Source organism: Prionailurus bengalensis, chromosome C2 (genome assembly GCF_016509475.1).
Source record: "Prionailurus bengalensis isolate Pbe53 chromosome C2, Fcat_Pben_1.1_paternal_pri, whole genome shotgun sequence".
In the NCBI taxonomy this organism is placed as follows: domain Eukaryota; kingdom Metazoa; phylum Chordata; class Mammalia; order Carnivora; family Felidae; genus Prionailurus; species Prionailurus bengalensis.
Window position 1 is genome coordinate 74,485,756 of NC_057350.1, and position 144,179 is coordinate 74,629,934.

General features: G+C 40.3%; 2 protein-coding genes across 4 annotated transcripts; both read left to right on the forward strand.

Moving 5' to 3' along the window:
- The first annotated feature begins 22,986 nt into the window (after window positions 1-22,986).
- Window positions 22,987-111,785, forward strand: ATP13A3 (ATPase 13A3). Of its 3 annotated transcripts, XM_043594558.1 has the most exons (34): window positions 22,987-23,107; window positions 23,873-23,916; window positions 48,394-48,492; window positions 49,932-50,105; window positions 51,057-51,239; window positions 51,528-51,598; window positions 53,251-53,331; window positions 54,507-54,576; window positions 56,786-56,920; window positions 57,368-57,440; window positions 60,169-60,300; window positions 61,583-61,762; window positions 61,896-62,053; window positions 62,985-63,173; window positions 64,873-64,934; window positions 68,470-68,620; window positions 71,766-71,882; window positions 72,750-72,767; window positions 72,860-73,013; window positions 73,108-73,228; window positions 82,276-82,400; window positions 83,956-84,131; window positions 85,124-85,246; window positions 85,330-85,409; window positions 86,249-86,291; window positions 86,379-86,488; window positions 86,786-86,882; window positions 87,802-87,874; window positions 89,688-89,865; window positions 91,461-91,648; window positions 96,538-96,626; window positions 100,003-100,083; window positions 101,580-101,669; window positions 108,295-111,785. In XM_043594558.1, exons 3-34 carry the CDS (start codon window positions 48,442-48,444, stop codon window positions 108,490-108,492), a joined length of 3,771 nt encoding a protein of 1,256 aa, XP_043450493.1. In that variant the 5' UTR covers window positions 22,987-23,107; window positions 23,873-23,916; window positions 48,394-48,441; the 3' UTR covers window positions 108,493-111,785. The 3 variants fall into 3 exon arrangements, with proteins under 3 accessions (XP_043450493.1, XP_043450492.1, XP_043450494.1); XM_043594557.1 differs by lacking the exons at window positions 22,987-23,107; window positions 23,873-23,916 and adding an exon at window positions 40,952-41,061; XM_043594559.1 differs by lacking the exons at window positions 22,987-23,107; window positions 23,873-23,916; window positions 101,580-101,669 and adding an exon at window positions 40,952-41,061.
- A 4,443-nt stretch (window positions 111,786-116,228) lies between these two features.
- GP5 (glycoprotein V platelet) lies at window positions 116,229-120,580 on the forward strand. Its single transcript, XM_043594560.1, has 2 exons — window positions 116,229-116,344; window positions 116,672-120,580. Exon 2 carries the CDS (start codon window positions 116,697-116,699, stop codon window positions 118,416-118,418), a length of 1,722 nt encoding a protein of 573 aa, XP_043450495.1. The 5' UTR covers window positions 116,229-116,344; window positions 116,672-116,696; the 3' UTR covers window positions 118,419-120,580.
- Window positions 120,581-144,179: the final 23,599 nt, after the last annotated feature.

The following is a 144,179-nucleotide window of genomic DNA, read 5'->3' on the forward strand; positions in this document are numbered from 1 at the left end:
GTGACGAGTACATCTGCCCAGCCTGAAGCCGAGCATGCGCTCTGCTGGGCCTTGCCACCGGCTGCCCGGGATCGCCACCACGGGCGTGCGGAGAGGACGGGGCTGTGAGCTTCCTGAACATGGGGTTCCGATCTGCATCTGCACGCTGCTGCCCACAGTCCCTGGGACTGACACTCGAACAAAAGCCGCTCGGAAGTGGGAACTGGCGTCAGTCCGAGGCTTTCAGTAGAGATTCACAGGACAGAGTTGGGACTAGAAGCCCTTTGTAAAGGCTAATGTCAAGTGAAATTATTGTTATTATTAGATAGGTACTCGATAAATGTTTAACCGGTGATTAAATAAATGATGTGGAGAAAAAGGGGATGGTAGGAGTAAGTGTTCCAGAAACTCCGATTAGCATGGGGGGAGGGGCTGCTGAAGAAGGGTGACGAGGATGGGCTTATGGGAATGGGGAAAATTTCTAGCCGGGGAAACGCTGCGCCAGCACTCAGCTCAGCAACAAGCACAATTTATCTGCAGCAACATCCTGGTCAGCGGGGCCTATAAGGAAGTTGTGAGAAATAGGGTCCAAAGGTAACTCAGTGATAGCTAACATTGATCAAGAGTCACTTTGTGCTAGGCACTGAGGTAAGAGCTGTACCTTGGTAACCTTGCTCAATCCTCAGGGACAGCCCAGTGATGCAGTTACTATTATGATCATCCTCAACCTATAGAACAGGTAATTGAGACCCAGAGAAGTTAATTAATTTACCTGAAGGCTAGTGAGAGCCAAACCATTTAGTGCTTTCAATGCTATATTAGGACTCTGACTTTCCACAGTGGCACAGGGGAGCCCCTGAAGGTTCTTGAGCAGAAGAGTAACATGGTAATATAAGTGCTTCTGAAAAAAGCAATAAGGCACAGCAGTTAGGAATTTGGACTTTGACACCAATCTGGTGTTTTAAAAATCCCAGTTCTGCCAGTTGCTAGCTGTGTAATCTTAAAACACTTAAAAAAGTTTTTTGTGTGTGGGGGGCAGGGACAGAGAGAGGGAGAAAAAGTGAATCCCAAGCACAGCCCACACTGTCAGGGCAGAGCCCCAGGCGGGGCTCGAACTCACAAACTGGGAGATCATGATGTGAGCTGAAATCAAGAGTCACTTAACCAACTGAGTCACCCAGGTGCCCCCTAGCCTAATCTTAGGCATATTATTTGACTGCACTGTACTTCAATCTCCTCATCTATAAAATGGGGGTAATAAAAGCATCCAGCTGTTAGGATTTTATGAGGAATAAATGAGATAGGGAAATGCGGAGCCCTTAGAACAATGATGGCACATATGTGTATGACAAGTGTCAGCTATTATCAATGTGTTATCTGTCCACTGGATGGACTAGAGAGGTCAGAGGCAAGGGAGGCAAGCAGAAGGTTGATGGCAACTGGAATAGAGAGCAAGGTATTTTAGGGGTGCCTGGCTGGCTCAGTCAGTAAAGCATGTGACTCTCAATCTCAGGGTTGTGAGTTCAAGACCCACATTGGCATGGAGCTTACCAAAAAAAAAAAAAAAAAAAAAAGAGAGAGAGAGAGAAAGAGAGAGAGCAAGATATTTTAAAGTAAGATCCAGGGGCACCTGGGTGGCTGTTGGTTAAGCACCTGACTTCGGCTCAGGTCATGATCTCACGGTTCATGGGTTCGAGCCCCACGTTGGGCTCTGTGCTGACACCTCAGAGCCTGGAGCCTGCTTCGGATTCTGTGTCTACCTCTCTCTCTCTCTGCCTCTCCCTCACTCACACTCTGTCTCTGTCTCTCAAAAATGAATAAATGTAAAAAAAAAAGTAAAGTAAGATCCAGTGGAAGTCATTCACTGGGCATGTGGGATAAAGAAGAATAGTTAATAAGGACTTTCAGGTTTCCACTCTCACTAACTGGGAGAAAAAGGATTTCTGATAGCAACAGAAAAACTAGGAAAGGGACTAGTGCTTCGAGGGCAAGACAATTTGGGAACCATGGGAGTGATGTCAGGAGGACCTTGGGTTCTACAGTGGCCTATCACCTTGGCAAAGGCCTCCTTCCTCCTCCAGGCCTCAGTTTTCCCATCAGCAAAATGAAACTTTTACCCTTGAGATCTCAAAAATCTCTCCCAACTCAGATATTTTCCAGTCTCACCTGGGAGTGCTCTAACGGGAGAATAAATGCTGATGGCCTGGCTCTTAGGCTTTATGAGGTTCAGGCCTAGGTGACAGGAGGAAGGCAGTAATATAAGAAGAGGACCACCCCCCCCCCTTATTTTTTCACACCCCCTTAGGTGTTATACCTCGTGCCCTGTGATAGCGCCCTCCTCCAGGCTCTCCAAAACAGCCCGTCCCGTAGATCCTTGCACCCCTCAAGAGATTTTAGGTACTGGTGTCAGAGAAAGTGAAGTTCAATGTTTATTTGATTTAGCCACACTCTCTTTCACTTGATTGGTTCCTGACTTGGGCTTTGTTTTTCTCCCAGATTAGAGAAGAAAGAGGAGGTTGTTTTTAAAAGTTCACTGTCCTTAGCACTGGCGTCAGACTCACAGCAACAGTGAAACTGAACCCTTGTAGTGGCAGCAGACCAGGAGAGCTTGTATTTACAAGAGGGCGCACCTGAGGGGTCAGAGCACTGTATGCCCAAGTGTGCGCCTGCAGATGGCCTCCGGCAGGTGCCTCCGAGTGACTTCCGTTCAGGATGGCTACAGGAGAATGGGCAGGAACTCTTCTGAGAAAAGCTGCATTTTGAAATAGGAGTTTCACATAAAATAAAATAGAAGGACAAAAACAGGGCTGGGTAATGAACATGTTGAATGTATGCCGATCAACTTGGGTAGAAACAAACACCTGGGGAGATATTCTTCCCCCAGTAAAGTACCGCTTAACTCAACATAGACGCCCCTTCCTCCTTTTTCTTTTTTTTTTTAAACTAGCAACTGTGCCTAGAACTTTTTCCTCAGGTTGTGGCAATATTTAGGAATTAAACTCAGGAGGTACAATTAATTCTAACACATAGTGATTGATAGTCATTCAAGAAACCTTAGGGTGCCTGGGTGACTCAGTTGGTTGAGCGTCTGACTCTTGATTTCGGTTCAAGTCACAATCTCAGGGTCGTGAGATCAAGCCTCACATTGGGCTCTGCACTGAGCCTGGAGCCTACTTGGAATTCTATCTGTCTTTCTGTCTGCACATGTCCTAGCTCATGCTCTCTTTCTCTCTCAAAATAAATAAATAAACATAGAAAAAAAAAAAAAAAGAAAGAAACCTAACTCAAAAAGAAGTGACTCAAACTTAACGACTAGAGAGAACTTTAACAATAAGTAGGGTTTTTTCACATCATGCAGAATCATCACTGCTATTTGTGTTAGTAAATATTTACTGGGTATTTCTGTATTTAAAGCATCCTGTTTGTCAAAAGTATTTTATACACTTTATTTTTTTAATTTTTTTTTTTTAATTTTTTTTTCAACGTTTATTTATTTTTTTTTGGTACAGAGAGAGACAGAGCACGAACGGGGGAGGGGCAGAGAGAGAGGGGGACACAGAATCAGAAACAGGCTCCAGGCTCTGAGCCATCAGCCCAGAGCCTGACGCGGGGCTCGAACTCACGGACCGCGAGATCGTGACCTGGCTGAAGTCGGACGCTTAACCGACTGCGCCACCCAGGCGCCCCTATTTTTTTAATTTTTAAAAGTTTATTTATTTTGAGAGAGAGGGTGAGAGGGTGCATGCGCGCATGAGTGGGGGAGGGCTGAGAGTGGGGGAGAGAGAACTCCAAGCAGGCTCTGCACTGTCAGCCCATAGCCCAACGTGGGACTCAAACTCATGAACTGTGAGATCATGACCTGAGATGAGTTCAAGAGTTGGAGGCTTAACTGACTGTACCACCCAGGTGCCCCTTTTATACACTTGAAAGCACTGTGCAAAGATGTTAGCGTGTTTGTTCGATTCACAGACTCTAAAAAATGGTCCCTGTCTTACAGAGAGGGAAACAGAGGCCTAGGAAGCAAAAAGAATTACCAATCATCTTTCTCTATTTTAAGTGATAGCACCAGGCTCTCCTGAGTCAAGGAGACGAGACACGCAAATAATTGATAATCCAGCTCAAGAGAGAAGACATGGAGAAATTCAACCCCTAGTGTTTAATTCCTCGTTTGTACTTCATTTGAATTGTGCAGCCTTGTTCCTCTGAAGGTGAATGGGCAAACTGGGAACCCAAGTCTTCTGAGCAAGGCTGGGGAGACAGGAGAGCAACCTGAAAGGGAAGCAGGCAGAGAAGTGACTAGATATGGAAGCAAATCCCTGGGTCCCTGGAGAGAGAGTGCTGCTGAAGAGTGATAGTGACTGAGACCTGACACAAGTATCAGATCTCTAGGAAGAGGCCTGGGAGTCCACTTTTAACCAGCACCTGCAGGGACTTCCGTGATTGGCTAAGCGTCAACACGGAGCACATAGGGAAAGAGCGAGGGGAGTGTGGGGAGAACCCTGCTTTGGCCCAGTCGTTCCACTGAGGCTGATCTCAGTGACATAATCAGAAGTATGGACAAAGGTTTACACTTGAGAATGACTTATAATGCCTCTGTTCTCCCCTTGTCTCTCTCCCCCTTGCCTTCATCACGCTGAAATACTTGTGGTTCCCCTAAAAGCGCTGCATCCTCTCTCTTGTCTCTAGGCCTTTATACGTATGTGCATTTCATTTTCCATTCTTCACTATCCTTCTAGAATCAGCTAAGTGTCACCTCCTTTAAGAAGCATTTTTCTCTCACTAAATGTTTCGGGCTGAATTGAATCTACGTGTTGAGGCCCTGACCCCAACGCCTTGGAATGTCACTGTGTTTGGAGATCGGGCCTTTAAAGTAGTGATTTAAGAGGAGTTAAGATGAGACAGTTATGGTGGGCCCTAATCCAGTCTGGGATGGTGTCCTTGTAAGAAGAAATTTGTACGCACAGACACCGGGGATGCAAGCCCAGAGAGGAAGGACCGTCAGAGGTTACAGACCACCTGTGAGTCAGGGAGAGAGACCTCAGAAGAAACCAGACCTGCATCTTCCAGACCCTGGAAGAATGAGAAAATACATCTTTGTTCATTGAGCCACTCAGTCTGTGCTGCTTTGTAAGTTCTTTCCTCTTTAGGGTACTGAAACCCCTTGTGCGTCCTTGTCTCATCTTATATATTGATTGTTGATGTCTGTTTCCAAGTCACTTTGCTTCTGCCTTTGGAGTTCCTGGAGGCCCAGACTTGCTCATTTTTGTATCATCAAACCCAGCGCATTGCCCCATTCTTGCAAGGCAAGAGTTCAACAGACGCAGAATGAATGAATTAATATGAATGGAAACAACATGCAACGTAAATGATAAGCCATGTGGGACTGGATAAGGAGACTATGGCATATTGATACGACTAAAATAACGCTTACGACCAATTTTTAATAAATCGGGGAAATGTTTATATTCTTATTTTAAGTGGAAGAAGGTCAGGTGACAGATTCTACCTTTAGGATAAATGGCACCATATTAAAATGACTCAAAAGTGCCGGAAAGGACATGTGTATGGCTCTCACGGTGCCTCGCCTGGGCAGTGCCATCATGGATGTTTGTCTTTGTTCTCGCTTCCTATTTCACAGATTTGTGCTATGCTGCTTCTTACTGAAAGTCTTCCTTAGTACCCAGGAAGTTTCCACAACCATCTGTACTCACCTTCTTTGCTGCGTCTCTCTTTCTGTGTCTCAACTTCTGGTTTCTTTTATTTCTCGGTTTTACTACCTTAAACTGTAAATACCTAGGAACGGGAGCGGTGTTCTGTGCTACTGTTTCTTCAGTGCTTGGCACATTCTAAAACGCATAGTAGTCATTCATGAAATAATATTTTATTTTATTTTATTTTATTTTATTTTATTTTATTTTATTTTATTTTAGAGAGAGTGAGAGTGCAAGTGGGGAAGGCGCAGAGGGAGAGAGAGAGAGAGAGAGAGAGAGAGAGAGGGAATCCCAAGTGGGCTCCACACTCAGCGTGGAGCCTGACTCAGGGCTTGATCCCATGACCCCAGGATCATGATCTGATCCAAAATCAGACATTGGTTGCTTAACCCACTGAGCCACCCAGGCGCACCACAAAATACTTCTTCAATGAATGGTGACCACAACAACCACAGAAAAGAACGTATTATTTTTAAGTTTATTTATTTTGAGAGAGAGCGAGTGAATGAGCAGGGGAGACGCACAGAGAGAGGGAGAGACAGAATCCCAAGCAGGCTCTGTGAGATCAGCACCAAGACCAATGCGGGGCTCAAGCTCACGAACTGAGAGATCATGACCTGAAGTTAAGAGTCAGGTGCTTAACCCACTGAGCCACGCAGGTGCCCTGGTATTTTTTTTTTTTTTTTTTAAGAAAATTCTCACTAAACCTCTTTTCCCTATGTCTCACAAGCCAGGAATAAGTGAGCAGAGGCAATGGTTTGTCACTATGAAAAGAGGCCAATAACTATTCGGGTAAGCTTGCATCAGGAAAAGGGACGAGGTGGATCCTCAGGGAAGAGAAGAATTTTGTAATTCAGGAAAACTGTCTGACAGACCCTGGTGTACAATATGCTGAGGATGGGGAAACAGTTTCGTCCACATTTTGTCAGAGCTCTCCAATATCCCTTACCAATCAGTCCACTTGCTCCCTTATGACTTGAGGTCATGGTGAGATAGACATGCATATTTGCAATGAAAAGTTACTAGCAAGGGGCACCTGGGTGGCTCAGTTGCTTGAGCATCCGACTTCAGCTCAGGTCATGATTTCACGGCTCGTGAGTTTGAGCTCCACGTCGGGCTCTGTGCTGACAGCTCAGAGCCTGGAGCCTGCTTTGAATTCTGTGTCTCCCTCTCTCTCTGCCCCTCCCCCGTCCATGCTCTGTCTCTGTCTCTCTCTCAAAAATAAATAAACATTCAAAAATTTTTGAAAAAAAAGTTACTAGCGAAACATATGGAACATTTACGTGCTACAAGCAAATACTTTTTCCTCTGAAGTTGAGCCTCAGTTTCATTTAGCAATGAACACCCACATCCATCTGTACTTGAAGATGAGAGGGAACCTGTCTACATAAATACCAGATCAAGGGCTCCTTCCAAGGCTTAAAAACTGCTGGGACTGTTTGTGGGGCCCTCCACCGGGATCCTTATGGGAGTAACACTCTGGATTCATCTGGGTTTCACCCACAGACTCAGAAGGAAGTGAAGCCCATTGGGCCCGAAGCAAAGATGGGGATCTTAGAAACACAGCTGCAAGTTTGAGCTTGTGTGTAAATGTTCCTCTGCATCATGCACGTGCTGTTTTCTGATTTGCTTGGCTCTGAAGGCTAAGCTTTCGGGCTTTAAATTTAATCCCAACAGACCTGAATTGAAGCCTCTTAATTATGCCTATGATGTAGTAAATCAACACCCTATTAGGAAGTCATTCAAGTATTAAATATTTAGGAACTTATTACAAGAGAATTGCAACATGTAAGCCCTCCGGCGGAAGAGACGCTGCGAATCTCTTTTGCGTACAGAGCTGTGCTGGCTGACGTTGTGCAAGACAGTGCTGGGCTACTGTTCATATGCCCCAAAGCCTACATCCCATCTTTTAAATAATGAAAACATTCAGTATAATGCCTCTCCTCCATCTTTCCTACCTTTTTTCTTCTTGCCTTTTTGTGGCCCCTTTTAAGTTGAAATTAAATCCTGAGTTGCAGTGAAAGAACATTCATTCATTCAACCAACATTTCCAGTATTGAATAGCTTCTGTGTACCAGGCACTGCTGTAAGCACTTGGGATTTATCAGTAGATAAAACAAAGATCTCTGCTCTTGTGGAGCTTATTTTCTAATGGGGAAAACTGACCATAAACAAAAAAGCATAATAAATAAGAAAATTGAATAGGTGTTAGGACACAGGTGCTATGGAAAAAAGATAAGCAGTAGGGCCAAGTGATGTTGGGGTGGTGGGGTGGGGGCTGGACTATTAAACATGCCACATGGAGAGACCTGAGCATACGTGGAGAATGTGAGGCAGTTAGGCAATTAAACATTTGGAGGAAGAGCTGCAAGAAAGAGCAACCAGAGTAAAGGTCCTGAGGCCACAAGTGCTGCCTGTGTCAGCAGAACCCCAAGGAGACCATGTGGCAGGTAAGGAGTGAGCCAGGGTAGGATAGTAGGAGGGGATATCAGATAAGGAGGTGGGGGGAAGCGGTCAGGAAGGCCTACGTAAGTATGTTTGATGGCTTTTCTAGTCTACGCAGAAACTGGAAGAGGTCAGGTGATTGAACAAAGGCTGGTTCTTTGAACAAGCAGAGTGGAAACCTGGGAATCAGACCTGGACTTTGCTTTTCTTTCTACCACGAAGTTAATTCCTGACCTTGGGCAAGGCCTATTTCAGAGCTTCGATCATTTCTAAGGCTCTTTTCGGTTCTAAGGTCCTGTGACTTTAGGCAGCCATTTACATGTGATTTAAGTGGCCAGAAAATGTCTCTTGTTAATTTCCCTTCAACTTCCTTTTTAAAAAAATTTTTTTTAATGGTTTTGTTTATTTTTCAGTGTGAGAGAGAGAACATATGCAAGTGGGGGGGGGGGGCGGGTGCAGAGAGAGAGGCAGATACAGAATCTGAAGCAGGCTCCAGGCTCTGAGCTGTCAGCACAGAGCCCGACGCGGGGCTCGAACTCACGGACCGCAAGATCATGACCTGAGCTGAAGTCGGATGCTCAACCGACTGAGCCACCCAGGCACCCCACAACTTCCTTTTTTTAAACTTTCTATTATGAAAATATTTCATATGTTCAGAGAAATGGAAAGAATAGTACAACAAATTCCTTCCCCTCTTCCATGTAAATGTTTTAAATGTTAATATTTTACCATATCTACTTTATCTAGCATCTATCTTGTTTTGCTATTGTCAACCCATTTGAAAATTGCAGATATCATGGTACTTTATCCCAAAATACTTTCCACAAGTATCTCTTAAGAATAAGAACAGGGGCACCTGGGTGGCTCAGTTGGTTAAGCATCAGACTTTGGCTCAGGTCTGATCTCTCAGTTTGTGGGTTTGAGCCCCGTGACAGGTTCTGTGCTGACAGCTCAGAGCCTGGAGCCTGTTTCGGATTCTGTGTCTCCCTCTCTCTCTGCCCCTTCCTCGCTCACACTCTGTCTCTCCCTCACTCAAAAACTAAATAAACATTTAAAAAATTAAAAAAAAAAAAGAATAAGAACAAAATCAGGCCGCTCTTTCTGCCTACCAGTCCTGTCCCATGTTTTAATAAAACCACCCTTAAAAAAAAAAACACAACAGTACCATTATCACATCTAAGAACACCAAGATTGATTCCACAATCTTATATCCAGTCCAAACTCAAAATTCCCTTCATTCTAAGTATTCCTTTTATATATTACCAGGATTCCAATCAAGGTTCACACATTGCATTTGATTGTTATGTTTTGTTGGTCTGTTTTATTCTAAAACATTCCCTGCATGGTTTTGTTTTTTGATTGTTTATTTTCAAGAATTGACTTTGAAAGAGTTCAGACTAGTTGTCCTATAGAATGTTCCCACTTCTGGATTTGGTTATTTTCTACCAGTGTCTAACTCATTCTTCTATCCCCTGCATTCTCTGTAAACAGGAAGTTAGATCTAATGGAAATTTGTGAGTTTTAATTAAAGTATAATGTAATCTGGGAAGTGGTAATCTGTTTTCTCGGTATTGACTGGATTAATCGCTATTTTAGATTGTTGACACTTTGTAAGACCATCGTTAGCCTTATGGCACTCCATCCCTCATGTCTACCCATGAGGGTGGGATAGTGGAGATACATGCACAGAGGGGAGTAGCACTGAATTTAGAGTTTAGCTCTGAAGTTGATCATTTTCACTCTTCAATTTCCTCATCTAAAAATTGGAGTAATAATGATTTCCTTTTTAATGGACTGTTGAGCTCACATGAAATAATAGATAAGGAAATTCTTTCCTTGGGGGTGCCTGAGTGGCTCAGTGGGTTAAGCAGTGTCTGACTCTTGGTTTCAGGCCAGGTCATGATCTCACGATTTGTGAGTTTGAGCCCTGCATCAAGGTCCATGCTGACAGTGCAGATCCTGCTTGGGATTTTGTCTTTCTCTCTCTCTGACCCTCCTGCACACTCTCTCACTCTCTCTCTCTCTCAAAATAAATGAATAAACTTAAAAAAATTCTTTCCTTGTAAAATGAGAAGATCTATATGGAAACAGATCTGCTTTAGGGAGTGACACCAAGTGGAGAGGTGTCCTGGATTCATCTCAAGTAAGTGAGCAAAGTATGAATCTATGTATCTATCCGTCTGTCTGTCCATCTATCATCTACCATCTACAGTGATGAATTTCTAGTACTTCTTAGAGTTATTGGGAAGAGTTGGGCGGGGGTTGGGCATGGTCAGTTTTTTCCCATGATGATTTAATGGCAGTGGTTTTCAGTTGAGAGCAATTTTGCCCTCCAAGAGGACATTTGGCAATGTCTCAATACATTTTGATTGTCCAACTGGAGAGCTGCTGCTGATATTTAGTGGGTGAGGGCCAAAGATGCTGCTAAATATCCTACAATGCACAGAGCAACCCCCCACCAGACCCCCACTTCCAAATGATCTAGCTCAAAGTGCCAATATAGAAAAACCTGATTTAATGTGAGGCACAATTAAGTACTGAACCTTAGTCCACAATCCTGGACCAATTCTTCAAATAAATACTGGGATTTGAGGTGACTTGCACCAAAATTCCATGCACTAAGGTAGCAGGTTATGAATAGGAGAAGAAAAACAGAAAGAAAAAAAAAACTGAAACAAAAATTTTAATTACTTCGATCAACATAATTGCTATGGTTCAACTGAGCTTCCTCCCAGGCTAAAATAGAAATTAAAATCAGTTGTATAGTTTTGATTATCAGAAAGGATAATTCCTAAGGGACATCGCATTTCCTAAAATAAAGCTAAACATGAAATTTTCATGAAGTATTCTGTAATAATACAAAGAACCAGAGTGATGTAGTAATGGGATGGGCAATGTTCTTATTATTTGTGCAAAAAAGTGCAGAAGTAAGCTCCACGCAGCTATTTATTATGACAATTTGGGTTTTAAAACACTATAGGGAGGGGTGCCTGGGTGGCTCAGTCGGTTGAGCGTCTGACTTCAGCTCAGATCATGATCTCATAGTTCGTGAGTTTGAGCCCCACATTGGGGTCTGTGCTGACAGCTCAGAGCCTGGAGTCTGCTTCGGATTCTGTGTCTCCCTCTCTCTCTGCTCCTCCCCTGCTCATGCTCTGTCTCTTTCTCTCTCTCTCAAAAATAAGTAAACATTTAAAAAAAGTTAAAAAAAACTATAGGGAAAACGTTCAGGTGATGCTGTTAGGGTGATTGTGAGGCACTAAATACAATTCCATTTGGAGCCTTCTGATGGTCTAATTCAATGACAGAATTGAATTATGGTACTTGGAGGAATATAAGGTTTAAATAAAGCACTACTGAGCCGTGGCCCTCATTATGTTATTTAAAACCCTTTGTAAATATACTTTTTTTTAGACATAACATCTTTATTGGGATATTACTCGCATACCATAAAAATTACCCTTTAAAGTGCACAAGTCGGTGGTTTATAGCATATTCACAGTTATAAAACCATCACCAGTATCTGACTTCAGAATATTTTCATAATCTCAAAAGGAAATCCCATACAGGTTAGCACTCATTCTTTATTCCCTCCTTACCCCAGTCCTAGCAAACATTGGTCTACTTTTTATCTGTATGGACTGGCCTGTTCTGGAAAATTCATAGAAAAGGAATCATGTAATATGTAGCCTTTCGTGATGGACTTCTTTTGTTTTGCATAATGTTTTCAAGGTTCATCCATGTTGCAACATGTATCCACATTTCATTTTTTATTGCCAAATAATATTCCATTGTGTGGATATATTGTATTTTGTTTTTTCATGTATCAGTTGATGAACATTTGGATTATTTTCATTTTCTGGTTAATATAAATAATGCTGCTATGAACTTTGGCATGAATGTTTTTATCATGATAGGGTATTGCATTTTGTCAAATATTTTCTCTGCATCTGTTGTGATGATCATATGATTTTTGTCCTTTATCCTCTTAACATGGTATATTACATTTACTGATTTTTCTGTGTCTTTTTTGTGTGTCAAGTTGTCTAAGCGATTTCTCCAGTTATTCAATTAAAGACTAATCTAGATGTTGCTATGGAGGTATTTTGTAGATGTTATTGACCATATCCTAAAGAATATGGGTGAGGGGCGTCTGAGTGGTTCAGTCAGTTAAGCTTCTGCTCAGCTCAGGTCATGATCTCAGCTTCGTGGGTTCCAGCCCAGCGTTGGGCTCTGTGCAGACAGTTCAGATCCTGCTTCTGATTCTGTATCTCCCTCTCTCTCTCTCTCTCAAAAATAAATAAACATTAAAAAAAAAAGAATATGGTTGAGCCGAATTCAGTCATTTGAAAGGCTTTACAAGTAGAGCTGAAGCTTGCCTAAGGAAGAAATTCCATCTAAGAGTGCTGGTCAGCCCTTCCTGAGGACCAGCCCTGCAAATTTCAGCCTTGCCTAGCCGGCCCCCATAATCATATCAACCAAATACTTGCAATAAATCTTTTAGTATATATCAATGTATATCTTCTACTGATTCCACTTCTCTGATTGATTCCTGACTCTTACAAGAAGGACCAAAGTTATTGAAAAATGTGTAAGAATTCTAAACCTCCTTCTCCTGCATTTAAGGATATAGGCTAATTTATTCAATACTTTTTGAGTAGTACCACCTGTTGGTTGTTGTTCTAGTCGCTGGGCCTATAGGAATGAGCAAAACAGAGAAAGTTCCTATCTTCATGGAGGTTATATGTCAACAATAACAATTACTGACCATCTACTACTGTGGCCACATGTTGTGGGCAATAAAAAGGTGTATACATGACCCTACCTTGTCTCTTGGAGCTTGCAAATTAGTCTGTGAATATCTGGATTGCTATGGAGGAGGATGGACTGGGCATGATTTTTATTTTTAGGAACACATAACTTCTTTTCTTTTCTTTCTTCTTTTAATTTTTATTTTAAGTAGGCTCCACGCCCAACTTGAGGCTTGAACTCATGACCCTGAGATCAAGAGTCACATGCTCTACTGACCGAGCCAGCCAGGCATCCCTCAGCAATGCATAATTTCTTATGGAGAGATAAAATCAAGTATTTTAGGAACCTAAAGGAGCTTTAGGTACTTCTTAAATAGTTGAGATCATTAGGTTCCTGTGACTTCTTTAAAAGTATGTGTATTTTAAAACTGAGATTAAGTTCGTAAATTTACTTGAAGATACCTTAGAGTAATCACGGAAACTTAAAAAAATTGTGAAGGGGCTTTTTAGGAAAGCCCCAAGAGGTTTCACTTGGGTTGTCTTTGCTGGTAATAAGGGCTACTTAAATGCATTCAAGGAGTGTAGTGACAAAGAACAGTGTGGAAATGTGGACACATTTCTGGTGTTCTTCACCTTAAAGTCTTGCGCTCTTGCATTTTGCACAGCTGTGTGGAATTTGCAGCACCTCGAGCTGTTTGGACTGTGATTCCTAGGCTGGATTAGATTACAGGTAACCTCACAGGGGAGGTGTGTTTTGGATCAACTCACTTTTGAAATGTTTATGAAAGACATTCTTTGGCAGTGGGACTTGCACACAGGAGCTCAGCCGGTGTCGCCTTACCTTACCGATTCTGGGGAGGCATCTCCGCCTTGAGGAAAAACACTCAACAAGGAGAGCACACGGGTTCTTTTTCTCCATGACTCTAAGGGAGCAACTGTCTTCAGCAAATGGAAGATAACAAACAGCCTTCCAGTGATCCTGAGGTATTGACCCATGGTTTAGAGTGCAATGAAAATCTGCGGACCTGAGCGGGGCAACCAGGTGCCCATCTGACCTACAATCCTTTCACTGGGCCAGTCTTTTTTGGTGCCAGGAGTGCAAAAGAAACAGTTGACCACGTGTAGCTCAGTCTTGGTCTTCATTTCCTCTGGTAGCCAGAAGTTTCAGCTCAAAATAGGTCACAAGTGACTAGTCCCTGAGAGACTCACAGAAGTAGCTGCAAAGGTCGGGGGAAGTTTTTAATGACTACACAGAAGACCAGTGTGATAGGCTTTGAGGAGCTGCTCTGCTTGGCATTTGAAACAGCCGTGTGGTGGAACTCCTCAGAGACAGAACGACAGGTGTGGAGATGTGAGCCTGGGGCCTGAGTCCCATAAAAGAGACTCTGCTGTGCAAAAAACCCATGTCTGTGTAGAGGAATCAGCTTGCAGGACTCCAGGGATGATCATGAGGGATTTCCAGCATTAAGTTCAGAAACCTGAAACTGCATTCCCCAAGTGAAGAGTTGGGGTTGGGATGAACAATCTGTAAAATAATTCCAACCTGGAGATGTTGGCATCCCATGAAGGGAGATACATGTTTCTATTAACATACATTTTCATGGACCATTTGTTTCTGAAGCCTACATTTTAATGCTACTTCACTGATACAATTGTTATAGTACAAATGATGGGGTACAGTTACAATCTTTTTAAAAAAATTTTTTTAACATTTATTTACTATTGAGAAACAGAGAGAGACAGAGCATGAGCATGGGAAGGGCAGAGAGAAGGGGAGACACAGAATCCAAAACAGGCTCCAGGCTCTGAGCTGTCAGCATAGAGCCCGATGTGGGGCTCGAACCCACGAACTGTGAGATCATGACCTGAGCTGAAGTCGGATGCTTAACTGACTGAGCCCCCCAGGCACCCCCATACAGTTACAATCTTGACATTATTTCTGTATGATCTTATTGGCTCAGAATACAATTTCAGAACCAGCTCAAGATTGGGGACTATAGTCTCACCTCATACAAAGAGGCAGGATATCATACAGCAGGGGACAGGCAACTTTTTTTTTTTTTATAAAGGGCCAGAAAGTAAATATTTTGGGCTTTGTAGGTCATATAGGGTCTGTCACGACTATTCAACTCTCCTGTTGAATCACAAAAGCAGCCACAGATAATATGTAAGCGAGTGAGCATGGCTGTGTTCCAATAAAACTCTGTTTATAAAAACAACTTGGGGTTCTAGAGGCTAAAAGCACGGACTCTGGAGCCAGGTTCAAATCCTGCCTCTACTATTTGCTAGCTGTGTGACCTTAGAGAACTTAGTTAAATTCTCTGTTCTTTGGGCCTTTTATCTCTAATTTGATCATAGTATTTACCCTACATTGTTATTTTAAAGATTAAATTAGTGTATTTGTAAAGTACTAAACAGTGTCCAGCCGATAGTAAATGCCATATAAGTGTTTGTTAGATAATTATCCTGTGGAGTGGGTAACATTATTTACATTAAAATTGAAATTCAAAGAAATAAATATGTTACTTCTAAGAAGGCTAAGTCTTGAACCCAGTTTTCCTCTCTTCAATACAATTGCTCTTTACTCAGCAGAGGTGAAATCATTATATCTAAATACAGGGAAATTCTCTGTAACAGCCTATGAGGTAGGTCTTGTCCCTAAAACCATCGTTTAAAGGGCTGTTTGTATTTTTCCTCTCTCCTCATCCACATGAGGAGTTACTGTAAGCAGCGGTGTGTTGGAGCTGGTTTGTGTTGGCTCATTAGAGCAGATTGCTAAATTTTCAGGAATTTTGTGAGCAGCTGAAACTGTCAGTAGCCTGAAATTGGCCGTAGTGGGAGTATTTACACCAGGAAATTGGCAGGTGCTAGAAATCTGGGCTGTTTTCCTCTTGGAGGACTGGTTTATTAACACGTGACTGGCTCTATGCCATCAGTGAGCACTCCTCCAGCAGGGACCCTACGTCTTAAACAGTGAGTTGGTGAATAATATTCAGTGTCATGTGACCCACTAGATTCCAGGGCACCATGGCCTGAGAAGAATTTGGGGCCCCTGGCTTTTCTTTCATGTCAGAGGCAAAAAAGATTACATACTTTGCTCAGCAACAGAAACAGGTCCGTGGTAGTTCCTGGACTCTGATTTCTAGACATCTGACTCACAGCTCTGCTCCCTGTTCCTGTTCTAACACACACACACACACACACACACACCCCTGCATGGTTCAAGCTAAATGGGGACAGAATAGCTTAGGAGGAGCTAAAGGAAGGAAAGCTTGTTAGGCAAACGTCATAATCAAAGAACTTTTAATGGCTGCTCTTTCTATGGAAGGCAGTGAGTGCTGTGGTGTTTTCCCCCCAGTCTTTCTTTAGGTAAAGTCTTTCTAATCTAAACACATGTCCTCTAACCTTTTAAGGAAGCAGCAGAGGAAATACAAAAGGGAGTGAGAGTCAGTCAAAAGGACAATTAGACAAGTCGCTTCCTCTTGTGAAGTTGTGAAACTCATTTTTCATTTCTACAAAACGGGAATCACGGGACTCCTGGGTGGCTCAGTCCGTTAAGCATCTGACTTCAGCTCAGGTCAGGATCTCATGGAGGGTCTGAGCTCTCCATTTAACTCAGTGCTGTTAAATGCTTCAGATACTCCACCTCCCTCTCTCTGCCCCTCCCCCTCTCTCTGCCCCTCCCCTGTTCCCTGTTCTCTGTCTCAAAAATAAAAAAAATAAAATAAAAAGGAAATCATAACCATTCCATTGATAGTCCGACATAGTGGTTGTGAAAATCAATGATAATCATTTATCCTCAGAGCTAAGCGCTGAGGACCCAGAGACGGGTTAGTTAGGTCCTTGCTCATGAGGAAGTCAGAATCTGGTGCTTAAACAGATATTCCAAGGAATTTGGATCCTAGAGGACAAATGACTATTGCTTCATTTGGTCATATTGGGGAACAGTTGGCTCTGGAGCCAAGTTCCTGGGTTGAATCCCGGCTGTGCTGTTGTTTACTAGCTCTGGGAACCTGAATGAGTTATTTCACATCTTTTCCTATTCTGTAAGATGAGGTTTTAAGCTTTCCTCAATATCATTTGTAACCATAGAGATGATAATAATACCTAATTCCTAGGATTATTCTCAAGATTAAATGAGATAATACATGTAAACTTTCCCCAGGTCCTTCGCCTATAAAAAATAGAGAAAACAGTAACTGGTACTTTCAGTATTGGCAACGCTGTGATGATCAAATAACACATGAAAATATTTAGAAATATAGAAACAAAAATATGAGTACAACATAAACAAATAGAAGATAGAGACACTAAACAGATACTTCGTTAACGTTGTAAGTGTAATGAATGAGATGCACAGAAGAGAGATTCTTAGCCTGGGATTCAGGAAAGGCATTTGAAAGAGATGATTTTTGAGATTGTATTCATCCACTCATTCATTCGTTCATTCATTCATCCAACTACAAAATGTGAGTGTCTACCATATGCCAGGCTTCATCTAGCGCTGGGTATGTAGTAATAAACCAAATCGACTCAGTCTGTGCCAGTAGCAGCACTAAGAGATAGCGTGAGGGGATGTTTTATGTGTCTCTTCCCATAATTCCAAAAGTCCTTCCCCATTTACAAAAACTGACAACTGACTTTTTCACTTTTAATAAAGTGCCATGCAAACACAGCCTCAGGACAAACCTTCATTTCCTCTTCCAAAAAGATTGCCACTTTTTTTTAATGCAGTTTGTTTGTTTGTTTGTTTGTTTGTTTGTTTGTTTGTTTATAGACAAAGAGAGGTAGAGAGAGAGGGAGAGAGAGAGAATCCCAAGCAGGCTCTGTGCTGTCAGTGCAAAGACCAACACGGGGTCCAATTCCACAAACTGTGAGATCATGCTATGAGGTGATATATCAAGGGTCAGATGCTTAACTGACTGAGCCACCCAGGCACCCCAAAGATTGCCACTTTTAAGCTCCTTCTAGAAAAATTCTGGAGCTGCAGCTGGTCCTCATCTGGTCTGGTGGGAGAGACAGGTGTTACATACATACATAAACTTGCAGGTAATTGTGATAATGGTTATAAAGAAAACAAATGGAGGTCATCAGAAAATAAAGGAAAGAATGAGTGGCCAGGAAAGGCCTTTCTAGGGAACTGATGCATACGCATTTAAACCAAGAGCTGAATTTGTAAGAGTTAGCCAGGCAAGGAAAAAAAGGGAAGAGGCAGAAAGAACAGGTTTTGCAAAGGCTCAGAGGCAGGAAAGAGTTTGGTGTGTTTGCGGAACTGAAAGAAGGTGCAACTATGGTTGGAATGAGGTGAGGTGGGGAAGGAGAGCTGGGGTATAAGGAGAGTGATGGTGGAGGAGTGCCAGCGAGGCAGGCCACTTCCAACACTGGACCTTGTACGTCAAAGATACTCACATTTTATTCTCCGTGAACTGGGAGCCTCCATCAAGAGCTGTGCTCCAAGTCCCACGCAGTAATACACCCTGGCTGCTATGTGAGAATGGATTGGAAAGGAGTTAAGGGTGAAAGTAGGGGAATTAGTTGGAGGCTAAGGCAGCATCCCAGGTGAGCGATGGAGGTGGCTTGGGTTTTTCTAATAGCAGTTGAAATGGAGAGATGTGGAAGGATGTGAAATGGGTTTGGTATTGGATTGGAAAAGATGACTGCCAGGTTTCTGGAGTGAGCAGTGGGTGCCTTTTGCTGAAGTCAAGAAACCTGGGAAAAGAGCTGGTTTGGGGAAGAAGGGCAAGAGTTGAGTTTTGGATAAGTGAGTTTACGAGGTAGGAGTGAGACATCATGCGAAGATGATCGGGACATGTGGTCCAGGGACTCTGAAGAGAGACAGGGGTTACAGGTATGCAGATGTTAGCTACAGCCATGGTGGAGAGGTCACCCGGGGGGACTGCATGTGGGTCAGTGCTCTTATCCTTTCTGGGTGTCCCAAACACCTTTGAGAAGCTGATGAAAACTACACTTCTCCCTTTTATAATAAAAGTTTTTGCTTTGAAGTTTAAGGAATTTGTAGACCCGTGAAGCCCACCCACAATTCTTGTGAAGTTGATAGATGACAAATTAAACAAACAAAAATTTGTGTAGAGAGACACATGCACTCTTGAGCCTGAACGTGAGCCTGGGCCCCAGCACCACTGAAAGGTAGGATAGAGGAGACACCACCATAAGTTGAGAGGGAGTAAACAAAAGGGAGTTCCAGAAGCGAGCTATGGAAACTGGGAGAAACTTGTCTCCAGAGTAGGAGAAAAATGCTGAAGAACCAGCTTGAAAGATAAGGTCTGAGAAGTATCAGCTGGAGTAGGCAATAGTGTGACCTTTGGGAGGCTCAGGACGGGACCTACAAAGGGTGGGCTCTCTCAGGAGCAGGCCCTGCCCCTCTCCAAAAGCTGGAATGAGGGAGAGACACCCGGTGCAGTGAATGTGTGGATGTTCCCTCTTGGTGATCTTGGTGGGGAGGTGATGGTGAATGCCAGAGGCAAGCAGGAAAGGGGTTTTGAGGGTGGAGGAGAAGCCAGACAGTCCTTATGGAAGGTAAAGTTAGAGCTTACTGGGAGGATTGTTGTCTATTTGGTGCTGTGATCATGGGTTGGGGCTTAAAGAAGGAGCAGGATCGAGGAGGGAGGGGCTGGGCCCTTCGTGAGCAGTTGCTGGGCCCAGAATCATCATGGGTGGAAAATCAGGAAGCCTCCCAGAACTTCTCAGGACTTGCTCCACTCTTTTTCGACTCTTCTTGGGCTTCTCTTCCTTTTCTGGCTCCGTCTTTCCCCTCAGCGTATAAACACACTCAAGCTTTTCCTAGTGACTCAGCATCTCCTCCAGTCAGTATCCAAATTCTCTCCTTGCATACCCAGAAGGTCTGTAGCAGGGAATTTCTTGATATATTCAATTACTTTTTTTCTTCCTACAGTTTTCCCTTGTCCTGCTGTGTGTGGCCTTGCTCTGGGGATTTTGGCTGCTTCTTGAAGTCTGGGGGGGGGGGTCTTTGGGGGGTCTTTCAAAAGCCTTAATGCGTTGACAGGTTCATGCTGGATGCCTTGGAGGTACACTTGCAGCCAGAAGCCTGGGGAACCTCTGCAGCATTTTCAGTGAAAGCGCATTTCAGATAGTTCACTCTGGAGGCTGAGTGGAGGACAGGTTTGTCTGAAGGAGGCTGCTACAAAGGATGTCTGGAGCCTGTAGGAGGTAGGGGTTCGTGCTTATTAAGGAGGTGAAATAGATAAGGTTACTGGATAACTGGGTTACTGGATAAGGCAAAGGGCTGAATCAAGAATGACTCATGCCCAACTTTCTAATTCTGATGGCAGTAGGTGGTGGTGTGGACAGCTGAGGGAGGGGCTGAGATGGAGCCTTGGAGGTACACTTGCAGCCAGAAGCCTGGGGAACCTCTGCAGCATTTTCAGTGAAAGCGCATTTCAGATAGTTCACTCTGGAGGCTGAGTGGAGGACAGGTTTGTCTGAAGGAGGCTGCTACAAAGGATGTCTGGAGCCTGTAGGAGGTAGGGGTTCGTGCTTATTAAGGAGGTGAAATAGATAAGGTTACTGGATAACTGGGTTACTGGATAAGGCAAAGGGCTGAATCAAGAATGACTCATGCCCAACTTTCTAATTCTGATGGCAGTAGGTGGTGGTGTGGACAGCTGAGGGAGGGGCTGAGATGGAGCTAGTGGGATGGGCTCACTCCCTGCTGTGCTGACTTTGGGGTGCCTGTGTGATGGGCTGCCAGGCAGGCAGCTGGATATTTGGGTCTAGTTTTTGTGAAAGAGGTCTGGGCTGGAGATGGCTGATTGGGTAGTTGAACTGTGAGGATGGAGGTAGTCCCCAGAAGAGTGGAGTGACAGGAGCTTATGGGGAGGCTCTCATTTAAGGTGCAGAGTCACAATTGGTGTCACTGAAGGATGTCATCAGAGGAGGCAGGGGCCTCATTTACTGCGAATGTGAGAATTAGGAGAGCGCACGCCCTTTGAACCCGAGGGAGCATTGAGATTCCAGAAGGTGAGACTCATCTTGAGGTGTCAAACGTAGCAGAAAGATCCAGAGAGTTAGGCCTGAGGAGTACCTGCCCGCTTTGGGAAAAGGAAGATCAGAGGTTACTCTTGCCTGGGTTAGGGAAGGGAGTGTGTGTGGGGAGAAAAAGTAGACTGCCACGTGTTGAGAAATGAGGAAGTGGAGAGGGGCAGGGGGAGGGACCGCGACGACATTGATTAAGAGGCCAGCAGGAGAGGCAGAGAAGCACTTAGAAGCTACCTGCTGGAGAGGGCACTTTGGAGCGGAGTGCTGGCACCACGGTTTTGTTTTTAGACTTGAGAGACCTGAACTTTTTAAAGGCGGAGGGGAAACAGCCTGGAGCCAAGGAGCCTTGAGAGGTGAGGGAGGAGGCTTTAAGGGCTCAATCCCACCTAGCGAGCTTCTTACAGTTTGCCAACTTCCACACCTTTTATCTCCTGTAATCATTTGAATAGTGTGAGGTTTGAAACACACACACACACACACACACACACACACACACACACACACACACCGGTGAGACTGCGCCCAGGGGTTGTGAAGAGAGATGTGGACTCACTAGGTCCAGGACGCTCTACACCACGTGAGGAAATTCGTGGAACCTGTCCAGCCCCACACAATTTAGGGGGCCAGGAGTAGCGTGTTCCTGGCTCCCAGGGAGGTGACATCTGCGCCGTAAACTCGGGGGCAGTGTGCTGTCTCAGATGATGTGTCACCATATGTCGCGGAGGGAGCCGGGTAGTAAGTAGCCCCTGAGAAGTGTCACCATGTGCTTCGAACCAGAGGCTGAATGCTTCCTGCGACGTATCCCGAAAGTGCGGTGGACCAGGGGTAGGGCGCGTGCCATCCCTTCCCTTTCTCGCGTTTAGGCAACTAAGAGTTCTGTACTACGCCGCAGGGCGTAGTAACAATAGTGATGGCCCAGCTTCCCCGGCGCGGGCGCGGTAGGCTAGGGGCCGAGAGACTGCTGGAGCCCCAGGCAGCAGGTGGCGGGGCGCGCTCCCGGCGCGCGTCGCCGAAGGGACGCCGCGAAAACCAAACGCGCGATTTGTATATCCGGCCGGGGCCCTGCGCCGAGATAAAGCTTCTGCGGAGGGAAGTATTTAATTCGCTTCCAGCACCATCGGAAGAAACTCCTTCACGCCGGAGGCTGTGGGGTGGGCGCGTGGGAGCTTTCTCTTGGGTACGCTCCCCAGTCCTCCGCCCGAAGCCGGGTGCGCCGAGCCGGTTGTCAAAGGCGAATTACAGTATTTTGTTTGTTTTTCGATGGGGAGGCGTTGCTGTTAAGGAATGAAAGAGGCCTGGATTAGAGCTAGGATCTGGCTTCCTCTGCATTCTAGCACAAGTTTCCTGCTCGACCTTGACTCTGGCCAAGTCTATTCCAGGCCCCTCACTGGTCCTCAGTTTCCCTGTTCATTAAATGGGAATTTGGACTATGATCTTGTTTTTGCGCAGCCAGGGTGGCAAACTCCATCTCCTCCAGGCCAAAAAAACGCCGTCCTCTATGGGTAGCCTCCTCTCCCCTACACCCAGCTCTTTGGAAGGGTCCTCTTCTCCCCTTCTTTTCTTCGCCCGCCTAGGGGCTGAAGGGGAGGTGGGCGGGGACTGCCCCATCGGCCCGCCCGCCTCCGCTGGCCCCGCCCCCTTACGTCCCCTCTGCGCCCCTCCGCCCTCGGCGCGGGGATGAGGCAATCACGTGACCTCACATCCGGCGCGGGAGTCCCGAGCTCGCAGCGCGCGCTCCCCCGCCCGCCTGCCCGCCTGCCCGCCGGCTCTCCCCGTAGCGTGATCCGGGCGCCACGGCGGAGGGGAGGGGGGGTTCGCGACGTCGCTGGCGGCGGGAGGCCGTTTCGGAGTGCAGACCGCCCCCCTCCCCTGCCAGCCTCCCCCGCCGCCCTCCCTTGTTCTCGCTCTGCCCCGGCTGCACGCCGCCGCCGCGGGCGCCGAGGAGGGGAGCGCGGACGCCCCTGTGCCCGGCGCGGCCCGGGCCTGCCCGCGGCGCCTCCCTCCCCTCACCCCGAGCCGCAGCGCGCGGCGGCGGCGGCGCCTCGAGCCCGAGCGACCCGCGGCCGCCGGCGCCGGCCGAGGGCGATGGGGCTGGGCTGAGGCGAGGCGGCGGCGGCGGCGACAGCGGCGGGCCCGGGCCCCGGCTCCCCGCGGTCCCTCGGCTGCTTCGGCCGGGAGGCCGGCGAGGAGACGGCGCAGCGGCGGCGGGTGAGTGGTCGGGCTTTCTCGGGACGCAGGCTAGGGGTGTGGGTGGTGGTGATGGCGAGGGGTTGAAGGAGGTGAAGGGGGTTGTCGGGGGTGGCGGGTACACGGAGGGCTTCTGGTCGGCTCCTCGGGCCGGAATCCGGCATCCCTTCCCGGGGGAGGTGAGCGGGGTGGGGAGCGGAGCGCTAAGACCGCGGAATGTGTGTCTGGGACAGGTGAGGCGAGGAGGAGACACCCACGTTGTGGGTGTGAAGGCCTGGGTTGGACACGCTGCCTGCGGGGCCGGCGAGTGTGTGCTGGGACTTGGGAGAGGGATGGTGGTCCAGCCCTTTGCGAAAGTCCCGGAGATGGTGTGGTCGAAGGGCCGGGCGCTTCATGTGTTTCTGCGGGTGCTGCCCGAAGGGATCTTGAGTTCGTCCTTAGCCTCCGAGTAGTGGGAGCTTCTTGCCAATCACCGCATTTTACGGGTAACTCAGTGAGGCCCAGAGAGGAAAAGTGACTTCTGAATTGCTCAAGGCTTCTCACTTTGACTCTGTAAGCGAGCCGCAGAAAAAGCCACGGTCCTCTCGTCCAGTACTTGCGCGGCCGCGCTCTCTACGGCCTTAACATCTCCCGCATTACCTTCGCATAGTTAGGCTTGGTAGATGTTATGACCTCTTTTGAGGGGGTTGTGGCGGAGGGAATGGATTGAAGATTGACAGCTCCGTGCGGGGCTTCCCAGTTGGGAAAGCTTTTGTGACAGGTGTTTATCATTTCCTCTTCCCATAGATCTGACAGGAACATCCTTGGATCTTGGTGTCTGGACATAGGAGGTATGAATCACTCACGTAATTAACTCCTTTTAATCGTCAGTGTCTTAGAGCTATATTTAGTGGTTATATTAGTGCAAAATGAATGGGTATGGAGTTGTAAACCTAGAAACAGAATCCTGTGTTGCCTACGTATGATTCTGAACTGAATAAGTAGAACATTTGTGTACATGATGACTATTTTAGATCTATGAGTCAGGAAGTTAGACTTTTGTAAAAATCCAAGAAATGCAGGAAAGTTAAAGATTATTGCAAAATGAATACTGTCTTTTAAAGGCTTTGTTGCTAAAGTGAACGTGTTCTGATTCATTGTCTTTTAAAGAGTGATTTCATAGTTAAAAGTGTTTTACCTTTGGTTACAACTCAGCCTCTTTACCAAGGCACATATATTAATTTTGTTTCACTGGAATATATGGGGCAGTCTTTTCTCAGGAGGATTGTTACTTTGCGGAATAGGCTATAGGCTACAGTTGCCAAAATAAGTGCATGTGGGCATCCCATTCTGGTTTAGCAATCCTTTTTTTTTTTTTTTTTTAAGCAGATGAGTTACTGGAAGTTTCAGGTAGTAAGCCTATTATTAATAATTGTCATGGAAGTTTACTTTTGCTACTCTCCTTCCCTTTGCATCATCCACTGTTAGATCAGGTGAGAGTGAGACAGTTGAGATTTTTGAATGTAGTTAGAACAGCAAAGCTTGTGTTTGCACAAGGCATTGGGTAGGAAAAGTGATGGCACTGGTTGTTTCAATTTATAAGTAGTAGAGTTATAAATGAAAATATTGAGTAGCAGTTTATTTTGAAAATACAGTTGACAGGCTTTGATTTGATGCAGTGTTCAAATTATGTAGTAGGAGGGCTGATTTCTTTGTCTAGGTCAACCAGGATGCTTTATTTGGGGTATGCCAGGTAATTAAAATTTTAATTTGTAGCTGATTTGAGATAAATAGGATAAACTACATAGATAGGAAAAATAGTTTTATAGTAATTAGAACAAAGCTCTGTAAGCCTGAATGTCTAAACATTATCTTCTGATGAGTTTCTACCTGGTTTTGCTTATTACATGTTAGAGCTAAAATACTTGTGTTGGTTTAGTTAACCTTTAATAGTTCTCTCATTTAGGTAGTATCAGTTTCCTGCCTATGTTATAGTTTGAATATGGATTCTTAGGTGGATAATAACTGTGTGTTGGCAGCTACAACATATTGTAGAGAAAGCATGGACATGGGAAATCATACTGGAGTTTGATTTTTGACTTTTCATAACTAGTTGTTTGACCAGTGCTGATAGTTACTGAGTAAGCTCATTGTATGGTAAACTTTGAATTTAACACTTGACATGAATTAATGCATTTAAACCCTGTTTTACAGATGAGGAAACTTGAGATTCAGAGATGTTAAGTTGCTTAGAGTCCCGTACAGCTAGCATGGTGAACCTAGAAATAGAAACTGCTTGTTACGTACGGTAACATTAGGGTTCTGGCTGTCTTCAAAGTCCTTTGTATTCTAAGTTGCTTAACTTCCTGATCTTCTTCTTCTTCTTCTTCTTCTTCTTCTTCTTCTTCTTCTTCTTCTTCTTCTTCATCATCATCATCATCATCATCATCTACTTCTTTTTTTTTTTTTAATTAAAAATGAATACTCATACTTACCTTAGCAGATTTTGAGGATTAACTGAGCACTTGTATTCTCCATTTCCCTCTTGCATTTCATATACTAAATCAGGTTATGCTTCTGTAACATGGTTTTGTAACCACTTGTGAATATAACGTTTTAAAATGTGAGCATACCTTATTCCCAAGATTAATAGTTGTCCTAGGAGATGGGCTACGATCAGTGATATGGGGACATCCTGTGAAACTGTCTTTATTCTGTATTTTTTCCCAATGGTCTGGGTGATGGTGGAAGTAACTTTATACTTGTGAATGACAGCAAAATGGTTGTAGTTGCTAAAAAATAGAATTTTAAAAGGCTCTTGATTACGTGCTTTATCTCATGCTGGGTTCTGTTCACTGGTAAACTTGATAACCTAAACTATAAGTAGTAAGTGGAAGACTTTGTGAATGGAACCTAAATTGAATAGCAGTTAGCAGCTTATCACTTGTTGAAGACCCGTACTCTTAAACCAATTCACAGTGTTATGTTAGAAGAAGATAATCCAGTGCCTGACATGTACCTGATACATCACCAGAAAGTTTGTTCCAGTGATGGGATGCATTCTGAATGTACTGTAGAGCTCATCTGATTAAATCTGCATCCAAGAGATAGCTGATGGGATTTGATCTTTGGTTTTGGAACATAGTTTGTGTGAAATGAAGCTAACTGGCTTATGGAGAGAATAAATCTGTAGTCACCAAAACCATGTTCTAATTAACCCATCTCACTAGTCCAGGAAACATGCAAGAAACAAGGAAATAATTGTTAGAGTCTTACTTAAATTTTGTTGACTTCATATTTTAAGAGTAGAGAAATAAGAGAAGATCAGAATTAGAACACATCTTTTAAGATTTATTTAAAAAAGTAAAAGGTTCTGGGCTTATTGAATGTGGAGAAAAGTAGGTGGTATCTGTAGGGTAGAATGTCCTGAACTTAATGGTAGCTAATGATTATATAAGTTATGAGTTAAAAACATTTGTGTTAGTAAGATTAAAAATAGAGAGGTGATGTGAAATGTCATGAATAAATGGTAATAAAAAACGAGCACTTTGTAATCACGAGTTAAAAGATGTTATGGAATTAGTAAGGAGGGAGAAGAATGCAATGAAGGAAAGGGAGAGCTGTTCAAGGAAACTTGAGGGTGCCCATTGCTGAGTTTCCATAGAACAGTTCTCCAGAGAGAAATGTCCCAATACCGGATCTGGTAACATCTTAGACCCAAAAGGCTCATAATGGGGCCTTTGTTAGGTCTGAGTGGTAAAATATTAACTCAGGTAGCAAACTTTAAGACTGCCAAATTAAAGGAGTTATGTACCACGGGCATCTCTCCCAGGAAAGAGGCCATATAGACTTGAAAACAGAGCTCCACAGAAGCAAGTTTCTTTGAAGGTACATCTTTTACCTCTTCCTGTCACCAAAGGCCACTAATGCTGGTATGAACTGAGAATGCAGGAAGAAGTACCCTGTGTTTAAAGTTGATTTGTGTGTGTGGGATGCGATGAATTAAGTGAGTTGTAATCAATCTCTTTTTAAAACATTGTTTTAATGTTTATTTATTTTGAGAGAGAGACAGACAGTGTGAGCAGGGGAGGGGCAGAAAGAGAGGGAGACACAGAATCCAAAGCAGCCTCTAGGCTCTGAGCTGTGAGCACAGATCCTGGATGCGGGGCTCAAACTCATGAGCTGTGAGATCAAGACCTGAGCTGAAGTCGGACGCTTAACTGACTGAGCCACCCAGGCGCCCCTGAGTTGTAATCAATCTCTGAATGGAAATTTCTCTCTCTTTTGTTGACTCTTTCACTTACTCCCTATGATCTGTTGACACCCAGATTCTAGTTAGGTAAGAAATTGAATTTCTGGGAAGAGTGAGTTAACTACGCAAAGTAGAATTTCCTGATTATATGATGTGGAATTTGCTGATGTATGTAGTCTTTTTCTCAGCTTTTTAAATTTATTTGTTATTAAAAAAATTTTTTTTAAGTTTATTATTGAGAGACAGAGCATGAGCATGGGAGGGACAGAGAGAAGGGGAGACACAGAATCTGAAGCAGGCTCCATGTTCTAAGCTGTTAACACAGAGCCCGACGCGGGGCTGAAACTCTCAAACCATGAGATCATGACCTGAGCCAACGTGGGATGCCTAACTGACTGAGCCATCCAGGTGCCCCATTCTCGGAAATTTTAAATAAAAATATTTGGGTGCACCAGTTGGTGGAGCATGTGACTCTTGATCTTGGGGTTGTAAGTTCAAGCCTCGCCTTGGGTATACAGATTACTTAACAAAATCTTAAAAAAAAAAAAAAAAAGAATTGTACCTCTTGTTGGGTGGTGGTATAAAAGACAGTTCTACCTCTAATAGCAAGCTAGATTAATTGACTATTCTATTTAGTTTTTTCTGTTTTCTTCATAAGGCATTTGTGAGTTGGACAATGAAATAATGAAGTGTGAGATTGGAAAACATTAATGCTGAATGGTCACAGATAGGTCAAACACTAGTCCCTTCTTTTTATAGAAAAGGAAACATGTCTGGAGAGTAAGTGATAGCATCCTAGTAAAGGATCTGGGGTTAGACGGTTTCTTTAGGTAGGGTATTCTTTCCACTCTTTGTTCTAGTTACCGGCCCATCTCAAAACTCGATGTGCATTTTTTCTTTTTTCTATTGAGAACCAACGTTAAGGATTGCTTTTGATCACTTGACAGGCTTTTATTTTATTTTTATTTTATTTTAAAATAAGTCATGGAGTAGTTACTACATATCTCGTGTGCCTTCTAATAGCATCCTTGTTGCTCTGCTTTTTCCCATTTGTGAAAAAGGATGAATAATGCATTAGTTATTAACTTACTTTGATACACAAGACCAGTGTTTTGGTTCCCAATTCTTTCTGATCTAAAGAGCTGAGTAAAATGAAATCACCTTTTATGTGGGGGCTTTGGGCCTAAATTCTCATTTAAGGTAAAAATCCAGTATAGTCAAAATTACCCTTGAAAAAGTCCTTTAGGAAGGCATCATTTTGAAAACTGATTGTTGACTGACATACTGTTTTTCACTTCCAACAGCCAGTTATTTCTCCAGCTTTTAGGTTATTTTTTTTGTGTGAGCTGGATCATAATTGGCTATGTGAGATACCTTTGACAGGTGAATGGGACTTTAGATTGGCTGAGAAACAGCAAATTTATAGTCTCCATTGCATGGTCACTCTGGGACAAGGATGTAAAGGCAGGCATCCTGCCACCATTATTTAAAGTTATTTTTTCTCTTGTTTTTCTTTTTTTCCTATAGCACAGATAGTTGAATGAATGTAATTAAAGGCATATATGATGTGAGTCCACAATGTGAATAATGGAGAAAGAAATTAGATATTTATGAAAATCTGTTCTCTCTCCACGGTTATATTGGGTGTTTTATAGCACACAAAGAACCTAGAATAATCACAAGGCTCGATAATAACGTTGGAAATATTAGGGCACCATTTGTACTTTGTATAACTCTGGGTTGATATTCAGCTATATTCAATGTTAGATAATGTCTTCCTTAACTACTAGTAAAATCTGCATTATTTTAAAAGAACTGTAGATGCACCTGGCTGGCTCCAGTTGGTAGAGCGTGGAACTCTTGATCTTGGGATTATGAGTTTGAGCCCCATGTTGGATGCAGAGTTAACTTAAAAATAAACAAACAAACAAACTATGTAAGTTGTTAATGTTTTCCTTGAAATTTAAAGTATCTGAACCTAAACATTACTCTTGGGATGGCACAGTAAGAAAATACTGGTCTGATGGCTAAAGATGCCTTGGGAGAGGGTGTTATACATATAGGGGTTAAAATGTGGGCACCAGAGCCACGTACAAGTGACTTTAAATTCCAGCCTCATCACTGATTAGCTCTGTGGTTGGGTTCAAGTCACTTAACCTTTTTTAGTTTCTTCATTTGACAAGCGGAGGTAATAAAAGCTACTGGAGAGAATTGTGAGGATAAGAGCCTCAGTAAATGGTAACACACTATTATTTGTTTAATGTAGTTATGGTTTAATAACATTTAGCATATTCGAAACAAATGTGTGTGTGTGAGAGAGAGAGAGAGGGAGGGAGGGAGGGAGAAAAGTGAAGAGAAGGGAACATAGAGGGGGGATTGAGGATTGCTGCCTTTATTATTTTAACTGGAGCAGCAGGCAATAATGACATAGTTTTGTATTCAGGCTTTTCATAGTAAAATACCATGATTTTGCATCTTTGGGAACAACATCCTAAAAAGCTCAAGCTGTTAATCTCATGTATCGCTAATGTACATTTTTATGTATATTTTTATCTTTCCCTTTCTCTCTTTGGGTGTGTTTGCAGTCATTTCCCCCTATCCTCTGTGTTACTGTTACCCATTGTCTGTCCCTGGCCATGTTATAAAATTTAAAAATAAGTTTAATTAGGCTTATTTAGTGGAATTTTATGTGATTTATTTTCATTTAGAAATACTGATTAGTGAAATGTGTCTACATCTTTAAAAGGAAGGTTTGAAATTTTATTTTCTTTCTGTGGCCTTTGGATTGATTTCTTTAAATGTGGGTCACTGGTTCTTCAAAGACCAAAGATTTTTCATTCATCTCTAGATTATGCCTTAACTTTTTTTTTTTTTTTTTAATGTTTATGTATTTTGAGAGAGGGCAGAAGCAGGGGAGGGGCAGAGAAAGAGGGAGACTGGATCTGAAGCAGGCTCTGTGCTGACTGCAGAGAGTCTGATGAGGGTCTCGAACTCATGAACCAAACTGTGAGATCATATGTAACCTGAGCCAAAGAGGTGCCATCAAGTTGAGGTGAGCCATCAAGGTGCCCTAATTATGCTGTAACTTCTTAAGCCATCAGTTTTCTAAGCTCATTTATAATTTATTTTGCCCATGATTTCCTAAAGTTTCTCTTAAAAAAATTTTTTTTTTGCCTTACTGTTTTTCCATGCATAAAAGATAGAATCCTTATTTACATGCCAATTATAATAATGTGTTTCAGTTTACTAAATAAAATGTAAAGTACTACAGGCAAGTAGCCTAATTTTGTCTGGAGCACTTAATTATTTGAACGACTAGACTAACCTAACAAGTTCTCAGTTAAAGTCGATTTTTACTTCAGGGATCCTTTTGATAGGAAAATATGCTTTTTATAGTGATTACTACTGCCTTAGAGTTCATTGATGGATAATTTTGAGCTAACCCATGCTTGTTTTCTGTTCAGTTTTTGGTGAGAAGAACAGGATAAACTGCTTAGTTAGGTTCAAAAGCATCTTAATGTGTTTTTCTCTTGAATCCTTTCTTATCTCTGATGCAGCCCATAGTGAATGACCCTTCCTCATGTTGCCTTAAAAGTATTGTGGCAATTACCAATTATTGTAGCACCTACGTGTTGTGATTTTTATAGGCAGGAAGGAAGGAAGGAAGCTTGGTTAGGGCCTTTTGGTTATGCCCTTAGGATTGTGGTGGCACATCTGATTATTCAGTGTGTTTTAGTCCTTTGTGTGCCAAGCACAGGGCTAGATGCTGGATATATGTTGATGAATGAGTTCTGCCATCTTAGAGGTGAACAGTCTAGCAAGTGAACACAGTGCTGCTGTGCTGAACAAGCCCAGAAGACACCATTCACATTGTATTGGGAACGGGGCCCTGTGTCATGGCCTTTGGTCTCTTTCAGTTGAAAAAAGTTCAGAATCTCCATCACCTGCAAGTTAATCCATATCTGTATCATATCAGACAAGGCCCTTCATCATAGAGACCACCCTGTGCCCCAGTCAGTTTAGGTAACTTGTATTCCTGACATTTTCTAGGATTTCTCACCTTAGTACTTCTTTTTTTTTTTTTTAAGTTTTTATTTTAATTCCAGTTATGTAACATACAGTGTTATGTTAGTTTTGGGTGTACAGTGTAGTGACTCAGCACTTCCATACGCCTCCTAGTGCTCCTCATGGCAGGCGATCACCTGTTGAACCCATCCTGAGCTGCCTCCTCTCACCTCAGTACTTCTGCATGTGGTGATTTCTCTGCTTGGATTCCATCCCTCTGTTATTTTCCCTCTTTTTAATGCCTGTTTGCTTGAGGAACTTCACACCTTTTAGGTCTTATATCAAGGGATAGTTCTTCTCTGAAGTCTTTTCTGTCCTTTGCCCTCCTCTCCCTGTTCCTCGTGCTCCCACGATACCTACTTTATAGCAGCACATAACCATTTTGTTTGATAATGTGTTTGCTTATCGTCTAGTTTACTAGACTTGGATCCTTGAGGTTAGGAGTTTAATCTTTGTAATCTCCAACATTTAGCATAGTACTTGGCACATGTGGGCAGTGACATCCTAAAACATGACTTTTTATGAAATCAGAAGTGGTGATAAGCCATAATAATTTGTGCTGGAATGTTACTTTAATATTTAGAGATTTATCCTGAAATGTTAGGATACTTGGGCAACATTGATTTTTTTCAATTAATGTGCCTTTTCCTAAATCAAGCAATGGTCTAGGGTAGATTTCAAGATACTACTGGCTAGGATAAAGACACTGTTTTAAGTTCATTGGAGAACATGTTGGTGAGCCTTTCTGTGTAGAATAATGAAAAATTGACCATAAGTGGTCTCTAAGACAAGCAAAGCTTTTCTTTTTTTAAAATTTATTATTATTTTAAAGTTAAATCCAAGTTAGTTAACATAGAGTGTAATAATGATTTTAGAAGTAGAATTTAATGTTTCATCACTTACATATAGCACCCATTGCTCCTCCCAACAAGTGCCCTCCTTAAGGTCCCTTGCCCATTTAGCCCATCCCGCCCCCCAGCACCCCTACAGCAGCCCTCAGTTTGTTCTCTGTATTTAAGAGTCTCTTATGGTTTCTGTCTCTCTCTGTTTTTATATTATTTTTGTTTCTCTTCCCTTATGTTCATCTGTTTTATATCTTAAATTCCACATGTGGGTGAAATTATATTTCTCTTTCTCTGGCTGACTTATTTCGCTAAGCATAATATACTCTAGTTCCATCCATGCTGTTGCAGCTGGCAAAATTTCATTCTTTTTGATTGCTGAGTAATATTCCACAAACAAAGCTTTTCGATCGAAGAATGGGTGACCCATAGGATTGCAGTAGCACTCTGTTTCTGCCGGTAGCACCCATGGCTGCTACTGTGTGGGAGTGGATGTGGTGACGAAATGAGAACACTTGTGGGAAGCCCAGTCAGGAATACTCTTAGACTTTTGCGTGGGCCAGCTTCTGAATGCTAGAACTACAATGCCCATTCCCTCTCTCTTCTACTTTTTTTTTTTAAGTTTTGTTAAAGATTTATCTTAGATTTTCAGCTTTGAGAAGCTGTAACTAATTTACGTATTAACTTCTGAACAGAATGACTGTTGATGAAGAGGAAGTTGTTGATACTGAAGAACACGGTGCTGTGGGTGGAAGGTGTATAGGGTTACATGAAGTCGGTAAGGGGCCTGGGAGAGGTTATTGGGAGAGTTGGAAAAGGACATTGGGATGAGTATAGGAGCATGCCAAAGACAAAATTTACTTGGTTGTGAAATTTTACCCTTTCTTCACACCCCTTGTCTTGCCCTGTCCCATTCATTCACCTATATTGCTTAGTGCTGGCCTCATTGTCAACCTTTAAGTTTTTAGTCTGTAAGTCCAATGTTGTGGGACAAATGTTCTGACACATACAGAGGGACAAAGATGGGAGATGTCCTCTGCTGGAAGGTAAAGGGACACTCAAAGTATGGTGGAGAACATACTTGACCAGGGTCTGGAAAAACTTGTAGGAGTTCTTTATCCAAACTGTTAGGAAAGGGCATTCTTGGCAGAAGGAACAATGTATGTAAAGGAATGGAGGCAGGAAACGGGCCCTTTGAGGGATTAAAATGTGTTCTATATAGATGGAAAGTAAGGTTTGTAAGAGGTGAATGATAACCTTTGGTGAAAGAAAGGCAGGTGGTGTTGATGGCTAGGCAGGGCCAGATTCTGAAGGATATTAACATGTTTTCCATTTAGTTGTGACTTTGTCCTTGGAGCCCAATTGGCTCTCTCCTCTACTTCCCCATGGTGGGGAAACACATAGTATTGTGCATTGTGAGACACTTCAGTTTTTTGCTAGTGAGAGGACTACTCAACTTTCTTAATCCAGTATATTTCTTCAAATGATACAAGCAGAGGATGCCTTTTTTTTTTTTTTTTTTTTTAAAGTAGGCTCCATGCTCAGGGCAGAGCCCAGTGTGGGGGTTGAACTCATGACCCTGAGATGAAGACCTGAGATGATATCAAGAGTCAAACGCAAAACCAGCTAAACCACCCAGATACCACAGGGGATACCTCTTTTTTTTTTTTTTAATTTCTTCTATAATTTATTTTTTATAATTTACATTTAAGTTAGCACATGGTACAATAGTGATTTCAGGAGTAGATTCCTTAAGCCCCTTACCCATTTATCCCATCCCCCCTCCCACAACCCCTCCAGCAACCCTCTATTCGTTCTTTATATTTAAGAGTCTCTTATGTTTTGTCCCCCTCCCTGTTTTTATATTATTTTTGCTTCCCTTCTCTTCATCTGCTTTGTATCTTAAAGTCCTCATATGAGTAAAGTCATATGATATTTGTCTTTCTCTAATTTCACTTAGCATAATACCTTCTAGTTCCATCCACGTAGTTGCAAATGGCAACATTTCATTCTTTTTGATTGCCGAGTAATACTCCAGTGTGTGTGTGTGTGTGCTTGTGTGTGTGTGTGTATGTGTGTGTGTGTTGTGTACACACACACATACACACACCACATCTTGTTTATCCACTCATCCATCAATGGACATTTGGGCTCTTTCCATACTTTGGCTATTGTTGATAGTGCTGCTATAAACCTTGGGGTGCATGTGTCCCTTCAAAACAGCATACTTGTATCCCTTGGATAAATAAATACCTAGTAGTGCAATTGCTGGGTTGTAGGGTAGTACTATTTTTATTGTTTTGAGGAACTTTCATACTGTTTTCCAGAGTGGCTGCACCAGTTTGCATTCCCAGGGGATGCCTCTTTAAATATTTTATTTTGGAAGGACTCTAACCAGTTTGGGAAATGCTTCTGCAGACCATAGGAAGCTACTGAAATTTTAAGCAGAAAGAAATAATCACGTCTGGTTTGTCTATTGTTAAGAATGAGGAAGACCAGAGAGGGCATCAGGACCTGAGTTGAGGCAGTGTCGATGGAGATAGGGCATGGTGAGGTGGATGTGAGAAAGGTAGAAATGGTAAGACTTAGTGCCTAGTTGGATACAGGTATGGAATAGGAAGGAGTCTAGGATGACTTCCAAAATCCTGGCATGGAGCTTTATGCAAATCATATTCATTTTTTTCTTTAAATTTTTTTTTAACGTTTATTTATTTTTGAGACAGAGAGAGACAGAGCATGAACGGGGGGAGGGGCAGAGAGAGAGGGAGACACAGAATCGGAAGCAGGCTCCAGGCTCTGAGCCATCAGCCCAGAGCCCGACGCGGGGCTCGAACTCACGGACTGCGAGATCGTGACCTGAGCCGAAGTCGGACGCTTAACCGACTGAGCCACCCAGGCGCCCTGCAAATCATATTCATTTAAGGAGTAGAAAGATACAATAAAGTTACTGAATTTTAGCTGTATGTAAACATGTATGGTTGATGTTTAAATCTGTGGATCTGGAGCTTGAGAGAGATTAGTGCTGAAAATACTGATTGGCAGCTCTTGGTAGTTTTCACCATAGATGGATCAGTGTTGCCACCCTTGGTCCTTGGGTTATTATAAAGAGAGAAGGCTGGAGAATATTAATTAAGAAGTGGGTAGAGGAAGTGGGGCCTCGGGGAATATTAATAATTAAGAAGTGAGCAGAGGAAGTAGAAACTTGGTAACCTGGCTACCTACCCCATGACCCAGGCTAGTGTAATATGAAGTATAATTTAGAATTGTGGGAAGTAAAAGGTGTGGGCCATCTTGGGAACCTGGTCAGTATTTTCCTTATGAAAGAGTATATTTCAGGTACATTGGGCTTTGAAATGAATTTTTGGAAAACAGACCCTTGAAAGATGATACTGTCTGCATGTTAATTTAATTTGTTGGTAAGGTTCTTTGACAGAAGTCACCCCATGCTTGACTTTGTGAGAAAATAAAAAATGCTGATTTTGGTTAAGTGAAGTTTATTTTTTTCCTGTTTTTAAAAGACGATATTGACTGAAAACTGGTCAGTAAAGTAGATAAGGCCTGTAAAAGTGTTTTGTAAACTAAAAATCCCTGTACAGATGTCAGTTACTACTGTTATGGTTGGCATAGTGCCCAAATGCATTGGTCTTTTTTTTTTTTTTTTTAATCCTGAATAGTGGATTACAAAATGACCATAGGAAATGAGAAATTTCAGATTTCTATGATGGTTGTACCATGAGTAAGACCATTATTCTCTTCAACAGCAATTTAAAGTGTTTTTGGAATACTTGTTGAGTGCAGATGTTAAGGGCTTTGCGCTTCCTTTCAATGCTGAGTCAACATGGGTAGGTTTCAAGTTGGGGAAAAGGAGTGAAGTGGAAGAAGACAAATTCATATTATTTTAAAAAGATGATCCAAGTACTTACCAATTATAGTTGCAAATTAGCAGGATTGTACTTTTTGTACAGAATAGTTTCCTAGTGATTTTGTGCTTCTTTTGTGGTCAGGTCTTCATAACGTCTGGAAAAATGAAATGTGAACTGTAGTGTTGCACAGATGATGAGTAAAACTAATTTTGCTTTCTTGCCAACGTAATACAATAATCTTGAAGTGAACAACGCTGAGTTAATAAAAATTATTTTGGAGTTTGCTGTTAATAAGAAAAATGAACATCTCTGGGGTCTGTGTAACTCCTTAACATACTCCTTACAGACTTAGAATGTAATTTCCTGGAACTTTTTCTTCTCTTTGTTTTTCCTTTTTGACTATTCCCTACCCACCCTTGCCTCTTTTCCTCCCAGTTCTTCCTCTCCACTCTGCTCTGTTTAGGTACCTGTCTGTGCACACTATTACTTTTTGTTTCATTGTGCAGGTACAATGTAATCGTTTTGAATAGGTTTAGTCAACAGTTTAAACTCAGTGCTGTGCTATCAACAATGTACTTTTGCTCAGCTGAAATGACATAGTACTATGGAAAGTTGAGACCCACTTCAAGTAGTACATGCAGTGACCACTGCGTAATGATGGTTACCTGCCAATAGCAACTATAAGGTTTTATCTAAGCTACATGTTGGCTTCTGTGCAAAAATGTAGGTAATATGAGTCTTAGAATTAAGGAATGTTTAAATTTTATTTTATTGTTACTATTTTTTAAGGTAAGCTCTACACCCAGTGTGGGACTTGAACTTATGACCCCAAGATCGAGAACCACATGCTCTACTGACTGAGTCAGCCAGGTGCCCCTGAGTGTTTAGATTTTAAAGAATGAATGTTTAAATTTTAAGTTCAAATTGCTGATTGAAATGTCATGCAAGTTTTTAGGGATTTGGATCAATAGCATTACATTTTAGAAGAAATAATCACTAATTTGCATTAAAATGGAAGAAACATTCATATATTACTTAACTAAAGACCTTATCTTACCTCTGAATTTAAAAATGTAACTTTTAGTTTGGGCAGTTAGGCTCACTTAGTGTGTACAAACTGTAATTAGAACTCTAGATTTGTCACTTTCTATTGTATTAAATACCAAACAAGTTCTTTAGTGCTTGTTTTAGAATACTTGTTTCAGCTAGGTTTTTCTGCTTGTAAGTACCCCTAAAGCACAAAACTCATATACTCTATTTCCTGAGTTTGAAGAAACTGTTAATGGTAACATGTATGTATATGTACTTGTACATGTGACATGGATTTCTAATTGAGATTGGTGGATCAAAGTGTGGGAATATTAAATTCTGATGTACTCTTGGTTTTCCAAAACAGTAGTACAGATTCACTCTTAACAGCAGTCCATAGGGTGCTCCTTGTTTTTATTTAGCCAGTTTAATGGGCAAGTAGTGTTTTACCACATAATTGTATGCTTTACCTCACCTTGTTCTCTAATAGGTTTGTGTACTTTTTAATTGTTACTGTAGTCCCTCCATAACATTGTAAGATCCCTAAATTCTGGTTTTAGACAATTGTGAATTCGGGAGTCATCTTTGTAAAGGCAGTAATAATACACCTGCCTTCTTTTCCCTTCACCACCATTATCATTTGTTTTATGTCTTATTTTTTCATTGAGACACATGAGACAGTTATATATCTATAGAAAACTCTGCTTTCCCAAATTAGTATTTCCAGTGGCACTAAAAAAAAAATCTTACAACTTTTCATAATCACTTTTGATCAGCAGCTTCTCTATTAAGGCTAGTGAAAACTGTCAGCCTCTTTCCTTATCAATGTCGGAACATCACCTAGTGGTGAAAGAGTGCAACAGCAAGATGCGTATGGAGGCAATACTTGTGTAGGTCAAAGCTTTCATGGTTGGAATGTATCGTTCGGATTATTACAACTGCTTCATTTCAGTGGAGAAGAAGTTGAAACCAAGACAGGTGAAGGAACTTGCAAAATAGTTCATGTTTAATTAATTGTCTTTTTTGGTGGGAGGGGGTAAAGTTGTTTATCTCCTACAATTCTTAGTATAATAATGAACATGGCATATATGGTTACTTAATGCTTGTAGATGGACTAATTTGATTAAATAATTTAGGATTTGCTGCTGTTTATGTTGTGTCACTGGCTACTACTTTTCCTCAGTGGAGCCAAATTGTGGAGGGGACATCAAAATAAATACAAGCAACTCTAGCTTCCTAGAAATGTACTTGTTAAGGGGGCCTTCAAAATGACTACTTTTCTTGCCTGGGGTAAAAAACCTGATGAAGAGAGATCCAGAAAATCTGGAGAATGGTTTGGTAGAGCACCGTGAAGTGCTTTGCAGGTTTCTACAAGTTTCACACCCAAGGGTGGCCATGCATTGGAGAATTAGAACTTTGTACATATGCTCAGCCTTCCTTCTTTCCTTTCTTTAACTATTTAGATGGTAAAAGCATTAAAAAAGCGCTAAAATCTCTCCCACTTGCTCACCCTGCAATACAGTATCACCACTGGTGGCCACTGTGTCCAATTTATCGATCTATTTGGTTAGGGGTAGATGCCAGTTTTCTTTCTAGGCCTACTGATTCTGCTTATTTTAAATATTCACTCTGTAGGACTGGTCTTATTGCAGTGATCCTGTCTATTATGTACTATTGCCTGCTGCAGCATTTTTCATAATAGATGGTAAGATTTTGAAATCAGTCTAGCAATTATAACACTTTTGTAAATCTCAGTCCTCGAATGTGAAGCTTTGAAAAGTCACATACGTGAAGATTTAAAAGGAGGTTTGAAAGTTTTAAGATCAGAGCAGCTTGAATAAATGAAAAAAAAAAAACCTCTGATATAAGTAGACATTTAAAAAATGTAAGCTCTTTATTTTGTATGTAAAAGAATTTTTACACATTTCCATTTTTTACAAAGCAAAAGTTAAAGCATAAATATCAATTGTAGTCCAAAGCTACTTTTCCCCATTTTTACTAAATAAGTGTTTTGCAGTTGACCAATACTCAAAGCCACTATTTTATCTAATGATGACTCTTACCACATGGAATTTCTACGAATAAAAGGATTGATTTAATGTATTTAATAAAAGTGATAAAAAACATACATAGGTATGCTGTAGTGTGGGCTAAGCTGTAACTCTTCATGTTCCTAATATTAACCCGAAGGCAGATAATTACCTTATTTTTCGTAATTATAACTTATTTTGTTTTAGCTATCACATTGTTTTGTAACGTACAAAAAATATAATTATACAAAGACTGCACTTGACAAATGTAAATACAGTCTTGGTTTGGTGTGTTCTGGACACAATGGTCTTTCTTGAGCCTAAACACAGAAACAAAAGCATGTATTATAAGAGAAAGTTCAAGATGGGAAGTGATAAAACGGGTGTTCAGCAGAGCTTTGTTAAAACGTAGCTGGTATCCTTGTAAAATTTCCACGTATTCATTAAATTATATTATGTCATTCTTATTGTTGAGAGCTGACTTGAAGTGTTAGGTTTTGCCCTCATAGAGAGTTGTGGCAATTTGGTTCCTGTAGTTCGGAGATTGAGTTTAAAAAAAAATTCTTTTTATACAAACATTTGTGTAGCTATTAAAATGGAGTAAAGTAAGGGCTTATATGTATTAAGGCTCTTTTTATTTCAAATGTAAAGGGAGAGCTGCTTTTGAGTTTCAGAAGGTTATCTTAGTTGCCGTGGATGCTACGGATTTGACAGTGAAATAATATTCAGAGTGCTGACTGAACTGTTTTTACTTCAGGATCTTTAAAACACCTTTTGCTGAGTGGGCCTTCAAGATGGGTTTCTCAAATTTTTATTTAACATGGGTAGGTACGTTTAAGTCTCAGAAAAAAAAAAATACCTAGAAGTACAAAGCCAATAGGATGATTTATTCTTTCAACAATGCAAGGTGACCCTTTTGAGTCTTAGTCTTAGTGCACTTTTTAATTTTTAAAACTGCAGAGTGTATGTTACAAACTTAAAAAAAATGTTATGTAAGCATTTCTTTTAGAGTAATTCAGTTTTGTGAATTTTGAGTAATAATACATTTTTAACTTTAGTTTTTTTACTTCCATCCCTCTGAACTTGGCAAATACTGAAGTAGAAATTTAAAAATGTGTTCTTCAAAATTGCTTCACTTGAAGTTTTACTCGTTACAGGTCACTCTCTAAATCACTTTGTGAGATTATACACTTTATAATTCTGGGCACATCTATGGAATATCCTTCAAACCCTCCACACATACTATTATAAAACTTTTGTTCCAACTAATAAATTCAGGTTTGAAGCAAAGATGGCTTAGAGGTTCGGGGATTTCTATGCCAGTTAAGGCCAACCCCTCTTGTTTTAGGAAATGAGATATGACTCTTATCCTAGAGTATTATACTTCAAATGGTTCTTAGTAATTATATAATGTGAAAAAAATCAGTAAACTTACAAGAACTAGCATTTGATTTAGTGAGATTTATTCCTGATAGCTTCACTTTGTCCTGTGCTGCTCTTTTTACTCAGAAAAAATCAAGTTCATTGTAAATGCAAGGAAGGGTTTGGTTAAGCACAATAGCCTATAAGCTCCTTGCTATTTAGATAACATCAAGGCTGAGGCATGCACTGTGGAATTGGGAATTCAGTGTGCTAGCTAGATATGACTTAATTCAAGAGGAGCTCTACCAGTGGCAATTAGATGGCAGAAGGGTGTATCTTCTGAAAGTCCATTTAAAGTCCCTGAATATAAAAACCCTAAATTTTAATATCTTAGTCATCTTGAAAACAGTTCAGAAAGAATCAAAACAATATTTGGCAGAAAATTCTCACCTGAATGGATTTTTATGCTTAATTTTATTTTCATTATTAATAGCCAGATTTTGAAAGTGCTGCTGATACAGCAATTGGGAAGAATAATGATATGGTGCTTTTGGTAAGAAAAATTTCTTCAATTTGCTTTCTGTAATCTAAAAATTGACCTGATTAAAAACCATGTATGCACTCTTGCAAACTACCAAAGTTACATTCTGTAAGTTAAATGGATTTTAGAAGTTTGGTATTAATGCTTCAAATGTTCTAATTAGATATATGGTAGAATAGTATTTAATATATATTTTCATCCTTGTAAGCAATATAATTTAAAGTATATTTATAGATTTTTATTTTCATGGAGTCAAAGAAATGTTAGAGGCTTTGTATTATGTACCTGTTTTTAAAATGGAAATATACATTTATAAATATGTATATGTTTTAAATGTAAGCTGCTGCAATTTTCTCACTGGATTTTATTAAAAGTTTATATGAAAGTCTTGGTGAAGTCTTGATAATTTCCTATGTGGGTATAGTATGTTTAAAGAGCATAATAATTGATGGTTAGCTTTTTATTTAAATTAAATTATTTTTAATATCAACTTCAGTAAAATTGGTAAGACTTAAAAATTTTGCCTTAAAAAGTAAGCTAAATTTTAGAACAATAACAGTTATAAAAAAGAATAATGAGATACAATGGTTAAGAATTATATTTTTAGATGATTATGAAAACTAGATTGTTACAGGCAACATATGAAGATGAGATGATGTAGCTGAGTTAGACTGAGGTGAAGTCTGTCAAGATCCATTTGGGGAAAAGATTTTAAGTAGTTGTTAGTATGTGAAGTTAATGAAAACATTGAATATTAATGATAATTCTTTTTCTAAAATTATAAAAGCATGCTTATTCATCTGCTAATACATTCTACATTGAAAAATTAGGATTTCAAAAAGTGGGGAAGTACATCTGTATTTCTAGGCAATGGATAAAAGACAAAAATGCAGAAGAGTGAGAGTCAAAACTTAGCAGTAAGAGACTATGGATAATGCCTGGTACTTGATTGGTCGGGTCAGTGGATTTGAGATTTATAGAAATAGAGTTCTCAAGGTTTATGGCCTTTGGTTCCAGGAATGAATATCTTCTGAAATTTTTTTTCTTTCTAAAAGCTTCAGATGAGTGCCTTTTATTTTATTTATTTAAAAACACTTTCTATTACATTTTCTACACACTAAAAAAGTAGGAAGATTAGGATAATGAACTCTCATGTACCTGTTATGCAGCTTTTAACTCAGCTGTAGCAATTACTAAGTCATGCGATCCCCTGATGAATAAGTATAGGTTTTTTAATTTTTACTTTTTTAAAATTTGGAAGTAAGTTCAAACCTGCAGAAAAGTTGATATATTGGTGTAAAGTTGTTCATTAAGTTCCTTGGCTATCTTTCTGATATTTGCAGAATCTATAGTGATGGCTCCTTATTCTTAAAATTGGTAATTTGTGTCTTCCTCCTTCCCCCTTTGAGTCCAACTAGAAAAATGATCAATTTCATTGATTTCTACTATCAGTTTTATTAATTTCCCTTCAGTGGGTGTAATTTGCTGTTCTTTCTTTACTTTCTTCTTCTTCTTCTTTTTAATGTTTATTTATATTCGAGAGACAGAGAGAGGGGGAGAGAGAGAGAGAGAGCTCTCAGCACAGAGCTTGACACGGGGCTCAAACCCATAAACTGTGAGATCATGACCTGAGTCAGATGCTTAACCAACCAACTGAGCCACCCAGGCGCCCTGTACTTTTTCTGCTTTCTAAAGGTAGACACTGAGGTCATGATTTTAGGGCTTTCTTTTCAGAATTTGAAATTTAGTGCTATAAATAATTTCTAAATACTCTTTTAGCTGCATCCCACAAATTTTGATATATCTTCATTTTCAGGATATTTCATATTTTCCCTATTGATTTCTGCCTCATGGATTTTTTTTCTCTGCTTATCTTTCTCTTTTGGTCTCTAATTTAGCATAATTTTTTTAAAGAATTTATTTTGTATGACTTGAATTTATGTCTTGGAATATGGTCTTTCTTGGTAAATGTTCTGTGCACATGTTCAAAGAATGTATACTTTGCAGTGGAGTAGAGTGTTCTGTAAATATCTGTTGGGACCAATTTGATTGATAGTGTTATTCGGATCTTCTAAGTCCTTTGTGTATTTTGAGGATCTGTTAAATGTATACATGTTTAGGATTACTGTTTTATGTTAATCAGTTGACCCCTTTGTCATTACAAAATGACTTTATCCTTGGTAATATTCCTTGCTTTGAGATCTACTTTGATATTAATACAGTTATTCCAGCTTTAATTTGAATAGTGCTTGCAGGGTATAGTTTAACTTTTAGTCTACTGTGCCTTTATATTTAGGTTGCATTTCTTTTAGGCAACATATACTTGCTTATGGCCTTGCTTTTAAAACATAAAACTGTAATCTCCATCTTTTAATTGTTGTTTAGACCATTTATATATATATATATTTTTCAACGTTTATTTATTTTTGGGACAGAGAGAGACAGAGCATGAACGGGGGAGGGGCAGAGAGAGAGAGGGAGTCACAGAATCAGAAACAGGCTCCAGGCTCTGAGCCATCAGCCCAGAGCCCGACGCGGGGCTCGAACTCACGGACTGCGAGATCGTGACCTGGCTGAAGTCGGATGCTTAACCGACTGCGCCACCTAGGCGCCCCTAGACCATTTATATTTAATGTGACTATTGATATTGTTAGTTTTATCATTTTTTTAATGTTTATTTTGAGTGAGAGAGAGGGGGAGAGAATGAATGGGGGAGAGGCAGAAAGAGAGGAACAGAGAATCTCAAGCAGGCTCCGTGCTGTTAGCGCAGAGCCCGACTTGGGGCTCAGTCTCATCAACTGTGAGATCATAACCTGAGCCAAAATCAAGAGTTGGACACTTAACCAACTAAGCCATCCAGGTACCCTGCCATTGTTTAAATTTTTAAATTTTTTTATTTTAGAGAGAGAACATGTGTGAGTTGGGAGAGGGACAGAGGGAGGGAGAGAGAATCTTAGGCAGGCTCCATGCTCATCGTGGAGCCTGATGGGAGGCTCAGTCCTGTAACCCTGGGATCATGACCTGAGCCAAAATCAGGAGTCAGGTGCTCAACCAACTAAGCCACCCAGGCACCCCAATTTTTAAAATTTATTAAAATTTTTTTAACCTTTATTTTTGAGAGAGAGAGAGAGAGATGAACAGAGAGAGAAGGAGAAACAGAATCCCAAGCAGGCTTCAGGCTCTGAGCTGTCAGCACAGAGCTCAGTGTGGGGTTCAAACCCATGACCTAAGCTGAAGTCGGATGCTTACCTGACTCAGCCACCCAGGCACGCCCCCCCCCCTTTTTTTTTTTAACTTTTAGAGAGAGAGTACGTACACACAAGCAGGGGAGGGGCAGAGGGAGAGAGAGAATCTCAAGTAGGCTCTACACCCAGCATAGAGCCCCATGTAGGGCTCCATCTCACAACTGTGTGAGATCATGACTTAAGCCAAAATCAAGAGTTGGATACTTAACTGACTGAGCCACCCAGCCGCCCCAGTATAGTTAGGTTTAAATCAACCTTCTTGCTGTTTGTTTTCTATTTGTCTTTCCTCTTGTTTCCATTTTCCTCCTTTTCTTTGTTACATCAGTTGAGTATTTTTTATGGTTCCACTTAATAACCTCTTGATTTTTTTTACTTGTGACTCATTTATTAAAATTTTTTTTTACGTTTATTTATTCTTGAGGGAGAGAGAGACAGAGTATGAGTGGGGGAGGGGCAGAGAGCGAGGGAGGCACAGAATCCAAAGTAGGCTCCAAGCTCTGAGTTGTCAGTGCAGAGCCTGATATGAGGCTTGAACTCATGAGCCATGAAATCATGACCTGAGCCTAAGTTGGATGCTTAATTGACTGAGCCACCCAGGCGCCCCATATTTATTAAAAACATTTTTTTAATGTTTATTTATTTTTGAGAGACAGACACAGAGCATGAGCAGGGAAAGGGCAGAGAGAGAGGGAGACACAGAATCCAAAGCAGGCTTCAGGCTCTGAGCTGTCAGCACAGGGCCCATTTCAGGGCTGAAACCCATGAACTGTGAGATCATGATCTGAGCCGAAGTTAGGCACTCAACTGACTGAGCCACCTAGGCACCCTATGACTCTTTTATTTTAATGGTTACTTTAGAGTTTAGAGTATACATCTCTAACTTATTACAGTTTACTTTCAAGTGATTAAACTCATGTCTGATGCTTTTCATTCCTTCCTGGAGATCCACGTTTCCATTTCCACTTTTCTACCTGAGGACTTCCTTTAACTCTTTTTTTTTCAGGTTTTGTGTCTAAAAGTCTTATTTCACCTTTGATTTTGGAAGATATTTTTGCTGGGTATAGAATTCTCTGAATGGTTTCTTTTTCTCAGTACTTCAAGATGTTACTTAGTTGTTCTCACCTGTATTATTTTTAGTAAGAAATCTGTGTCATTCTTACCTATTTTTCTTTGTATGTAACATCTTTTTCCTCTGGCTCCTTTTAATATATTTTTTTTAATCACTGCTTTTGAGCAGTTTGATAGTGACATGCCTTGTTATAATTATTCAGTGTTTATTTGCTTAGTATTAGTTGGACTTTTGGATCTGTAGGCTTATAATTTTTCATCTAATTTGGAAAAATTTTTGCCCTTATATCATTACATATTTTTGGTTTCTCCTACCTTACATGTGTATTAGGGCTTGAAGTTGTCTCATAACTTACTGATGTTGTTTTGTGCTTTTTTCTCTCTATTTTGTGTTCATTTTTCATTTTGGATATTTCTATTTGTCTTCAGGTTCATTGATTTTTCTTTTGCAGCATTTAATCTGTTAATCCCATCTAGTAAATTTTTCATCTCCGATACTTTACTTTCTATCTTCTAGTCAGCTTGGTTCTTTTTTATATCTTTCATGTCTCTACTTAATGTGTTCAATCTTTCATTTTGCTTTTTGAACATAATGGACTAGAGTTACAGCAGCCATCTTATTGTTCTTGTCTTCCAGTTCTATTATTGTGTCAGTTCTTGGTCTTTTTCTACTGATTGATTTTTTTTATTATGGTTTATATTTTTTTTCTTTGCATACCTGTTAAGTTTTACCTGGATGTCGAATATTGTAACTTATTGGGACTAGATATTTTGTATTCTTATAAATCCCTTGAACTTTGTGAAGCTGTTAAATTATTTGGAAACACTTTATTCCTTTAGGTCTTAAGAGTTTTGTTAGGTAAGATCAGAGTAGCTTTTAGTTTAGGGCTAATTTGATCCCACTGCTGAAGCAGCACCCCTCTGAATACTCTTCCTGATTCCTTGTGAGTAATGAGGTTTTCCACTGTGGTTGCTAGGAACAGGCACTCTTCTCAGCCCTGTGTGAACCCTGATGATTTTTTACTGTTAATCGTTTTGGATGGTGCTTTCCCTGGCTTCCAGTAGTTTCCTTACACCTACACTGATCGGTACTCAGCTTAAGACTTGAGGAGGACTGTCTTACAGATTTTCGTTCTCTGTACAGATCTCTTCACTGATAATCTGCCCTGCAAACCTGCCTCACCCTCAGGGGATGCCTTTGATGCCTCCCCAACTCAGGGAGACTGTGGGCTCCCCCTGGGTTCCCTGCAGTATTGGACTATGCTTTACGCATTCAGTAACAATAGTTGATCTTTTCTGCAGGGAAAGAGGTTGGGCTTGCTCATTCTCCCAGTAGTCTATTAGCAGTAGGTTATGGCCCTCAAGAATAACTGCCACCTCAAGTCATATTGATGAATCAGTCTTACCATGGTGGAATGACTCCAGTAGTATGCTTCAAAGCTGTAACACTACCCTAGACTGAGAAGAAATTGTTACTAAATTGCCCACAGGGCTTTGTATGATAATGTGGCTTGTTTTGGAGATGTTGGGCCAGATACCTCTAAGACTTCATTTCCAAGATGGCAGAGTTTTTTTTGTGTATGTTACATATTATCACGTATATATGTTACATATAACATTAATATATGTAACATAATTTATACATAATATATAGTATATTATGTATATATTATATATAGTGTATATAATGGTATATTATAACCGAAAGTTCTGTGTTATATTTCTGTAAAATCCCACTCTAGTTAGCCCTGACCCCATCTTCTGGGCTAGCAGAAAGTACAGAAACTCTGAGTGCTCGTGCAGGAGGCATCAGTATTTTTTATTGGTCATTTTGTTGATGACATAAATCAAGAGATTTCATTACTCTTATTTTTACATATGGGATTTGTTTAAAATTCTCCTGTTTAATCCATATCATGTAAACATCAAATAGCTGTTGCTGTCTTAGCACAAAATCTTCCTTACATCATATTCAAGTATTTTTTGAGTGCTTGTCATGTGTCAGGCCTGTGTTTACACATTGAATAGATGAGTAGAGAAATGACATCTGGAATAGAGGTAATATTCCCACTGTGCTGTCCAGGGTTCAGCCTAGTCTAAAGCAGTGGCTATTTGGTCTCAGATATTTTTACAGTCTTGAAAATTAATAACTCTGAAGAGCTTCTGTTTATGTGAGTTATGTCTGCTGATACCATGTTAATTAAAACTGATATCTTTAATAATAACTTAATGAAACATGACAGTAATAAGCTTATTTCATATTAAGTAACATTTTTCTGAAAAATATTTATTTTCCAGAAACAAAGATCACAAGAAAACTGGCATTGTTTTACATTTTGCAGATCTCTTTAATGTGTGGCTGACTGTCTGATATTTGAAATTAATATCCTTTCTCCATGCAGGGAAAAAATTTGTCAGTGAGCTCAATGAATTTTCTCCTAGACAGGCATCATAAGTAGTCAAATCATCAGAATATTGCCTAGTGGACTTGGACTGAGAATGAGGGAGTGATCTCCAATAGGGGTACAGCTGCCTGAGGAATTGACTCTTGGCCAGGGATTACCATTCATTTAATAGGTGCTTAATAAATATTTGTTGGATGATTAATAATCTTGGGGAGGTGTTGGGGTTGGTTTCACTGCTGATGCTTTACGTCTTCACTATACTTGAAGCAATAAATTGAGTTGGTGTGAAGTACTTTTAGCTGAAGATGGTTAAACTAGATTAGTGCTGTGAGTCTGGGGAATGGAAAGATTCTGTAGTGATTTCTTCTAGAACTTAATTGTTTTGTGCCATGGCTGTTGCTAGTATAAGTTAATTGATGAAATATGCCAGGTTTAGTGATAATATGTATCACGAGGACCAGCACACTATTGAAAATGTCATTAAAACCAGCTACTACTTTAGTGAGTACTTAAATATCAGCTAAACTTTGATACACGTGTCATGACAAAAAATCTTACAGTATGAAGTTATATAGTCTGCTTAAGATACAGCAGAATCCCCAACATTTGGTTTTCCTTTCCTTCAGTTATCTTCAATTGTTCTGAAGCACAAGACCTCTCAAACCACCGTAGATATGGACAAAGAAGAAAGGAAGACTATCAACCAAGGTCAAGAAGATGAAATGGTAACCAATTTTTATAATTTACTTGTAAAGTGTGAAGAGTTTATCTCTGTAATTTATTATTCCAGGGAAGTAGAAAAGTACGTTAGAAGAAAAAAAAAACAATGCTAAATCAACCTGCTTTCCTCATCCTGAACGTGCTTTTGACTTAGGATTATGTAACATCTCTATTTGTTGGTTTTAGTATAATGCCTGTTTCACTTGTGGATTGTTAATACTAGAGAAGTATGCTTTTTTTATTTAGTAATTTAAGAAGCTACATTAGCTAATACTTATATATAATCCCAAATATGAGATTTCTAATTTTGATTTATAAAAAAGGCACTCTTAGGGTGCCTGGCTGTCTTAGTTAGTATAGCATATGACTCTTGATCTTAGGGTTCTGAGTTCAAGCCCCACATTGGGCATGGAGCCTACTTTAAAAAAAAAAAAGGTTTAAAATCAGCTTAATAATAAGAAGCACTTTTCAACTCTGTGTGTGTGGCAGGGGGGGAGGGGGAGGGGGAGGGGGAGGGGTGGGGGGCGGGGGGGTGGGATTAGGTTATCAGGTAAAATAAGACACTATTAAATGTGAATTTCAGATAAACCAAGGAATAAATTTTTCATATGAATGTGTCCCAAATATTGCATAGGGCAAACAAAAAAATTCATCAATTTTTTATTGAAATTGAAATTTAACTAGGCCCTCTGAATTTTCATTTGCTAAATTTGGCAGCCCTTGTTAATTATGGTGGTGAGGGGAGTAAACTAGAACAATTTAAATAATTTAGGTCAGGAGGTCAGATTGATCAGTCACAGCAGTATTGAGACAATTAGCTAATTATTTGGGAGAAACATAAAGGTAAAACCTACTGTATCTAAATGTAGTGTGGTGTTATGGCTTATATCCTGGAACGGAAATAAGACAGTGGAAAAACTAGTGAAATTCTAATTAGAGACTAGTTTTAGTTAATTGTAATGGGTCAGTGTCAATCTCTTGATTTTGACAAATGTATCAAGTTAATGGGAAACTAGATGGAGGGTATACAGGAACTTTTAATGTTTTTGTAACTCTTCTGCAAATCTAAAATTGTTACAAAATTAAAAGTTTATTTAAAGAAACCCTACCTTTTAGGGTGCCTGGGTGGCTCAGTCAATTGAGCATCCAACTTTGGCTCAGGTCATGATCTCATGGTTCATGAGTTCGAGCCCCGCTTCAGGCTTGCTGCTGTCAGCGCAGAGCCTGCTTTGGATTCTCTGCGCCACAGCCCCCCGCCCCCCCCCCCCCCGCCCGTCCCCCCATCAAGCTTTCTCTCTCAAAAATAGATAAGCCATTAAAAAAAAAAACAAACCCTACCTTTTATGTGACAAAATAGTGAATATACATTTGGAAAACAAAGAACTTTGGCATTTTTCTCATACACCATGTGATATTTAATTGTGTGATCACTGTATCCTTGCAGGAGATATATGGCTATAATTTGTGTCGCTGGAAGCTTGCCATAGTTTCCCTAGGAGTGGTTTGCACTGGTGGCTTTCTCCTCCTCCTCCTCTACTGGATGCCTGAATGGCGGGTGAAGGCGACCTGTATTAGAGCTGCCATTAAAGACTGTGAAGTGGTGCTGCTGAGGACTACTGTAAGTCAACGTATTCACTTGTAGCTGATCATTTCAGGAGTGAAATAAACGCTTTTGTGTGTACTTCCTTCAAAACTATGTATGAGGAGAACATCACTGCTAGTATATAATCAGGAATACTAATCCTAAAAGCATTTGTGTTAGAAATGAGTTTTACCACAGTGATTAGAATGTGAAGGAATCTTAAAGATGATTATGCCAACCCCTTCCTTTTGTACTCCTTTCTTTTGTAGTTCTTGATGCACTGAGAGATTAAGATTAGATGCTTATCTGTCAGGGTCATCGGCCAGTTTAAGGGCTATGTCAGATCTGTTATTCACTAGGCCAGCTGCCTTTCTACTATGTGATGTTGCTGCATCTAGGGTTTTGTTTGTTTTTGTTTTTGTTTTGTTTGATTGGAAACATTTCATCAGAGGCTTTCTAGTCTCTGTATGTTGATGAGTTCATTAAAAAATCACTCAAGATCTTTCAGGGGATATTGTATTAGTGAAATATATCGTAAAATGGTGAGCAATGGAAAGCACTTCATGTTGGAGTTTATACATCTTCATGAGCTGGTTTAATATTTAGTAGGAAGTGATGCTTTCTTAATTAGAGATGAGTAAATAATACGTAAAGAATGGGAATTTAAAAATATATTGAAAACTATGGGGCGCCTGGGTGGCTTGGTCGGTTAAGCGTCCGACTTCGGCTCAGGTCATGATCTCACGGTCCGTGAGTTCGAGCCCCGCGTCGGGCTTTGTGCTGACAGCTCAGAGCCTGGAGCCTGTTTCCAATTCTGTGTCTCCCTCTCTCTCTGCCCCTCCCCTGTTCATGCTCTGTCTCTCTCTGTCTCAAAAATAAATAAATGTTAAAAAAAAAATTAAAAAAAACTATATAGGCATTATAGGTATAGGTGTTATGTAATACATGGAATTGACTTTTTATCTTTATCCCTTTCTGTCTTATAAGGATGAATTCAGGATGTGGTTTTGTGCAAAAATCCGCTTTCTTTCTCTGGAAACTCACCCATTTTTGAGTCCAAAATCTATGACTAATAAAGTTGCAAATGGCCATGCTGTTCATTTTACTGAAAATTTGGCTACAGAGAATAGGCATGAGATGAGCAAATATTCACAAACTCAACCACAGCAGGTATGGTGATCTTAGTGTTATAGTTTCTTTAAAAACCAGAATTACTACATTTTATTCTATCGCAGCCTATAATTTTGTGCTTGCAGTTATTTTTGTTTGGGATGAATATATATGCATATAAAATACTTATTACTATATATAACACAGTTTAGGTAATGCTAGAAGAAGCAGATTGCATTTGCATGTGATCACTTTAATTTTAATACATAATAGATTTGTGTTAGTAAACTTAATGGTTAACAAGTGATGATAGTGCTTTTTGGTGTAACATTTATGTGTGTTCTACAGGTTCGTTATTTTACCCACCACAGTGTAAAATACTTCTGGAATGATACCCTTCACAATTTTGATTTTTTAAAGTAAGTATTTTTCTTTTGTTTGGATTCTTTTACGAGTATCTTGAAAATGTTCTAGATGGGAAAGAATTCATTGTAGGGTTACAAAAATTGAAGAGGTATTTATTGCATAACTTTTACTTATGAACTCCCTGGTGTTATTTGAATACTTGTTAACCATTTTAGGATAAATCCTACTTGCAACTTGTACCTTGGCAAAATTTACATAAAAGTTTGAAACAATATGATCCTCCAAATCCACTCTGAGTCTGAGTTCTTTTTGTGGGTTCATCTCAAAGTGAATTTTAGAGTACACTTTATAGTCCGTCAGAATATCTGAATTGTCATTTCCCAAACAGAAATTTAACTTTACTGTGTGGGTAAAGATTGAGACATTGTCCAATGTGTTAAGCCTTGAATAGGACAAATTGGAGGAATCCCTTAAAATTTATTTTTTGTGGAGGCTTGAAGTTATGTTAAGTACTGAATTAATTAGGATTCTATTTTTATTGCTATTGTTAAAGTGATTATTATAAACACTCATTAAGTATCATTACTTGAGAGTGCTAAAGGAATTCTTAATATTAGCAATACAAAGAGAATCGCCTTATGAACATTTAAAATATTCATGCCTGGATTTTTTTCCTCAGACACTAAAGAATTGGAATAATCTGGAATAGACTTGGGCATTTCCGCATGCCTAGTTCAGAAGACCATTTCTAGTTAAGAACTATTGCCTTACAGAACACTGCCAGTGAGCTGCCATTTTGTTTTGTTTTTTTTTTAAAAAGACTTGGAGCTGATCCCTGCTGCTTGTGGAGAAGTCATCAACTTCAGTGGAAAAAAGTGTCAAACCTATTTGCCTGGTGGCATTTGCCAGCTGTAGAAGCTTCTAGAATTTAAGCATCCCAATGATAGCAGTTAATTAGGGAGCTTAATTTTTTTCTATCTGAAAAAAATGGAAAAGGATTGGAGATAAATGATGTGTAGGGTTCTCTTTGGAGTTCTTTGACTAGTATCTCAGTCAACATAAGCATAATTAAGACATTTGGGGGGAAAATTAGGTCTGTTGGTTGAATCCAGTTAGAATTGTTACAGATTTTGGACATTGACTGTGACTCATAAATTCTGTACTTCTCTCCCAGGTTTGTATTAGAACAGGGACAGATTTGGATTGATGCTTTTGTAGAAAAAAAATCAGTGAATAGGATTGTTAGCATGAAGCTTAAAAAATTGAAGAGGGAAAATTATATCTATATAATTTAATAATTTAATAATTAGAATTTAATTATTAAAAAGTAAAAAAAAATTAGTTTGGGATTCTCAAGTTAGTCATACTTTGCCTATAATTTTATTAGTTTAATTAATAGCTCTTACAGCTTTGGTACAGCCTTAAAGGATAATAATATTGTCATACAAACTTGAGTATTTAGAGCCATTTTATCATGTGATAGATACATTGGCTAATTTAGAATTTGGCACTTTTGAGACTTAGAACTTTCATTATTGGTTATCTTATGAATTTGAGATTTAAAATTCTCATTCATTATTTCAGTTTTTGTTAGGTTTCTATTTGTAAGGAAGTCACTTTAAAATCAGGAATATAGAAGAATAGGGCATTAAGACATTTGGATATTTTAAACTTTGTTTAAAGTAAAAACTTTGGATTTATTTAGGGGACTGGATGAAGGTGTTTCTTGTACGTCAATTTATGAAAAGCATAGTGCAGGACTGACAAAGGGGATGCATGCCTACAGGTAATTTTTATCCAACTAAAGTTAGATCTGTTATCAAAATTCCTAAATAAAGTAGTATGTATAGTCCACCCTCTTACCATATAGTTGTACATATTAATAGGTATTTAAACATTATAGACCTAGTAGTTGACAACTTACTGGTATTTAATTGAGTAAGACTGTCTCTCAGTTTAAGAATTATGAAAATGTTGAAACTGGAATTTTGAAGTTGGTATCCCTGAAAATATACCATATTTTACCCATTCTAAGATACATATTTTCAACATTTTAACATTTCTAAAGTGGGGGATATGTCATGCAGTGGGTGGAGTGTCATCCTTTACTTGACAAATGTTGTCAACATTTTTATCTTGATAGCACATAAAATGATGGGTATGTCTTATAATTGATAGCAGCTTAGATTTTCTGAAATGTATTGGGAATTGTAAGCATGAGCTCAAAATTTACCACAATGAATATTTGTAAATTGGGATGCATAACCTTTTTTATCATGTTATTCTTTGTTGAAGTATAAGATTATACCAGTGTATTGCAAATTTAAAGATAAATGCTATTTTCAAATTAAATTAGCAGTTTTCTTATACTTCTGTAGCATGTTTTTTTCAGTAGAATATTGAAAAATTGATTCATTTAGACCCATACTTCATTAAAGGCAAGAATTACTCTATCACATAGAAAGGACTAACAGGAGTTTAAGTGGAAGGATTTAAGCAACTTTTTAAAAGCATTTTTTAAAAAGTCAGATGTACAGTGTTTTGAAATAAACACTGTTAGTACAGTATTCTCATTAGAAAAATAGTATAGGACCCCTCAAATTTGTTTATTTAGTTTCTTGCAAAAATGAATTGCAATTCAAAATTGTTGAGGTGTATTGTGTTCAAGGATGAAAAAACATTTGCCGACATGGTTATTATAAACTAGTGGGAAAGATACTTGTCACACAAAAAGATCTGAGACAGAATGAAACAACAGTATAGGTATCCAGTAGTGACTACTTCGATTTAAATACTGTAGGTAGAGAATTGAATTGTGGAAGACAAGTATGTGGAAACATGACTGTTGAAGTTCCAGATTTAAGAGCAATCTGTGGTTTGAGCTTTATCTAATGAAATGCTATCCCTAAATTATACTATTATTGTATAATGTGACACTATTATTATGTTTTCCTGTTGTAGAAAATTGCTTTATGGAGTAAATGAAATTACTGTGAAAGTGCCTTCTGTTTTTAAGCTTCTAATTAAGGAGGTAAGATAACATTTGTGATCAGTAGAGTTGTCAATTTGAAAAGAGCCATGATTTAAGTAATAAGATATTCTTGGTTTTCTGTTTCTTAATTTCTCTCTCACTAGCTCTCTTTTTTTTAACTTGGGAGGTAAAGGTAGTAACTTTGCTAGAGAAATAATTTGGGGGCATGAATTACCGTTTTATTACTTGTTTTGCTTTTTTTGTTTGTAAATTTTTTTCAGTCTCTGTGAGTTGCACATCTAAATCTTGACCTGTTTTATAGTTATATACACCTGTCTTTTCTCTTTTCTCCAATTTTTAGATGATTTATCATGTTTATTCTTCAATGATTATTTTGTGGTGCATTTTTGCAAACTAGACATTGTACACTAACTTTGGAATACAAAACGTGACCTGTTGATTGACCATAAGGAGCTTGTACTTTATCCCAGGAGGGAAGTGTGTCAGTAGTTATTGTAGTGACTGCCCAGTTGTAAGTGCCATTGAAGAGAGGTGAATAAAGGTTATACATGTAAAGGAAGGGAGCATGGGATTTTGCCTGGCAGTTAGGCTCTTTAGTCTTCTTTTGATTTTTGGCTAAAGATCAGGGTTGGGTGAATACTTTTAATAGATATACAGATTGTTTTCCCTCAGTTCCTGAGAGCGACTATATTTTGCTTTAGAACATAGCAGAGTGGGGCCCCTGGGTGGCTCAGTTGGTTGAGCGTCCGACTTTGGCTCGGGTCATGATCTCGCAGTCTGTGGGTTTAAGCACCACATCAGGCTCTGTGCTGACAGCCCGGAGCCTGGAGCCTGCTTTGGATTCTGTGTCTCCCTCTCTCTCTGCCCCTCCCCGACTCGTGCTATGTCTCTCTGTCTCAAAAATAAATAAACGTTAAAAACAAAACAAAACAAAACAAAACATAGCAGAGTGTAGTGAATGGAGGAGTTAGAAAGCCTGGTTTATAATATGGTTTTGTCAGTAACTAGCTTTGCTCATTAGAAAATCTTTCTTCTCCTTTATCTATAAAATTGGAGTAAGTCCTTTCAAATTATCTCATGTAATTTTGAAGTAAAATGGGACTATATATGTGAAAGTGCTTTGAAAAGTTCACAAGCATCAATTTTAAGACATTTGGGGGAAGTTATTAATGAAATTGATAAAATACTATGATATTTGACTAAATGAAGGCTATTGCCAGGACTGCTTTATCTCTTTTTTTCATTCAGGTTTTATTTATTTATTTATTTACTTATTTAAGGTTTATTTATCTACTTTGAGAGAGACAGAGACAGTGTGAGCAGGAAAAGGGCAGAGAGAGAGAGAGAGAGAGAGAGAGAGAGAGAATCCCAAGCAGGCTCTGCACCGTCAGCGCAGAGCCCGATGCATGCAGGTCTTGAATTCATGAAAACAGTGAGATTATGACCTGAGCTGAATCCGAGTCGGACGCTTAACTGACTGAGCCACCCAGGCACCCCTTTTCATTCAGGTTTTAATCCTTAATTATTTCCTTAGAGAATACAAAATAGTATAAGTTACTGTTTCCTATTTGTCTTCCCTTTAGTCTCCAGTGAACCTTTGACTTACAAGAAAATTGGTATTTGGAGTTCATAATAAGAAACACTTGTTCCTTTTAATTAAAAATTTTATATCCTTTAGTTGCCTAGTAATTATTGGAAGTAAATGTACTTTATTGTTGAAGCAGAATGAAGAATAGCTAAAGACACATTTTTGTCTGTTTCTGGCTGAAACTATATTTGGGTTTGGTATGGGTCTAGATGGATGCAAATAACTTAAATTAAGCTTATTGAGGCAAACTCCAGTAGTTTAATGGTAAAAAAGTACTATGCTAACTCTTTGGGTTGTATATGTTGCCCTGGGGTATTACAGAGCTTATCCTCTAAGTATCTTGTTGGTTCTTTCTTTTTTTTTAAATGTTTCTTTATTTTTGAGACAGAGTGCTAGTGGGGGAGGGACAGAGAGAGAGAGAAAGGGAGACTAAGGATCCAAAGTGGGCTTTGTGCTGAGAGCAGTGAGCCTGATGTGGGGCTCAAACTCCTGAGCTGTGAGGCTATGGAACTGTGAGGTCATGACCTGAGCTGAAGTTGGACACTTAATCAACTGAGCCATCCAGGCGTCCCTTGTTGGTTATTTCTTAAATGCAAAGGTGGAACATCTGTATGGTTATAAATACCTCATCCAATTTGACTTAAAAATCTTATTTTTTAGGTTCTCAACCCATTTTACATTTTCCAGCTGTTCAGTGTTATACTGTGGAGCACTGATGAATACTATTATTATGCTCTAGCCATTGTGATTATGTCTATAGTGTCAATTGTAAGCTCTCTATATTCCATTAGAAAGGTAAGTCCAGTTTATTGTGGCTTTTACAACTGTGTTTGTATTTTGTAGTAACATGTAACGTGTAGAGTAGTACTTGGTACAAAGTAATACTCGATATAGTTATTCTTTTAGTTATATGTACTCCTTTCCCTCTCTTTTTGTGGTAGAGGAAGGCAGATGCTTTTTAGAGTTAGACTACCACCTGACTGTTTAGAGGCCATAGGGATCTATATGTGCTTATCACAGACTGAAATACTAGAGGGTTGATTCTCAGGACTGTCTCATTAAAATACTTCTTATTTTGTCTACAGCTAATTGAATAATCTTTGAACCTTTTAGTCTTGACATTTTTAATGGCAGAGTAACATACATTTACCATATTAACTTATTTTATAACACCTTTGCTTTTAAATACCTTGAAGAGTGGGTTTATATTAGCTAATTTTCACGTCTTACCCTCTATTTTAGCAATATGTTATGTTGCATGACATGGTGGCAGCTCACAGTACTGTGAGAGTTTCAGTTTGCAGAGCGAATGGAGGTAAGTACTTTAGGTAACACTTGGACACATAAATCAATAAAAGATACCCATTAAGCACTAATGACTGAGCAAGACAATGCATTATAAATAAAAAGAAGTGTTTGGATTTGTACTCATCTCTGAGCTTGTATCAAATTCATTCACGTAAAATTGTATTTTTCTTTCTCTATTAATGTAACAGGTACTGTGATAGGCCCGGGAGATGCAGGGGTTACCAAGATGGATATAGTCCTTGCCATCATTTAACTTCAGTCTAGTTGGAAAGGCAGATGATAAATAGTAACAATAAAGTGTGATAAATGCTATGATAAGGAGAGGTCAGGGAATTTAGATATTAGAGCTCATTTACTGTAGGTGTCAGGGACGGCTTTTTGGGAAAAGCATTTTTAAGTGGTTGAATTAGATAAGACGTAGGTGAGAGGGTGGTATGATGGGAGTGAGAGAGGGAGAGAAGAGGGTTCTAAGTGCCCAACGTTCTGGAAATGAGAGGGAGCTTGGTCATTGTAATAACTGAAGGAAATTCAGTGTGACCAGTGCAGCAACTAGATGATGGCAACTAGATGATGGATCTAAGGCATGTTAAGGAATTTGGCCTCATTCCAAAAGGCAGTGGAAAGCCACGAAGGGCTTAAAAGCAGGGGGGTGATCTGATGTTTGCATTTTTGAAAAAATCATTTTGGCTGCTGTGTTCAGACGGGTTCAGAAGGGAGTGATATCGAAGACACGAAATGGATCAAGGTGAGGGTTGTGGAGATGGATAGAAATGAGATGGGACTGAAAGATACTTAAATGTGGACATTGAAACAGATCTGATGATTCATTGGATACAAGGCGATAGAGTGGTGTCAAGCTTGAGGGGGTGGACATCGGTGCCACTTAAATAAGGAACACCGGAGGAGAAGCAGGATTGTAAGGAAGGATAATGGTTTGGACATGTTAGTTTGTCTGATGTGAAGAGGTGTAAAGGAGATAAAGGAGAGGTGGCAGCCTAGCAGCACAGGCCTTGGAGGCAATATTCATTCTGATTGATTGAGAGTATCAAATCAGTTTCCATTCTCTTGGCTCAGTATACTAACTACATCCAAGCATAAACACAGTTGGCCTGGCAGGTGCTTTCTTCCCTGTGCTTCCTGGTCACTTGTTGCTTTAGTCGGGAGTATCTGTCTTCTCTATTGGTGTTCATCCTCTTTCTGCTCTGCTGCTGCTGAAGACACTGGGATGTTAGGACATTGCATTCAACTTGGATCTTCCTTATCCCCTTTGTAAACTCTAAGAGATCATTGCTAGTTTGTTTTCTGGTATATCTGAGAGGAGTAGAATTTCAAGTGGCATTAAAGCTTTGGAAGAGTCAGGTTTATTATGCCTAGTATGTGCTTAGTATTATTACAAAGTTGTTTCCTCATGGCTTAGTAAAGTACTCTCCATTTTTCTTTAGAAAGGAAAAGAGTTTTCTTCTACAGACCAACATCACAAACAGTAGTTTCTCTTCACCCGTCTTTGTTTACAAACTAGCAAATCTCTCCTGAGCCTAGTGTTAAACCAGAGGGAGGGAAAGAATGAAAGGGAGTCTAAATGTAAGGCAGTCTTCTAGAAAAAACCTCCTTTTACTTGGGAAGATCTTGTAAAAAAGCGTTTAGCTAACTTGAATAGTGTACCGATTTCTAAGGAAATAATGAACTAGATAACGTATTACAATGTTTATTTTGTAAATTTGTTTAAAATCTATCTAAAATGTTAGGACTACTTCAGGAATATTGAGAAGGCATTGAAATGTTGAGTAATAGTTGCAGTGAGAAGAAGAATAGTGTAAAAAATGCTGTTAAAATAGAAAATATACTTGGGTTGCCTGGGTGGCTCAGTCGGTTAAACATTGACTTCAGCTCAGGTCATGATCTTGAGGTTTGTGAGTTCGAGCCCCGCATTGGGCTCTGTGCTGACAGCTCAGAGCCTGGAGCCTGCTTCAGATTCTGTGTCTCCCTCTCCCTCTCTGCCCCTCCTTTGCTTATGCTTTGTCTGTCTCTCAAAAATAAATATTAAAAAAATAATAAAAATAAAAGAAAATACATTTAAAAATTTCAATGCTTTCTACTATTTCCAAAGGATAATTAATAGAAATTTGAGCTTATTTACCTGTCGCAGGGGATATCATGTGTTGACTCACTATCTGTTCTTTAAGAGGGCTGTTGTTATGAGTGTTGAAGTCTAGCCACCTGTTTAGTCAGAGGGGACTTGGCATCACATGTGTGCAGCTGGCATCCTATCAGGGGTCAAACTACCTGACACACTTAAACACCATGCTTTGTTAGCCTCAGGAATAATAATCTTATTTGTCTTATTTTCTTTTATTGAGATTGGCCTATTTAACTCCATTATATTTTTAACTTATTGAGGTCAGGTGACCTTCAGACAGATCTTTTATTTACTGTATTTGAATTTCAAGTTCAATGATATTCCTTTTTGTTTTTTGCATTTTTTTAAATGTTTATTTTTGAGGAGAGAGAGCTCGCGCGCACACGAGCGGTGGAGGGGCAGAGAGAGAGGGGCACAGAGGATCCAAGCAGGCTCCACACTGTCAGTGCAGAGCTCCATGTGTGAGGCTTGATCTCACAAACTGAGATCATGACCTGAGCTGAAGTCAGATGCTTTACTGACTGAGCCACCCAGGTACCCCTCAAGTTAAAGAATATTCTATTCAGACTTTTCTTTCTTCTTCTTTCTTTAAATCCAGAAATAGAAGAGATCTTTTCTACAGACCTTGTGCCAGGAGATGTTATGGTCATTCCATTGAATGGGACAGTGATGCCTTGTGATGCAGTTCTAATTAATGGTACTTGCATTGTAAATGAAAGCATGTTAACAGGTAAACTAAATGAGTAAAAATCAGATCAGTTTATAATGATATTAGGTTTAAGTAGTTACCGATTAAGCTATTTAACTGTCTTATTGTATCTGTAACTGTAAAATATTGTTTGTTTTCTTTACTCATGTCATGAATGTGATGGATAATGAAGATTTTTTTTTTATTTGGAGGAGACTGAATTCTTCATTATACTCAGTTGTGAGACTAAATTATTATGCTGGTATTCACTACATCTTTTGGCATACTTTTGACATGGGGAAATATTTTACAGTAAGGGAAGAGGAAATAAGTCCGTTGCCTACAGAGAATGGCAGCATATTTACTTCCCTATTTGATGTGTAATAAGTGGGAATGAAGATTTTATATTTTCCTTAAGCTGGTGGGGGCGGGGTCAGGGAGGGGAAGTAGACCTTGAAATGGCTTCACTTTGGAAATTCATAATCTGAAGGTAGAACTTTATTATCTTTTTATCACTTTACCTTTTTTTTTTTTTCCTGGAAAGAAGTGATTCCTATATGTTTTCAAACTGTTAAGAGTTTTATCTTAAAACACAGTTGCACAAATATCCCTACATACTTGACACCTTTGAAGCAAGAAATGTGAGTGGTACAGAGAATTAAGTTTGAATGTGAAAAAGAATTTGGCAGTTTGTTGTTGTTTGAGAGAACTACCATACTACTTATTTCTTTTCTCCCTTCCCCAGAGGTCTTTTTTCTTCCGTGTGTGTGTGTGTGTGTGTGTGTGTGTGTGTGTGTGTGTGGGGTGGAGGTTAGGAGTAGGTCTTCACATCTTTGTGCTTTAGGTTGCAGAGTGCTTTCCAATTCATTTTTTTAAGGATGAGAGAGCAGATGCTGGGCTATGGCAGCTACCTGGTGTTCTTATCTGAAACGTTACAAAATCGTTTCCAAATTATTATGACTCACAACTGACTTTGAGGAATTATTGTGGGAGACAGGACTTGATATTTTTCAACAAGGAAATTGGTAGATAGAAAGCTAATTGAATAAGCTTTGTTATCCACATAAGGTAACTCTTTTTTAATTTTGTTTTTTTAAGTAATTCTTACACCCCTACATGGGGCTTGAACTCACAACCATGAGATCAAGAGTTGCATGTTCTACTGACTGAGCCAGCCCGGCATGCCACGCATATGAGAACTCTTAGTAACTATTGAAACAGTAGTATGATAACATTTAGCTGATTTAACAACTCAAGATTTGTGTGTTTGATGGTAATTTCTATGCTTTAATTTATTATTTATTTATTTATTTATTTTTTAAAGGAGAGAGTGTTCCAGTAACAAAGACTAATTTGCCAAATCCTTCAGTGGACATAAAAGGAATGGGAGATGAATTCTATAGTCCAGAAATACATAAACGACACACTTTGTTTTGTGGGACTACTGTAATTCAAACTCGTTTCTACACTGGAGAACTTGTCAAAGCTGTAGTAGTTAGAACAGGTAGAAAACATTTCATCTCTTCTTGCATGGTTTAGCATATTTGATGCCTACTGAATGTTTAAAAAGAGATTTTGGGAAATAATTCTCATTTTCTTATAAAAATACATTTTCTTCTTTAAATTTTTTTTTAAAGGATTTAGTACTTCCAAAGGACAGCTTGTTCGTTCTATATTATATCCCAAACCAACTGATTTTAAACTCTACAGAGATGCCTACTTGTTTCTACTGTGTCTTGTGGCAGTGGCTGGCATTGGGTTTATCTACACTATTGTCAATAGCATTTTAAACAAGGTATGTAAATGGGACTCTTAATAGGGTTTGATTCTTAATGATCACAATTCTTAATGGCTGCTAAGGATTTGAAATGAGATGAAGAACTTAACTTTTAATTTAATTTAATTATATGACACTAGTAGCTGTTACTTTAGAGAGTACAGATACAGAACATTTTCATCATAGAAAGTTCTTTGGGATAGCTCTGGTTTAGGCGATCTTTTTCTTGCTCTCTTGTGACTTAAAAAAGGGAGGGTGACCACAAACTTACCAAAACCTTTATTTTCTTTTTTTGTAACTTTTGGGATATATAGCAATCAAGTTATTTGTGAGCCCTTGTCAGACTTCTCTTTTCCATCCCTTTTGGAGATGGGCACAGTACAGTGCTTGTAGCAAGTCAGTATTTGATAGATATTGGTTGGATTTTGAAGTGTTGAAGTGTGTGGTGTATGAAGCGCGTAGAGCTCTTAAAATGAAGATTTCCTTTAAAAGTAGCTTACGTTCTGGGCACCTGGGTGGCTCGGTCGGTTAGGCATCTGACTTCAGCTCAGGTCATGATCTTGTGGTTTGTGAGTTCGAGCCCCGCGTCGGGCTCTGTGCTGACAGCTCAGAGCCCAGATCCTGCTTTGGATCTTCTGTCTCCTTCTCTCTGCCCCTCCCCCATTTGTGCTCTGTCTCTCAAAAATAAATAAATGTAAAAAATTAAAAAAAAATTAATAAAAAAAAGTAGCTTACATTCCATAGTCCATTGACAATTCATTGAGCTTTCTATTTTGCAGACTCAAAAGGGAAAAAAATTGTAAATACTTTATGGATGTAAATACATACATACACACTTATATATAAAATTGAAAATGGTTTATAGATTCTTCACTAAAGAAATACACACATTAGATTAGTAAATATTTGATATTGGGGAGTCTGACATTTATTTTTGTGTTTATTGTAGGTAGAAATTGGGGTCATAATTATCGAGTCTCTGGATATCATTACCATTACTGTGCCACCTGCACTTCCAGCTGCAATGACAGCTGGTATTGTGTATGCCCAAAGAAGACTGAAAAAAATTGGTATTTTCTGTATCAGTCCTCAAAGGATAAATATCTGTGGACAGCTGAATCTTGTTTGCTTTGACAAGGTTGGTTCAGTTTTATAATCATTCTCAAAGGTTACTTTGGTAGCTTTTAAATATTTAGATTAAGGTTTTCTGTATTCTCTATCAACAAATTTGTACACATTGTATAATGTTCTTCGAATATTCCTCTTTTTCAGCTTATTTGACACATGAATCATTTTTGTACATTCTCATTGCTTTTTCAATTTTTAATACTTCGGGATTGCCCAAATCTGCAATTGTCTTATCATTCATATCCAGAATTATGCCTTATAATAGTAATAAAGATTATCTGATCTTTCTTGTTTTTAACAGAGTAAGCTCCATACAGATGTATTTACTGGAATTTTATTGCTATTAGGTATATATGTTTAGTTAAAGTTTGCTCTATGATTTTATTGAATATCTTTCAAAATTATTAAGGTCACTGATTTCACAATTTTATGTGAAAATGACCAGTTTTGTACACATATGAAATATTCCTTGCTTTGTCCTATAGAGAGTTTTCCTTTCCTCTGCTGAAATTAGTTTTCCTAAGAGTTTTAGGAGTTAAATCTTGACCAAAAAACCTTCCATCAAGCTCTTGTTGGTAACTGATAGGATAGGAATAAGATTTTTGTGCATGATCACTATTAAAGGAAAAAATGTGAGACGTACTTTTGTTTTTAAAAAAAGTCATATCCTGGGGCAACTGGCTGGCTCATTGGGCAGAGTGTGCGACTCTTGATCTTGGGGTCGTGAATTGAGCCCCACATTAGGCATGGAATTACTTAAAAAAAAAAAAAAAGGTCCTATCCCATGACTACATTTTATATTTATCTGTTTGGAAAATTTCACTTATGCTTGTCTTTTTTGGAAACCTTACAATTAAAATTTTTAAGCAGATAACAAAAGTAGAGGAAAGATACAAGTATAAAAAGTCCTCATTTACCCATCACTCAGCTTTGTCAGTTAATCAGCATTTTGTCATTCTTCACTTCATCTGTCCCCTCACTTTGAAGATGGCAGCATCAGACATTCTTTCACCCAATATACCTCAGTTTTATCTCTAGAAGGTGTTAAAAAAAAATTAACTGCAGTACCATTATCTTATTCCACTTAACAAATTAACAGTTCTTTAGTATTATCTAATATCCAGTTCATATTCAGCTTTCCCTGCCTTTCTCAAAAGTATCTCAAAATTTTACAGTTTGCTTTTTCTGTCAGAATCCAAATAACAATTGCATTGGTTACAATTAATCTGTAACAATTGTTTTTCTTGCCCCTTACCCTGAATCATCTATTGAAGAAACCAGGTCATGTACATCTTGGATTTGGCTGATTGCTTCCTCCTGGTGTCATTTAACGTGTTCCTCTTCCTTTTTTGGTTCCCTGTGTCCTAATGTCTCCTTCCTTTGTAGGGATCCTTGATTAATTGTTGCATTGTTCTGTTTTTTTCATGATACAAGTCCATAAACATATACTTCTACATATATGCCCTCCGCCCCCCCACAGAGGAACCATATCACAAGGAATGTTCTGTACCCTTTCCCCACTTTAACTGTTTTTCCTGAAAGTTATTTTTTATCAATATACAGAGATCTTACTAGTTTTCTTTATTTATAACTATATACTACTTTTATTATGTATATGTAGCATAGCTTTTCATGTTTTTCTTTTTTTTTGGAGGCATTATACTTTGTATATATGTACTTTAATTAATTAATTAATTAATTTTTTTAAGACTGGAACTCTTACTGAAGATGGTTTAGATCTGTGGGGGATTCAACGAGTGGAAAATACACGGTAAATATTAGCTAGAGTTGATAATTTATTAGTTACTTCCTAATATTTTAATGTATGAGATATTCAAACATATACTGAGTAATATTACAGCTGTGTACCCACCACCATGATTAAACGGTTGATATCTTGTCATACTTGCTTCAGATCTCTTTTAAAAGATTTAAAATATTACAGATATTGCTAACATCTTAAATCTATCCCTTTCCATAGCCCTACCATCATTCTGAAGTTGTGTTCTGTTAACTGTCTTTGCATGTTTATATATTTAGTCTACAGACATATCTCTCTCTCTAAACAGGACCTATTTGTAAACAAATGCATATGACTGATACAATGTACATGTGTTTTTGCTGCTTTTTTTTTTTTTTTTTTTTTTTTTTTTTGTGCCTCTTAACATTGTTTTCAAGATTTATCCAGGTTGGTATGTATGGGGTCTAACTTACTAATCTTAACTATTGTTTGGTATTCCATGATATGATCAAATCATAATAATCTGTTCTAAGGGGCCGTTTCATCTTTTTTCTCCCTTTCCCCTTCCACTTTCACAAATGGTGCTGCAATTATAATTCTTACACACAACTCCTTGTGACCATGTAGTTGAAATTCAGTAAACAGCTTCTTGAAAATGTTGGTGCTGGGTTAGATAGTACGTGCATGGCTACAGGTGTAGCAGGTACTGATCTCTAAGTGATGGTGCTCCCACTGCCTCCCTCAGTGGGTATGAGATCCTGTTGCTCCAGTTCTTGCCAGACTTGGTATTGTCAGGCTTCTCGTTTTTGCCATGGACAGATGTGAAATGGTCTTTCATTGTGGCTTTTTGCAGTTTCCTCATTACTTATAAAGCTGAGTTTATTTTCACATTTTTGGAGGGATGGTCATTTAGCATTCTTCTTGTATTGTCACTTTATATATTGACAATGTTTCTGTTGTGTTCTTAGTCTTACTCATTTATTTGAAGTCCTTTGTATTTATTGGGAGGTAATCTTTTTCAGTACTATGCATTGCAAAAATATTCCAGCAGTCTGTCTTGTCATTTTACTTCCTTGTTGCCTTTTGATGGCTTGGTAGTTGTATTTATGTCATTTTTCCCCCTCAGAAGTCCGTGGGATTGAAGTTTATAGAGTTTCTGAGAGAGTATTGTTTGGTTCATATAATTTCACAGTTGTTACATCTTCTTGGTAAATAGTTTGTCACATTGTGACATTATTTAATGCATCCTGCCTTAAATTCCCTTCCATCTTGTATTTCTGTAGTTACATCCCACCTGTTACCCGAGGGTATCTTTTTCATCACTTTACTTTTTAATCTTTCTGTGCCATTGTGTTCACATTTATAATTCCAAGTAAATTGGAAATTATTTCTACCATTTCTCACCCTAGTTCACACATTTTCTCAAATTTCTCTCTCATATTTTTGTACATTTTCTCAGAATTTATACATTTTCATCTTTTACTGCTTGTCCTTAAATTATTAAGTCATAGAGTTTCAAGTTCATGGGTGTCTTTACTGGGTTTCTAGCCACCCCCCCCCCCCAAGAAAGCCATGGACTGTAGGATACTTTTTTGATTATTCTCCTCCCCTCTTATTTATATGTATTTGTTGCATAGTATTTTATGATTAGGATCTGAGTTTTATGCCATCTGCATGCTAAGATTTGCTTCGGTTTATGAACGTCTTTGCTAACCATTGCTTACACATCCCATTCTTCTGGAATAAACCACCATCTTCTGTAGCTACATTTGTTAGTGATTCTTTTGTTTCACTATGACTTTTTTTTTTTTAACTTATTTTTATTTACTTATTTTTAATATGAAATTTATTGTCAAATTGGTTTCCATACAACACCCAGTTCACTATGACTTTTGAAGAATGGCGTAGCTGTCTAGATTTCCAGGCTGTCACTTGTGTTCTCTTAGCGCTTTGAAGGTGTTATTCCATTCCTCCTGACTCCTTTTTCTTTCTGTTTTTTAAGAATCCTTCTTTATCCTTGATTTCTGCAGTTTCACCATGATCTTTTTATTTGTGTAGGACTTACTTGCTTCTTGATTCCAAAGATTTATGCTTTTCATAAATTCTGGAAATTTTTCAGCCTTTTTTTTTTTTTTTTTTTTTTTTAAAATTATGACCTTTCCCCCATTCTTTGTTTTCTGTCCATCTGGGAATCCCGGACATAGGTTACATAGGAAATTGCACTTGTTTTTTTTCCAAGTCAGCCTGTCCTCCTCTCCCCCCATCGTGTCTTGTTCTTTTTCTAAGTCTTTAATTTAAAAGTGCCCTTTTTGCATTCTTTCAGATCGCCATTCTATTATCTCAAATTTATGGGATTCTAATTCTGTCTTTGTTATGTCTGTTGAGTCATGGGAATGTTTCCCAGTGCATTTTTAAATTACGGACTTATGCTTAGCAGGAATTTTCTGTGAGATTTCTTTGTGGCTGTGTTGTGGGAGCTCCTCTCTGGAGACTTTAGACTGTGCTTGGGCCAGAGTGGTATCAGTCGTGCCAGATGAGCTTTAATATTACTTTCATAACTTGAGGATCTCTGGACCAGCAGTAGCATGGATTCAAACCCAGATCCTATCCTGACTGGTGTTGTGATTCAGAGTTTATGCCCTAAAACCAGACCTCCTGCGTTTGAATCTTTGCTGTGCCACTTGTGTGCTGTGTAACCTTGGCAAGTTACCTAACCCTCTGTTTCAGTATCTCTTCTATGAAATGAGGATAATAAAACCTCTTCCTGTGGTGAAGAGGACATGAGTCAGATATGTTTAAAGTCAGATATGTTTAAAGAACAGTGCCTAGTGCACAGTAAATATTTTACAGATATTAATGATTTTCTTGAGCTTTGGGTGAGAGAAAAAGAGATCAGCTTATTCTTAGTTTGGATATGTAGGTAAATTATTTTCAGTTTATTGTTTTTCCAAAGATGCTCTTCAAGAGCACTGGCTATCTTGGGTGAAAGGGATCCTCTCAGTTTGAACTCCCCACTTTGTATCTGGCCAGGACTTTGTCTTCCATTCCTATATGGGAATTAAAGCCTGGGTCCTTAGCATACTGGGATGACTCCCCTTCCTTCTTCCTTCTCTCACAGGCAGTCAGCATCACTCAGGTTCACATTCCTCTGGTTTTCCTTTCCTTCCATTTCTGACACTTGAAAATTTCCTTTTCATTCTTATGAGCTTGGTTTTGAATTTAAATGATGATGTGTTACACATTCATTTTATGTTTTTACAAAAGAGATTTTATGTATTCTTATATGCCTATAGGCAGGAATTTTAATTATTATTTAGTATCTAGTATTTTCTATATTGTTATGTCTGGCATAGGTATTCAGAATCTTAGATAAGATGGTATTTTAGTTAATGTGTAATTTACATGGAAGAAAATGTTTTTGAATGCTGAAAACTGTAGTGAAAATTAATATGCACAGAAATGCAAACATTTTTATTTCCATTTTTTAAAATTATAAAACCTGAGTATGATTAGAATATTTATAGTCTTAGATTTATGAATCTAATTCAGTGTATTTTCTATTTAGTTTTCTTTTGCCAGAAGAAAATGTTTGCAATGAGGTATTGGTAAAGTCTCAGTTTGTTGCTTGTATGGCTACCTGTCACTCACTCACAAAGATTGAAGGAGTGCTTTCTGGTGATCCACTTGATTTGAAAATGTTTGAAGCCATTGGATGGGTAAGTTCAATATTTTAAAGCACAAGTAACTTGAAGGAAAATAATCTTGCAGCAGAAAGATGGTTTCTGCTGGTTGTTTTGATGACCAGTTCATCTTGTACCATAAAGGAACTATGTAACATTGGAGAAACATTTATAATTGTGTAAAAAAGTGTCTGTTTTAATTAAATTAACTCACTCAAACACCCTTAATAGAAGATGATCTTCTCAGGTGCCTGCTTTATGTTTATAAGAGAAAGCAGCTGTTAGCAATTGGGGGTAATAGGCCCGAGTCAGAAAGATGATCTTCAACAACAATAATCTGTTGACCATAGGTGAAAAGTATAGCCCTGTGTCTTCATTGTTCTTTTGTCCCCATGTTCTACTTTCTGTGTCCACACACACACACACACACACACACACACGCACAGTTTTGTTTGTTTACAGTTTGTTTGTTTTGGCATTGATCATTTTGAGTGCATGCAGTGTTTCCTGGTTACCATTTCACAGTATTGTGTCCTTTTACAGATGCAATAATAAGGTTGTTTTTAAAGTTCCTTCTGGCTTCTGAATTATTTTCTCTGGGTCAGTTTTCTTTCTCCCTCCCAACACTTCATCTTTTTCCTTCATGCCTTTTGTTTTCATGATATATCTTGATGGTACATTTATATTTAAGAATTAAGGTTTGCTTCGATAATTCTGGATAGCTGCAGTCAGGTTTTTACCCTTGCCCGTATGTGTGTAAGTCTGTTTACTTGAGCTGTGTCTCTTCTGAACTTCTGAATGGCAAGGCCGACCCAGGGGGAGCTCGCTGTGTGCTGAGGGTGAGTCCTCATCAGGGGGCATCCTCAGCCCAGAGCTGCAGAGCTGGCCTTGGAGGTTGCCCTCCTTACCCGCTCTGCTGACCCTCATGGTAGCAGCTTTCCCTCCTCTCAGGTAGGTCGTTCATGTCTCTAGACAGTCACCCCTGGTCTTGTGTTTTGTTTTTATTTCTGCTTAGCTCAGCTATTCGGGCTGGTGAAGAATGTCCCTCCCTTGTATGTCCTCTTGTGTTTATTCTGGGCTGCTGTTTCTTGCACTGCTGCATTCGTCAATACAGTAATCAGTTTGCCTTTTATCTTCATATTTGAAATCCTTCTTTTTTAATTTCCTATTTACTTTGACAGGATTCTTTCTTTTTTTGTATTTTGTTGATTTTTTTTTTAATGTTTGTTTATTTATTTTGAGAGAGAGAGAATATCCCAGGCAGGCTCCACGCTCTCAGTGGGACATGGAGCTCAATCCCACGAGCTGTGAGATCGTGACCTGAGCCAAAATCAAGAGCTGTACACTCAGCTGATTGTGCCACCCAGGTGCTCCTGTTTTGTTAATGTTTTGAAAGAGGCACATGGATGTGTGCATTAGTGTTTGTCCATCTTCTGATAGCCCACAATAAATATTTGTCAAATCTAATTCCCAAAAGGCCTTTAGAGGATAATTTATGAGAGTAAAGCAAAATAGGACTGGTTCATCTTTGATGTTCTCTAAAACTTCTCTCTAGATGAACAGATTTTCAGTAGACTTAGTGTTCTGTTTGTGCATCTTTTAAAAATGGGTTAAGGGGCACCTGGGTGGCGCAGTCGGTTAAGCGTCCGACTTCAGCCAGGTCACGATCTCGCAGTCCGTGAGTTCGAGCCCCACATCAGGCTCTGGGCTGATGGCTCAGAGCCTGGAGCCTGTTTCCGATTCTGTGTCTCCCTCTCTCTCTGCCCCTCCCCCGTTCATGCTCTGTCTCTCTCTGTCCCAAAAATAAATGTTGAAAAAAAATATTTTTTTTAAATAAAAATGGGTTAAATAAGTAAGTTTGTATAATAGCATGTTTTGTTGACACTGAGATGTCTTGATGCTTGATCTTATCACGAACTATCAATGGAATGTTTCCACATAACCAGTCACTGCTGTTAGTTGATGTGATCGATGCCATATAAGAACATCCCAATTTCAGAGATGTTAAAACATACCTTAGAATCGTATAAAATTGGCTCATTGGGCACAGTGCCCTTCCCCATCATTTTCCCATCGATTCCTTCACTTTGAAGTCTAATTATTTTTTCTTGTGTATGTGTACTTCATACAAGTTTTTGTTGGAATTATTTCACCAAAAATAAGTGTTTTTAAGTTAAATTTCAAGCACTTAGGATTAGTAGTATCTTAACCAGAAATGTTCACTCTGAAACACTAAACTCAAGTCTTTGTACCTCAATGTGTGCTTCATCCAGTGGTTCTCCTAATTGTATCTGAGCTCCACATACTTTACAAATTTTTTTTTTTATCTATTTTTTTTTTTTCAACGTTTATTTATTTTTGGGACAGAGAGAGACAGAGCATGAACGGGGGAGGGGCAGAGAGAGAGGGAGACACAGAATCGGAAACAGGCTCCAGGCTCTGAGCCATCAGCCCAGAGCCCGACGTGGGGCTCGAACTCACGGACTGCGAGATCGTGACCTGGCTGAAGTCGGACGCTTAACCGACTGCGCCACCCAGGCGCCCCTACATTTATCTATTTTTGAGAAACGGAGTGAGACAAAGCGTGAGCAGGGGAGGGGCAGAGAGAGAAGGAGACACAGAATCTGAAGCAGGCTCCAGGCTCTGAGCAAGTGGTCAGCACAGAGCCTGATGCGGGGCTCGAACCCACAAACTGTGAGATCATGACCTGAGCCAAAGTCGGATGCTCAACCAACTGAGCCACCCAGGCACCCCTGAGCTCCATATACTTTTGAATCCTCTCCTGTTAGCAGAAAAGAACCCTTGGATGATAGACTGAACATTTTTGGAACTGCAAGAATCTTCTATTTTTTTGCAGGAATAGTCTCTAAATCCTACGACAAGTCTTAGTCTTAGGAGCAAAATGAGAAAGATTTTCTCGTTTCTTTATTCCACTTCTCATCTCTGCTTCCCATCTCCCATGGATTTCCAGGACTTTAACTTTGTTTAAAATACATACAAGTTTACTTATACTAACATAAATATAAGTATGCTAATATATTAGTGGTCTAGTAGTACTCGTTTATTCTTTGGGTACTGACTTTGTTGTCGTTATTACTGAAGATAGCTGTAATGTTTCTTTTAAAAGTAGAACCAGTGAATTGAATTTTATGAAGTAATGTGTTGAATATTTTCCTTTCAGATTCTGGAAGAAGCAACTGAAGAGGAAACGGCACTTCATAATCGAATTATGCCCACTGTGGTTCGCCCTCCAAAACAGCTGCTTCCTGAATCTACACATGCGGGAAACCAAGAAATGGTGCGAAATCACGTTAAGTTGGATAATACTTACCTTAATACTTAAGTTAATACTTAACTGTTAACGTTCATGTTCAGTCCTCATTTTGAACTCTTGCTAGAAGATGAAATCACATGTCCTTTATTTAAGTCTTAGGCAGATACGAATATGTTAGCTGCATTTATCCAAAACTACACATCTGGTGTGTGTCGCAGGCACTCTGTGTGTAAAACATTGGGATGTAATTCTAATTACCATTACTTTTCCTTACTATTTATTGAACAACTTAGGCCTTGTGATTTAAACAGTGATTAATCCTTTAAATTCCTATGATTTAGCAGAAAGAATATGTGAATGGCTTTATTTTTAGGTGAATTTTAAAATGTTTCCCTTTAGTTTATTTTTAGTACTTAATATGTTAATATTTTAGGATAACAAAGTATTTGAAAATAAGCACAGAGGGGCGCCTGGGTGGCACAGTCGGTTAAGCATCCGACTTCAGCCAGGTCACGATCTCGCGGTCCGTGAGTTTGAGCCCCGCGTCAGGCTCTGGGCTGATGGCTCAGAGCCTGGAGCCTGTTTCCGATTCTGTGTCTCCCTCTCTCTCTGCCCCTCCCCTGTTCATGCTCTGTCTCTCTCTGTCCCAAAAATAAATAAACGTTAAAAAAAAAAAAATTAAAAAAAAAAAAAAAAAAAGAAGCACACATTACAAAAAAAAAAGGAGATAGTAGAGAAGCAATCTTGAAACCTGACTTTGAAATACTCAAAGCTCTTTGCTATTTTTTAGATAATGTTTTGTGCATGTATAAAGTTTTTTTTTTTTAATAACTTGAGTATGTTGATGAGTCTAATATGTACTTTTCTTTATTCTCTTTGTTTTATTTTTAGGAGCTGTTTGAACTTCCAGTAAGTGAAGAATGTTTACTTGTTACTTAAGGATATGTGTTTTAATTCCAAAAAAATAACAAATGCTTTGTGCATCTATTGAAATCATACAGGCTATTTATGAGATAGGAATTGTTCGTCAGTTTCCATTTTCTTCTGCTTTGCAACGTATGAGTGTGGTTGCAAGGGTGCTAGGGGATAAGAAGATGGATGCCTACATGAAGGGAGCACCTGAGATCATTGCTAGTCTTTGTAAACCTGAAACAGGTAAGGAATCAACTAGGCTTTGAATGAAATTGTTATTTGTGTAAGCTTGTAGTTGTAATTTTAACAATGGCGTTTATTTTTTCCTTTTTAAAAGTTCCTACTGATTTTGAAAAAGTTCTGGAAGATTACACTAAACAGGGCTTCCGCGTAATTGCTCTTGCACACAGAAAATTGGAATCGAAACTGACTTGGCATAAAGTACAGAATATTAGCAGGTAATGTGGATGAACAGTCATTCTACAGCTTTTCCGGTAATGTATAGTTTATATGTCATGTACAATAATTTATATGTTGTGAGTATGTATTAAATATTTATTTTTTATTTAAATCCAAGTTAGTTAACATAGAGTGTAATAGTGTTTTCATAAATAGAATTTAGTGATTCATCACTTAACATATAACACGCAGTGCTCATCCCAACAAGTGCCTTTCTTAATGCCCATCGCGCATTTAGTCCACCCCCCCCACCCACAACCCCTCCAGCAACCTCTATTTGTTCTTTATATTTAAGAGTTTTGTATGATTTGTCTCCCTGTTTTTATATTATTTTTGCTTCCCTTTCCTTATGTTCATCTGTTTTGTATCTTTAATTCCACATATGCAGAAGTCACATGATATTTGTCTTTCTCTGACTTATTTCGCTTAGCATAATATACTCTAGTTCTATCCACATTGTTGCAGATGGCATGATTTCATTCTTTTTAATCACCGAGTAATACTCCATTGTATATATATGCTACATCTTCTTTATCCATTCATCTGTTGATGGACATTTGGGCTCTTTCCATACTTGGCTATTGTCGATAATGCTGCTATAAACATTGGAGTGCATGTGCCCCTTCGAAAGAGCATACCTGTATTCTTCGGATAAACACCTAGTAGTGCAAGTGCTGGATCATAGGGTAGTTCTATTTTTAATTTTTTGAGGAATCTCCATACTGTTTTTCAGAGTGGCTGCACCAGTTTGCATTCCCACTAGCAAAGGGTTCCTTTTTCTCCGCATCCTCACCGACATCTGTTGTTGCCTGAGTTGTTGATTTTAGCCATTCTGACAGGTGTGAGTTGGTATCTCACTGTGGTTTGGATTTGTATTTCCCTGATGATGAGTGATGTTGAGCATTTTTTCATGTGTCAGTTGGCCATCTGGATGTCTTCTTTGGAGAAATGTCTATTTGTGTCTTTTGCCTGTTTCTTCACTGGATTATTTGTTTTTTGGGTGTTGAGTTTGATAAGTTCTTTATAGATTTTAGATACTGACACTTTATCTGATATGTCATTTGCAAATATCTTCTCCCATTCAGTTGGTTGCCTTTTAGTTTTGCTGATTGTTTCCTTTACTGTGCAGAGGCTTTTCATCTTAATGAGGTCCCAGTAGTTCATTTTTGCTTTTGTTTCCCTTGCCTCTGGAGATGTGTTGAGTAAGAAGTTGCTGTGGCTGAAGTCAAAGAGGTTTTTGCCTGCTTTCTCCTCGAGGATTTTGATGACTTCCTGTCTTACGTTTAAGTCTTTCATCCTTTTTGAGTTTATTTTTGTGTATGGTGTAAGAAAGTGGTCCGGTTCATTCTTCTGCATGTCGCTGTCCAGTTTTCCCAGCACCACTTGCTGAAGAGACTGTCTTTATTCCATTGGATATTCTTTCCTGCTTTGTCAAAGATTAGTTGGCCATACGTTTGTGGGTCCATTTCTGGGTTCTCTGTTGTGTTTCATTGATCTGCGTGTCTGTTTTTGTGCCAGTGTTATACTGTCTTGATGACTACAGTTTTGTAATACATTTGAAGTCTGGGATTGTGATGCCTCCAGCTTTGGTTTTCTTTTTCAGGATTGCTTTGGCTATTTGGGGTCTTTTCTGATTCCATACAAATTTTAGGATTGTTTGTTCTAGCTCTGTGAAGAATGAGGGTGTTATTTTGATAGGGATTATATTGAATATGCAGATTGCTTTGGGTAGTATTGATATTTTAACAATATTTTTTGTTCTTCCAGTCTGTGAGCATGGAATGTTTTTTCCATTTTTTTGTGTCTTTGATTTCTTTCATAAGATTTCTATAGTTTTCAGTGAATAGTTTTTTCACCTCTTTGGTTAGGTTTATTCCTAGGTATTTTATGGTTTTTGGTACAATTGTAAACAGTATCAATTCCTTGATTTCTCTTTCTGCTACTTCATTATTGGTGTATAGGAATGCAACTGATTTCTGTGCATTATTAATATATCCTGCAACTTTGCTAAATTCATGGATCAGTTCAAGCAGTTTTTTTGGTGGAGTCTTTTGGGTTTTCCAATAGAATGTCATGTCATCTGTGATGAGAAAGTTTAATTTCCTCCTTGCCAGTGTGTGTGCCTTTTCTTTTTGTTGTCTGATTGCTGAGGCTAGGACTTCCAGTACTGTGTTGAACAGCAGTGGTAAGATTGGACATCCCTGTCATGTTCCTGACCTTAGGGGGAAGCTTTCACTTTTCCCCCATTGAGGATGATATTAGCTGTGGTCTTTCATAAATGGCCTTTATGATGTTGAGGTATGATCCTTCTAACCCTACGTTCTTGAGATTTTTTTTTATCAAGAAAGGATGCTATATTTTGTCAAAATGCTTTCTCTGCATCTACTGAGAGAATCATGTGGTTCTTATCCTTTCTTTTATTAATGTGATGTATTACATTGATTGATTTGCAGATATTGAACCATCCCTACAGCCCAGAAATAAATCCCACTTGATCATGGTGAAGAATTTTTTAATGTATTGTTGGATTTGATTTGCTAGTATCTTCTTGAGAATTTTTGCATCCATGTTCATAGGGAAATTGGTCTGTAATTCTCTTTTTTAGTGGAGCCTTTGTCTGGTTTTGGATCAAGGTAATGCTGGTTTCGTAGAATGAGTTTGGAAGTTTTCCTTCCATTTCTGTTTTTTGGAACAGCTTCAGGAGAATAGGTATAAACTCTCCTTTAAATGTTTGGTAGAATTCCCCTGGGAGACCTCTGGCCCCGGACTCTTGTTTGTGGGAGATTTTTGATTATTGATTCAGTTTCTTTACTGGTTATGGGTCTGTTCCAATTTTCTATTTCTTCCTATTTCAGTTTTGGTAGTTTATATGTTTCTAGGAATTTATCCATTTCTTCCAGATTGCCCAGTTTGTTGGCATATAATTTCTCATAATATTCTCTTGTTATTTGTATTTCTGAGGTGTTGGTTGTGATTTCTATTCTTTCATTCATGATTTTATTTATTTGGGTCCTTTCCTTTTCCTTTTTAATCAAATCTGGCTACGGGTTTATCAATTTTGTTCATTCTTTTAGAGAAACAGCTCCTGGTTTCATTGTTCTGTTCTATAATTCTTTTTCTTTTTTTCTTTCAATATCATTGATTTCTGCTTTAATCTTTATTATTTCCCTTCTTGCGCTCACTTTGGCTTTGTCTGCTGTTCTTTTTCCAGCTCCTTTAGATGTTAAGTGTAGATTGTGTATTTGAGACCTTTTCTTCCTTCTTTAGGAAGGCCTGGATTGCTATATACATCCCTCTTATCTCCTTTGCTGCATCCCAGAGATTTTGGCCTGTCATGTTTTCATTTTCATTGGCTTCCGTGTACTTTTTATTTTTAATTAAAAATTTTTTTTAACCTTTATTTATTTTTGAGAGAGATGGGGGGGGGGGAGAGAGAGAGAGAGAGAGAGAGAGAGCGAGCAAGCAGGGGAGGGGCAGAGAGACTGAGACACAGAATCGAAGCAAGCTCCAGGCTCTGAGCTGTCAGCACAGAACCCAATGCAGGGCTTGAACTCATGGATCTTGTGATCATGACCTGAGCCAAAGTTGGACGCTTAACCAACTGAGCCACCCAGGCACCCTGGCTTCTATGTACTTTTTAATTTCCTCTTTAATTTCTTGTTTAACCCGTTCATTCTTTAGTAGGATGTTCTTTAGTCTCCAAGTATTCATAGTCTTTCCAAATTTTTTCTTGTGGTTGATTTCGAGTTTCATATAGCATTGTGGTCTGAAAATATGCAAGGTGTGATCTCTGTCTTTTTGTACTTGTTGAGGGCTGATTTGTGTCCCAGTATGTGATCCATTCTGGAGAATGTTCCACGTGCACGCAAAAAGAATGTATTCTGCTTTAGGATGAAATGTTCTGAATATATCTGTAAGTCCATTCAGTCCAGTGTGTCATTCAAAGCCATTGTTCCTTGTTGACTTTCTGCTCAGATGATCTGTCCATTGCTGTAAGAAGGGTGTTGGAAGTCCCCTACTATTATGGTATCGTTATCAATGAGTTTCTTTAGGTTTGGGATTAATTGACATATATTTGGGTGCTTCCACGTTGGGGACATAAATATTGACAATTGTTAGATCTTCTTGGTGGATAGACCCCTTAATTATGACATAATGCCCTTCTTCATCTCTTGTTACAGTCTTTATTTTAAAATCTAGTTTGTCTGAGAGAAGTATGGCTACTCTAGCTTTCTTTTGACGACCATTAGCATGATAGCTGGTTCTTCATCTCCTTATTTTCAAACTGCATGTGTCTTTGGGTCTAAAATATGTCTCTTGTAAGCAGTATATAGATCTCACCGACCTGCTATCAAGCACCCCTCCTTTGTCTCAGGCCTCCATCCACTCCCTGCCTCTACCCTGTGTCCAAGCCATTTGCCTGTCAGGCAGCACCTCCTTCCAGAGTTTTATCTCAGATGGGGTTGTGTTTCAAAACCCCACACTTCATACACCACCACCCCCACCCCTGCCCTTCACTGGCCTGGAGCCACGCTGACTCTTTGGGGGAGGGTCTCACTGAGCAATGGCTGTGTGCCTGCTTGCCCCAGAAAACATTTGTGTGATAGTGCAGTGGCAGAGGTTTGGAGATTGTGGCTGATCAGAACACACAGCCAGAGCCAGGGTTTGCTGTACTCTGGTGTCTCTGTCTCGGTACCAGCAAATGTGACTGCTCTCTGGGGTCCTAAATGCTCTCCAAGCAAGGGAACCACTTCTCCCCGTGGTTCCCTCAGACCCCTCAGACCCTGCTGCCTACTCCTGGTGATTTGCCCTGCTTCCTCACCAGAGCACCACCAGGCACTGAGCTCCACTGTTCAATCCTGGTGGTATTGAAACCCTCTCCTTTCTTCCTGTCAGTGGTTTTGGGGGACAGATTTCTTGTTCAGTTTCCTGTGAGTGTTTTCACTCTTTCTCTTTCTCTCCAGCTACTTTCAGGGGAGTGTTTTTCCTGCACTCTCCTGATGTGCCACACACTCCCCCTTTCTTTTTCCTTCCTCTGCAAAAATAGCTCCCTACCCTCTGTGGCTTTTCTCTTTCTCAGTTCGCCTGTCCACACTGTGTACCTGCCGAGTTCTCTGGCTCAAGTTATGCAGGTTGTTGTGTTAACCCTCAGATCAATTTCCTGGGTGTGCAAAATGGTTTGGTGCTGATCTAGTTGTGTTTCAGGGACGAGACAAGCTGAGGATCTCCATGCTGCTTAGCCATCTTTCCAAAAACCCTATTAAATATTTATTGAATGTATGGAACTGTACCTTATGCAGTGTTTGTTTTAGGTGATTTGAGATACAAGTACAAATCTTTGAAACCCTTCTCAGTTTGTTAAATATTTATTTAGTACCTGCTATGTGTCAGGTATGTTCTAGGAACATAATTATGTTTGAAAACATAAACATAATTCTATAGTAGTTTGTTTTTCCCAAATAAAATACTTGGTTTTGCCCAGTTGTTCGAACCAAGTATTATTTTGGCCAGAGTAGCATGAGTCCTAATAACTAATTACCACCATTCCCCACCTCCCTGCTTCCAAAGGTCGAATGACATAACCATCATCACGTTTACTTTTCTCCAGTCTTTTCCACTCTTTAATTTGTGTTTCATAGTGCCTCCAGAGAGCTTTTTAACACACTGGTCTCTAGTTGGAATTCTTTTTTTTTTTTTTTTTTAACGTGTATTATTTTATTTTTGAAAGAGAGCACAAGCATGGGAGAGGCAGAGAGAGAGGGAGACACAGATTCCAAAGTGGGCTGCAGGCTCTGAACTGGCAGCACAGAGCCCAACATGGGACTCGAACCCACGAACCGAGAGATCCTGAGCCGAAGTCAGACACTTAATTGACTGAGCTGTCCAGGTGCTCCTCTAGTTGGAATTCTTATAAATGGCTTCCCATCATCTACTGGAAGAGTTTACTGTTAGGAAAATGTATCAGGAAAGAAAGAAAACAAAACACGCAACACTTAATTTGAAAAAAAAAAGGATGAATTACACAAGCAGATAAGAATCAGAAAAAGGCATACAAATGGCAGATGAACACATGAAAAGGGTAGTACACTTTATTTAGTTCTTTGAGGAACTACAAAATAAAACCACAGTGAGACATCACTTCTCTCCTAAGGTTGGAAAAGTTGAAAATTTTGACAATACCAAATGTTGGTGATGGCTTGGGAAAATTTTAACAACATACTGCTACTACACTATTGTAGATTCATAATAAACATGTGTAGTACCTATCAAAATTTGAATTTGCTTATACAGTTTGACCCAGCAAGTGCAGTTCTAAGAATCCAGATTAAAGAGCTATTTCTATGTGTGCATAAGGTTCATGTTTAAATAGTGCAAATAACATAATACCCATAGGGCAATGGCTAAACTATGGGCTGTTAACATTGCTGTTAATAACAACTCCTCCTGCTGTCAAAGTAGAGCATTCCTATAAAATTGTTCCTAAGCTGAAATGGCTTAAAATGAAGAAACAGTTACAATTAATGTATGTGGAAAAATTTTTGCTTCCAGACGCCAAAAATAATCTCTTTGAAGCTTTTCTTATAGCGTAGGACACATCTTGCTAATTCAGGCACAGAATAAATCAAGGTAGAGTAAGAAGCTCACAGACACAGTTCAAAACTATGTGGCTTGATGCTGAGATGCAGATTATAATCCCCAGGGAAGGAACTGGGGAGCACCTCTCTCTCTGCGTGGAAGTGCGCTGCTTCTAAAATGGCTTGCTGCAAAACACATGTTGGATGCTATATCTGCCTCTTATTTTTTTTTCTCGAAAGCAAAAAATCTTCAGGTTTCTTTTGGTTAGTGAAAATGAGTAACGTAGGCCTTTCGTAAAAGTGAAATGGCCTAATGTGAACTTGGAAAAAGTGGGAGATCCCTGTATCTCAGGCACACTAAGTGAAAAGAGTAGGATGGTGTTTATATTTGTTGTGCAATCCTGTTTTACCAAATGAGAACTAAGGAGTGGAGTGGCTAGCCCAATAACTAAAAGGAAAAACTGCATTAGGAATTCTGCCTATTGAAACAATATTTGGGGGTGAAACATGTTTAAGCATGAACGTTTCAAAAAAAAAGAAAAGCATTAGCCAGATCTGATGGATATGCATGGTTGGGAGTACGCATGTACAATGTTACGTTCTAATTCTGGTGAAGGGCACGTTAGGCTCTTTCTCTACAGCTTCACCTTTTGCTGGGACCTTTAAAACTACTGATTTGTCTGTAGTTCTTAAGCCTGTCATATTCAGACATCATTGCGTGCCCTTGAGTAGGCTGTTCCTTCTGCCCAGGATATCCTGTCCCTGTTTCTCTCTTTCTCTACTCTCCTTTCACATGCTTCAACCAAGAACCTCTCTGTATTTCCATCTTATCTTACAAGAGCAGGTTTTGACATTTCTCTCATAGCTTGAACCTTTCTATCATGAGTTGAATATTGGATTATTCATTCATTAGAGAACAATATTGCCATGACCTGTATCATTCGTTGGAGAGTAAGGAAACCAGTAGCAGCCAGAACCTAGCAGATCATGGGAACACAGCTTGTAGTGCTTTGACCCCGGAGTTTTCACATCAGTACAGCTGTGTTCTTTGAAATGCATTTTCAGGCTTCAAGGCTTATTTTTCCTATCACCACCAGCAGTGTCGTTTGTATTGCTTCTTAACTGTTCTTTGATACCTTTACCACCCATACATAAATATAAATTGTATTTCAGAGTGTTTTATGTTTTAGAGCTATGTGCTTAATAAGCACCTTTATTGAATTTTGTGTAGAAAAACCAGTTGGTTATTGCCAGTCTGAAATTTTGGTTCCTAATCTCAGCCTTCTTTCTCCATTGAAAAAAAACAAAACAAAACCAAACCTGTTTCTGTGATACGGTTCCGGTAGTTTGAAATTTCTTAAGAATGCATCCATTTCCATGATAATGCACATGTTATTTTTGCATGCATGTCTTTGCTTGCATGTCTGTTTTCTCTCTCTCTCTCTCAATCTCTCTCTCTCTCTCTTTCTCTCTCTCTCTCTCTCTCTCTCTCTGTCTCTCTCTCATACACACACACACACCACAACCAAAAAAAAACACCTTGAGAGTACAGATCATACCTTTTCATCTTTGACCTTCCAATGACTGGTAGTACTACTTGGTACAGAGTGGATACTCAACTTTTGAAGGAATTGTGTCCTGATAGCTATTGAATATTTGTAAATATTCTCAGAGACCCATTTCTGGGGCCCAAATAGATCTCATTGTCAGACTGCTAATAGGTATAATATCACACTTCTAGAATCAAGAATTTGATCAAAGGGCACATGGGTGGCTCAATCAGTTAAGCATCTGACTCTTGATTTTGGCTCAGGTCATGATCTCACAGTTCATGAAATCGAGCCCTGAGTTGGGCTCTGCTCACAGTGTGGAGCCTGCTTTGGATTCTCTTTGTCTCTCTCTCTCTCTCTCTCTCTCTCTCTCTCTGCTTGCATGTGCTATCTCGTTCTCTCTCAAAATAAATAAACTTAAAAAAGAAAGAATTTGATCAAGACTTTTCTAAAATTCTTCAAAGACTTGATCAAAATACAGTATAACTATTGAATGTGCTTATAGTCAAATTTTTTCCTTTTCTCTGGACATTTAAGTTAGGGTATGTTGTGTGGAGGTGGGGACAGTAAAGCATAGATTTATTTATGCTTATTCATTTTGCAGGTGGAATATAAGATGAACATTCCTTAGTACTACAAGTGTTTAGTATCTTACAAAGATAACATTTCCAAATTATCCTTATTCTCACATTTCCAAAGATGAAATTTAATTTCATTTATATCTCTTGGGAATTGTTTTTCCAGATATAAGTTTGAGATATTGAACTCAAACACATTTATGCTTTATTCAACATACAAAATGGTTTGATGTACAATTTATGGGTATTTTACATTGCTTTATCAGTATAAAGAGAACAGATACTGTTTCATTACGTGTTAAAATTTCTAAACCATTATGTGTTAAAATTTCTTTTTCTGCAGAGATGTCATTGAAAACAGCATGGATTTTATGGGATTAATTATAATGCAGAACAAATTAAAGCAAGAAACCCCTGGAGTACTTGAAGATTTGCATAAAGCGAACATTCGCACGGTCATGGTCACAGGTTAGACTTTATAAAAGGACACAGGAAAAATTGAGTGTGACTCGTAGAGTTCAAGTTATATAATGTGGTGGAATGACCAGACAGTTATAAAAGCACATAGTGGCTTCATCTTCCCATGCCCCATTTCAGCTCAGAATATTCTTCAAAGTTATAACTTTGTAATACTCTTTTAAGGGCTAGCAAATTCTATTTATAGAAACAGTAAAATGGTGAAGGGCATACTGTAAAAATTTAGATACTGCTCCTTTTTTGTTACCTCTCTTTAATACATTATAGCAGTTATTATATCTTGTGCTATTTGCAGGTTTGTTTTTCCTATTAGAATATACGATTCTAGAGGGGGAAGACAATGTTTTGTTCATTTTGGGGTCTTCTGCAATTTTTAAAACTGCGCTAGATGCATGAAAAATGATTAACAGATATTTGTTAGAATTACATTTTTATGTATAAGAGTATGTTCATTATCACTGCTTGAATGCATACTAGTGAAGATAGCCATTGTTTGATTTGTTTGTGATTTTTGACTACTATTCTAAGTGATTTTCCTGGTATTATGCTGTTGATAAATATTATGTAATTCCCATTCCTTAGCTTTGTGAAACTGTGGCAGCTCCTAAGTGTTTTTTCTTAGTAAATAATCATAATTAAGGTAGTCACTTTATGGCTTTATATATTCACTAAGCCTTATATGGAAAGGGCATGTGTACATTTTTTTTTGTTTGTTTTAGACTCTGAGACCCATCCAATAGTATACTTATTACTATGTAGCTCAAGTAGATACATTTATTAGCATCCCAGCAATTCCTTGCTTCTAATGATTCCTCCTTGAAAGCACTTTCCTCTTTCTCTGCTGTGACAAACTGTGGCTTTGGTTCCCAAGGGGGGGTCACTCTTGTCATAGGAGGATGCCCTTGGAAATAACGTGTGGAAATTGGGGGAAGAAGTAATATTGCCCTTCCGTTCTGGCAGCAGTGAACTTCTCATACCTTTGCTGGCTTTTCACATATGTTTATATTTTCTTCTCTTGAGCCTGTCCTTACAGGGCTTCTTTTCAGTTCTTGCCTTTTCGCAACGGAGAGGTTCTCTTTATATCTTGTAAAGATTGCATTCTTGTTACCTTCTTTATCTTTTTGCTTTTGTAATCCATTCTTTTTTTTTTTTTTTCCCTGTGATCTTAGGCATTCTTGTACAGACTACCAGTCACTCTTGAGTTATTTCAACAAATAGTTTTTGAGCACCTGCTGTGTGTGTGACACAGTGCCAGGCATTGGTGGGTGCTACCAGTGCATGACAAAAAGATTCAGAATGTATCTGACTTTAAAAAGTGTGGGTAAGAGTGGTCTGTTTAGCATATGTGTGCTGGAGTTATTGAGGCTTCCTTTGAAAAGTATGTTTTGATTTTTGGTATTTTGAAGCTCCAAGGGTAAGACTGTACAGGATCCTCATTTTGCCAAGCATAGTCAGGGGGTAATAGAGATTCTGGGTAAGTATTGTTGTCAAGTACATTTATGTTTCCATTTTAATTTTACCATATTGTCAATATTTTGAACATTAGGTGACAACATGTTGACTGCTGTCTCTGTGGCCAGAGACTGTGGAATGATACTACCTCAGGATAAAGTTATTATTGCTGAAGCATTACCTCCGAAGGATGGGAAAGTTGCCAAGATAAACTGGCATTATGCAGACACCCTAACACAGTGCAGTAATTCGTCAGCCATTGACTCGGAGGTAATGTCAAGATGATTTTTTCCTTTTGAAGCTTGCTTGTTTGAATTTAGTCTGAAGAAATAAAAAGTGGTGCATTAAAATACAACACAACAAAACATAAATGAAAACAGACACCTGGGCTGTCTCCTCAGAGATTGATTCATTAGGACTAGGTAAGACCCAGGTACCTCAAATTGTGGATATTTAGCCAAAGCTGAGAAGCACCATTTTAAAGTATAAGAATCCCAGGTATTTATCCTATTTTAAAAGTAGCGATAAATGATACAAGTGGTCCATAATGTTTCGTTCATGCATTATTTCAAACTGAAGCTGATATTTAGCTTTTGTTTATTTGTTTTAAGTAAACATCAATGGATGATTACCTTAACATTGAGTTTCTTTTCACTTCAAAAAATGTTAAACTTTGATTGTTTTATGTAAAATATCAAATGAAAGAATTTAGTTTTGGATCTTATTTATTTGTTTATTTATTTATTTATATGTTTATTTTTGAGAGAGAAAGAGCGAGCCTGAGTTGGGGAGGGGCAGAGAGAGAGGGAGACACAGAATCAGAAGCAGGCTCCAGGCTCCAGCAGAGAGCCTGAAATGGGGCTTGAACTCACGAACTGTGAGATCATGACCTGAGCTGAAATCGGACACTTTACTGACTGAGCCATCCAAGCACCCCATAGATCAGATATATTTAAAATAGGGTTGGGGTGCCTGGGTGGCTCAGTCGGTTGAGCATCTGACTTCGGCTCAGGTCATGATCTCACAGTTTGTGAGTTCAAGCCCCGCATCGGGTTCTGTGCTGACAGCTCGGAGCCTGGAACCTGCTTTGGATTCTGTGTTTCCTTCTCCCTCTGCCCATCCCCCTCTTGTGCTCTGTCTCTCTCTGTCTCTCAAAAATAAATAAATAAACGTAAAAAAATTTTTTTTTTTTTAAATTAAAAAATAGGATTGTATTACTCGGTTTGGCTGCCTAAATATTGTTTTGAATGTCTTGTACATAGGCTATTCCAATTAAATTGGTCCATAATAGCTTAGAGAATCTTCAAGTGACTCGTTACCATTTTGCAATGAATGGAAAATCATTTTCAGTGATATTGGAACATTTTCAAGACCTTGCTCCTAAGGTTAGTGACTTGGGTTTATGTATGTTTGTGTTCACAAGAATACATTGTGAATAGTATTTTAAAGAAATTCATGTGTTTTTCAGTTGATGTTGCATGGCACTGTTTTTGCTCGTATGGCACCTGATCAGAAGACACAATTAATAGAAGCATTGCAAAATGTAGAGTAAGTATTGGTGGTGTTTTATTTTTATGAATTGTAATTTCATTTTCAAACCCAGAAAAGTAACTGATATTTCATGTGTGTAGAATTGTCACCTGCAAGATAGGTGATAACTCTAAGTGCCTCTTTACAAGAGGCTCATGTACTCATTTATTTAGCGAAAATAAATATCCACAATTCCTTTTCCAGGTAATATCTTTTAGATAGAGTTCATTTACTCAGCTTCTAGAAGTGACTTTATAGTTTCTGTAAATAATTATGTTTCCAGTTTTAAAAGGAGAAATCTTTACTGATAACCTTAAAAGTAGGTTACTAAAGACTGTACAGGCCCAAGACCTTTGTTCTACAGATTAGGAAATTAAGATGCCAAATAATAAACTATTTGCACAGCTTGTGACAGAAATGGGACAATAACCCAGGTCATTTGACTTGCAAGCTGGTGCTGTTTACAAAGCAAAATGCCTGTGGTCAGTGTGGTAAAAAGATTTGTCAGTTTCAGTGGGGAGGTCTTGGTCTGTTAGCTGTTCATAATGTATTAGAAAGTCCTTTTTTAAAAAAAATTTTTAGTGAAAAAATTTTTAATGTTTGTTTATTTTTGAGAGAAAGAGAGTGTGAGCATAGGAGGGGTAGAGAGAGAGGGAGACACAGAATCTGAAGCAGACTCCAGGCTCTGAGCTGTCAGCACAGGGCACGATGCAGGGCTCAAACTCATGAAGTGCGGATCATGACCTGAGCTGAAGTCAGACACTTAACTGACTGAGCCACCCCAGTGCCCCTGAAGAAATATTAAGTTAAATGTTGTTTATTTTAAAAAATTAATCGACATAATTTTTGTTTCTCAGTTACTTCGTTGGAATGTGCGGTGATGGAGCAAATGATTGTGGTGTAAGTATGGTTTTTCTGATTTATAATTCTTTCTCTACCCAAGTCCCATTCACAAAACTTAACTCCTTTTCTTCTTCAAACCATTAGGCTTTGAAGAGGGCACACGGAGGCATTTCGTTATCAGAGCTTGAGGCTTCAGTGGCATCTCCCTTTACCTCCAAAACTCCTAGTATTTCCTGTGTGCCAAACCTTATCAGGTAGCACAAATTGAAAATTTTCCCATTATCTCTTTGTGGCTTGCTCTAATAATGTAGAAAAAAATTATAGAAATGAGTATGAATTTGTTGTAATGGTGTATTAGTATATTCTATACCTTAGTTACCAACTGGTTGCTACTTTTCATCTCTTTCAGTTCTGCTTTGGTTTAGTTCTTTTGGTAGAAAAGTGCTTTGTTGTAGCTGTTGAATGTTGCTATTCATCTGTCAAGATATAATTGTGATTTGGAAGAGGAATTCAAAATGCTTTTATTCACATGCCAACATTTGTTTTCATAGGGAAGGCCGTGCTGCTTTAATGACTTCTTTCTGTGTGTTTAAATTTATGGCTTTGTACAGCATTATACAGTACTTCAGTGTTACTCTGCTATATTCTGTGAGTACCAACATTGCTTATAGAGATGCTGCTTAGTGTTAAGGCATTTAAGCTAAAAAATTGAGTATGTATGCGTCTACTAATTATGAAACTTACATAACTAGCATCTGTAAGTTTTCCTTTGGTTTGTTATATTTTGAGTAGCAGATTGAAAATCTCATTGATCTAGAATAGCATTTTCTTTAAGGCTGACAACTGTGGCTAAAGCCTCGTGAATAAAAGATGATTGTATTCTTTTTTTGCCTTTAGCTCAGATTGGGCGTCTTTCTTAGAACTCTTCAAAATGTCAAGCTGTGACATATTTCAGAATTGTAGTTAACCTTGCAATACATTTTCAGAAAAGGTCAGAATGAGAAAAGGTGTTTCAGCAGTAGTTTGTAGGACTTTATGCACTTGGAGAAAAAGTGTAAACAGTGATGTCCATAGGTAATCCACTGGATTTTATAATTGAAGTGAGATCACTTTAGAGTTTTCTCAAAATTAACATTAGTGACATGCCAGGGAGTCTTTATGAAAATATCCCTTCTACCTTGTAGAAAGTATCAGGAGGGATGGTGTTAGATATTAAGGAAGCTTTGAGATACTAATTTTCAAGAATGTTGAATATTGTGAGTAAAAGCTTGTGTTTCCTTTTTGCCAAAAGGTTTAAGATTTATATTGAATGAATTTTTTGGAGATGCATTTTATATTAATAAATTGAATGTTTGCAAACGTATGTTCTATGTCACTAATATCAAAGGCAAATGTGTTTTAATTTTTAAGCAAGTCCAAGTGTCATTTTAAAGTTGTCTTTATCGGGGTTGAGGGGGAGTGCATGGAGGGGGGCAACTGAAACCAAGGGAGGAAAATCTAAAGCCAGGGAAAATGGTATAAAAATAATTTCTGAAAACTAATTATGTTTTAAAAATCACTTCTGTAGATCTTAAGTAACCTGGGAGACTTCCAGTTTCTCTTCATTGATCTGGCAATCATTTTGGTAGTGGTATTTACAAGTGAGTATTTTGCTTTACTATCGATTTAAAAGCATATGAAATTCTGATGTAACTCATTAAACTTTGGTAAATTTATATCAATAATTATAACAGTGCATACTTCTTCAGATTCCCTGTAAATATGTTCTTTTACTACTCATTGTTTTCATTTGCCCTATTTTATTGTTCTCTGTCCATGTTTTTCTGAAATATTTGAGAATAAGTTTGTGTTATCATGCCCCTGTGTCTCTGAATATTGTGTATATTGCCGTAAAACAAAGCCATTCTCTGACATAATTAAACATAGTTATGGGGCACCTGGGTGGTTCAGTCAGTTAAGCGTCCGATTTCGACTCAGGTCATGAACTCAGTTTGTGGGTTCAAGCCTCGCATCAGGTTCCGTGCTGACAGCTCGGAGCCTAGAGCCTGCTTTGGATTCTGTGTTTCCCTCTCTGTCTGTTCCTCGCCTGCTCGTGCTCTGTCTCTCAAAAACTAAACATTAAAAAACAAAACAAACCATAGTTATAAAGATCAGGAAATTTAACACTCATACAATATTATCTAACCCACAGCCCATGATCAAGTGTTATCATATATCCAAATAATATCTTTTCTACTTATTTTGTTCCCCTAGTTCTCTAGACCAGGATCTAACCCAGGCTCACAAATTTCATTATCTTTTCTCTTTAGTCTTTTTTTAATCCAGAATATTACATCAGCCCTTTTTTGGGCATCTTGATGTTGACATTTATGAAAGAAGAGAAACCAAATATATGGATGTCTGATGTAGTCTCTTTAGACTTGGGCTATGAATTCTTGGCAGGAACATGGCAGAAGTGATGTTGTATCCTCAGTACAGCATATGAGGAGACACAAGATGTTGGTTTATTCTGGTCTTTGTGATTATATAAAAATAAGTAATGATGTAATGGGATATGACCCATTTAGTCAAATGAATATTCACAAGTTCATATTGGAAATAAATAGGGAGAGAAGGGAAAGCTCTTCCTGAGAGTAAAATGCAAACTAATAAATATAGAAGGAATGATGGGCTTAGACCATGAAAAGACCCTGATCTGATTCATCTGTTAAAACAGCTAACTCTATCCTGTGCATTAGACTAGCATCTCTGGCCTCTACCCCTACATGCCAGTAACACAGCCACGGTTGTGGCAACCAAGAATATCTCCAGACATTGCCAGATGTTCTCAGGGGTCAAAAGAATGTTGGTTGAGAACCACTGGATTAGATCGTCTTTAGTGGATACTAAAACTGGCGAGTGAAAGTTTAATGAGGAACAGGATTTTTACATAGTTTCAATATCTTTTTACAAATTACTTGTCAATTATAAAGAGGAATGTTGTGGAGCAACTTGGGGGGGCATCACCTTAATAAGTGATCAAAGCCTTTTTTGGTTACGGTTATGTTTATATAGCTTCCAACCTTTGTTAATGTCTTTTTAAGAGGAGAAAATATGTATTATTACTGTAGATTTGCAATTAAAGATTGAGAAATAAATGAATTTTTAGTTGAACATACAAGGATGGTGATTGATGTTATAGTTTATGTTTAGTATTCTTTTTACTTATACTAGTGTTTCTCTGAATTTCAGTGGGGTAATGTAAAAGTACTCATGAAAAAAATAGTACACTTTTGAAAAAGCCTAAATTATTTACTTTTACAGATTACTTAAATCTGTATGACATCTGGATTGGGTTTTGGACAATTTTTATAGTAAAGATTTGTTAGAAATAAATTTAAGTTCCTAAATGAATCTGAGTTTTATAGCAACTAATTTAGATAAAACCTCCTCCTGTTTTTCTTCTCAATATAGTGAGTTTAAATCCTGCCTGGAAGGAACTTGTGGCACAAAGACCACCCTCAGGTCTTATATCTGGGGCCCTTCTCTTCTCCGTTTTGTCTCAGATCATCATCTGCATTGGATTTCAATCTTTGGGGTTTTTTTGGGTCAAGCAGCAATCTTGGTATGAAGTATGGCATCCACAGTCAGAGTAAGTTGGTCAATCCATTTAAAAAATGTGTGTAAGATATGTGTAACATGTATGCATGTAAAAATAAGTTTTAAAATTTATATAACAGTTCACAGGCAGCTTGATTAAATAGTTAAATTATTTGGCTTATATTTGATTATAAATATTATGGTAACTCCTTTTATCTGTAGAAAGATGGTCAGGCAAGGTCCTCATGGTCACTACCAACATGAGGATATTGGACCAGTTTCTTAATTTGCTACTGAGCTTTGCTTTCCTTACCTGTAAAGTGAGAAAGTTGAAATTAATCACTAGAGTCTTTCCTAAACCCAGAATGTTTGTGTGTCGAACTTTTCTACCCTAAGTTTAGGAAATAGCATTTTAAAACAAACAATAGAAAAAAAACTCGTAAAAAAACTGCCAAGTGCTTCTCTTACTTATAAGGTAGAGTGTTCTGTCAGTGACAGATTATGATAACATTATTTTAATTAATCAAACATGTAAGCCATTCACTAAGGTAATTTTGTAGAATTAAATTTTTAGATGCAAACATTTATTTAGTTTGCTTATAATGAAAGGAGATTGTCTTTAAAAGTTTCAGGAAACTTGGGGCGCCTGGGTGGCTCAGTCGGTATAGCGTCCAACTTCGGCTCAGGTCATGATCTCGTGGTTTGTGAGTTCAAGTCCCACGTCGGGCTCTGTGCTGACAGCTCGGAGCCTGGAGCCTGCTTCAGATTCTCTGTCTCCCCCACTCTCTGCTCCTCTCATGCTCATGCTCTGTCTGTCTCTGTCTCTCAATAATAAATAAATGTTAAAAAAAATTTTTTTTAAAGTTTCAGGAAACTTTAAGAAATTTAACATTACTGTTTGCTTATATGTACATATGGACACTGCACAGAAAAAGAAATAGATGGAATTGTTCCGGAGTATCTTTCCAGAGTTCATTTGTAGCAGATTAACATTTTGTTACTAGTTGCCTATGCTTATGTAGTTAGTGTTTTAGTAATGGGTATTACCTGTGTTTGTCCTGCCCACCTGGGAGTAGAGCTCAAAGAGCACCGTACATCGGTGAGAATATTGAGGGTCGTCTAGGTGCCAGGTGCTTTCCTAGGCATTGACAGAGTCATCCCTCATTCCTTAACAGTAACCCTGTGATGGCACAGGTGGTATCCACACTTATAGGTCAGGAAATGGGCTGAGAAATAAAGTAATATTTCCTCGATTAAGCCAAAAAATTGGTAGAGCTAAGGTCAGACCTAAGGTCTGTTAACCTTTACTGTGTTAAAATTACTCTCAAAATTTGATTTTTTAAAAAATTTTACCCCAGTATAATCCACATACAGTGTTACATTAGTATCATCCTTAAATTTAAACAATGAGTGGGGCTTATTTATTATGACGTTTCTTCTAGTTTTTTAAACTGACTGGAATGTGACTAAAGAGAAGAGACACTTAACGCTGGTGTTGCCTGTTCCATATATTTTACCTTGATGTTGTTGGATCTCTTCCTATAAGCACCACCTTATTTCTATTTATGTTATGATAGTGATTGAGGACAGTGAACTTTTGGGAAGTGAGTATTGTGTTTAGTAATGTAAACATTTTTTGTGTTCTAGTGCTTGTAATACGACGAGAAGCCTGTATTGGAATTCTTCATACTTGGACAATGAAACCAAACCTGATACACATAATATACAAAATTATGAAAATACCACAGTGTTTTTTATCTCCAGTTTTCAGTACCTCATAGTGGCAATTGCCTTTTCAAAAGGAAAACCCTTCAGGCAACCTTGCTACAAGAATTGTAAGTTTGGCATTTGTTGTGATTTCTTTTATCCTGCTTCCTTTCTTTAAAAATAATGTAAGAAGAGTAGAGTTGAAACTGTTCTTTCAATGTGAAATAGGTCTTCATGAATAGAATGAACCTAGTGATTTAGATGTTTACTGTCTTGTTTTGTTCTCATGGGAGCTGCCAGTCTAAAGTTTAAAATTGAAGCCACCCTGTTCTAAACATTCCTGGTTTTCACATCCTATTGCTTCTGGCTCCAGCTTTTATTTTTACAGCACGTTGCAGACAGAGTTAGAATTAGAAGCAGGAACAGAGGATCTTCAGTTGGAACAGTGGGTATTGCTCTCTGCTGCTGGGCGGTCTGCACAGTGCCAACTGTCTTCCTGTCATTTTTGACACTGGTGCAGACAGCGTTCACCTGCAGTTCTTTCTTTCTGTCACCTCTGCATCCACTGCCGAAAGGGCCAGTAGAAGGGAGTCTTGTGCCGGTGTCAAACTTGTCTACCTATGGCAGTAGGAGATAGCATTTCGATTAATCAAAATTGGAGCTTATAGGGAAAAACATCAATTGCCAATTTTTTTTAAATTTGAGAATATACTAATATCTGGGACAACTTAATTTTTTTCATATAAAACTTCAGATATTTGCAATATTATAGAATGAATAGTAGTTATTCTTTGTTGTAGATGTAAAGAAATGCTGGTGTTCTACTTGGCAAACTGGTCACAGATTTCGGGAATTATACCTGTCACGTCAGTTTACAGCGCATTTTCACATTATTTTATTCTTCTACCCTATGTGGTTTGTAGGTCAAATTTTATTGCTTCATACATTTGGACAGGTTAAGATGATTCAAGTATCAATATTTTCATCTGTTTTTAATTTTTTTTTTTTTCACAAAAACTGATATTATCTAATAAGTAGAAAGTATATTACTGAGACCATATTGGAAGCATGCTTTGGGACAAAAAGCCTTCCATAGAAGGTCAATCACTTCTTCTAAGAGGACTTTGTAACTAAAGTTAGCTTTAGTTGAGGTGAACTTAGTGAAAGTTGATGTATGTATTTTAGTTTTAGTTCCATATTTTTAAATTTCAAGGAAATATTTAGCATGCCCAAGGTTAGCTGAAACATGTGTCAGAGAATAATGCCTCGCCCCCTTTTTTTAATTAAGAAAACTGGTGTTCAGACTGTTTGGTAAGCAAGACAGCTGTGTCAGGAAAGTTAATTTTAGAGGTCTGAGAAAATCTACCATATCCATGCTTCTCCAATTAAAAAAAAGATTGTTTTCCTATTTTAAACGCATCTTTTGTGTTATTTGGAAAACTTCAAAAAACTTAAAGGCTTTGTATTCCCATGTAATTTTGTATTAAGGTATTTTATATTCCAATTTAATTTCAAATTCACTTGAATAAAAAATAATCCCAATTGTTGATCACTGGCCTATTTTTGTTAGAACATGATTAAAAATTGTGGTTTGGCAGAAATATAGCCACAGAACTTTTGTCCTTAATATAAGCAGTTTGTGCATGTCTGTCAGTGGATAAACAGAAGTGCATGCTATCTTAAAACATGCCTGCTAGAAAATAAAATAGGAACACTAAAGTCAACATATACGTATTTTGCTAATTTTCACATCTTGTCTGCCTGTCATTGGAGTCTCCTAATCTTGGAGTTACTGATGAATAAAGAAAGAAAAGTAGAAAATAAGAAGTGACAGAAATAAAGTCTAACTTTATAAAGGAATATACAATGTAAAGTATAAATATAGTTGAAATGAATGGAGAAAAGGTTAAGGCTTTACTAGAGTTGACATTAGCTTTTCATTTTTTACTGTAGAATAGACAGTTAACAGTTCTTTGCCAGGACTTGCTAGTTGCTGTTCTCTGTATCTAAATAGTAAAACGTATGAAACCTATCTTGAGATTACTGTTTTTAAAAATTAATATCTGTCTTAGGCATTTAAGGCAGTCTCTTCAGAGTTGGGTTTTTTTTGTTGTTGTTGTTGTTCTCTTCTACTGGTTGGATTCTAAATAAAACCAAATTTCAGTCTGTGGTGACCCATTTTCAACTTTAGCTTAGCCCACTTATCTTTTCTCCTTTGACCATGCTATCATTTCGACGGCCATGATGATACAGACTTAATTCTTACACTCTCATTTAACTAGATGTGATTTCTTGGGATTTGGCTTCAGTTTTTGCTCCAGTTTCTTGACTTGACCCCTATAACTCCTGCTTGTGACATCCTAGTCCTTTCTCAGTCTGTGAAGACCTCACTACTGAACTGCCAGGATCTCTCTTCCTCAGGGTATATGCATTTTTTCCTGGTCATCTGCCAGGCCTGAATTGGTTGGAGCAGATACCTAGAGGCCCTGCAGGATAAGCTGGCCTTTCAAAGATAAGAAACTGAGTAAGGAAGGGCGAGGGGGTGGAGGGAGAGGAGGGAGAATTAGGAATAAAAAGACTTGAAATTTGTGGTTATGGGTCAGAAGATCCCAGTTCATATTTTTTGAGGAAGGAACAGCTAGAGAAGTATATATCAGAGTCATAAACAAGTTTGTAGGCTTATTTATCCTATGTAAGGGTTTATTTTTGAGTCACATACCAAGGGGAATATAAAAGAAATCCTTCTGGTGCTTGATTTTGTTGCCACATTCCATCAAAATGGTCTGGTATCATCAACAACAAATCTGTGATGCCCTAAGCTGGGACATATTTAATAACTTTAATTTACTTATTGCTTTGCCTTTTAAGGACTAAGTCTGCTCTTCCCTATGGTATCCTCATCATGTTAGTTAAAATACCTTGACTCCAAAGGACTTGTTCCCTGTTCACACAGCTTTGTGGTAGAATCTAAATCTTTAACTTACGGAACATTGTTCCCTGATCTCCAGTTACCACCAACACAGAATTTGTTTTGATTGCTGTCTTCTCATTACTTGTACTTCAGTAGCAATACCAGCAGAGTCCAGGAGCAGAGAGCACAGTTTACTAGAGACTCTGTACCTCTCAAAAACGAATACCTGATTTTCTCGTTCTTGGTTTCCCTATTGATCTTTTCATTGTAGTGGTTATATACATCTGCCAACCATGCACCTCCCCATCAGATTTCTTTGAATAGTGCCTCTTTTTCTCCCCTGGCTAAACAGAAGAGAGGTTCAACTGCTTATTTTCTGCTTCACATGGAAAATCTTGGCAGATTTTTAGAGGTGTGATCAAAGGTGTGTCTTTCTAGGAGAAAGACAGGAACATTTGAGAAACACTGTTGAGGTAGATGTAAGACATTTGTGAGCCTGAGTAAAGGAAAACAAAAAAAAAAAATTGTTTTTTTCTGGCAACATGTCAGGAAGTAGATTGCAAATCTGTTTTGCTTATGGCTGTAAAAATGCATTCGAATTTGGAAAACATTCAATATGGGCTATTACTATTTTGAACCAGCTTTCTTTTCTGTCACCATATCTCTCTGGCATTTGTATTCTGATCATTTCTTGTCCTTTTTCTGAATTTGTCTTTTGTGTGCTTCTGTACTTGAAATTAGCACTGTCCAAACAGTTTAACTGACCACAATAACTGTATGAGTGACTGTGTAACTTATATATTACTTTAGTTGCTACGTTTATTGAATAGAATGTTATAGTTCCTGTTTATAGCTTAGTAGTATGTTTTAAAAATAAAGATCTAGAAAAAATATTTTTTTTTAATCTAGCATGGACCCAAATTTTTCAGCCTGTTGGTCAGTGACTTATAATAAAAAAAGTGTCCCCACTTTGACATGAATGTTAATAAAACTTCCAGCCCAAGTTGTTAGGACAGTAAATCTAGATATTAATACATGTAAACAATAAATACATATATATAGAACATAATGTTATTTCTACAAAACAATAAATATTGGCTTATAGGTTTGAACTGACATATTAACAGTGTTTGTAAATGGCTCCCACATTTAAAAATAGTATGAGATTCCTCATTTCAAATCCAAAAATTGGATATTAACTTCTTTACGCAATCTGAAGGCTTCGTGATAAAATTTTGGTTTTACATGGTGTTAGTAAAATTTGAGTTTCAAGATGACCTCAAATAAGAACTTGTAAGTAAATATCCAAACCAAAGAAACAAGGGGAAAAAGTTGGGGGGGTGGGGGTGGGTAGCAATATAATGGGGAAAGTTCTGAGCCTTAAGGCTCATTATATGAGAGTATGTTTGTATATTTGCAGGTGTATGCATGTATGTACACGGTTAACAAAATGACCACAAGCAGGGAGTTTTATTTTGGAGTTAGAAAAGTAATGCAAAGTACTCTGAGACTGAATTTACCGCTCCTAGCTACTGCAGCAAGTGGATTAACCCACATTTAAAATAGTAGATACTCAGTTTCTGGGTTTTAGCGTACATTTTCTGTAGAAATATTTCATGGAGGAAGTCATTAAGAAAGTGGGATACACTTAACAGAAATATACTTACAGTCAAATTAGAATGTCTCCATTTAGGATTATAACATACTTAATACTGGGAATAAATGTTATTCAGTATTTTTATATTCAATAATTATTACATACATGTTTTAAATGATAATTTCATTTTGCTCTACATAATCTAGTCTCCTATCTGTGAATTATATATTGACTTGATTATCTTATAAATTAGCTATCTATCTAGGAGAACTACAAAATGTCTCCTATTTTTATAAATGCTGATTATTTCTATGTCACATAATGAATCCTTTGGGCCTGGATGATGTGCCGTACTCTAGGAAATAACATAAAACACACATTTTGTGTACTTCATCAACCTAAATAGATGTATCCAAAACCAAATTTAGGATTGCCAGTATACCAGTTGTTATTATATGCATTTTTATTTAAAGGAACTTCTAATTTAATTGTTTTACTTTCTTTTTCAGATTTTTTTGTTGTGTCTGTGATTATTTTGTATGTTTTCATATTACTCATCATGTTGCATCCAGTTGCCTCTATTGACCAGGTTCTTCAGGTAAGGGTTCAGCACATCAATTACTACTGGTTGTCTGAGGGTGATAATATCTAGTAAGACAGTGATAGAAGATGACACACTAATAGTTCATGAAAGTTACACAGCCAAATAGGACTTTTGGATGTTTGCTAGGGCTTATGATCTACCCCCTCCTTTGTTCTCGGGTTACTGGGGACAGAGACTCAACTCTGAAGGTCTTTCCCCCCCAGGACCTCTTCTTTCTGAATTTTCTAAAATGCAGTTAAAGTGACCCAAAAATACCCTAGAAAGAATAAAGAACATAATTGGAACATCAGCTTTTATTGCTCTACCTGTTATTTTATGTTTCTTTCCTGTTCCTTCAGTCTTTGCTTCTGGTTCCATTTCCCTCTCTACAAACAAATGTTGCTTGGTCTTTAAAAATAAAAAAACTTTGACCCTGTTATTTGATCTGTCCCTTATCGACCCACTTCTTGAGTAGTCTATACCTACTGCCTCTTCTTCACTGTCCACTGAGTTCTTTTTTTCATTAAAAACTTTATGAATGCTGAAATACCTGTTTTATATAGAAGAAAATGCACACCTATTTAAGTTGTTAAGCGTAATAGTAATAAAAGAACACCCATGAGTTCATCATCCAACCTAAAAAGGTAACACTACCAGCATCAGTAAGGCACTATCATGTACCTTTTTCCAAACATTCTGAGGGAACCACTATTCTAATTTTTTATCTCATTGGCTTGCTTTTCATTATACAATTACCATACTGTATGAAGCCATAGAAGTTTTGCTTGCTTTTGACCTATATGACAATGTTATCTTACTATTTGTATTTTTCTGTGACTTGCTTTTTCCCATTAGCATTATTTTTAAGAGGCATCCATGTTGATACATGCATTTCATTTTCACTACTATATAGAATTCCATTGTAGGAATATATTTTCATGCATTTCTCCATTCTCCATTGGTAAATAATTAGGTTGTTTGTAGTCTTTTCCTGTGTTAACAGTGCCGGTATGAACGTGCAGTACAGGTCCTGTAGTGTATGGGAGTGAGTGTTGACATACCACAGAGTGGGAATGGAGTGGTTTATCCCAGGTACAAGCAGCTGTGTTATTCAACTTGGAAGAGATTGACGATTTATAGTCCTTACCAGCAGTGTATGAGTGTCTGTTTCCCCACATGCTTCATGGAGGGATTTAGATAAGCACTTTAAGCAAAAGAAGAAAACAAAAACCACGTATGTTTCTCCCACCACATGTGTCTTTCTGCTGCTTCACATCTGTCTTCTTAAGTTCAGTGGACTTGTCCTTTTAATTATTTTTTTCCCAACCTTACTTAACTCTTCAGCAGTATTTGAAAAGTTAGCCATGTGATTATTCTTGAGACTCCCTCTACAATTTTGTGATGCTGTGCTCCCTTCTGATTTTTTCCTACCGTTATGGCTAATTCTCATTCTCTCTGATGGATTCAGACTCTTCCTGTTCCTTAAATGTTAGTGTTCCACACATTCTTGTTCTTCTCGCTCGTGTTACTCTGTACATTTGGGTGAGCTGCTCTATAGTGCCAGCTTCACCCATGGTGCCATCTGTGTTGGTCTAGCTCTCACAACTGAGCCTTAGGATTGAATATGCACTGACATACTGAATATTATATGCGTGGTTCGCCCATCAGTTTTCTGATTCAGCACTTTTATAACTAAGCTTATCATATTCTTCCTCAACCCTGCTTTGTCTTGGTTTTTTTAGTACCACCATTTGTCCAAGTCAGAAGTGTGTATATGTGTCCTTGTCTTCTCCTTTTCTTTTCAAAGCCAGTCTTTTCCTAGATTCTCTCCATTTTCTTACTCTGAATCTTTTAGCTTTAATCCATCCCATTTGCCACCTAAAAAGAAACCGTTGTTTCCTCTATTCACAAAACTTCTGACACCAGTTGTGTGGGGGTTGTTCCCACACTCGTCTCCAACTCTGGACTCCAACTCAGTATCTTACAGTTCAGTTCTGGCACTACTTGGAATTAGCCAGACCCTACAGGTTAAGGGCTGTGTCCCACAAGAGTGCTCCCCAACAAATTGCAGGTCCCAAGTCATCACCTGTACTTCTGACTAATTAGCTATGAACCAGAGTTCCCAGAACCCACTTCTCAGGTTTGAGAATTTGCTGTAAAACTCAGGGAAACACTTATGTTTATTGGTTTATAATAAAGATTATAATAAAGGTACAAATGTACAACCTGGTTAAAAGGCAGATAGGCCGAGGTCTAGAAAGGTCTTGAGAATAAGAGCTTCTGTTCCTGTGGAGTTGGGGCTGCACCACCCTCCCAGCACATGCATGTGTTGACCGAACCAGAAGCTCTCCAAACCCTGAAGTTGAGGGACATTTTTTTTAAATGGAGGCTTCATTATGTAGTTATGGCCCATTATTAACTCAATCTCTAGTCTCTCTCCCTTCTGTGGAGGATGGGAGAGCGGGGCTGAAAGTTCTGAGCTTCTAATCATGGCTTAGTCTTTCTGATGACCAACCCCCACCCTGAAGCTAACCAGAGCCCACCAAGAGTAGCCTCATTAGAATAAAAAACATGATACCCAGGATATTCCAGGAGATTTAGAAGCTCTGGGTAAGATGCTTCTATTGCCAACATCACTTGGGAAATTAAAAGAGTTTTAAAAGCTCTGTGTTACACAGAAACCACATATATATTTCTTATTTTGTGGCCCTATCACTAGTTTCAGCTTCCATCATCTCTTGCCTTGATCACTATAGCAGTCTCCACCCCTGAAATCTTTCTTGCTGGAGTCATAGGGGTTTTTCTAAAACCTCTTAGATCGTATCAACTCCACAGCACCTAGCATAGTATCTTAGGTGCTCAGTAAATATTTGCTAGTCGACTAAAAGGTGAATGCATGAATGGAATTTTTTTTCTTTTTCTTTTTTAGACCTTAGAAATTAAACATAGATTTTAAAGTGAAAACGTAGACTGTTTGTTAAATTGATTTGGATAGTCCTTTTATGAATTTGTCTTTATATCAATATGTAGAGTTTTGAGTGATACTTCATTATTAGATTGGTATCTGCCTCATTGTTTAAAGACAAGACTTTACTTTAAAAATAGGGACTTGTTAGAAGTTCATGAACCAGTAGAAAGTATGGGCTTTTGAGTCTTAGTGATTAGGATTTGACTCTAAGCTCAGCCGCTTTACTGTATTCTTTACACCTTGAGTTACACTTTTGTCATCGGAAAAGTGGATATACCTTGTGGCATTGTTAAGGATAGAGTAGATAATGTATGTGAAGGTACTTGGTATATAATAAGAATTCGGTAAATGTAGAAATTATTATATAATGCAGTAATGTTAATTGCGTACTACAATTTTAACTTAAAAATTTTTGTCTTACAGATAGTGTGTGTACCATATCAGTGGCGTATAACTATGCTTATGATTGTTCTTGTCAATGCCCTTGTATCTATCATGGTGGAGGTAAGCACTTCAGATGATCAAATGACTATGTTGCTGTTTTGGGATTCTTGGTGATTTAATACTCCTGGAGGAAGAGGACAGGTGGCAGCATGGAAATCTACCAAGAATCTCAGTTTCATTTTAGTTAAAATCATTTAGCTTTTTCTTCTTGACCTTTTCCATGAAGTGAATGTAGTCCTGTTAAGGGATATAACTTAGCTGCACTCATACAGATAGGAGAAAGTAACCAGTGAGATAGCAAAAAGCAGTGATCTTTAGAAGGGAGAGAAGATTGGTGCTCATAGTAAACCAGTGATCATGAAATCACAGTGGGCATGTACCACCAGTGACCTGTGATATACAGTAAAATCTCCCGTTGAAGGAAAGAAAGGAGGGAGGGGCTTTCTCCATGAATTGTAGTGAATTTTAATAACAGTTTATCGAAAGTATAAAATAACGACCACTGTGAACTTACCAGCACTGATTGCTGGAACTTCGTTCTTGGTAGTTACTTCTAAGTTTCCTCTAGAGGTCTTAAGTCCTCTTTGATCCATTGTGTATTTTATAGTTACTCTCCTAGTAGGATTGCCTTTAATTTGGCTTCTATAAAGGGAGCGAGTAAGTTCTCATTTGCTCTTTTTAATAAGATTGTGTCTGTTCTCAGAACTACTATTCTAATTCACTCCTCTAGTAGCAATAGGTGAAATGGAAGAAGGAGATGCAGTTGTGATTTTTAAGTTAAGGGTTTGTTTATGAGGCAGGCTTTTGAACTAAAATTAGGTAATTTGTGGGAAACTGTGTGTGCCTTGGTGATAATTGTTCTCAACTTGGAAATTATGTTTAATTTGTTATCTAAAAGATGACTTGGTATTTAAATTTGGGCCATAGTGGGCAGCATGGATATTATGGTACTGATCTTTTTAAATTGCCCAGTGAAAATGATTTTCTCTGTTTTATGGACACCAGAAAGTACATCCAAGATACTATATTTTAAAAGTTTTCCTTTTTCTATAGAAGTTCATCTGTTCATATAAATGTTATTTCAAATAAAATTTAAAAAAAATTTTTAAGGGAATCCTCTCATAATTTCTCTTAATTTATTATTCTTGCTTACCGTCAAGAATTATTTGTGTTGGACTCTGATGAAGTCATACACATTTATACATATTATGTTTAACTCAGTGAAAATAATTCATTGTTAACTCAGATTATAACCATTATTTTAATATGGGAAAGGCCTGAGGATTCAAATAAAAGCCATATTTTGTGGAAAGTTTAGAGGTCCCATTTTATCAAGAATTTTATGATGATTTATATTTGTTACAAAAGTTCTGTTGTGTAAAACAAAACAAGTTCTATTATACTTTATCCTTTTTCAATATTAACTGAAATTGTATGAAAACCAAGTCATGTTTTTCACTAATGATGCAGCATTGTGTGAGCCTTTTAAAAATGTGCGCATTAATAAAGAATGACTTAGTCATTTTTAATTCTTAACTCACTGGAATATCTCTCAGAACTTCTTCCTTGACATGGTCCTTTGGAAAGTTGTGTTCAATCGAGACAAACAAGGAGAATACCGCTTCACCACCACACAGCCGCCACAGGTTGGAAATCAGCACTTGCTCTCCATTCTTCACGTGTATCTAGGCTCCTTTAGTTGTGTGCTCTGCCTTCTGTAGGGTGGTATTCTGTTGTGTGTCACCTCCACCTTTCCCCTGCGCCTGGCATTCCATTTCCTGTAAGGAGTCCTAGAAAATTCTTGGCAAACGTTTGTTACAGGCTTTTCAGGACTTCAGGAATTTCATAAGTCTCTTTTCCATTCCAATCCTTATCTTCTCTGTGTCTGAAGATCTTTTTCTCAGTAGTGAGAGTTCATTTTTCCATTTCTCTCTGGCTTACATGTTTACAGTTTTCATGAGTCCCATTAGAAGCTAAATGAGATTCATGTAAACAAAGTTATGAAATGGGAATTGTTCATGAATCAGAGTCCAGAGAACAAAATTTTGAGGAATTATTTCTGATTGCTTGTCAGCAGTTACTGTGCCTTAATTTTGGGCAGCTCTTTGGCTTTTCCAGACGTATGTCTCTCTTCATTCAGAAAAAAATCTCAGAGAGACTGTGCAGATCTTTATATAAACCATCGCTTAGGACTTTTGAGTTTTTAGATCCATTAAGCAGCTTACTATTTGAAAGATACACAAGCTCCATGGTAAAAAGAGAAGAGAAAGAGATGAATAAAACCCATTTCCTAGTGTTTGGATGCTGTAGTCATATACTATAACCTCTAGTCACGTAGTATATGACTAATACACATGTATGTACTTCTACAACACATAAGGAAACATATAAGGTCGGTCTTAGTTTTTTTTAAACTGATAACCATCGAATCAGCTCTGATCCACTTGTTTAGCTGTAGAGAACTTGACAATACAGTGTCTCCTTGCTTCATGATCTGACCCATTGCTGTTTGTAGGTGTATGATGGGCTTTTTACATATGCCAAGTCCTAAATCTTCTGCTCATCCTCAGCCAAGAGGAAAGCTGTCAGAGTTCAAGAGGATTCCCTGGCATTTCTGAGTTGGGTCACTCACTTATTTTTAGCCTTCTTTTACCTAAGTAGCAACTTCCTGAACTTTATTTTGGTAGTTTAGTAGGCTCGATGCCCAGAGTAATATCACAGATTGCTTTCTTTTTAAGAGGTCCTGTGGAGTGCCATTTCCTTTTTAATGCTTTATGACGAAGAGTGAAAGTTTGGTACTAATGGCATGTGTCTGGCTTCACCTTTAGTTCCTTTTTCTCAAAACAGTATAGTGATAAGGCTAGAACTGTATCAGGGCTCACGTCCATTAGTGAAATCTCCTCTGTGTCTGAGTTTTTTTTTCCTTTGGGTTACCTTACTACATTATTTCAAGGGGTGGATTTCGGCTCCTATCATCAGTCCTCATATGACATGTTTGCATTGGCAAGGCGCAGGCCAAGGAAAACATTTACATTGAGTTTTCAGCTCTCACTGTTGATCCAGAAAATGCAGGGGTGCCTGGCTGGCTCAGTTGGTGGAGCGTGCGACTCTTGATCTCAGGGTCATGAGTTCAAGCCCTACATTGGGTGTAGAGATTACTTTAAAAAAATAAATAAAATTTTTAAATAAGAAATGCAGATTCTGAGGAGGCATTATATATCCCTATTTAGTCAAAAGTGGGGGGTCATAAGCCTCCTTTAAAATATTTGAATTGGACATTTCTCCTCACTTTTCAAACAAAATTAAATGAGAGACAATTGTATTATTTGCTAAGTCTCTGTTTCCTAGAAATTTGTTAGTATCTGTCCTCCTTATTTTATTTTATTTATTTTTTAATGAATTTTTAAAACGTTTATTTATTTTGAGAGAGACAGAGTGTGAGCAGGAGAGGGGCAGAGAGAGAGAGAGGGAGACACAGAATCCGAAGCAGGCTCCAGGCTCTGAGCTGTCAGCACAGAGCCCGATGTGGGGCTTGAACTCACAAACCGTGAGATCATGACCTGAGCCGAAGTCGGATACTTAACTGACTGAGCCACCCAGGGGCCCCTCCTCCTTATTTTAAAAGTCTGTGTCTCTCATGTGGCTTCCTATCTCTGAAGTGTTCAGAGGAGAGAGTGAAGGCAGAAAGTGGTCTAGAATAGACAAATCCAGCATCCCCTGTGTGTTTGCCACCTTGTTCTGAGAATCACTGAGCAGACAACGATTTTAGTCTTCAGTTTCTGTGATTGTGATTAAGAAAGCATTTTTTAAATTACTGGCTTTAGAAAAGAGTTCTTATAATGTGTTAGCACAGAGTGATACACTTTCATCTTCTGACACTTTCAGAATGTGTAATGTGGCTTCACTGTTCATATTTGTGACCCTTCAAGAACCAGTCAGCTAGTTATATTACTATAAGGTCTCAATCAGAGCCCACTCTGTTGCTCGCCACCCCCCGTCCCCAGACATTTGATGGTGTCTGGAGACATTTTTGGTTATCACAATTGGAGGGGAAGAGGGGTTGCTACTGGCATGTAGTGGGTAGAGGCCAAGGATGCTGCTAAATGAACATCCTATGGTAGTACACAGGACAAACCCCTCCCAACAGAGAATTTTTAGTCCAAGATGTCACTGGTGTCAAGGTTGAAGGTGAAAAGAGACTAGAGGTGAGAGTGCCCTGCTGCATCAGGAACTTCTGTGGCTGCCGTAATTCTCCTGTGCCACAAACTGTTATTCGTGTCTGCCTGCTCTGTGCTCTTTTCTACCAAGAATCACAGGAGATCTTCTCAGACTGCAAGTCCCAGCTGTCTATATTATTTCTGGGGGATGAAAAGCCCTATTTCTTTTTTGTCTTCCTAACCATATAGACCCATATAGGTTGAAAGTTTCAAAACAAGAGGCCCTGGACTAGGCTCCGGGTCTTAGACAGTTGGATTGGGAAGTCAAGAGCCTCATCTGGAAATCTCTGATAACCTTTTCTAAAATACCTGATAATCTGTAAGGTACTGTGCAACACCTCCAGGATCCTCCCAAAATCTTAAGGTATTTCTCACTTCACTATATATGTAAAGAAGCAACATTCAGTCAACTTGCCATGGTTATGCCATCTACTGAGTGACAGAGTTGGGCGTTGAAACCAGGGTTTCTGATTTTAAGAAGAGTTTTCTATAGAGCTTTACCCTGTTTGGGAAGATCTGTGCAGCACATTCTCTTGCTAAGAAGCATTGGTGCATATCCCATGTCTGGTAAACTGAGGCCACTTAGTGGTAGATGTGGAACTAGGATTACATCATCATGTAGTTTGATCCCGCCTGAGGATTTGTGCCTGATTGTTTTCCTTTTGCGGGGGAAAGCAAGTATTAGTTGTAGTCCTTATGCCACTGAAACATTGTTTGAGCTTACTTAGATAGAATGCTAATTCTGGTTGTCTTTATTTTTATATTCGGGATTGGTATGGAAGAAGACTATTATGAAAACCACAGTATCATTACAGCATTTTCCCCACAAGCATGGCTTTATTCCTTTACATGCTACTCATGAAAACGTTTTGTAAAAGACACTGCTGAAAGTAAACTGGCATTGGGGTTCTAGAACCAACAGCTTGGAATGGTCTAAGAAGCAGGAGAATTTTAGCTGTAGATCTTTTTGCAAGTTCCTTGTGGTTTCTCTGTTGGACTGTGGCAGCTTCTTTCCCATCTTTGAGGGATACACTTGGTTGTTTAACCACTCCTTCCAGTTGCTACGGCTACTGTGTTCTCCTGCTTCAGGGACTTATGCCTAGGTGTTTGGGGAGACCCGAGTGCTCATTCTGAGCCCTGTGCTGCTCCACATCTGCCTTCTTGGTGCACAGAGCTTCTTTCTCTTCTTGCTACCATCATCTCTCCCTTGGTTCATTTCTCATTCTAGCCTGCCTGTAGCACCTGTTATTTTCTCTACCCGTGAATTCTGTTGTATTTAAGGATGCATGTGGTGTGTTTGTTTCAACTAACAAACCTGTGCTTGCCTATTGTGTACTTCATGTGTATGATATTTGGGGGAAGGGAGGGTACAGGAACAAAATGTTTCCAATTTAAGCAGAAGGGGGATCCCCTAGTGTTTCTTGTGACTTAATTTATTTTTTCTAAATTATAACAAGTGTACTTGTTTTTAATAAGGAAATAGGATTTTTTAAAAAAATATTCACCTTAATGTGGAAGGAGTTCTATTTAATTGTGATTCTGTTTGCAATGAAATTTGTTTTAATTTTATTGCTTGCCACACTTTCTACAGGTAGGAAACAGTGGATATAGGTATATATGTGTCTATTTGTGTGTAGTGTATGTGTGTGTCTCTTAAATTTGGAGACCCTGGGCTATGATTTTCCTTAACTCAGCGTGCTATGCTTGCCACATTGCCCTTTAACCTGGATGGCTCATCTGGACAGACAAGGCCTAGCTTTTCTTGCCTTTTTTTTTTTTTTTTTTTTTAAGTCTTTTCTTGTGGTCCTTTAACAGTGCTGTAGGCTGTAAAATAAAAAGTGACAGCTTTTGGATTGATTTAGGAACAATGATCTTTCCTACAATTACATTGAAGAATTAAACACCTTTGGGAAAAGATAGATCCAAGTAGTGAGCCTCACCTCAGGTTAAATGTCAAGGGTTATTGTATATGTGCTTGCATGACATGTGTATGTGGAAAGGAATTACAGTTGACCCTTTAACAACACACGTGTGAGAGGTGCTAACCACCCCCCTCACTGCGCGGTCCAGAATCTGTGTATAACTTTTGACTTCTCAAAAACTTAACTACTGATAGATAGCCTACTGTTGGCCTTACTGATAAAATAGTTAACACATATTTTGTGTGTTGTATGTATCATATACTGTTATTTTTACAATAAAGTAAGTTAGATAAAACTTGTGACTACAGAAATCATAAGGAAGTACTGTATTTATCAAAATGTGCATAATCGGACCTACACAGTTCAAACCCATGTCGTTCAAGGGTCATCCGTATTTGTTATTTGGATCACCTTGAGAATCCTATATCTAGTCTCTTCTGTATCCTAATGCCAAATATTTTCTTGTAGTCTTGTTTTAAGATGATGATGATAAACTCTTTTTAGCTATGACAGTAAAGACGCTACTAGATAAATGATCTCCAGCATCTACCTGCCCCCCAACCCCCTGCACCTTACTTGTGACCACAGTTTGTGCCTGTGAATTCCTGGTACCAGTGCAGCTTACCATGTTTGTTGACAAAATAAACTAGAAGACCTTTAAAATTTTTTTTAAGTTTTTAAAAAAATTTTTTTTACTGTTTATTTTTTATTTTTGAGACAGAGACAGAGCATGAACAGGGGAGGGGCAGAGAGAGAGAGGAGACACAGAATCTGAAACGGGCTCCAGGCTCTGAGCTGTCAGAACAGAGCCCGACGTGGGGCTCGAACCCACGAACTGTGAGATCATGACCTGAGCCGAAGTCAGATGCTTAACTGACTGAGCCACCCAGGCGCCCCATTAAAGTTTTTATTTTAAAGTCTTTTTGCTGCTCTCCACTGGCCAATTTAGAGACATATGTTTCAAAACCTGTGTTATAGCAAATTTGCCTCTCTCAATGATGAAGCCATTTGGGTGTTAAAATTAGAATGTTGTCTACCTCGGTTATGTTACACTTGCATTTTGTGAGATTGCCTCCGTTGAGATTAAACCTACTCGTAGTTTGATGGCAAAACAAAACAACCTGGGATTTAGATTTTGCTTTGGAGAAGCAACAGCCAAAATAATTAGAAATTGACTGTTGATCTTCAGAGGTGAATATGACCACAGGTCTCTGAATAGTCATTTTAGTTACCTGATTTCAGGTTTAGTTATTTATCTCAAATTTCCTTTAAGACCAGTTCTGAGGGCCTATATTGAATTTACATTTTTGTACAATTACTAGGGACTGCTTTCTTGTTCTTCAGAGACTGTTTATCTAAGATCACATTCATTAAAAACATCAGGATTGATCCAGAAGGATTTCAGTGCCAGCAGAGCTTTCTATTACGAAATAATTCTAAGAAATAGTACTCAATTTACCTTTTCAGAAGTAATTTTCTGTGTACTTCTTTCCCATAGTGGAACACCAGGGGACACTATAATTATAAAATGAAATTTTTTTTATGTTAATGAAAGTGTGTTAAAAGAAGTGATTGACAATAAACATGATATAAATTCTAATTTTGACCTAACAATATTTTCATCGTGCTTCATTTTTTGAAAGGTGACATTCACTAACAGTAACAATAATATTTAACAATGCTTTCTTCCAAAAAATGATCAGCGGCTAAGTTGCCAGGAGGAATGGTATTAAGAGATAATTTGAGATAGAATATGAGGGTCTCTATATTAAATATGAAAAATGTTTTCTTTCTGAATAGTTTAAAGTTATTCTTCGTACACTTGATGTTTTATGTGTTATAGAATTATAAAATCCAGATCTGCAAATTTTTAAAAAAATGTATCTGCACACAAGAGGATAGGTACATAAAACTAAATAAAATGAAATTGCATTGATAATTTAAAAAATCTTAAAAAATATGTTCCTAAATAATTGAAAGCTGACCTTTTTTACTTGAGTTTTTTTCATTTGTCATATGCAGAAGTCATTTCCTCTTACTTTTCTGTGTTGATGTACTGTGCTTTAAAAAACGTGTTAAAAACAAGCAGCCCTTAATCTACTAGTGTGTTTTTCCCCCCCTTATTTTCTTAGGCGTCAGTGGATCGGTGGGGAAAATGCTGCTTGTCCTGGGCCCTGGGCTGTAGAAAGAAGATACCAAAGGCAAAGTATATGTATCTGGCTCAGGAGCTCTTGGTTGATCCAGAATGGCCACCCAAACCTCAAACAACAACAGAGGCTAAAGCTTTAGTTAAGGAGAATGGATCATGTCAAATCATCACCATAACGTAGCACTGCGTCACTCTCAGTGGTATGCTGGTAGCAGGAGAATGTAATTTCCGGACTTTCCGATCCTGTGCGTCAGAATGGCACCATTTCAATTTATGTCTCTTCTAGTATAGCTGATTTGAGAGGTGTTTGGTTTTTTGTTTTTTGTTTTTTTTTTTTTAAATAAGACAGTTGGCCTGCCAGTTAAATTCATAATCAGTCTGTAAAGTCTTATGTCTGTATTCAGGAACTACATATTACATATATTTCCAGAATTTTCTTGTTACCCTCAGTGATGCTCTTTAAATAGGGTACAGAAGAAAGTTGATATTTGATAGGTTTTTAGACATCAGCTTCTGAGACTTGGTTAATGCGTTTAAATATATTTTCACAAACCCTTATCAGAAAAAGCCCTCATTTATTTACCACCCCTAAATTTGTGATTGATAAATAAAATGGGTGTTAATTAGCCTCTAGTGAAAATAGGTAGAAAGCCTGTTTTCATTTGATTCCACTATTTCTTCCAAAGAATTCCGTATATACACAGACCAGTTCCCTTTGATAGCCTAGGGGTGAGTTTTATGATGTTGCTTATAGAACAACTCAGGTAATTTCCATTTACGGTTTTATAATTTCTGTACAAACTGCCTGAGTTTTATTTTTCTAATCAGCAAGGTGCTTCACTGCCTTCTTCAGATGTCCCTCAAAGCTATTGAATGGATCTTGTGATCTGTCTGCTGTCAGTAGTACGATTTACTTCAGTTAAATGTTGTAGAACCATAGAACCATTTTCACTAGGAAAAAAAGATTATTTCCTTTGGCAATAGATACAGATCTGTCTTTCTAATATCTCTTCATAGCTGTTTTTTCTCTCAGGTTTTATCATTTTAAAGATTTTTCTTTTCTTCTAGGTTTTTAATTACTTAAAGACAAGATAATAGTGAGTTGTTGGTTTTTTTTTTTTTGCGTTTTTTGAGTTAGACTTTTACCTCCTAAAAATTTTAAGGGTTGATATAAGTCTCCTATCAATAATGAGGCTTAAAAATGAGTGGTTTTGAATGACTGCTACTTTTTCAAAGCAGGATGAACTTGGTGAATTTGTTTTATGCCATTAGATGGCGCCAGAGGTCAGAGCTTACTTTGGATTGGATGTTTACAAAGGAGCATTTTTTGGTTGTAAAAATTTCTGGGGGGGAAAATTGAAATAAAGTTAAGACTAGACATTAATTGAGCCAAAAGAAATGTGAAAAAGATTTTTCGCCTGTTTTATCTGGTTAATGTTTAAATTTTAAACAAAATTAAAGTAACTTTAAAAATGCCTTTCTAGGTAAGATCCAGCAGCTTGGCAAAAGCCCACAGTTACGATAAACAAGGAAACTGATATTGCTATAAAATGGACACTAAACTGCTAAAACTGTGGGACATTATCCTATGTTCTTCCTTAACTGGTAGCATGCTTGTGCTTTCCACTTCTAGCTAATCATTATTTTCCTGATAGATACGTACCAATTTATCAGATGTTAGCTGGAACTATAGAACCACACGGTTCTCATTTCTTATGCTGCAGAGACCTGAATGATGTTTGGTAACTATAGGAAAATGTAAGTTACACTCAGGATCACTGTTATTGCTTATTGCCACTGATGAATGATTCTTATAAAAATACAATCGAAGTTTTCCATCAAAGAGTATGATATGATATTAATACACCTTAGGTAAGAACAGTTGTTCCATGAATGATTCTATGAAGCTATGCATCTTAGACCTCTTGAGCTGTGATTTAGCACTGTTTTCTATAGTTACTTATCTCGATCATTTTTTAATTTCCACATTCATTTCTGATATGTAAAAGTATTATTCTTAAGTGATTTCCCAGAATTGTAAATTTTATTATTTGATTTAAATACTGAAGCATATAATTAAAGTAATTGCTAAGTAGCAGCTTAAAAATCCAGTTATCGGATTGTATTTAACATCTTTAAGAGCATGATCATAAAAAGCTATATTTTTTACACCCTTTTTTTTTTAACATTTAGATTTTATAAGGGTTTTATATCTCATTTGTCCATATTGTTTTCAAAGGAATGAGGTTTTTAGGTAGGTGGAAAAGCATTTGTAGGAAGTTACATTTCAACATAGACAAGGTGGGTTGCTCAAGTTGTAATTGATGGTTTCCAGAATGTTATTTGAAGAATGTCTGTGAATCCAGGTGTGGGTCCTACTCAGTGCCATCGATAGACTGAGTTCTCTCTCTGTAGATCACCATGACATAGTAATTTTGATTCTGAATTTCACATTAAATTATTTGAGTGTATACAGACCTAAATTTAAAAATCTGTACATATATTATTTTGATGTATTAAAGATTAATAAATATTGCCGATTTAAATTTTATTTATGCACATACTTAAAGGACAGAAATGTCCAGGAAAGTAATTGTTAAATAATGATATGTAACTTTTTAACTTTTTAAATAAATAACAAGATTTTTAATGTGTGTCTCCCTCAGGGTTGTTTAAAGTTTTTTGGTTTTTTTTTTCTCCCTCAAATATAAATAGTGGTAACTATATGTTTTGTATCTTCTAGCACCAACTGCTGTAAAGCAATGCTGCAAATAATGCTTGAAGAAAAGTGGCTAAGCCAACAACAAAAGAAATACTTTTTATATTAGTTTTATAATTCTTACATTTGAGAGCTTTCCAAATTGCACTTGGATTTAAACAGAACTGTTGCAGTCTTGACTCTTATTTATTTTGTCTCCCGTGTTTGTGAAGATACTGCACAGTTTCAGAGGCATGGTAAATAACACATCATTGTCTATGTATTCTGTTCCCCAGCTGGCTATAGATCCACTATCCAGAGAAGAGCAAAATTCAAGCTTTAGAAAACATTCTATAAGATCTCAACGCATGCAATTTTGACATATCTGAAAATAGGTTTTTGTATATTTATGGTGGGAGGTGGTTGGGAACTTTTGACAAAATGTGGGGTGTTAATTTTTGTACAGTCTGTGGGCATTTACACATATTTTTAATGTAATAAAATTTGGTAATTATGTGCACATTAAATTAATAAGATAGTTACTTCCTGTTATGATTTGTGAATTCCCTAAGACTTTGGATTTTTTTAAGTAACTTTATATCAGAAATGATACTGCATCTTTATATTTTTTAAATTGTATTGCTGCTCAAGAATGGTACCCTGATGTCAAAAAGGCATACATTCATAATTGTACATTCAGCACTGTAAATAACCTTATGAAATCTTTTTTGGATTGAAAGCTATTCAAAATAAAAATTTAAATGATTGAAATGACATTTTTTTTCCTGCGTCCTTCTACATTTGTGTGCCATTTAGCTATACAAGTACTGCCCTCTCTGGATCTACTTTCCCACTTAATACTTCTCCATTTCCCCCCCCCCCCCTTTTTTTTTAACTTTGGATTTTTGAAGGGAATAAATACCACATCCCACATATTTATCACATCGTGTGTGTGACCATCCTGTGGAAACCCATCTGTCAGATACAATGTAGAATCAAAAGTTAACAGTGTAAGAAGGTCTGAGGGAAATAGTGAAATACAAGACTGGAGGCTTATAATCTATTTACAGTTGGGAAGATCAAACCCAGAGCTAATGCTACGTAAAACATGGTAAGTTTGAAGCGAAATGGCAGCTGTGGGTGCAAAAAGAGCATTCCAGGGAGAGAGAAACTGTGGAATTAATTACTTGGTGCTAGAAACCCCAGAGAAGGCAGGGTTTGTGCTGGGCCAGGAGGTCTCTCCGGACGTCATGGGTCCTACAGGAGATGTGCGTCCTCTGCTGTGGCCCGTGTGGCTGGCTGCGGTGTGATGGATTGAATGGATGGTGTGAAGGTTTAGTTTGAGTCCACATTCTTTCCATTCACTATGGTTGTGTAGCAAATGCCATGTCCCCACAGCCTGTGTGTGTGGGCACCACCGTCCTGCATGTCTCTATCTTCCCTGTGCGTTGCTTCCAGTTGCCATATTTTGAATATGTATTGCAGGGAAGGAGGGAGTTGTAGGAGTCTGGATGAGACTGTCAGCGTTCAGAGTGCCCTGGTCTCTGAGTCACCATCCACCGAGGAGAAAAGCCTATCTCATCCAGGCAGACAGAAAGGCCAAATCTTACAGGCCAGGGTGACTTTTATACAGGAGTTGCCTCTTAGGACAGCAGATTTCTAACCTGTTCCGTGAATCCAAAATACGAAGGACGCAAAACACTGGAGCCATCAACTTCATTCGTTGTTCAAAATAACTTCTCGGGGCATCTGGGTGGCTCAGTCGAGCGTCTGACTTCAGCTCAGGTCATGATCTCACGCCTTGGGGGATCTCTGTTGTCAGCCTGTCGTCGCAGAGCCTGCTTCAGATCCTCTGTCCCCTCCCCCGCCTGCGCTCTCCCAAAATAAATATTAAAAAAAATACTTCTCAACATCCCATCCAGATTTTCAACGAATGGACTCACAATTTTCCTCTACCGTCTGCAACTTGCATACCCTTCTTGGGCATTCGAATGTCCTGCTCTCTTCAAAGAATTAACACTTGGAGGTCATTCTGATTGGAGTGCTTCCTGGAGAAGTAGGCCACAGAAGCCTACCAGAATTTGACACGAAGTCTTATGCTGATTTAAAATCTATACAAATCATGTATATATACTATGTTGCCCTTGTTATACATCATTCTGTTAGACACCAACACTTGGCAGCTCTGATTTTTTCAAAGTCCACATGGCATTCCATTGCATGGGTATTTTCATAATTTAGATGACTACTTCCCTGTTGATGGTCATTTAATTTTCTTTTTCTGTTACAAACAACCCTGCAGTGTTTTTGTGCACAGTTTTTTTTTAAGTAGGCTCCACACCCAATGTGGGGCTTGAACTCATGACCCTGAGATCAAGAGTTGCATACTCTACTGACTAAGCCCATAGGTGCCCCATTTTGTGTACAAATCTTAATGAGCATAGACACAGGGTGTATTTTTAGCAGTAGAACTGCTGGACAGAGGATGTATATGTATATTTGTAATTGGTTGATACCGCTAAATTTTCCCCCAAAAGTTTGCTCCAATTTATAGTTCTACCACTGTAGTATGAGAATGTGTGTTTCTTCACACTAAATAAAGTGCTAGATATTTGCAGTTTTTAAACATAAAAAGGTTATTTCAGTATGGTATTGGTACAGGGGTTATTAAATAGCCCAGAAACAGACCCACACATTCATGAGATGGTTGGTTCATGACTGTGGTAACATTGTTGTTCTAATGGCAGAAGGAATTGATTTAATTATATATAAATGGGGCTAGGCCAGCAGATTATCTTAGTGGGGGGAAAAAATGGACTCAACTCACACATCATACACAAAAATGAATTCTAAATGGGTTAAGGATCTAAAAACAAAAGACAAAACAATAAAACTCAGGCATTATAGGAGATTTGATGGGGGGAGGAGGAGTGGAGGATTTATTTCAATACAAAAAAAATCATAAAAGATTGATAACTTTGGCTATATTAAGACTTAATATCCGGGGCACCTGGGTGGCTCAGTTGGTTAAGCATCTGACTTTGGCTCAGGTCATGATCTCATGGTCTGTGAGTTCAAGCCCCACATCACGCTTTGTGCTGACAGCTCGGAGCCTGGAGCCTGCTTTGGATTCTGTGACTCCCTCTCTCTCTGCCCCTCCCCCCCACTCATGCGCTTGCGTGCTCTCTCAAAAATAAACATCAAATTAAAAAAAAAAAAGACAACATCCATAAAAAGACATCATGAAGAAGATGAAAAAGCAAACTACCAACTAATTGAAGATGATTGACATCTATAACTGACAAAGGATTAGTACCCAGAATATATAAAGAATGCCTACAGTTCAGTTTTCCGAAAGACTTAAACATACATATTTGCATATAGGAAAATGGGCAAAAGAAAAGCACCCAAATTTTTTAGAAGATGAAGCACAAGTGAGCATTAAAAATATGAAAAGATGGGGCACCTGGGTGGCTCAGTGGGTTACATGCATGACTCTCGGTCTCTGCTCAGGTCATGATCCCATGGTTTGTGGGATCCAGCCCAGTGTCAGGCTCTGTGCTGACAGTGGGAAGCCTGCTTGGGATTCCCTCTCTCTCCCTCTCTGTCCCTCCCCCGTTCTGTCTCTCTCTCTCTCTCTCAAAAGTAGATAAACTTTGTGCTCGCTTCAGCAGCACATATACTAAAAGTAGATAAACTTTAAAAAAATATGAAAAGATGCCCAAGTTCATCATTAAATGGGGGAAATGAAAAAAACCACCCGGAGACAATTACTTCCTATGAATGGTAAAAATTAAATTTAAAAAATCAATTCCAGGTATGGGCAGAGGTAGTATGAAGCACAGGAACTGCCACACACTAGGCATCATATATTGGTACAACTACTTTGAAATGCAGTTGGACATTCCTAAATTAAATTGAACATGTGAACACCCTTCAACTCAGTAATGCCATTTTTTAACATATTCTAGAATGTTTTTAGCCTTATTATTTCTAAGAAGAAGAAGAAAATGAGTGGAGCATTGGAGAATGTTCTTTGCTTTATTGTTCCTAAATGGGGAAGAGAAGAACTGGAGTAAAGAATTGGGGGGCACCTGGGTGGCTCAGTCAGTTAAGCGTCCGACTTCGGCTCAGGTCATGATCTCACAGTTTGTGAGTTCAAGGCCCGCGTCGGGCTCTGTGCTGACAGCTCGGAGCCTGGAGCCTGCTTCAGATTCTGTGTCTCCCTCTCTCTGACCCTCTCTGCTCTCACTCTGTCTCTCTCAAAAATAAAAGTAATGATAAAATTAAAAAAAAAAAAAGAATTGGGACAACATGGCAAGAAAAGGAAGACTCGAAGTGTGGTCCATTTGGGGTATGGCTGCCACAATGAGCCCACCATGTCACTAAACTTTCCTAGCATCACAGAGTCATAATGTGCTATTTTATGGAGAAACTTCTCTCCTGCTCTTATCATTCCTTTGACAGTAAGACTCAGGTTACAAATGGTCTCTTCTGTTTGAAGATATCGGTCATTAAAAACCAGAATATGCCCTCTGAGATAAAGTCCTTTCCATGACTTTTATTCTGGTAAAGTCTTTATCCTCAGGATGCAAGGATACTTCCCTCTTCCTTTGGAAAGTGTTGAATCACAGGCAAAGCCCTAAGCCTTTCAGTTGCTTTGGGCTGCAGCACCATTTCAGGTAAGGCCAAATACTTTAAAAATTAGGGATGGGCAACTGGAGGGCTTGTTTAGTCTATATGTGCTAAGATATATGAAATTTAGTACAAGAAATGATTTGTGTACAATTCCACTTGGGAAACATTGTTTTGGCAGATTAGTATTACTGTGCATATTTCACATGTACTTCAATGCCACGAGTTGGTATTAATTTTTTGTTAAGCATCTTAGGAATGATAGCTCCCTGTCAACAATTCTAGCTCTATGACCCTGGGTAAGTTACGTACCCTTTCTGTGTCTTAGTTTCATCATCCTTTAGCTGGGGTTAAGAATAATAGCTACCTCATAGGGTTAGCGTAAGCAGTGAATGAATTAATGCAAATCAAGTGCTGAGAACCATGTATGGCATAACGTGATAGATATTACCTGTTTTTCTCACTGTGGCTAAATAGAGGTGTTCGCTATTCGAGGGTGTTACTGTTTTTGTAGAATAAGTACCGTGCATACAGCGTGAGTGTGGTAAAAGGAATCAGGTGGTGGTTGCTGTTGTTTTTTACAGACTTTGCCATTCCCTTCACGACTGTTGGTTATAGCCACCCCTGGGTAAAGGCGAGAAGATCAGGGATCTCTTCACCGTGGGCACTGCTCAGTGATGCATGTGAGACATTCTTGAATGTGAGAATAATTATTTTCATCAGTTCTATGTAAGGATTTTAAAGTATTGGCTTTGAAAACGCTTTAACTTTAAGGCTTTAAACTGAGGGTAGAAAATCGGTAGAACAAAAGGATGAGACCTCGCAGTGTAGAATGAAAGTCTTTTCACCACCCCCTCCCCCCCATTCCCCCCCCCCCCCCCGCCCCAGGAAAATCTGCATTTCTAAGAAAAGAGGGATACTTAGTTGTATCTGGGTAACACTTAAAGCCAGTGATAATCCTGGTGGAAGGCTCTTGCCTCCGCAGGGTTGCAAGATCCAATGTGAGCGTTTTGTGTGTCGCCTCCAGACCTCCCGCTGCGGCCCTTGCAGACATGCTGAGAAGCGCCCTGCTGTGCGCGGCGCTGGGGCTCCTGCGCGCCCAGCCTCTCCCCTGTCCCCCCGCCTGCAAGTGTGTGTTCCGGGACGCCGCGCAGTGCACCGGGAGCAGCGTAGCGCGCATCGCCGAGCTCGGCCTGCCCGTCAACCTCACGCACATCCTGCTCTTCCAAATGGGCCGCGGCACCTTACAGAATCACAGCTTCAGTGGCATGACCGTCCTGCAGCGCCTGATGCTGTCGGACAGCCACATTTCCGCCATTGCCCCCGGCACCTTCGACGACCTGATAAAACTTAAAACCCTGAGGCTGTCGCGCAACAAGATCACTCATCTTCCAGGTGCGCTGTTGGATAAGACGATGCTCCTGGAACAGTTGTTTCTGGACCGCAACGAACTAAAGGACATTGACCAAAACATGTTTCAGAAACTGGTTAACCTGCAGGAGCTCTTTTTGAACCAAAATCAACTCGCTTTCCTTCCCGCTCGCCTCTTCACAAACCTGGGGAACTTGAAAGTGTTGGATTTATCGAGAAATAATTTGACCCAACTGTCCCGGGGATTGTTCGGCGCACAGGCTAAGCTGGAGAAACTCGTGCTGCACTCGAACCAGCTCGTCTCTCTGGATTCGGGGCTGTTGAGTAGCCTGCGTGCCCTGGTGGAGCTGCAGCTGGACAGAAACCGCATCCGCTCCATCGCACCGGGGGCCTTCGACCGGCTCCGGAGCCTGAGCTCCTTGACGCTTTCCAGAAACCGCCTGGAGTTCCTGCCCCCGGCCCTCTTCCTTTATTTGCACAATTTGACTTTCCTGACCCTGTTCGAGAACCCGCTGGAGGAGCTCCCGGAGGTGCTCTTCGGGGAGCTGGCCGGCCTGCAGGAGCTGTGGCTGAACTGCACGCGGCTGCGCACCCTGCCGGCAGCCGCCTTCCGCAACCTGAGCCGCCTGCGGGCGTTCGGGGCGACCCTGAGCCCGCGTCTGAGCGCGCTCCCCGAGGACGCCTTCCGGGGCCTGGGCGAGCTCCAGGTACTCGCCCTGCACTCCAACAGCCTGGCCGCGCTCCCCGGCGGCTTGCTGCGCGGCCTCGGCGGGCTGCGCCGCGTGTCGCTGAGCCACAACCGGCTGCGGGCCCTGCCCCGCGCGCTCTTCCGCAACCTCGGCAGCCTGGAGGGAGTCCGGCTCGAGCACAACCTGCTGGAGACCCTGCCCGGAGACGTGTTCAAGGATCTGCCCCGGCTGGCGGAGGTCCTGCTGGGGCACAATCCCTGGCGCTGCGACTGCGACCTGGGGCCCTTCCTGGCGTGGCTGCGGCGGCACCCAGGCCTCGTGGGCCGAGCCGAGCCCCCGCGGTGCCGCGGCCCCGGACCCCGCGCCGGCCTGCCGCTCTGGGCCCTGCCCGACGACGACCCCGAGTGCCGGGACGCCCGCGGCCCGCCTCCCCGCTCCGCCGCAGCCCCCGCGGCCCCGGGCCACACGGCCTCGGTGCCCGACAGCTCGGAACCCCGAGCCCCGGCGCAGCTCGTGGCCGACGGCAGTCGCCAAGACCACAGCCTGTTCTGGGGTCTTTACTTCCTGCTTTTGGCTGCTCAGGCCGTAATAACGGGGGTCATCGTGTTTGCTATGATTAAACTCGGCGGGCTCTTTCGAAAATTAATCAGAGAGCGAGCGAGCGAGCGAGCGAGCTTTTGTTTGAGTCAATTGGACAACCTCGCCGCTAATTAAAACGTGGCCAGAGTACTGTCAGAGGTGGCTCGGGGGAGAATCCGGACGGGCTGCTGCTGTCTTCCTCTCCGCTCTCCCTCCCCTCCTCCCCTCCTCCTTTCCTTCTTCCCCCCTCTTTCCTCAGTCCCACCTCCCCGTCTCCCTCCTCCGTCCCTCCCCTCAGCTGGCATCCTTGTCTGCCTTACAGGATGGATTGTTCTCTTAAGCTACTTTTGAAAAGCAGAACTCTTGCAGTTCTTTCCTTCCTCCTGTCTTTTTCTCACGTTGTGTGTCTCAGACCCGTGCACTATTTGGGGGAGCGCTGGGTTTCCTTCGTTCAGCGTTTATTTTCGGAGGAGGCCTCCTCCGTTGATAGGCGGGAGACAACACAAAGCCTTCCCACCAGGAGCTCGGCCCCCAGGGAGAGAAGCCACGAGGGTCAGTGGTGCGGGCTAAGTGAGGGGCAGCAGGAGAAACCGGCAGGAGGAGGGGACTGGAGCAGAGGGACCCTCTGCAACCCTCTGCTTGCGCGAGGAGGAGCAGCTCCCCAGAGGTCTAAGTGCCCAGGGAGTAGGGGCCCTGGATCCTCGGAGTCCCTGTCGGTGCCCGGCGACCACTGCTCTGCCCTCCTGTTTGCCTTCTCTGTTTCTCCTTGCTTCCTGCATGGGTGAAGCGTGTCATTGTGACATTGGGTTGGTTTCCATTTCCTGGCACTAAATGCTACCTCATTTCACAAGCATTTATGGAACACCTAACATGTGACAGCTGTTCATGAATTTTAATGATAAGCTTGGTTTCTAGTTTATTATGGTGGCATCACGTTCTCAATTAGTCTTCCAACTGAGGGCCATAAAGCTCTTATTGCTTTAATTGGATGTCTGTGCTCTTGAGAAGCAGTGGTTTAAACATGGGCCGGACACTGGACAATCGTGGTGTCAAATCCCTCCCCCACCAACTGCACAGGGCTTTGGGCAAGACACCTAAACTCCCTAAGCCTCCGGTGTCCTCCTGCCTGGCAAGGGATAAATAGTGCTTGCCTCACAGAGTTGTTGTGAGAGTTAAGGGCAATAAAGCGTGTGCTGACTTCGCCCAGTGCCCTGCATACAGTCAATGCTCAATAAATGTTAGCTCTTATTATTAAAGAGCAAGCAATTATTACTGCTGTCATGATCGCTGAAGAAAAGCTATGAGCTGGTTTCTTCTCTGTGCATTTAAAGGTGAGAGCAAACTTTCTCAGATGGGAGATTACATTCAATCACTTTGTCTTCCCCTTGGTTGGTCTTAGCCCTGGGTAGTCGGGCTCTGTGCTCACAGTCCCGAGCAGTAGGTCCTCTGAACACCAACCATTGTGGAGCCGGAAGGGCTGGGTTCCTGGCGTTGGTAGGCAGACTTCTCCTTCAAGACCAAGTTCAACTGGTAAAGCCTTCCATGACTGCCCAGGCAGACTCAAGTGTTCCCTGTTGTGTCGTGTACTCCCCTCCCGGACTACCATGCACTAAGCACCCTCAGCACCCTTGTCCGGCCCGGCTCACCCTTCCCTCTAGGGCATGTGTGTGTTAATGTGACCCCTGCACTGTAGGCTTCTTGGCCCGACCTTGTCTTATTTATTTTGACTGCTCCAAAAACTGAAACTTATCCAAATCATGAAACCCAGACTTTTTGATGGAATGTGAACTCTAGTCCTAACCACTGTGTTCTTGGGCAAGCTACCTAGCTCTCAAAGCCTCTGTTTCTTCACCTGGGGAGTGAGGATAATAATGGCCCATACCATTGTGGCAAGGATGAAATGACCTAACCAAATAGTAAAGCCGGTGACTGGTGCGTATGGAGCTCAACAGAAGTTGGCTATCCTTATGATTAGCTCTTTCAGAACACACAGTGTTCTAACATGCCTCAGGGCCTTTGCATATGTTCTTTCATTCAGCAGCTATTTGCGGAGTACGTCCTCTGTACCAGGCACTCTTCTAAGTGCAGGGAGAGAGCAGAGCGTAGAGCAAAGTACACGCTTTACATTTCGGTGTTCCCTCCAACGAAAACATCTCCCTGGAACTCCTGGCCATTATCTTCAAACATTCAGAAGAGTATGGAGAGCAACCTTGGATACCTCAGCCAGCTTTATAAAAAGCTGCTATATTTGCTTCAGATATATTTTTTTAACACAATAAAATATGACAAAGTTGCAAGTGCCTGCCTGTATCTCTTCTCTGTGCTTGTTCCTCTACCCTCCTTAGAGGTAAGCTACTTAATACATTTGGTGTTTTACATTCTCAGTGGTGTTTTTATACTCTTTACACCTGTCTACAACCTTGAACAGCGGAAAGTAATGCTTTGCCTTTTTAAAAAGTTTTCTATAAATGATGCGACTTGGCATGTAGCATGCTTCAAACTTTTTTCTCTGGGCTCACAGTTTTTTAAACAAGTTTGTTTATTTAATCTCTACACCCAACCTGGGGCTCAAACTCATGACCCTGAGATCAACAGTCGCATGCTCTTCTGACTGAGCCAACCAGGCGCCCCTCACGTATTTCTGAGATTTATCCGTAAGAAACATTTGGCTTTCGTTCATTCATCTTAATAAATGCATAATATTCTGTTGAATCAATTTTCCACAACTTACTTGTTCTATCTTTGATGGACATGTATTCCCATTGTGTTTTCTTTTTTCTTTTATTCCCCATTATTCCACATCCTCCTCAACTCATGATAATACCATAATTTTGAATTTTTGTAAATCTGATAGGCGTGGAATGGTATCTCATTGTTGATTTATCTTACATTTCCCTGATAACTGGTGAAGTTAACTTACTTTTTTTAATGTTTATTTATTTATTTTTGAGAGAGAGAGAGCACAAGCAGGGGAGGGGCAGAGAGAGGGGGAGACACAGAATCTGAAGCAGGTTCTAGGCTCTGAGCTCTCAGCGCAGGGCTTGACACAGGGCTTGAACCCAAGAACTGTGAGATCATGACCTGAGCTGAAGCCAGATGCTTAACTGACTGAGCCACCCTGGTGCCCGAGAAGTTGAACTTATTTTTAAATGTTTAAACTTAAATATTTAGATTCCTTCTTCTGAAAATCATCTGTGCATATACATTGACCAATTTATAATGGGGCATTTTGTCTCTTTTTTTTTTAATTGATTTGTAGGATTCTTTACATTTTCTGGGCACTAATCCTCTGTAAATTGTATGCTTTGGACTCTCCTTTTGTAGTTTTTGGCTTATTTCACAGTAGTTATGTTGTCTTTTGTGGAACAGAAGCTTTAATTCTAATCTAGTCAAACTTAGCAGTATAACTTTATGGTTTGTGCTTTTAAAAGAAATTGTTTAAGAAATTCTTCCTACTCTCAAGTCATAAAAGTAGCCTCCTATATTTTCTTCTAAAAGTTGTAAAGGTTTGCTTTTCACATTCAGGTCTTTAGTCCATGTGGATTTTTTTTTAATGTTTACTTATTTATTTTGAGAGACAGAAAGAGAGAGAGCACGGGAGAGGGACAGAGAGACAGGGAGAGAGAGAATCCCAAGCAGGTTCTCAGTTCCTTGCTCAGCGAGGATCCCCAGGCGGGGCGTGCCATGAGGCTCAGTCTCACAACCGTAAGATCATGACCTGAGCCTGTATCAAGAGTCTGATGCTTAAGCAACTAAGCCAGCCAGGCACCCGGGAATTTGTGTTTTTTTATATGGTGTGACATAGGGAACGAACTGTATTTTTTTGAAATGTGCACGCCATTGCCCCAGCCCATTTGTCACATAATCCATCCTTTCAGCGCCGGTTTGCAAAGCTACCTCTGTCATTTGTCAAGTTTCCCGATGTGCATGGGTTGGTCTCTGGCTTTTGCATGGGTCAACCACTGGCCTATGGATCTCATCTTGTACTCACTGTATATAAATACATCATAGCTTTCATAATTCTTGGTACGGGGTCACCACTCCACCCTGTTCTTCCTTAGAAAAAGTCTCATCCATGCTGGACCCTTTGCAATTCTAAACACATTTTAAGATTAGCATGCCAAGCTCCACTGAGACACCTGCTGGAATTCTGATAGGGATAGCAGTGAATTTGTAAACCAGTCTGGGGCAGAATTTGCATTCTGTACATGGTCTAGTGCAACTGTCTGTAAACATGGGTTGTCTTTCTATTTATTTGGGTCTTTTCTAATCTTTCAATGAGGTTTCGGAATGTTTTGCATAAGAATCCTGCACAGGGCACCCGCATGGCTCAGTCTGTTAAGCATCCGACTGTTGATTTCAGCTCAGGTCATGATCTCATGGTTGTGAGATTGAGCCCCACATCAGGCATGGAGTCTGCTTAGGATTCTCTCTCTCCCTCTATCCTGCCACCCTGCTCTCTCTCTCTCAAAAAAAAAAAAAAAAACTTGCACAGATTTTGTTAGATTTATTCCTAATTCTTCTCCCCTTGTTTTGTTTTAAAACTTTTTTTTAACGTTTATTTATTTTTGAGACAGAGAGAGACAGAGCATGAACGGGGGAGGGGCAGAGAGAGAGGGAGACACAGAATCTGAAGCAGGCTCCAGGCTCTGAGCTGTCAGCACAGAGCCCAGTGCGGGCCTTGAACTCACGAGCTGTGAGATCATGACCTGAGTTGAAATCGGATGCTTAACGGACTGAGCCACCCAGGCACCTGCAATTGGAATACTTTGAATGTTTCATCAATAAATGTGACTTTTATAGCTTTAGTTTACTAAGAAGTTTTTTTTTAATTGTGCGTAGGTGTTGAATTTTAATTTTTTCATCGATTAAGATCTCATGTAGTTTTTCTCCACCAATGTGTTAAAGTGGTGAATAAAATTTATAGATTTTGAAAAATAAATTCATCCTTACAATCCTATAAAGTAAACCCAAGCCAAGTCATGCATTTAAAAAATACACGTTGGATTCAGTTTGCTAATGACTTTTATTATCTGTTCATTAATGAGATTCCCTTGTAAAATTTTAAAAAATAATATCTTGGACTGATTTTGACTGTATAATCCAAATTATACAGCCTCATAAAGTGGGTGGGGACAATCTCCCTGGGAACAGTTTGTAGAAAATAAGATTACATTTCAGGGCACCTAGGTGGCTCAGTGGGTTAAGTGCACGACTTAGGCTAAAGTCATGATCTCGCCGTTTGTGAGTTCAAGCCCTGCGTCGGGCTCTGTGCTGACAGCTCAGAGCCTGGAGCCTGCTTCGGATTCTGTGTCTCCCTCTCTCTCCCTCTCTCTCCCTCTCTCTCTCTGCCCCTCCCCATTTGTGCGCTCACTCTCTCAAAAATATACTTTAAAAAAAAAAACTGTTGCATCTGCGATTGTCCTCTTTTTTTTCATGCCTACTATTGTTTATATCCACCTTCCTCTTTCTTGATCCAAATTGCAATATTTTTTCTATTTTATTAGCTTTTCCTAAGAACAAACTGGGCTTCGGGACAGCCCTCTATGGTCTGACTGTTTCCTATCACATTCGTTGGCGCCGTTCATCTTTATTATCTCCTTCTTCTGTTTTCTTTGGGTCTGTTTAGTTTTTTCTTCTTCATGACTCCGTAGGTCGGATTCTCAGCCCATTCGTTTTCATCCTTTCTTCCTTGGCTCTCCACCGCCCCCCCTCCCCCCAAGTACTGCTTTAGCAGCAGCTCCTGTTTTAGGCTGGGGTATTATTAACACTTGGCCTCCATTTTCGTCCACTTCTGCATTTTCTCATTTCCATTATGAGTTGCTCTTCGAACGGAGTTATTTAGAAGTGTGCTTTTTATTCCAATATTTAAATAACTTTCCTGTATTGATTTCTAACTCACTTGTGGTCTGTATGATGCCAATTCTTTGTGTCGAGTTGTTGTTTTTTTAAGATATTTTTTCTTATTTATTTATTTATTTGAGAGAGTGCGTGCACATGCATGCATGAGCAGGGAAGGGGCAGAGAGAGAGAGGGAGAGAGAGAATCTTAAGCAGGCTCTATGCTCAGCATGGAGGCTGAGGAGGGCTCGATGTGGGGCTCTGTCTTACTACCCTGAGATCATCACCTGAGCCTAAATCAAGAGTCAGTTGCTTAACCGACTGAGCCACCCAGGCGTCCTTGGAGGTTTTATTGTTAAGTAATCTCTATGTCTAATGTGGGACTCAAACTCGTGACCTGAGATCAAGGGTCACACGCTCCCTCTACTGAGCCAGCCAAGCGCCCCTATGATCTCAGTTCTTTGAACATTTTTGAGACTCATTTTCTGGCCTAGTACATAGGCAGTTTTTGTAAATGTTTCTATGTGCTTGAGAAAAAAAAAAATCTCTTTTAAATCAGGTTCATGGAGTGCCTGGCTGGCTTAGTCGGTGGAGTATGTGACTGTTGATCTTGGGGTCCTGCGTTCAAGCCCCATGTTGGGTGTAGAGATTACTTAATAAATAAATAAACAAACAAACAAATAAGGTTCATGTTAGTAAACATCCATTAAATAAAGCTTATTAATTGTGTTGTTTGACACTTCTATAACCTTACTAAGTTTTAGTTTGCTTACCTACAGAGAAAAGTTTGTGAATTTCTTAGGTTCCTATTACAATTCTATCATGTATCTATCATCTATCATCTAACAGTATATAGCCACATGGAAATTTTAAATTCCTGGTTAACTTAATATTTTGTAAGGTTATTTATGTTGTTTTGTCTTTTTAAGGTTCTAAGGTTATTAGGTTTTAAAAAATGTTGGGGCGCCTGGGTGGTGCGGTCGGTTAAGCGTCTGACTTCAGCCAGGTCACGATCTCGTGGTCTGGGAGTTCGAGCCCCGCGTCAGGCTCTGGGCTGATGGCTCGGAGCTGGGAGCCTGTTTCCGATTCTGTGTCTCCCTCTCTCTCTGCCCCTCCCCTGCTTGTGTTCTGTCTCTCTCTGTCCGAAAAATAAATAAACGTTGAAAAAAAATGTTTTATTATGTAGTGTTAGTTTTTATCCCTATAGCATTTTCCTTTTAAAGACTATTTTATGTGGGATTTGTTTGGTTTTTTAGCCATAGCAGTTTATTTTGGTTACCATCTCTATGACACATGTTTTTTCATTCTTTATTTTTACCTTTTCTCTTTGTTTTTACTTTAGGTGTACATTTTGTAGGCAGCATATAGTTGGATTTTTCTAAATTTTATTTAGATAGTATCTTTCTGTCCATAACTGAAGTTCATCTGTTTACATTCATTTTAGCTGCTCACTGATGTATTGTTACTAAGGAGTTATTCTGTGTTTTCTATTTCCCATTTTCTCTCTTTGCTTCATTGTCCCCCTCTCTTCACACCCTCTGGTGGATTGATAAATTTATATTACTCCCTCTCTCTCTCTCATATACATTAGGGGTTTTCTTTTGTTTGTTTGCTGTCTGTTTTTTTAGTGGTTATTTTAATATGCGTAATAAATTATAAAATTAAATTATATAAATTATAACATTCTCCAACAAATTTTAAAGTATTCAGTCTTTCTTTTCTCTTTCTAAACATGGCGTGGATTTTACTGTCTTCGCTCCCCAGTGAACACACAATTTAACTTTGGGTTTGACATTTACAAACTTGATTAAAGCTTTAAAAAAAACTTTTTTTTTTCAAATTTTTTTTTCAACTTTTATTTATTTTTGGGACAGAGAGAGACAGAGCATGAACGGGGGAGGGGCAGAGAGAGAGGGAGACACAGAATCGGAAACAGGCTCCAGGCTCTGAGCCATCAGCCCAGAGCCCGACGCGGGGCTCGAACTCCCGGACTGCGAGATCGTGACCTGGCTGAAGTCGGACGCTTAACCGACTGCGCCACCCAGGCGCCCCTAAAAAAAACTTTTTTTAATGTTTATTTATTTTTGAGAGAGCGAGAGAGAGGCAGAGTGCGAGCGGGGGAGGGACAGAGAGAGAGGAAGACACAGAATCCGAAGCAGGCTCCAGGTTCCGAGCTGTCAGCACAGAGCCTGATGTGGGGCTCGAACCCACAAACTGCAAGATCATGAGCTGAAGTCAGACGCTTAACCAACTAAGCCACCCAGGCACCCTGAAGGCTTTTTTTTGTGTGTGTAATTGAACTTAACCTTCTGATGTATTATGCTTTTTTTTTTTGTAATTGAACTTAATCTTCTGATGCATTATGCATTTATGCTCATATACATTAGTGTGAAACAAATGAAATTTCTGATATTCAGCCATTTTAGCCTAAAAAAAACACACACACACACAGCTTTGTGTGATTCAGCTGTATAGTTCCAGCGCCATGTACAGTTGTTCCAAAGGTTACTTTTGTACTTACATTGCAACTTTCCCGTCTTGGTCCATTAGCTACAGTCTCTCTTGACACCTCTTTCCGTAAGTCGCCATCAATGCTCCAAGTTGTCCCATGCCAACTTTTCCCTTCCGCCTGCCAATTGCTGTTAAGAGTGGTGACTTTTAGGGATGCCTGGGTGGCTCAGTTGGTTAAGTGTCCAACTCTTGATTTTGGCTCAAGTCATGATCTCACAGTTTATGAATTCAAGTTCTGCGTGGGGCTCTGAGCTGACCCCAAGGAACCTTCTTGGGATTCTCTGTCTCCCTCTCTCTCTGTCCCTCCACCCCCAATTCAAAATAAATAAATAAACATTTTTTTAAAAAGTGATGACTTTTATATTCTCTTATTGTAATTAAATTTTTGCTGACTGTTAAAAAACTTGAACATGAATAAAAAAGAATTGGTGTTATTGCTTCTTTGTAAAGATTGTTTGCTACGGTGTTGGGTAGTACATCGTAATTACACTTCCTTTCTAGCAATTCCTTCGTTTTTCTCGAATTTCGAGAAATCGCTTTAGGCCTGCTACCCAGCTGTTTCCTGGAGCTCCTCTTCATGGCTTTCCTCAGTTGCTTCCACTGTTTCCTAAATTCCATATCTTCCTCTTTCAAGTTTACTCCCTTATTTTGTAACTTCTTAAGAAAGGGGATACAGAGAGTATCCTCTTTTCTGAGTCCTTATGTAAAACTTTATTCTCCATTCACACTTGATTGCTAGTTTAGCTGGAAATAGAATTCTGACCACCAAGGTTGCTGGTGAGCATTTGTTTTATTTATAGTTGACTCATTGTTTCTTTTTAGAAGACTTTAGTATCTTCTCTATGTCCTCTATGTTCTGGTTTCAGTATCATGTGCCATGTGTTGCTCTTTATTTCGTTCACACTGCTGGAAACATCCAGGTTCTTAGGAGACTGGTGTCCTTAAGTTTTGTGAAATTCTTTTCTAATATTTCTATCTACTAATTATATTATCTATAATTTTTTGTCCTCTCTTTTAATTTTTCTTCTCTTATTTCTTCTTTTTTTAATCTCTCTTGTACTTTCTGGAAACTTCTCAACTCTATCTTCTAACACTTTAATTAAAATTTTAAGTTCTGCAATTGTATTCTTAATTTCCATGATTCTTATTCTTTAATTGTTCCTTTTCATAGACTCATATTCTTGTTTTATGAATGCAGTCTCTGTTGGATTTTTCTTGGGATACTAGAGTTTACATTTTATAGTTTTTAAAGTTCCCTTTTATTTTCTGAACTGTATGTTTTCTCTGGGATTTGTTGTTGCACTTGTTTGTTGTTTGCTTCCCTTAAATCCTTGTTTGTTGGTTCATATTTTAAAAGTGAAGCAATAGGGGTAGCCAACTTTGAGAATTTTGTACACGCGGGCAAGTGTTGTTGACTGGCAAGTGAACTTTAGGGCCCTGGGGTAGCAAGCTGAGTACTATGCTGGGAATCTCTACAAGCAGGGATGTTTGTGGAGGGTTGTTTTCTCCAGGACCTTATTCTTTAAATAACTTTTTTGTTTGTTTTCGTAGGGATGGGAGTAGAGGCAACTGTTCCACATACTAGCTTTCAAATAACTTCCTGGTTTTTACTTCCACAGTTCATCTCACCTGTCCTGCACTGTACCTGGTGTGGTCAGTCTTTAGGCCTCCATGGGGCTCTGTTAAGGAAAATGGCTCATGATGGCCGTGGCTTCCTCCTCCTCACCTACAACTGTTAGGTTCAATAAACTTGCTGAGTTCTCCAGTCCACTGATACTCCTCTCCCATTCTCTCTGATGTTGTGAGTTTATACCATTTCAACTCCTTTACACCCATATAAGTAGGATCCAAGAAGGGAGAGGAGACAACTGGGTATGACAAATTCACACATTTAACTGAAAGCCCATCCATTTCTAGTTTATAAGTTTCTAGCCCTGGAGCTTCTTTGCCCCTGGGCAAAACTGGGTCTTCCTTGTCCTGGGTCCTGGGTTCCTCCTATACTTTGGGGTCCCATAATCCCTCCCACCCCCCACCCCCCTCACTGTTATCATTGGCTTCTCTTCCTGGAACCATTGCAGGTTGGGCTCTGAATCTCTACTGACATTGGGACTGACCAAGTCTGTTTGGGGAGAAGTCACTCTGGGCTTCCCAGCCTTTAAAAATCACCATTACTGCTAGGGCGTGCCGAAGGCAGGGAGATTCCAGGACTCACTACCCAGTAGCTGCACACACCCTCATTAGGCATCTGGAATGTTACAAGATGATTTCATCAACATCATAAAGAGACAAGCATTAATTGCATTCAGTGGCTGGATCCAGAGTACCGGGAGCCTGAGATGCCTTGGGGGAAAAGCAATGAACAGCCTCTGCTTCGTGACACCCTTCCCTCCATCACTTTCTACCTCGGTTGGTCCTTCCTGGCTCTTATTACCCCAACACAGATATTGATATTTCCAAGTCCCTCAGGGGACTTCTGTACTCCAGCTACTGACGCATTCTACCAACCTTTATTAAATATCGAATACATTCCCGGCACCATGAAATCAATTTTTCAAGCCCTCACAACTGCCTTGGGAGGTAGGTATTATTATCCTACTTTACTGATGAGGAAACTGAGGTCCAGGGTGGGGCAGTAACATATCTGAGGTTATGACTGGCAGATCTGTCATATGAACCCCTCTCCTGGCTTCAGGCCTAGAGCTTTCCAAGATCCTGACCCTACTGCTGCTTCTGGTAGGGATGGGCTCAGCTACTCAAAGGGGACCTGTTGACTTGGGGACGCAGGCACCGGGAGCACACTCAAGTTCGTGGTTGTAGGCATCCTGATTCAGGGGTTCTAGTCCCTCCAACCTAGCAGGGGCCCCTGAGAACTGAACATCATTTGTGGCACTCTTGGTTGGTGAGAAGGAGAAAGAAAGAGAAAATGAAGAGAGGAATACAGATACAGAAGAAAAAGGCATGGGGAGAGAGGTGGAGGAGAGGGGAGGAATGAGAGAAAGGAACTGGAAATCTTTTTCTTTTTTTTTTAAGTTTATTCATTTTGAGAGAGACAGAGAGCTCATGTGCTTGGGGAAGGGGCAGAGAGAGGAAGAGAGAGGATCCCAAGCAGGCTCCGCGCTGTCAGTGCAGAGCGTGATGCGGGGCTTGTTCCCACAAACCATGACATCATGACCTGAGCCAAAATCAGAAGTCTGACACTCAACTGACTGAGCCACCCAGGCGCCCCAGGAGTGGGAAACCTTACTTGTAGGCCATTGTTGACAGTTGCTGCAGGCCTGGCCCTGACCCAGCAGGAGCGATCCAGAGTCCACAGGAGGCATCCACATGTGGTGGGAAGAGAGGAGAGTTGGTCTCAGATGTGGGTCCCAGCCATGCCACCGACTCAGTTTCCCTCACTGGGGTGTTACAACAGTCAGAGACGATAATGGATATATAAATGCACTGTAAACTAAAGCTCTGTTCAGCACTGAGGGCAAGGTGGCCGCCGCTCCATTGCCTCACACCCCAGAGCATCACCAGGAACAGTACTGCCTGACATAGAGGAGACCTAGGGACAAAGGACATCAACAGAGGATGTAGAGAGATACCAAGGACGCAGGATGTGTCTTGTCAGCCAGCCTCTTTGTGGCACTGTCCTCCCTCCACAGGCCCCACAGCCCAGAGCTCCTGCCCACCCCTATCCCCTCAATGGCCACAGCAAAGACTACCTGGACGGAGGCTGCCAGAACTCAAGGTCGCCTCAGGCAGAAGGCAGAAAGCTGGGCTTCCTTCCTGGCTGCAAACCTCTAGCAATTTATGTTTGCAGGGACACCGAAAGAGAAGCGGAATATGTCAGCACTTCTGAGTTATTGTCTTTTCACGCTCAAGTTCCAATTCAGCCTCAGCTCAAATTCTTCTCAGTTGACTTGTAGCACAGGAGTAGAGGAGGTGGCCTCAGTGGAATTCTGGAGACCATCCATCTTTGGGACTGATATTGTTCTAATAAGCTATTGGCCTCATGACCTGTTCTGAGGCATTTAGGTGGAATAAGGATGAGCCTCAGAGAACCTTCTGGATGTATCCGACCCCTGTGTACCATGACCCTCCCACTGCCCAGTACCCATTTCTGGTCCGACTAAGGTAACTCCTGGGCACCGAGAGATCTATTAATGTTTCCAGTGATGACAAATACAGGGGGGTTCAATTTAAGGACGGTTCTTCTCTGGAGCTGTCAATGGGAAGACAGAAGCTGCCTTGAAGGGTAATGAGTGAGTCTCTAAACCTTAGCGGCAATCAGGCAGAGGCTGGGTCTTTCAGAAAAGAAATCAAATAAAGGAAAAAACTCTCTGTGCTTTCTTGTCTCCAGGCCTTGTAAGAGCACATTCTTTGTGTAAGTCCCTTTTCCCTTTTGTGCCAGGGTTGTCCTTGAAGAGCCTTAAAGGATCCATTCAAATGTAACGTGTCTTCCCCCAGGCGGAGTTAGTTGTTTCTGGGGCTGCAAAGATGTCCAGGTCCTAGTCCCCAGAAGCCACGAATACATTTTACCTAACAGGGCAAAGGGACTTTGCAGAAGTGGTCCCGTTAAGACCCTTGGGATGGGAAAGTTATCATGAATTGTCCAGGGGAGCCCAATGTAATCACACGGGCCCTCCTAAGTGAAAGGAAGAGGCAGGAGGTTACAGAGAGAGAGAGTCGAAGAAGCAGCAACACTGTTGGCTTTGAACGTGGACAAAGTGCCGTGAGCCAAGAAAGGCAGGCAGTCTCCAGAAGCTGGCAAAGAAGATCCGCGCGTCTCTGGAAAGAACCCAGTCCCGCTGACACCTTGATTTGAGGTCAGTGAGACCCATTTTGGGTTTGTGGTCATTTGTTATAGCAGTAATAGGATTGACCTCTCGCATTCTCATGCCTCCACGATAGCTTCTAGCACACTTTATTGTACTTCTACATGTGCTGATCTCCCCACTTGGGCTCCTTGGGATAAAAGTTATATACTAAATACTCTTTCTACCCTGGAGCTCTGGGTGCAGGCATCAGCTGGCCTCCAGAATGGGACCTGACAGATTAGCCTCAGCACACACTCTGCTATTGGGGGATTTCACCCCGGACCTCGCGGCCTTTTGCAGAGTTACTCTTTCTTACTGGTGTTTTGGAAAATCAGGGTTTGCCACACGTGCGCAAGTATGAGCCACGGGGTGCCCGTAACTCTGCTTTCTCTGAGCAAGTATGGCCTCCCTGTCTGGGTCTCGGAAGCTTGGATCAGGGAGTTTAAACACCAGAAAACAGAAAGCAGAAGGGGCACGTGTGTAACGCTTTGAGATGCTGGCCTTCAACTTCGACGTCATGTTCAATCCTGGGGATCCACAATCCGTCGAGAGGAGAGAGTGGAGTCGGAAATAAGTAGGATGGAGAGGGGCTGGAAGAAGGACTGAACGCAGTCCTGTGGGAACTGGTTTAGAGAGCCAAGGGGATTCAGCCTGGAAAGGGGAGGATTTGGGGGTCCTGGTCACTGTGTTTAACCAATTAGAGGGTTGGTATAGGGACGAGGAAGGGATGTGTTCCATATGGTGAAAGGGATAGAATGAGGATCGATTAGGAAATACAGAGTGAGCAGGGGAGGAGATTTGGGGTGAGTCCAAGAACTTGGCCGGCTGCCATCAAGGGTTGGAGTGGCCCGCCACCTGGGGCTGTGAGCTGTCTTTGGAGGAGTTCAGACGGTGTCTGAGCAACCCCAAGATGGAAGGAATCCCAGTGTTTGATAGAGATAGGTGTGAGGCTGGTAAATGCTCATTAAGGTCCCTTTTCCCTCACACGGTCTGTGATTAATCAACCCAGCCCTGGGTTGAACTGGGTGGATATGGGTGTAACCCTCTGCCCGGGCACTGGCCACTGGAGACGTTGGTCACGGCCTTGTTGAGCTCACCTGTGCTGAGTGGAAGACCAGTTTGTAGGCATTGTGTTGGCGTGGGTGCTTAGTACCCTGGGATCCATCCATGTTCTCAAACAAACACGTGTAAAACCAGCTGCCCCAACAGCAGGCTTTTTGCAGCTGGCTGCTCTGGGAAGGGGGCTTCTCACTGGCCCACAGAGGCCTCCTTGGGTTTTGTATTCCCAGATTGCTTTGAAAAATCTCAATCTTGGGTTCCCACATGATCCTTTGCAGGGCTGGCCCCTAGCCAAAGCGTGTGTCTGGCTTTCTCACATCTCCTTTTGCCCTCCCTCAAGATACCCAGGATTGCCTTCCCGGGGATCAAATCTTCGCTCTGCTCTTGACCAGCTTGTGTAGCTTTGAGTCCATTTTTTCCCCCTCCTTGGGCCTTAGACCCCCATCCATAAAATGGAGGTCTGGACCAGAAAGTCCTTCCCATTCTGATGCTACAGGAACCCCAAGTCTACGTCTTGAATCGAATCACTTTCCCTCCCTTGTCCATCCATCTACCTCTGTCCTTTCAAAGACATATCCCTGTCACCTGACCCTCCCTCCCACCCTCAGGCCGCACTTGAATGGCTGACCTTGCTCATCACCTAACACTGAAGCGGCTACCGAAAGGGCCTTTCCTGGGACATGGGAAATCAGGGTAAGTGCCCACTCCTGTGTCCCTGTCCCCATATGTGTTCCCACTGCCCTCACCATGCTTTGCAGGAATGCACTTTGGCTGGTTCTCATGACTCCTTGTGGGGAACCCTGGCGAGGTTCTGTCGGAGTCACTCAGTCTGTGCTGGGGCTGGGCCCAAGGCTCCCTACTGCTTGGGAGAGAAGATGCATCCTCTGCCATTGAGCATGGAGTGTCACTTTTCCTACTGTGACAGCAGGAAATGTCTTGGTTGCTGCAACCCTGCTCTTAACCCCCACGGATGGCCAGGAATAGGCGTTCTTGGAACGATCATGGTGAGATCTGGGTGAGACAGTGCTCTGTGACCAACAAAACTGTTGAGCAATTACTGAATCCAAAAGGTCCACTGGGCACCCCTGGTCCTCCCCCAGGAGCAGGCCCTCCCCTGGACTTGGTCTCTCCTTAGTAACATCTGCACACGTGCGTCATGTCAGCAGGTGTATTGTACCTGGGGTCAGAAGTGTTGAGTTCAAGTGCTTCCTGGAGAGACACACAGAGAGAGAGAGACAGAGACAGAGACAGAGAGACAGAGAGAAAGCCTGTGGACTCCTGACTTGGCTGTGCTCCTCACTGTATGACCCTGGGCAAGTTCTCCTCCCCTCTGGACTCAGTTTCTTCAGTTTCCTGTAAATTGAGAAGTTTCCTTTCAATGCCATAGACACCCACACATCCTTAGTGTGGGTGAGATTCTATGAACTCAAGGATCTTCTCTGCCTACCTGGGACTCCTGGTCCACATTGCCCTGGAGTTGTGGCTGAGGCTGAGGCAACAGGGAGACTAGGGTGGTCTGAGCAGTGAGTGGATGAGTGGCCAGAAGGGCCATGGACACCCCTGCTTGAGCTGCCCCCGAGCCTCCCTTCCCGAGGTGCCTGTGAGGAAAGTGGGGCTGTTCCACATGCCTGTGAAATGTCACATCTTCCCGAGAATGTCATCCTCCTGACAGGCCTGCAGTGCTGGACTCTTTTTATTTTTTTAATTTTTAAAATGTTTTTATTTATTTTTGAAAGAGAGAGACAGGACACAAGCAGGGGAGGGGCAGAGAGAGAAGAAGACACAGAATCCGAAGCAGAACCCAGGCTCTGAGCTGTCAGCACAGAGCCCGATGCGGGGCTCGAACTCACGAACTGCGAGATCATGACCTGAGTTGAAGTCGCTTAACTGACTGAACCACCCAGGTGCCCTGGCAGTGTCAGCCTCTTAAACAGCCCAGCCCTTTGGACTTGGTTTATAGGTTGAGTTTGGGGATATCACTGAAATGCCCAGTTGAAAACCAATTCCTGCATCTTCCTTTCTTTTGGAGGAATTCTTGTTTTTGCTCAGGTTAACCAGATGGTTTCTTTGTTGGGCACTTCTTTTTAGGCAACTTGATTTCATAAAAGGTCAACTCCAGTAAGGGTGGGTCTGTATTTTCTGGAGAGAAGCCCAGCACCTCGATAGTGGCCATCTGATGAGGGGAACGATACTTAGGGAGAGTTGGTGGAAGGAGACATGTGCTGTGGCTCACCACTCCTCCTGACAGCCTAAACTCTGTCCCCCAAACACACCAGAGTTGCAGAGGGCTGGGGTCTGGACCGCACATACTGGGCCCTCCGTAGAATTTCCTTCCTATTTTATGGCAATTCCCATTGGCTCATGGAGGAATGTGCTGAGAATCAACGGGCTGAATCTGAAGCGGGCTCCAGGCTCTGAGCTGTCAGCACAGACCCTGACGCGATGCTCGAGTCCACAAGCAGTGAGATCATGACCTGAACCAAAGTCAGATGCTTAACCGACTGAGCCACCCAGGCGCCCCCTTTTTGCTATGTTTTATTTGAGTTATCTCAAATCTTTTTTGGAGCCAGGCAGGATAAGAAAGAATACGCAAATAAATGGATGGGTGGGTGGGTGGACATACAGTTCTCTGGCATGACCAGGCAATGGATCTACCCAGAGTCACCAGTCTGAGAACCATGATTCTGCCCTAAATGTGAGGAAATGCCCCCCCGGGAAAGAGGGGGTGGGTGGATCAGAGCAGGGGGAGAGCCCAGGGCACATCCTTATTCATCCCAGATGCCAGCTCTCTCCTTCTTGTCACTTGTCATCTGGGCCTCCCCTCCATCCTGTTAACCATTCTCTGCCTCATTGTAGGTTCCCAGTTATAATAAGCACCATCATGGCACTCCTGTCTTCAAACTCCTCTCCTGTCAGAAACGAAGCCCAATCATTTCCCTTAATTTGCCAGCATGGAAATGGCCAATGCCAGAGAAGACAGTCTATCATTCCAAGGATCTAGGTGGTGGCTCTCACATGGGACCTAGACTCATTACGATCACGTGACAGTGTTTTTCCCTTTGGAGCAATGACATAGCTTCATTTATTAAGAGCAACAGCTATTTTATCTGTCTTATTTCTTATGCTAAGGTTGACCAGAAGGCAGTCTTAAAAAGTAACATGTTGTTCTTCTGAAGAACAGATAGTAATAGTAAGAAAGTGTGGGGTAAGACAGGGAATATTGGATTCTAATCCCAACCACTGTCTGAGACTTTTCTGGAATCAGTTGCCTTTTCTAGAAAAGTACATAGTTAAACTAGATGACATCTAGGGTCCTTTCAATCCCCATCCTCTTTCTCCCCTCTCAAAAAAAAAACTGTGGTTTTGGGTCAGTAATGGTATGAGAATCCTGACCACTCTAAGGTGGCAAAAATGTTTCTGGATGACACAGTTTTAAGCAATTGTTTGAACCAAGGAAGAACTCTATTCCTTCTGATACCAATTTTATTTGGAAAACTCTACTGGATTTATTCCTTTTCTTGACAAGCCCTTCAGAATAGGGGATGTTGAGGGGTGGGGAGAGGCAAAGGCCTGAGACGAAAATGTCTATGAGGGAGTCTGACTTTCTGAACTGTAGCAACTGTGACCTTTCAAAGTATAGGATCGGATAAATGGCCTGGAATCCAACTCAGGTTGGACTTAGAGATTTTCAAAGCAAGAGAGGAGACAGAATTATATAGATGCCTCAGCTTGTGCAAGCCATCCAAAGGGGCTCCAGTTTGAAAGGCTGTCTTCAGGACTTACTATGGAACTGAGTTCCAGAAGGCTGTGAAGCTTGGAACAAGAGCCAGTGATTGGCCATAGCCTTACCTGGATCCAAGCAAACCACCTCCTACTCTTCAAGAACTTCTGGCTCCCACCCAGCTTGAGGAGACCAAGGCCAACCCCAGGACTCTGTGCAAACATTCTCCAGGCCCCTGGAGACTATTTCCATCCCCAGGACTCAGACCTCACTGGAAATTCTTGTCCACAGTCCCCTAAACCTCCTAAGGGAAACCTCTCCCTTGCTCAAGACCTGCTTTTACCTTCTTCAACTCCAGATCCACCATCTTGGTTCACTCTCTGTACCGGCGCCATGGGAGAAGGATGGAAAGAGGGTCTCAATGAGCATTTATTAAACAGCTGTTTGGTCTGGGCACCGTGTGTGGTAGGCAGTGCAAGGAGTTAGGATAGCTTGCGGTTAGTCAAGGTGGATGCAAATAGGAACTCTGAACAATTTCTGCCTCCCTCCCTCCCTTCCCTTCTCCTTTATCAGATGAGATGAGCCAAAAAGATAGGATTTTTTTTTTCCATAGAATAACAGGCTGCCATAAGTGGTTATCTAGTGTAATGCCCGGTCCCACTTTATGGATGTGAAAACTGGCACCCAAAGGGGGAAAGGACTTGCTGAGGTCCGTGTTCTGAGCTCCTAGCCTTCCATGTCTTTCTTGAACCTTGAATCTGGCCAAGTGACCTTCTCCTGTTCCTTTTTGGATTGTACACTGAGAAGAATTTGTAGGGAGATGAGCAAGGCAGGTTTCTCAAAGTGGGGGAGCAGGGGGAGGCTAGGGCTCCCTGGATTGAGCCCACGTGCCCCTGTGTTTCTGTGCAAACTTCAGTCATGTATGTCCTTCAAAACAGACCTGTTCGTTCATGTAATAATTAAGGAAAACACAACAGCTCCTCCAGCACCCGTCTCTGACCTTTAATTAGGTGTGGTGACGCTCCAGCCGTGAGGACTATGAAGTTGCTAGTTTAATCATTTCAAAGGCTGCTCTGTTTTACTGTGGCATAAAATTTGGAAGTCTCATATTAAAATGTGCCAGTAAATGTAACTGGAATTGCTGTAGGCCAAAGAGAACTTTTCCCTTCCTCCTGCAGCCAGCCCCAACTCTTTCCTACCCCCATCTGTCAGCTGTCTGGCCTCAAACTCTCTGAATCCCTTTGAAGGAAAGGGATGGACGGGCTCTTTGAAAAACTGTTTAAGAAGACACTTGGCAAACTTAACCTGAGTCCGTCTGTACGTTCCGGGACACCCCGTGGCTGGGCTCAGGCTGTTCTGGAGGCTGATGGGATGAGAAGGCAGACCCTGGGGCTTCTTGGACCGGGCAGGCTGGGTCTTGACAAAATAAATGAAACAACAATGACCGCCACCCTTCCCAGTTCGCTGTCACCTATGGAGAAAAGTTCAAGTTTCTCAGCCCAGGTTAGAAGGGCTTCATAATCCAGCTCTCTGTCAAAACTCACTCCCTACAAACACAGCATCTATTCTTTGGGCCCTTGCTTAAAATGCCCACCTACCCCCTTCAAACCCTTTCATTCACCCTCAATGGCCTGTGTTCACCCCGCCATGCCTTCCTTGCCCTATCCTGGCTGAGCAAACCTTTCCGTCCTCTGTCCTTCGTGACTCACCTGGGAGAAGAGAGCATTGCACGCCGGGGGCTAATGCTGGGCAGCGGAGGTCCCTTCCGAGAAACACTGCGTCCTTGCTCACAAGGGCTGGCATGGAGGGCGGGGTCTTTAAAATATGGAGCATTTAAGGAATGTTCACTTCATTATAAAAACTGTCAAGTCATATACGGAAAATGTGGAAAAAAATATAAAAGACAAAATTATAGGGGAGGGAATGATGGCTCACATGCACATCATCCAAAGGCAGGCCAGCCTTCCTCAAAGGCTGGGGACACAGCCGCTGGGCCAGAGGAGCTGAGTTCAGGCCAGAGCAGAGGGGTGCGTTCGGCGACCTGTCCACATGCAGGTCAACCAGGAACCAGCTTAGATTGGCTTTGCGTGTTCTCTATTTTTGATAACGTTTGCACGAAGGCCTAATTTTTCATTTCCCAGAAAAACGTTTCACGAGTTCAACAATGGTCTTCGACTCTGTCCAGCATAATTCAATCTGAGGATCGTTTCGTGTGTGTGCACGCGCGCGTGTGTGATAAAATCTACGGAACATAAAATTTACCACTGTGACCATTTTTTTGCGCGGTTTGGTGGCATTAAGCGTAGTCACGTTGGAGTGCCACCACCCGTTTTTCAGTCTTTTGGGTGCACCCCTAGAAGAATCGCCGGACCTAGGGTAGTTCTGTGTTTCAACTCTTGAGGAACAGCCATCCCATTTCCCATAGCAGCGACATTGTTTTACATTCCCAGCAGTGATGTACCAGGGCTCCAGTTCCTCCACATCCTTTCCAACCCTTTATTATTTTCCATTTTTTGGATAGCAGCCATCCTTGTGGGTGTGAGGTGGTACCTCACTGTGGTTTTGGGTTTGCGTTTCCCTGATGACTAGTGATGCTGAGCATCTCCTCATGTGCTTGTTGGCCATCGGTGTATCTTCCTTGTTGAAATGTCTGCTCAGGTCCTTTGCCGGTGTTTTAATTGAGTTGTTTGTTTGCAGGTTGCTCTTTCACGTGTGAAATCCTCTCTCCTCCACCCACTGCTTCCAGGCCTGACAGCCTCCGACCAAATAGCCTCCTTGGAACACTCATGACTCTGAACACATCATCATCATCATCGGGAACAGAATGCGGGGGACCGAGGACAATCTCATGACACTCGTCTTTGCAGAAACATCACTAATAACCAGCTATGGATGGAGATGAGTCTGGCAGCTGTCACTGGGGATTTTAAGAAGGTGACTGTCTGCTTGTTGGCCCCGTTGGTATTATTCTATATATTGTCAGTGTTTCTGGCTTCATTCTTCCACAAGACTTTGGCGTGCAGTACTTGAAATAGACCGAATTCTGCCCCTTTGGGACAAGTAGGAAGATTATAAGGTCCTTTCCTCAAAGACTGCCCTTTTGATGTGAGCTAAAAAGCATCGATCCTATCAGAAGGGAAGGACTGGGAAGGGAGAAAGGCCCTCCCACTTACTGGGCATCTGCTGCGACCAGGACCTGAGTGGGACATTTCCACACATGATTTTTCTTCTAGTCCTTTCATTATTCACATCAGGCAGGTGGTTATCTGAGTTCACACATGGGGACAAAGAGGCTCAGAGAGGTGGATTAAGTCGCCAAGGTCCCGATCAGTGCCAGGCAGAGGTGGAAAGCACCCTACAAGTCTGAGCCCTTTCTGTGACAGCGAGCACTTCTGTTTCTGCTGCTGGGACCACACCCGAGTGCTAAAGTTGGTGCTAGGAGCCTGTTTCCAGAAGATATCGTTTGTTCTATCTCTGCACTTCTCATTACCTCCTTCTCTGCTAGACATTTCCATTCGACCTCTGCCATGTTTAATCTGCTGCCATCCTAAAAGCCGGGCCTGGCCTTCCCACCAATCTTTCCCTCTGGGATGTGTCTCCTCCACCTGCTCCTTCCGCTCCCTCGAAACCACTGACTGTCCTTGTCATAGGCTTCCCGACATCCATGGGCGTCACTGATTTACCACCCATTCTTCTTAAACCCTGCTCCATGCTGCCCATCCAAACCCTCTGTCTTGCTGCTCCTGAGACCACCTTCATTGCTCTTTCCTGGTCCCTTTGGTTCGCTCTTCTTCCTCTACCTGCCTCAGTAATAAGACGGGGGAAATACCCAGGCTGCCATTCTGAACCCTCTTCTTCTGCATCCAGATCCTTGAGAATCTGATGAAAGTCATGAGCTGCCTTCCTGGAAAAGCGTACAGCACATTTCCACATAACTTACAGACAATTTCAGGGAATTCATAGGCTGCAACTTCCTGTCAGTACTTTAGGTGTAGGGAGGCTGCTTTAATGGCTGGGGCTTATGGACTCCAGATTAAGTACCATTGCTAGACTATCTCCCCTTTATGGTTCTGTGGTTTCTTAGAGTTCTGTTCCCACCCAGACCCTTGCCCTGAGCTCAGACCCTGATTTCAGGCTCTGTGGGACAGTCCACATTGTGGTCCCACAGGGCTCAAAGGCAGCCTGTTCAAAATGAGTCTGCCCCTTTGCTTCTTACCACTTCCATGTTCACGAGTCCTCTTAATGTTACCCACCATCTATTGGGTCTCTCAGGCCAAAAACCTGGCTGTTCCTCTCATGGCTTTTTCTTTTATCACCCATGGCATGGACTGCTAATAGCCTACCAATGGCTGCTTCCCTCCTCTTCTACTGATATAAAAGTTTTAATTAATTAATTAAGTTTTATTTTATTTTGAGAGAGAGAGAGAGAGAGAGCAGGGGAGGGCCAGAGAGAGAGGCTAAGAGAGACTCTTAAGCAGCCCACGCTCAGTGTGGAGCCTGATATGGGACTCCATCCCACAACCCTGGGATCATGACCTGTGCTGAAATCAAGAGTCAGATGCTCAATCGACTGAGCCACCAGGCGCCCCTAAAAGTGTTCATTTCTATACGGTGCTCAACTCAAGACTACATTTCCCTTGCAGATGGGGGCAGCCACATGACTCAGTTCTGCCCAATGGAATATGAGTGGAAGTGATGTGTGTAGCTTTTAGGTCATGCCTTTAAAGAGAAGGACTGAGATGCTTCCTCTCTCCTGCCTTTCCCTTGGCTAGAATGTGAACATGAAAGCAGGAGCTAGAGCAACCATCGTGGGCATGGATTGAAGATGGCTGAGCAATTGGATGGATGGGGTCTTGGTCCCTGATATAGTCAAGCCACCATTCCAGGCTTGATGGGAAATAAACATCCATCTTGCTTAAGCTCTTGCTATGTTTGGCTCACTTTGTTATGGTGGCCTAACCTGTATTGTAACAGCCCCACTGTATCACCTCACTTCCCACTATAACCAATCCATCACCGTGTTGTACCAGTTCACTCCTTATTATCACCTCCTGATTCAGTTTCTTCTCCATTCTCACTGCCCTGTCTTCATTCAGGTTTTCATTGCCTCGCATCCGAGCTGTTGCTATAATTTTTTATCAGGTCTTCTTACCCTCTCCAACCCACACCCCCTCAGCGATCCATCCTCTATGCTGCTGCTAAAACTATCCACCTTCCATATCTGTGTTTCTCAACCTCAGCACCATTGACATCTCAGTCCAAATAATGCTTGGCTGCAGGAGACTGTCCTGTCCACTGGAGGATGTCTAGCCTCATCTCTTGGCTGTACTCACTAGACGCCACTTGCATTCTCAAGTTGTGACAACCCCAAATGTCTCCAGATACTGCCAAATGTTCCACGGGATGGGGAAGAATCACCCCTGTTGCAACCACTGCCCTACACCCATCTGACTACATCTGTCCCTGGCCAAACTCTTCTGTGGCCGTCCATGGCCACCTACAGACTGAGTCCCATTTGGTGAGGCCCCTCATACGTTGGGTCTTGCCTTCTTCCCAGGATGGTGTTTCTCCTAAGCCCTCACGTGCACCCTGCTCTCCACTTATCCTGAACTGTTGGCCACATGCTGGATGTGCCATGGTCTTCAGCGCCTTTGAGACTTTGCAAATGCTATTTGTTCTCAGAGGCCCAAACGCCCACTCATCCTACTGGGTTTAGTCCAAGGGCCTCCTCCTTGGGGAAGCCTTCCTCCCATGGTCCAGGAAGGCTCAGCGGCTCCCTTGTTGGCCCCAACCCATATATACCTTCCATCTGAATATGACTGTTCCTGTATTTGAGTGCCTCCCAGAACAAATTCACCCCGTATACTGGCACTCAGCCAGGGCCTGCCACTTACTGAATGCTCCGTTTGCTGAGTGAATGCAAAGCCCCGTGGTGAGCAACCAGGACAGTTGAGGGAAGGGACTACGTGTGGTGTGTCCAAAGGGGCAGATGGCACGGAGGCTTTGGAAGGGGGTGAGCCTGTTCATGGGTCTCAAACATCTGAGGCGATGGCCCCCAGGCCAGGGCAGGCACTATGGGGCCTGAAGAGGGAAAGGGAATCCACCAGTGGAGGTTCCAGGAGGTGGGTTTCGGTGTAATAAAAAGAAATGTTTAAAAGCATAGAACTTTAGGGGCGCCTGGGTGGCAGTCAGTTCAGCGTCAACTCTTGATTTCGGCTCAGGCATGACCTCACAGTTTGTGAGTTCAAGCCCTGCGTCGGGCTCTGTGCTGACAGAGTGGGATTCTCTCTCTCCCTCTCTTTCTCTGTTCCTCCCCTGCTTGTGCTCTTTCTTTCTCTCTCTCTTTCAAAATAAATAACTAAACTTCAGAAAAACAAAAGAATAAAATTTGTAATTGTCTTTTAAAATAGTTGTTCTAATTGTCCATGAGATGCAATTCAGGAATGTGTTTCTATTTAACTGTAACGTAAGACAACACACAGTTATAAAAAATCCTTATCCATCACTCCCTCTGCTACTGCAGCAGTTCTGTGTGTCCTTCCACGTCCTTGTCCTTTCCTAAGCATTTATACATAGCTATAGACAGAGATCACATATGTGCACGTGTGCACACACGTATATGTGCACACACGCGCATGCACATGTGCACACACATGCACACACGTGTGCATACACAGATGTGCGCGTTTACATGCACGCACACACATACATGTGTGTGCACGCACATGTGTGTACATACGTGTGTGTGCATGCACGTGTGCGAATACACACACACACATACATATAGATATAAAACTGGCTGAAACTTTATCTCACCTGCACTGTTCTTTCTGGTTCCTCCTCATCTGTGTTATGAAAGCTGTTTTGTAAAACTGAGAAAATCGACAGAGACTTGGCTGGCAACGTAGTTTTTCAGTCCCGTTGTGAGAAGCTGTCCACACGAGCGAGAGAGATGGCTGTTGGTCTTTGAGAGTCACTGCTCTGAGAAGCGACCTAAAATTCTTCCTTCAAAGTCAGGGCTTTGGGAATGAGCTAGAAACCAGGTGGGGCCCCGTGGCCTTCTCTGATTCCAGCATGGCTGGGCTCCACCCCCTGCCCCTGGGGACCAGCAGGTGGGAGCAGAGCAGAGTGACCTGGGGAAGAAGAGGGGTGGGGGACAGGCAAAGACAAGAGCCTTGGGTGCTCATTTGAGGCTGATTCCATGAGCCATTCAGTAGGAAAACTGATGTTCTGTACCATCTTCTGGCATCTTGTGTGATCATGATGGGCAAATAGTGACATTGTTTTCCTCACTATGTTTCCCATATATTGAAATATAACTGAGGAGTTATACATGTATGTGTTTCCCCCTAAAACCAGTAAGTGCAATATATAAAAATATATATATAATATTAACTATAATATATAAGTAATATAATGTATATTAATTATAATAATTTTAATAATGTATATATATTAATCTCTTTTTTTAATGTTTTTTAAATTTATTTTTGAGACAGGGAGAGACAAAGCATGAACAGGGGAGGGTCAGAGAGAGGGAGACACAGAATCTGAAACAGGCTCCAGGCTCTGAGCTGTCAGCACAGAGCCCGATGCGGGGCTTGAACTCACGGACCGAGAGATCATGACCTGAACCGAAGTCGGACGCTTAACCGACTGAGCCACCCAGGCGCCCCTATATATTAATCTCTTAATACATGAAGTATATTTTTCTTCTTTGGCAAATGAAGATGTATCCAATCTTTTTAAATTGGGTACTTGGTATGGGTTTTTATGATACACGGAATCATTGTCTTATGGAAGGACATTCACATTGTTAACACAACCTATTGTTGCAAACAATTCTGCACTGAGTGTTCTTGGGCATGTAGCTTTGTGCACACATACGATCGTGTGTGGTGTTGCACTGACCGTGGTGAATGGGTTTACACATTTTGAATTTTGATAGCTGCTGCTCTACCAA

Coding starts and splice junctions, on each gene's coding strand:
- ATP13A3 (XM_043594557.1), top strand. Junction 63,174..64,872: donor ATCTTGTTTGCTTTGACAAG/GTTGGTTCAGTT, acceptor AATTTTTTTAAG/ACTGGAACTCTTACTGAAGA. Junction 82,401..83,955: donor TCGCACGGTCATGGTCACAG/GTTAGACTTTAT, acceptor TTTGAACATTAG/GTGACAACATGTTGACTGCT.
- GP5 (XM_043594560.1), top strand. CDS start 116,697: ATGCTGAGAAGCGCCCTGCTGTGCGCGGCGCTGGGGCTCCTGCGCGCC.